Here is a 144,179-nt window from a genome sequence, read left to right as displayed (position 1 = left end):
ATGGAACCACATTTTATGTTAGGTAATACTTCTTTTTTCTTTTTTGAAAACATTTCTCTTAATTTGAAGAACATGTATATTGCTTTGTTCTTAACCACGAAACATTTCTCAGACCGTTCCAGACCACTTAATTTCCTGTCAAGGTTACCTGGTGGGTTTAATTTCATGTGATATTTACTAGGTCAAAAGAACGGCACGGTTAGTTCTCAGCTACTCTAGTTACCAAACTAGCTTGTGGAGCCATGTTCTGTGTGCACCTTACCAGGTGACTGGGACAGTCTTTTGCCTTTAGGTCTGCTGAATTCAGTTCTCAGTGGACCGTTTCCGTAGACAGTTAATACAAAGCAGGAAAGGTTTCATACCCCCTCCAAGACAGAAGATGTTTTTCACTGTCTGTTGATAGTAGCTGTTTGCATTACCTGCTTACCAATGATATTAAAGATTATTTGAGAATGTTTTCTCCCAACTCTAATGGTTTATTCTGTTTTGGACTGCTATGCCAACACCATCCTATATAGGTCCCATCAGCAGCCTTATTCCCAATAATATCCAGTATTGCCTGGTATTGTCAAAATATGTTAACTTATGACTTGGTTTACTGCTTTGAAAACTTCGTGTATGACACCATCTGAAAGATTACTACTAACTTTTAAACTTAACCACAGAATTTAGACATGGAAAACCCCTATTGGACAATCTCACGCCTCTGCCTGCATTGAGTATTCCTTTAAGTTATTAATTTCACTGTTTTTGTGGATTTTCCCCCTCCCTAGAATATAGATTTGGACTGGCAGGGGAATTATAAGAAATGTGCTGCCCAGCTGGATTACAGGATATTCTATTATTCCCTTTTATGGCAGTACAGCTCCATGGAACAGAAAAGCATTCAGCACTATTATTTGTCACCTTTCTTAGGTTTTCTTGTGGGGTCATGAAGGTTTGCATACTATCAGAGTTTCACAGTGGTTCTGCTAGTGAAGGATGCATATGAGAAGCACTAATTTGGTGAATCTACCGTCTGGGACTTGGGGTCTGCACTTGTAAATAATGGAGTGGGGGTTGTAAATGGTTTGAGTCATCAACTGGATCTTGGAAGACTTTCTGCTACCCAGGACAGATCTGTAATATGGGAATCTCTATATAACAGTTGGCCCTGTGTGTGTGTCTAAAGATGCTTGGCTTTCTTCTAAGTTCATAACTGTTCAGAGCTTTGACTTTTTCCCCTTCCTCTAGACGCTGTGCAAAAATGTACTCTGTAACATAATTAAGACAGGCTGAGAAAGTTGGGGCTGTTCAGCCTGCAGAAGAGAAGGCTCTGGGGAGACCTTCCAGCAGCCTTCCAGTACCTAAAGGGACCTACAAGAAAGCTGGAGAGAGACTTTTTACAAGGGCGTGTAGTGATGGGACAAGGGGCAATGGCTTTAAACTGAAAGAGGGCAGATTTAGATTAGATATAAGGAAGAACTGCTTCACTCTGAGGGTAGTGAGGCACTGGAATAGGTTGGAACTAGGTGATCTTTAAGGTCCCTTCCAACCCAAACCATTCTATGATCCTATGATTTTATGATTTTCAACATGATAGAAATACAATCAAGCTAAGCAAAGGCTCTGTTTACTTGGGCCAAGCTATTGCTTCGACTGAAGGAAGTAACTGTGGAAGTTTATGGCATTTCTGTTTATATTGCAGGTGCGGGGGCTACCTCTGGCATTTCAGCCATTTTCCCAAGTACCTCTGGCACAAGCACTTTCTCGCCTTACCAGCATGCTCACAAAGGTAAGAATGCATTCACAGATTTAATTTAGCAGCTGTTTGCTTTGAAAATAGCATCAATAAAATGCAGCCAAACTAAGCATATCTATCATGACTTTCATTGCCACTATTTCCAGATTTTTAAAACTATTAAAAATAATGCAGAATGAATTTTTATTTCTTGGTTAATCAGCACCACTGTTTTAGTCAGATGGACTTAAAATGGGTTTGAACTGTACTTAGTAGTCAGCAATAAATTTAGCTTGTTATTTGTAGCCATACAGAAATGGCACTGTGCCTCAGCAAAGCTTACCTCAGACTGGTGAAAATAATTTAATGCAAAAATATGGCCAGTCTCTTATTGAGCTAACATAAACAGTTCTCCAGCATGATTATTAGGTTTTAAAAATATGTGAACTTCAGAAGACACAACAGGGAAAATGCAGTTAATGAGGTACTGACAATGCACATCTTCCTGGTATTGTCTGGAAACATGATTGTGAGGATTGTGTTTTCAGAAAAATTAAAGTTTTCATGCATTTTAGCATATCTGTCATTTTCTGCATCCTTTTGTGGCTTTTCAGTTCTAGTCTTTTGCATCCAAATTCTGCTTCTGAATACCTTTTAATATACATAATTTCAAATTCACCTTCTAGCCATGCTGCATTTTAAGTCTTAGTTAGAAAAACATCAGTCTTCCATATATGCATTGTGTTCTCCTTTTTACTGCAAAGTTTTTGAGGCAGCCATGGTTATCAGTAGTCATTTTAACTCTCCTCTGAATTGGTGTTGTTTTTTTTTTTTTCCTATTCAATGTATTTCACAGAATACAGTGTTAGGAAAGTTGCTACTCTTGCTTACATATAGCTTCCTGTATTATTAACAGATAATATAATTTCCTACACCTTTGTATCTGATGGATCATGTCATCAAATATTTTTATGAATACTGTTAACTGGTTATTGCAGCATAAATGTAATGTTTTTGAAAAGCTGTTAATTTTCCTTTGAGGTATAACACTAAGTTTTTCAATGCTTAACAAGTAACCAGGAGTCAGATCAACTAAACGAGTATGGAAAATGTAAGTGTAGAGCAGACTGCTAGCTGTTAACTATTCTCTGATCCTGAGTTGCTCCTTTATGAAAATATTTTTGTGTTTATTTCAGCAGATCTTTCAGGACAAGGACATCTGGCTACAGCTCTTATAATCGCAATGTCTACCATCTTTATAATGGCTATTGCCATTGTCCTCATCATCATGTTTTACATTGTGAAAACAAAACCTTCTGCTCAAGGTAATGTTCAGCACATTAAATTCTATCTGAAAATGCTATTTTTACATAGCATCTGAGAATAATTAATATTATATTTTTATATTCTAGCCTGTTGCAAGAGCCACTCAGTAAAAAATGTCGAAGCTCAGGCTAACACACAAGAAGAGAAGAAAGAAGTGCAAGGTATAAGTTGCTTTAGTTTTGCTTTTTCTATCCAAGACAACATTGAGCTTAAATATTCTTAATGCATTTCTCTTAATTACAATTTTTCCTTTGAATCGTATAAAATCCACATCAGTTTACTAAAGAATTGTGTATAATAGTATTTCTACTTCCAGAATGTCACTTAATCCTCCAATATCAATCCAAAAGGTAGCAGAGAGATTTTTGTTTGCAGTAAGGTTGCCAGCAGAAGCAGCTCTTGAGACAAAACACTCATTTGGAAGCTCATTGCCAATTTAAATTTCTCTAATTGTTGATCTACAGATAATGTTGTGATATTCTCTGAGAAAGAAGAGTTTGAAAAACTTACAGCAACTCCAGCTAAGGCTGTTAAAAGGTGAGTGAAAAATAAACATACGTCCAGTTTGCCTGAAGTGGGGAAGGAACTTGGTCACCAAGAGTCCTGGTCCAGAGGAATATATGAAGAACAAAATAGAAGTAATTAGCACCAAGATTTTCAAGTCTATCAGACCAAGGAATAACTTGTCAAGGGGAAAGTTGCAGCTGTTAGAGTTTCTAGCAGAGCTAAGGTGACAACACCCACCTTATCTTAAAACCTTCCCTTGAGCTCTAAGTGCTCCAGGTCACAGCCCACTCAGAGCCCTGTGCTGCCCTGTGCTTTCAGCCTTTTTACAGTGAGGACTGGGATTAGATGAGTATGCTCATAGTTTGCTGCAGCAGGGAAAAGACTAGATACCTTAGCAGGCTTTTCCTTCTCCAGTTTCTAAGACAGGATGACAGACGTTACTGAAGAGAAACCTGTGTCCTCCCCACTCCCTCTGTGACCAGTTCATCAGCTCTTAGGGCTCCATCTCCTCTTTTGAGAGGTCCATTTTTTGGCATCTGAGTGCTGCTCTCACATACCTGCCCTGAGTAAGGTTTCCCTTCACTTTCAGGCTGGAGGAGCAAAAATAGCTGTTCTGGGTCTTAAGGAAACCCCTTGTCCATCCGTTGCGTCATCTGGGTGGCATGGTGTGATATTTTCCTCACCTTGTGTCTGCCTGGTGGCCAGACCCAGCTGGGTAGCACGATTAAGGTGGGCTAAACATTGTCCTAGTGGAAAAATCCCTCTGTAAAAGAATTCTTGAAAGATACGCATGACTCTGTAACTTGGTGGGCATTGTACATACACCCTAGGCAGGCGGATGCAGTTGCATTCACAGGATTTCAGAGGAGAGGCATTTTAAAAAATGGAAAACACTTTTATTCCATTACTCTAGGATAGCAAAAAGGAGATGATTTGAGCCAACTCATGAGAGACTTCACTAAGATAACTGTATCCCTCATTTTACAGTGAAAATGATGCATCTTCCGAGAATGAACGACTTTTAAGTCGTAGTATGGATAGTGATGAAGAAGCTGCAGTCGACAAGCAAGCAATGCCAGAGAGATGCTTGTTATCCTTAGTGCATTTGGCCAGAGATAAATCTTCTACAAGCAATAAATCAACTGGGGTAAGGCTATTTTGAAATTTAAAAATTGAGAGGATCTTTCTGTGTTGTTTTGTGTTTTGTTTTTTTTTTTAAGAAAATGATGTACAAACTATCACTTCCCCAAAATGCATTATAGCACAGACCAAACTAATTTACAAGAGCTTCTCCAGACAAATTTATTACAGAATCTCCTTTGCATAATGGCACATATATATATATATATATGGGTTGGCCAGGGCTGAAAACCAAATTTCCTACAAGAATAATAACTTTGCTTTTTTGAGTATTATATTTTATAGTCTAAAGAAAGAAAAAACAAATAACAGCAAAAGCTCAATATAACTAATGCTAGTATAACTAACCCTGTTGCTACATCTACCACGGAAAATCCAAGACAGAAATGCAGTGCAACAGCATGGCTGGCTTCATACGGCAGCGTAGCATCTGGGTGCCTTGACCCGGTAGCATCGGTGTTTCCATGCCACAGACTTTTCAATAATATCTGGTGTTGTGCTTGGTTTTCATGTATAATTTTGAAAAACACACACGTGCTTTGAAGATCACTTCTGTGCTCTGAAGGACACTGTAAATCCACTGTTTGTTTGGCTGTGGAAGGCCTTCACTTCTTCCTGCTGAGCGTGTACCGCTCAGGGTGTTTTATCTCACTTGGAGTATTTCAAGGCATATTTAAGGCCACACTTCACCCACACAACTTTTTAGTTTATATTGACATGAAACTATCCTTAAAAAGAAAGTGTCTGCTCAGGTATTTTTTATGGTTTTGGTACTTAAAAAATAATTTTAAAATGGCAATACCTAGGACGAAATCACATCATTAATATCAAACATCATGTAGCTTTTAAGAATAAAAAGGTTTGAAAATGCATCTTGTCATGTTTTAAATTGTTGGGATGGTTCAGATCAAACTTTTTAAAATAGCTTATTTTTCAGCTGAGACCAGAGACACAAAGTCCCAGCATAAGAGAAATGTTTTTCTAGTTCTAGACAGTTACGACCATCTGAAAATACTCCAATGCTCACATTTTAAAATTCAATTTTCTGAAGTCTCTCTAAGTATCCAACTTTAAATATCCATACTCCTGTATGCACTGGCTTGAAATAGGACAATACAGGTGGCGTATGCATGAAATCAGAACGTTTAATAAGAAGTGGCTTACCTTCTAAAGACCATATATAGTAGATACATTTGTCACAGTGATTTAGATAGATAGCTCGTAAGCACATCTGAAGCGTGAACTACTTCTTTCAGACCTTCTATTCTAACATGCTGCTCATGGACTGAAGCCTGCTGATGAGGCTGAAGACAGAGTTTTCAATGAAAGTGCAGACTGCCTCAAGATCCTCTGCTCCATACATAAGATTTCACAATTAAGGCAGTTGCCAGAAGTTGGAAAAGAAGTAATTTGCTTCAGGCTGGAGATTAAATAACATTTCCAGTACAGGAAAGAGTATTAAGTAGCTGTTGAATGAGGGTAAAGAAAGTTGAACACCTGCTCTTATCCAAGTCTGCTCCTTCCTCGTTAAAACAAAAACCATTATGCAATGAGCTACCACGTGGAGGATCAACAGGCTCAACTTTACCCGGTCACTTTCAGCATAGGCTTTATAAATCTCCCATCTCCTGCCTCTGGTAGAAAGAGCATCCTGCATAATTCTGCATGGGCATGGAATTATTTAACCTCCCTCTTTACCCTAAAAATGAAAGGAGAACGAAAATATGCATCCAATAGCTTGCTTAGGAGAAGTTTTAATAAATCCCATTAAAAGAAAATTTCCTGTTTGCAAGGTTCTGAAACAGCTAATCCAAGCCTACGACAGCAACACCACCGATTAAGCACATGTAAATTATACCAGGAATATGTGAACGACACCAGTGTCTGCATGGCATTGCCCTGCGATACAACACGTTTGCACAGCACCTACACCTGTGAGACAGGCTGCGTTCCAGTGGTGTGGCCACTCTGTGCTTGCCAGATGCAAGTCTGTTAATCCAAGTGCCTTGCCCTTTAGGGCCCAAATAAAATAAGGAAAATCTTTCCACAAAGCAAAATAGTGAAAGCAGAGCTTTTTTCTAGCCTGGTTTGCAGTGGAAAGCGGCAAATTTGTGGAGATAATGCTCGAGTCCTATGAAAAAGACAGCTTTTCAGAAAGCTCAGTCCTAATGAGAGCTGCCAGAGAGATGACAATTCCAGGCCCTGAGAACTCGTGACACTTTGACATTTGTTTTCACTCCACATTGAATCCAAACCCAAACCTTGAGAATATTTTTGCTAGATGAAATTATATCGAAATGTCAATTTTCAGCTTGGAAAATGTCAGGTTTTCAGTCTGAGTTTCTTTCTTGTCGAGTACCCTGGACCTCAGATTTTCCCTGCCCAAAGCTCCATCTATTTTTTTTTTTCAATCTATCTGTAAAATATTTCAGATTCGACTAGGCAATACATCATGGAAAAAAAAAATCAGTTAATTAGTAATGCACTAGGCAGTTCTATGTCAAATGACTGAAAGGAAGATCCCCTCCTCTACAATCCTCTTAGGGTACTAGAAAAAGGCAATTTCAGTCTGAATTTAATTCCCTGTGGCCAGTCCTGCCCTGGTTTACTGGGACATGCGTGCATTAATTGCCCACAGGCGTGGTATTGACTTTGTCCTCATTGTCAGGAGTTTGTTTCGGTCTGAAAGAGAAATAAAATATACAAACACTTGGAGCAGCAAAGTAATTGATCTAAAAAAAAGCTAGAAGATGGAAAGAAACATCTCTAGCAATGGAAAGTGAAATCAGAAATAGGTTTATGCTTCACAGAATAATTGCTGTGTCCTTTTCTGTCAGTCTTCAAAGGGGACCCTTGAGGACATTATGTGATAACCCCTAGCACCATGAAATTAGGATCTTCCACAGGTTTTCCACTGCTGTCTGCTAATTGTTTACTCCCATGACTGAAAAATTAACAAAATCAAAATCTTCTCATTTAGATTCAAAGTCGAAGGAAAAAGATACTTGACGTGTACGCTAACGTATGCGACGTTGCGGAAGGTGAGTGTACAAAACTTGCACCCATACTAACAGCATAAAATTAGATCGCAAGTATTTGCTATAAAATAAGAAAGGCCTCTGCCTCCCTATGGAAAGGAGAAAGTCCCAGTCCAGAAAAGACACTCTGTAGACAGATTTATAGTCACTTACCAGGAAGCCCCATGGTTCCCTGACCTCAGAACTGTCCAGGCTGGGCTTGGGCTGGAGCACACCCCAGCTTCTCTCAGGCGTGTGCATGGGCTTCTTTCCTATGGAGAGCAGGGAGGGTAGTGATGGGTTGTGCTGGGACTCGCACACAGACCAAGTTGTGGAGAAGCACTCTCGCATGCCCTTTCTGGAAGAAGCCTGTTTGATTTATTTGTTTAGTCCCTTGGATAACAGCAATTAGTTCCAAATAGGAAAGTGTGATTTGATGAGAGTCAGGACTGTATTTCAGACACAAGTCTCAACCTACTCTGCTTCTCTGAATGCTGTTCCATTTCTCACGACAAAAAGTGGTTTCCAAGTCAGTTAGTGTTTTAAGCCTCTTTACTACTTGACTGTCTGGACTGTTTTTGCAGAAGAGACATGAATTAATTTCCCTGCAGAAGAGAAGACATGATTGCATTTACTGCACACGCACTAGCACACAAAGTGTATGCTTTCAAGTTTTCTCTGGTTCAGGAAGCTCTATCTCCCACCAAATAAGTGCTATTGAGTATGAAGCAGGAAAACTACAGAAGCAAAAGACTGGTTTTGGAAAAACGAAGCTGCTGATTCTCTATTCTGTGAGCATGAATACATAGAAAAACTGTCCAGGAAAAAATAGCCTTTTCCCCCCAGGGTGAATATTAAATCCTCTCTAGAGATTCAGTGATAGTAATGACAATCGAGCACTTGCAGGGACTTTTATGCTTGCAAGCATCTGGCATTGTTGCTTCACCTCACTCCTCACATTCCTACAAGAGCAACTTTCAATTACAGAGATGTTACAGCAGCTGCTGGTGACAGACTCAGGGAAGGGTCAGAGCTGTCTCTCGAGCGCAAACACTGTGCCTGACGTGCAGAGATGCATTAATGGAGCTGCTCACTAGGGTTATGGTTGCAATATACTTTTTCTAACAGCTAGTAAATTGTTGAAGGAAGGGACAGCGTCATGGGAAGTCATACGACCCATCTAGTACTTCTTTCCCAGACAACTTTTTACCCTAGATATTATACCTACTGTCACTAGGAAGAAGTAATTTGGTAATATGCAGTAATAATTTTGGAGCTAGACATGGACCATCACTTAAAGACTTTAGCTGTACTTATTGCCAATGGTATATACTGTTATACTTTAATAAATGTCTTGAATAGTCAAGACTCGTGTACAGAGCCATCTGACAATGAACACCTCACTTCTTTGCAGGTCTGAGCCCTACGGAGCTGCCATTTGATTGCCTGGAGAAGACCAGCCGAATGCTCAGCTCGACCTACAACACAGAAAAAGCCATAGTGAAAACATGGCGTCACCTCGCCGAGAGCTTTGGACTGAAGAGAGATGAGATCGGTGGCATGACAGACGGCATGCAGCTATTCGATCGCATCAGCACCGCAGGTTACAGCATCCCAGAACTGCTAACCAAACTGGTGCAAATTGAGCGGTTGGATGCTGTCGAATCCTTGTGCGCGGATATTCTGGAGTGGGCCCAAGCAATGCCTGCTCCTGAACCAGCAGGGACATCCTGACGTGCCTGCCTGGCATCCGCACTTCCACATCACCCACAGGAACCACAATTCCAGCAAGAACCGAGTCAAAAGACATTGGACAAAAGACCATTGATGTTTCTTCTACATCATCGCTCGCGGTAACCAACAGGAAGCTCTTCTCTTCGACTTCTAAAAGAAGTGAAGTTACACATCTACCAAAACAAGAGCAGAAATCTCCCAAGGAGCTTGGTATGAAACGTGTCATTAAACAATGAAACGTGTCATTAAACAAAATGATCACGTTACTGATAATAAGCGGACACGCAAACGTCCATTTTTCGGTCTGTGTACAAGTACACGTGCAGATAACCCTGCTGACACCCGTCCTGCCTGGCCTTCGAGAAAACTATTGAATTGCTCTCTGGAAATATTCCTGTCTCTTAGGGCTTTGTTCAACGGTTTAATAGTTACAGTCAAAAGCAGCACCACAGCTACAGTATCAATTAATACACATTAGGCACGTACGTCTCTATTGGCTCTAACACATTTAATATGTAACCAGTTTCATTTTCTATACTTACTATGGGTCTGTTGCATCTAGAAGTATGTGCATAGGGGTATATACACACAGTCCTCAGATCAACTAGCTATACTATATGAAAAAAGAGTCAACATAACTTACAGATTGAAGTGCTTCAAAACGCTGTACATAAATGCAAATAAATGCACTCTTGGTCCATACTGACATTTCACAAATGGTAAATTCAGACTGCTGACTTGCTCAGGACAAGCTGGTCAGCAAGTGGGTAGCAAAAGTTGGCAGTCGCTCCTTGTAAGTTGAGAGCAACAAGCTCTTCTTTTCCTTGCCGTTACAAAAAAACAAGCAACGAAAACAACTCGTCTGCTACCATGAAAGACGTGTTTTTTCAGTAGTGACATCTATAGATCAAATCATATTCCAAGCAGAGGAATTTGAGACAACAGTGGTACATGTTTGACACTAAGAGCAAAAAGAGTAGGTTTCTTTAGAGACACTTGAAATGTAGAAGAACAACAGTTTTTTTTAAATGCCGTGCTCTTGCAAATGTAGACCGTGAGCACAAAGTCCACAGGTGAAAACCAACGCCTCTGGAAGATAAAGCCTTATTATGAATTTGTGTACAACAAAATTTGACCTTATTTTTTCCGTTTAACCTCTGATTTTCCCATTTAAAAGCTCTCCCAAAGTTCTACAGACCACAAATCAGTAGCTGTTACCAAACCCATTTGATAATTTATAGTTAAAATGATGGCAGATTTCAACAAGTGCAACCACTAAATTAAGAGACATGTCAGTTACAAAGCAATACTTTTTAAATTCCAAAATGCATGACTGAACAAAATGCTTTAAAAATATTAACTGTAACCCTGAAGTGAACAACCAGTATTCCATCAGTTAGGAACTAGATCTTATCTACGATAGTATCATAATTGTGCAGAACATTTAGTATCACCCTTTAACATCTATATTTACTATCTTTTCAGCACTTGATTTGTATAGCAGAGGAAGTACATACTGCAATATAAAAACCTATCCTTCTCGTTAGTCTTCTTCCACCATTTCTTTCGTATCATAACACGTTCTTCATTCATTTGCATATGCCAAATTTGATGAGAATTTTGACTGTTCTTTTAAAGGAAGCAGCAAGCTGCATTTATTTGAACATTTAACTAGCTAATTAATGTTTAATTTAAAGGTGAAATTCGTGCTGTCTTGAAATCAATGACAAACTAATGCAGATTTCAACAGGCTTCAATAAGATTTCTAGATTTCCTGACAACTCAGAAATCTTCAACAAGATTTTCAAGACCTTGAATTTAAAGTTTGGGACTATTGCTACTAAATAAAAAAGGGAAAGGGGAAAAAAAAAGAAAATGGGAAGATTCTACTTTTTCTTGTGCCAGTGTGTAACTACAGTGTTATTCAGTGGACTGCCTGTTATATTTCATGTTTCATTTAATAGTACACACCCTTTATTTGTTTAAAAGAAGATACAGAAATCCTCTTTTATATGTTTATTGGGCCTTGAAAAGTTAGGGTCTTGAAATCAATGGTGCCAATGTGAACACAGACTATTTAACATTATTTTATTTAGAATACAGTATTTTTATCGTTACACAAGAGATGTACAGGAATGAAAAAATTTCTTGTAGATCTTGCCAAAGCTTACTTTCTAATAATTTTGTTTAATGCTGTATATATAACTTATTATATTGTAAAATATGAACATAAAATATGCTAATAAAAGAAGTCAAACACGGTTGTATTTGTAGCCATTTCTTTGATTAAATCATATATTGCGTTATAAATCTGTAATTAAATGAGTCAGCCAGGGGCTAGCAGGCGCATTCCTGTGGTATGGGAGTGTCTGGGTAACATACATAAAGGAATCTTTGCATTCCCGTAGGATACTGCTTCTCTGCATCGCTCTTTGGAAACTTTTGAAGCAGAAACTGTTCTTCCTTTGTCAATATTGTTTTGGTTCAACGATTCCCCTTGTAGGTACTATGAAAACGCCAAACTCCTAGCAAGTCCTTGGAGAAACTGTAAGTTATTACACGTGTACTGAGAGCTGGTACAGACTGTGAGACTGGTGAATTACATCTCACAGTAGCAATACTCTCTCATTAACATGTTTTCATTTTGCACTCCTAAATTAGCAGTACCACACCACATTATCAGAGATCTTAACTGGAAGCTTTCACTGCATGACAGGATAATTATGTTTATCCAATCTTAGGCTGCACTGGTGAGACCACCAGCAGAACCACTAGCTTCCACAAGAAAACAGGGCACTGAGTTGCATTTGCCCCAGACCCTGGTGACTAAGCTAAGGCTTCTGGAGTATTTCATACAGATCAAACGTTTTCTAAACGGAAGAAACACTGTCCTACTTTAAAAAAGTTCAGGATTTTCTTTGCTGAGATTCCTTTGTTGGCTTCAGCACAATGACTACGTTCTTGTTCCATCAACAATTAAAGGAGAGAAAGACTCCAGAAACTGCAACAAAAGCTTTGAGTTTGCCAGATGGTTGGGAGGAACCGATGTTCTGAGTTTCACTTTACTGTCTTTGACTCCCTGCGCTGTATGTGCAGGAGGTAACACAGCGCAAAATACGCTCCCACAGGCGTTGTTGCATCTAAACACATCACTGTCTGAAAGGCTTGAGCGTTCTCTGCTTTAACATGCTTATGAACAATGACCCAAAGGAGAAGCTTTGGCGTCTTAGGTTTAACTTGGCAAAGCACAAACTCAGATCTGAGTAAAATACCCATGACCTTCCATTGTGCAAAATGATGAAACGAAACACAGAAACATCAAAAACAAACCGCCTGAGAGCTTCGGTGGGAAGTTGTCCTCTTTGTTTCAATTTTTTCTTCTCTTTTTTTTCAATTTCTCATTCATGTGCAGTGCTTCCAGCACACTGGGATGTACCTGTGCAAATACAGGTGCCTTCAGTGAGATGCATCTTACACTAAAGCAGACATCTAAAATAATCAAGATGGGTTGCATCCTCAAACAAAAAGCTATAGTGTCTCTAGACTATAAAGACAATCTGGAGTGACAAGCTTTGATGTAAACATTTATTCTACTGATGTCAAAGGTTGGATGAGCTGGATCTTACCAGGTAACCAATGTATTTCAGGTGTGACTAAATTTCAGCTCAGTAACATCTGTGAAATACCTGCAGCCAGCAAGTGTAGAATGGAGATGAGCATGAAACTATTATAAATGATGTTATTTAGTGTTCAGTTTTGAGGAATTATTGTATCAGATGAATGCTCAATGTGTACTTAAGGTTAATTTCTCTGGCATTGTGTAATAATGTTCTTAGTATTTACAGTAAATTTGGTTCATATAAGGTTAGCATAAAGTTATGATTGACTCTGCTATCCTAAATATGATAAGGAATTTGCAACAAGAAGTTAAATAGACGTTTCCGAATTTTCATTGCAAGAGCGTTTTAAGATTTTAACCTGTTGCGGTGACTTCACCTCAAATGTAAACACGTTTCTTACCACACAATCTTGAACCAAATTGACTTCAATGATCCAAACTCTGAATAAAACATGACCTCCCTTGCTTAGAAGTGGCTCTTCACCACTCTGGCAAGCAGCTGATCAACTACGGACCGTCTTCTTCAGAGCAAAATATCAATCCTGGTTTTGATGTGGAGAAGCCAATTTGTATTTTTGCTTTTAGAAAAGATTTTTTTGTCAGCTCCTGACAAGCGCTTCTTTAATGAACACTCATTATCTTGGTCTCAGCTTTTTAACCTATGCTTAAAGAGGAGACTGAACGGGAAAAAAATGGTTAGTTACTTTAGTGTATGTGCTCAGATGCAGTGATTTTTAACTTGGCTAACCCATAAAATGTCTTTACAGTTACAAAGCCACTTTGATCATCCCTGGAAGTTTGTTGTCTTACTCATCACAGCAAATGCCACACAGTCTAGGTGTCCTCGCGATAAAAAAAAATACAATTAAAAAGTCACATTACAGTAGAATATTATATTTCTTTAAAAGGCTGCCTTTTCACAGCAGAGTGGAAAGGCTATTGTTTTACCTTGTCCTGATTGCCACAAACAGTCTCAGGTGTTTCCTCTGGACAGAGGAAAAATTGTGCCTTCTTTCAGAGCAAAGAAGCATGCCAGCAGCAAGAGGGGCTCCAAGAAGGCAAGGTGGGAAAATGCCGGGAGGGAAAGTGAGAAAGCATAGACTCCACAGCACAGCAGGGAATGGGAGACCACAGGTAAGGGCAGGTACAGGGAAAGGCCTTGAATAGTTGTGATTTAAAGGTGAGTATTTCTGGGAATTAGAGAAGATGCACAGAGTTCACTGCAAATACAAAATTCTTAGAGGTGGAATAAAAAATAACACCCACTTCCTAAGAAAATGAGCGTGTCAGGGACAAAATTATCAACGAGATCCTTCATTTCCTTTTTTAATGTGCAATTTTTTTTTTCGTTAAAGCTAATTGTTCTTTTTTATACTCTGATAAAACCCAGCTTTTGAGTCAAAAAGACCCTTTAAGTCCTTGGAAATTCTTGCTTAAAATAAAAGACTTAGCTTCATACAAAACTATGGTCAACTCAAGGTTTTGCTGCAAGGACATCTACAGCCCATGTCATGGACACTGTAAAAACAGTGTTAGAGCTTTTTTCTCTTGTTTTATATCGGTAGCCCTACCAAGGAGAGCATTTAACTGCATGTCTACAGATAAACCTTCTCTTCCCAACACCATCAATAGCCTTTTGGGTGACTTTGTGGAAAGTTCCTACCAGGCAAGAGCAATGCTTACTACAAGACCTTTCTCACCTAATCCCAGCTTCGTAGCCTGACCATTATCGTCCCAGTACTTCCTTTGAGAAACTTGCAGGACTTTGCAGGCTCTCTCTGATCTTAGGTTGCAGTCAGGAACTGCCCTCTGCATAGCGTTTGATATCTGATGGTCCTGGTCTGATGACATTAATTAAAAGAAACAACAGAGGTAAGGTGGGCTGAAAAGGATGGGTCTCTGCTTTGCAGCATAAAGCAACAACACCTGACTGCCTTCATATTCTATAATTTAGGATCATTAATCCATTATCCATGAACAAAAAAGATAACGTGTGTAAATGCCCAGGAGTATGGGTTGGAGAATGAGCTGAAGAGGCAAGCACGTTTAATTTCTCCTCATTGAACCCAAAGCCTCATAGTTTAGAAGTCCTGCTTTTTTATAAGGAGGGTTTATTTAGGAGGTGGGAAAAAAACCTTACTGTTGCAGATGAAAATCATGACCCGGAGGTAAACCAATGACTCCTGTATGCAGAAGTCATTCTTTTGGAAGCAACTTCTATACTCCTCTGTGATAATGAAAAGCAAAGAGAGCTCATGTCCTTATTATGTATTGGATAGGCTTCCTAGTACATATTCGAGTAAATATATTAATATAAACAGGGTAAGAATGTGCTGTCTGCCTATATCTAGTTCTAGACACATAATATTGCATATATATTCTACTTCTTCCACACCCAAATAAGCTCTTTTGATTATTTATTGTGATATGATTTATAATACATAGCACCTGTTACCTCAGGCATTAATTTATCACTATCAACCACTCTTCAAGGACAGAAAAATGTTGATTCCTTTTGCCAGTGTTCTGTGAAACCAGACCGTCTGAATACTTATATTATGGAAGAATGATAAGAAGACTTTGTATGCTCTGCTGCAGAAGACATCAGTGATTAGCTGTTATACAGGTCACACACAGGCATCTCATTTGTCCATCACCTTTTTTAAAAAAAAAGAGAATTCATTTTTTTATAGTTGGCGAGAAAGGCTGCTTTAAAAACAAGCTTGTAATAGGATTCAAGTTAGTACGGCAAGACAGTTCAGGAATACACAATGATTTTCCAATTTAATCCACCACACAGACGTAAATGAAAAATCAGGAGGCAACACTGAAGACCGATTAGTAGAAAGACGCTGAAATAGGAAGGAAGCAGTTAGGTGCCTGTTTCTGGAATTTGGCCTTGTGTGCAAGGCTGCTGTGAAAAAAAAATCACAGTCACATGTCAATGCGGAGGAGGATAAACCTGGAGGACATCAAACTGCCACATTTTGGGAAGGACCATGTGACAGAGAAATTCTGTTTATTGGTATTTCTTATATAAATAGCTCTTGAATCCACATACTAGAATACTATTTCTTCTGAAGCACAAAACCAGTCTGGCAACACTAGTTATCTCCGACCTTCTTCAAAGGCATACTACTTTTCCAACAAGCTGATGTGTGGGTGGAATATTATGCTCCTGTTTGAAACACTTGCATCACATGATACTTTTTTTTTGGTGTAAACTGGATAGATTATTTTTATTTTCTCCATAACTAACTGCACCGAGGCTGCCATTTTCAGAGCTGAAGATCACCTTAAAGTGAACTTATTAATAGGAACGTTATCCTATGCTGAGCTTTCATGGCTACTGCTGTTAGCAGTATCCCAGCCAGTGAGTTTAGAGTTCGCTCTTGTGTACATCTACCAGAGCAGTTACTTACCATTAAGGTGCAGTGATCAGAGAGATGTGGTATATTCAGGGAAATACTCCTTGGGACCAACCTGAATATCCTTGAGTAATGGACACAGAATTTTTTTTTTGAAAGAAGAGAGATATATGGCTTCTTGGATCTCTTTCTCAGGTAGATCTCTCAGTGTGACTTTAGAGATCAGATTGTCTTGTGAGTTATGTCTTGTTAAATTTCAACTCAGGACCATTCACTCAAAAAAAGTAGCTACAAGCAAGTAAACAGTAAGTGGTTTTGTTCGAAATTGTCTCTTCTAGTAGCGATTAGGTAATCACAGGCATACAAGACGCTTTCAAAATTATGTGAAAACCAAAAGTCTAATCAACAGGAATATTGCTAACCATGGCTAGAAGACAGCATTAAAGGCTTTGATCAGCCCAAAATGCATCTGTGTTTGACAATGGCTAGTGATGGTTTTGGCACAGAGCCAGTAAAACACATAAAGATGCCTTTGACCATCACAGCATTTCTCAGAAGGATGTCAAAGGTAGGATCATAATGCTGCACATCAGCATGACTTTTACAACAACTTTTGTGAGTTTTAAAAACATACGAGCATTATATCATTAAGAGGAGCACAGGAGGTCATTGTTTTGCCACCGCAGTTCTTCTAGCCATTTGGAAAGTGGAAGATTACCAAATTGTTTCATAGACCAAATTTTCAGACTTTCTGGACTAAATTTAAATACATTATCTTGAAGATAAATGCTTTCTATCACACCATCAATCTCTGAAGCTGTTTAAGTTATAGGTGAAAAATTTAGTATATAATTAAAGGATGTAGTGTCATAGCTCTGAATTATGAGCTCTGCTTACAGCTCCTTTTAAATCTAGTCTGGTAAGTTAAATCATATATTTTAGACATTGACGCTGATTGTGAATAAAAGTTCTTCAAAAATATGTTGCCTTCAGCATACTTTCACCTTTCAGGTTAATTTATCTGCTACAAGAAATTTTTCCCCATAATATATTAAATTCAGTTCTATAACATTAAAAAAGATGCAAGCCAGTCATGTTTCGGAGAGCTGGAAGGTAACTGTGAAATCCCACTTTAAGAGACAGACCTTTTATCAGCTGGTGAAAGTCACAAATACGAAGAAACAGAGCACAACTGTGCAGGCTGCGTAATGTCGGCCTACTGTATTTAGATCTGTCAAGCTTCTGCAAATACAACTGTTCCCTGCCCAGGGAATGATCTTTCTTACAGATTTGCCAAATCCAGACTTTGTAGATCAGGTCTGAAACATTGTCTCGCCCATTTATCAATAGGAAGCCTTTGATAAACAGCAAGGGTGATTACAATTCTACAACAGAGTTTGTAAAAAAAAAAAAAAAAAAAAAATTATTTCTCTTCAAGTTTGGTAGCCTTTTCTGGGATGAAAACTGTCCTAATGTAAGCAGATGCAATATTCTTGTTGACTTTCCCTATGAGGACTTTCACAGCTGTTCCAAAATACAGCAATAAAAGATTGTGGGTAAATTGTTTATCTTCCTTTAAAGTGACAGGTTATGATGACCAGAAATGTTCTTCATTTCATACCAGTCACGGTAGTTAATCACTTCTGGAGACCTACGCACAAGCAAGACGTGCCAGATTGTAGCTAGTTTGAAGCTACGTGTTCTGACTGATCAGCTGGCTGCTGCCAGAAAGTGTGAGAGTCACGGTCTTTCTTTTAAAGTGCAAGGTCTCTCTCTTCGCCTCAAATTCTCTCCAAAAAATGGTTGAAAATTAACATTCTCCTGCCTGCTGCCAAATCTGGCCAGAGGTGGCCGGCATATGCAAAACAGCGTATCCCTTTTCAGGAATGCAGACAGACAGTGATCAGATAAAACCATGTTTCCTTAGGGAACTGGGAACTATGGGAAATAGCTGGAGTTACAGCTACCTTTTTCAAATGTCTCTTGTTGTCGATGAGTCTTCTGAGAGAAGGATAAAGTAGTAGAAATTCACACTCATATTACAGTATCCAAATGCTGCAAAAGCAGAAAACCTCCAGGAAATTATAGATTCCATCTGAGAAGGCAAGACTATGTAAAGAGATGCCCAAGGTGGCCAACTTGACAGAAATCTATCCTTCCCAAGCCAAAATCAAACCAAACAAATCCACAAAAGACAGCTGGGAATGCAACCGACTTTCTCTGTTCCCCACACAGGCTGCCAAGGTCACTCGGGGAAATGATAACAGGATGGGGATGTTTGAGCAAGGCCACAACACGGACTGGTGTGGACAACCAAGGTGGGCCAGCCCACAAGACTGATGTTCAAGATAGTGCAACAAGCAGGTGCATACAAAATTTGATATACCAAATATTTAGAAGCAGAAATACGGAAGTAACTGTGATTTTGGCACAATATTTATCCCAGTACCTACTTCTGCCTGTTAATGAAAAAGGCAAGTTGGGTTATCTATACTTCTAATGTAGACATCGTTATTAGTTAGCTTAGTTACTCCAGCTAATGAATTACAAATTGAAACAAAACAGAGCTTCTTCAGAAACAGAACAGAAACATCTTCACTTCTGTTTATTTTTTCCCATCATTTTAGTTCCATTTTTGGTAGACTAACATTTTACTTCTCTTGGAAGTCTCCGATACCGAAATCATACTGTTTTGTAAGACAATCTTTTCACTTGTATTTATACTTTGCCTGTCCCATAAAACTATGCACGTTTATAGATGCAATCCAATGCAAACTGAAAATCCGATGGCAAACAAAACCAATTCCAAATTCATCATTGTTTTACCTTCTGTCGTGGTTTTTGGACTGAGGGTCGAGACAAGAACCGAGAGGGCGCACCCACCAACCATGGTCCCGGGCAAAACATGACTCAGGCTTTCTTCTTAAAACAAAACAATTTATTAACAGTTACTTAACAAGAGACACAAGGGAATGAAACCGGTTACTTGAGAGGAGAAAGAGAAAACAAGGCCAGATCTTAAACACAACAACCTCCCCACCCCCCTTTCCTTTGTTCCTGGCTCTACCTCCCCCCCCACACCCGGCAGCGCAGGGGGACAGAGAATGGGGGAGTGCAGGTCAGTTCATCCATGTTGTTAACTGCCGCTCCTTTCTCAAAGGAGGAGCAGTCCTTACACCATTTTTCCCTTGATTCAGTGGATCCCCTACTCACGAGGAAAAAAATCCCCAAACTTTTCCAGCGTAAGTCCTGCCCACAGGATTGCAATCCTTCCCCATGGATTGCACCAGTTCGGGCTTTACCAGTCTCGGCCTCTTAGGGAGCTGCTGCCACTCGCGTCGGCGTGGGTCGTCCCACGGACTCCAGATGCCTCCACGACCTCGTCGTGCATTCCATGCCCCATTATTAACAGTACCTCGTCGTGCATCCCCTGCTCCACGACTTCTCCTGGGCTCAGGCATCTCTTCCCCAACGTGGGTTTCTCCACGGGCCACGAGTGGGTCTCTGCTCTGCCGAGTACACCCTGGCTGCAGGGGGGCCGCCTGCCATCTTCACACCGATTTGCAAGGGAAGCCTCAGCTCCAGTACACCTCCTCCTGTTCCATCCTGACTGACCTGGTCGTTGTGGTTGTTTTCTCTTAGATCTTAATCCTCTCTGGGGGAGCTCGGCCTGGCGGGCACCCCGGGAGCGGGGTGCTTCCCGAGTCCCCCATGCGGCTCCCCCGGCACCACCTTGAGCACGCGGCGCGGGCCCGAGCCCGAGCGGCCGCCCGTCCGGGAGCCGGGAGCGAGGGCAGCGCCCTCCTGCCCTCTCCTTGTTCCTGGGCCCAAAGACCTTTTCCCGTCCCTTTGTCTCAACTTAAATAGGGCAATTCGCAGAGGCGCCGATTTGGCTCAACCCCCCGAGGGGGATGGGACTCAGATCTGGTGGCACAGGGAGCAAATCCCCTCTCCTGCCACCAGAACCGTCCCCCCCCCATCAAACTATCATACCTTTCTAGGTATTAGGAGGCTTCACAAAGATTGCTGCATTAAAAGAATTGATTAGTGATAGATTTGGGAAAAAAACATGGCACGGTTTATAATGTTTAACAATCTCCATGACAATGTACTAAGGAACTACTGTAAGTTGTCCATCAGCAACTGGCTTCAAAAAAATTCACTTCTGCCAAGTGGAAGTTTAACGTCCACATGACTCTACTAGAGTGCATCTGTGACTTTCATTTTTCACCCAAGAATTACTATCTTGAGTCAAAAATCACATGCACATTTTGGAATTTTGCTATAGCTCTTTTATTTAAAGAAGTACCTATTCTTCACAAGACACTTCATATTCATTTGCACAATTAACTTATTTATTTCTGATAGTTTTATGTTTACCGTAATAGGAATGTGAAATCAATAACTTGTATTTTTCTTTACAGCTCAATTAAAATTTACTTAGAGATCAAAATCATTAGTCTCATCCTTAGTTCATCAATCAATTTAATTACATTAATATTTAACAGTTTCAAAAAACTTTTTTAACAGAAACGGTCTAGATCATAACAACTTGAAATTACAAAGTGATTCATCTTTTCAGACTGTAAACACTACTGCATATAAAACACAAGGGACCAATACTCAAAGCTACACCATGTTCTGTGTGTCTCTTTGCAGGGTTACCTTTGCCATTGTTAGACGAACGGGTTGTGTTAAACTGGTACCACGAGGGACATTAGCAGGTTAACAGACAGCAGTGGTGAAGGCTGAAAGCCAAGAGCACAATCAACATTCCTGTGGATTTAGGAAACCTAACAACTTTCTACAGCTTTTTTTGGCTATTAATTTTCTATTTTTTTTTTAATGACCAAGCAGACAAAGCAGCACACGAGGACTGGGAACACACTTCCTAAATAGGAGGATTTTGTCTCCAGCCAAAGGTATATGCAAGCTTTTGCACTGCTGGCAAATCTGACAGAAAACCGAAACTACTGATGGAGAAATACTTGTTCCATAACATGATCCACTGTCAGCAAAAGCTTTTAGCTATGATTAGTGCTATTTAAAAATTACCTAGAATTGGTTTCCTGCCCAAAGAGTACACACTGCTTGCTCTCTTTTCCGGACATAGTTGGTGCCAAATCTGGTGTACATTCCTTTCACAGGAAATCTTGTCAGAAATGTAAGTCAAATTGCTAGAAAAATATTTGCAGTTAGAATTCAACTTCAAAGACTCAGTTCAAAGAGTTCTGGTAAAAATACAAAGGAAAACCAAGGAAAAAAAAAAGTATGAAAATGAGAAGTAAACCTCTCTGAAATTTTATACTGTCTGCCAGTGTTAGTCAAAGACTAACATACAGCAGATCTTTAAATTTTAACCGCAGTTTCAATTTTACAATTAAAAAGTTTCAGTAGTTACAGTATAAATCAGAAATCATAGAATCATAGAATGGCATAGGCTGGAAGGGACCTTAGAGATCATCTAATCCAACCTCCCTGTCATGGGCAGGGACGCCTCTCAACTAGATCATGCTACTCAAGGCTCCGTCCAACCTGGCCTTGAACACCTCCAGGGAAGGGGCATCCACAACTTCTCTGGGCAATTTATTCCAAAGTCTCACCACCCTCGGACTGAAGAATTTCTTCCTAAGATCTAATCCAAATCTGTTCTCCTTCAACTTAAACCCATTTCCCCTTGTCCTATCAGTGGACACTCTTGTAAAAAGTCCCTCCCCAGCCTTCCTGTAGGTTCCCTTCAGGTATTGGAAGGCAGCTATTAGGTCTCCCCGAAATCTTCTCTTTTCAAGGCTGAACAATCCCAGCTCCTGCAACCTGTCTTCGTAGCAGAGGTGCTCCAGCCACTGGATCATCTTTGTGGCCCTCCTCTGATCACGCTCCAACAAATCTATGTCTCTCTTATGGTGGGGACACCAGAACCGGACACAGTATTCAAGGTGGGGTCTCACAAGAGCAGAGTAAAGGGGGAGAATCACCTCTCTTGACCTGCTGACCACGCTTCTCTTGATACATCCCAGGATGCGGTTGGCCTTCTGGGCCGCATGAGTGCACTGCCGGCTCATGGTGAGCTTCTCATCTATAAACACCCCCAAATCCTTCTCTTCAGGGCGACTCTCAACCCACTCCGGGCCCAGTTTGTATTTGTGCCTAGGATTGGCCCGACCCAGGTGAAGGATCTTGCATTTTGACTTGTTGAAGCTCATGCAGTTAGCACTGGCCCATTTCTCAAGCCTATCAAGGTTCCTCTGGATGGCATCTCTTCCCTCAAGTGAGTCCACAGCACCACACAACTTGGTGTCATTGGCAAACTTACTGAGGGTGCACTCACTTACTGAGGGTGCACTCAATGCCGTCATCCATGTCGCTGACAAAGATGGAAGACTAAGTTGAATTTTCAAAAAGTATCCTATTTCCTATGTGCAAGAACTTCTGAATGCTGAACTGTGGCAGACAAAAAATATATTCATCACACTCAGAAAAGAAATGTAGGTACCAAGAGGCCAAATGAGGATTGCATTGCAAATTAATATAAAATACAGCAGAAACAATAAAATATAATAATTTTACATTAGGGATTACTATCATGAGGCATTTTAAGAAATGTTTTTATTTACATTTTCAGAGATATTACAACCCAAAGTTACACTAGAAATTCATACAAAGCAGGATAAAATATTTAATGTTACATAAATACAGGAAAAGATCAAACAAACAGTAAGACATTCTGTAATCAAAATAACAACAAAATTTCTCATTCAAAATATCTAGTTAAGTTAAAAAATCTGGTTTTAATCATTAAAACTGTACTAATCTCAAAGGATAATTTGGTAAAATACCTGCCTGTTACTTGTCAACGGTAAAATAAATAAATGAATTTACAAAATAAGAGTCAAAGGTAACTAAGATTCATACCTGTAAGGAAAGGTTGGTATTTCTGATCTGCTTACTCAAGGGATGCAATTCTTTAGATTGCATGAGTCATTCAGATCAGCAGCATTATTTCAATTCTTTGGAAAGTATTGAAGAAAGCTATTTAGCATATTACACAATTTTTCATTTTCCTTTTTATGAATGAGGGAAATATCAATGAGATTACACATGATACAAAGCAACTTCTGCAGTACTAAAGTTCTGCTTAATTTACTTACGAAAAACAGTAAAAAAAAAATCAAAATTTCAGGTAACATAGGCAGTTGGTATAAATTATATAGAACAATAATTAGATTGAAAGATAGTGCTAGTGACTTGTGCTTAGACTGGAGGCAAGAGAGTTACTTCTCGACAATCCCAAATTCAGCAGAATTGAATTGAGGTTTATACAGAGGAAAGCATGATCTGGATTTGTAGTCCTATGCAGTTCTTGGATCATTTGGTGAAGGGTAAACAATTCAAACATCTTCTTATTTCTTCTGCAAAAGATTTTATATAAAATAATTGTCAATTGAAAATTGAGAAGTTTCATCTAAATACTAAAGATTCTACAGAAAATTACTTTATAATGAAGAAAAACGTGCATTATATTGGGAGTTTCATATAAATCTTCTATGTCGCATATGATGCGTCTAAGCAGAAGGTTATCAGTGCATGGTGAGAAAAATCTTGGCAAAAATCACCAAAAACTATTGTCTCACTTGAGTAAGTGGTATTTAAATGTAGTGTAACGAAAGCTCAAGGACAGGCTCTAACAGAGTTTCACTAATGTGCAATAAGATTTCAGAAACAATAAATAAAAAATTTAAAATAATTAGGATTTCTGATTAAATTTTACTTCTAGGATATTTCCAATGTAAGTTATGATTTATATTAGTTTATTTTATAGGAAAACATACGGCTTTTCCTAGAATTCAATTTTGTTCCTAATAAAGTCTAATAAAATTCTCAGTTTTGTCAACAACTTTAAGTCTAATGTAAAAATTGGCTCAGTTTAGATATCTGCTTTTATAAATGAAACAATCCCATTAAGTAATGCACCAAAGTTGCTCAGCAACACATTACTACAGATATGGTGAAGACCTTTGTTACAATAAACTAATAACTGGTAAGCAAAGGGAACACATTTTATAAAGATTAACATTCCCAAAAGGACTTGAATGGCTCAAGACTTTAAATTTTGTTTTTGAAGGAAATGATAACTGATGAAACTTGAATGCAAGTCACAGATAAAACTAAATTTTCAAAAGAGATTACTACCAAGTACCCGAGCAAAACTGAAGGTCAAGGGGAAAAATAAGGGTTCTCTTCTAAGCATTTTTGTCATCTGCATACGTAAGGAATATTTCCTCTTTAGGCTAGTTATTTGGTGTGGGTTGTTTTTAGTTTGAGTTCTGTAAACTGAACTGGAATTATAAGCAAATTGAGAGTCTAGTCTTACGCATCTGTGACACAAAGTTCAAATTTAACTGTTAATAGAGAAAGTCTAGCATTGTCTATCATGGAATAAATAAACTGCAAAAGGAGATAAGTTTTTGAAAAAGGAGAAAGATAATGGTCCCCAAGTTTGCTGATCTAATAATAACTAATAGAATAATGGTAATAAAGGATTACTTTATTCTGGAGAGTTTCTGCAGTATAACGCAGAGCTTTTCCAAAATCTGAGTATCTAGCTTAGAACTTCGAAGCAATACAGAGCAAGTACGGAAGAAGGATTCGTTACTGCAGGCTTCCAGGAAAGGCTGTAAGGATCCTGTAAATGAAAATAATTTAAAAACTGTATCACAGAGCTCAGTGCAGGGAAAAACAAACCAGCTATTGATACCTTTAAAGGGCATTAAATGCCTCATGTTGTGCAACTATTAGAACAATGAAATAATTCACTTTATGCTGAGAATGTGATGCAAAACTCAGGTAAAACTATGAACTGAAAAAATGCAAATTCCTAAGAGCTCTGACATTATCGACTCTGGTATTAAAACAAGGCCTATTCCCTTGAGAACGAAGGAAAACAGGAAACAGAACAATTTTAAACTAAAATATAAATTCTTATCTTGAACATGTTTATTCAATGCTCATTTATCATGGTTCTTTCCTTTTGATCATGTGAGGGGAACATTAAACCATGCAAAAAGACTCACAAGGAAATATTTTAAGCTGTGGCAAATGACATGGATGGGGACAGTACATGTAGAAGCTACCGTGATACCTGACAGCCTTCATTATCAAAATACTGTCACTGTACTCTCTTTCAAGACTGGCAAAATAATAAATGAGAGGTAAAAGTAAGAGCTGGATATGAAGTGTTAAATACCAACAAAACTCCCTTAAAACAGTGGATGAATTTTTAAGTCACATTGTATAACACTTCCCTCTATCCTGTTCCCCAAAATCCAATCACTTCAGAATAAGGTTAAATCTGTTCACTTTTTATCTTGTTCTTGTTTCTGATATTACAGATTAATTTATAGCAAAAACATAAAAAAAATAAGTAGCAATTTATGTTTTTTAAAAAAAGAATAGTCTTTCATATAGCACAAAGCATTTGCATTAGAGGAATACAGATGTGAGGAAAATATTTTAATGTTTAAATAATGTTTAAAATATTTAATGTGTTATACTTAATAAGAAACTGCAACATGAAAAATAACAGCATAAACCAATAAACACAGACATTAAAAAAATTCTTTGCACATATGCTGAATACTGTAATTTGTAAATAGGATGTCAAGATGGCTTTCATCAGTTCAAAAAACACTGGATGTATCTTTTGGTCAAAATTTTTGCTTTCCTTGTCCAAGGACATACACTTATCAAGTGTAACAAGTAGCCTTGGAGTGAATTCAAGGTTTTAATTTATTTCAGGAGGCTTACTGATACAAAATCAGAAGAAACGCTACAGAAAACTGTTTGGAATGGGGTTTGAAAGAAATAAAATAATCAACTTGGCAATTATAGTCAGCCCGAGAGCCTAAACAATTACATTTTCTCAGAGGTAGGCATTTATACTGCATATTGAAAAAGGACGCAGTAATTCCTGGGCCTTACTGTTAGGAAGAAGATCTTTCAAAACCTGTATTTTTTTTCAAAACAATGGCATGTCATTTGGCTACACGGACAAATGACTCTACTGTCCCCACAACGCTGACTACGTCTTACATCATTACACTATACAGTGGAGTCAATGGAATTTGTGGGCCTTTGCTGGTTTACACCACCAGATGAAGAGACCAAGAAACAGCAAATGCCTTTAGCACAGATCAGAGCAGCTCTGGCTACATGTAATCTTTCCTCTCTTTTCAGTGGAGGTGCTTTTGGAAGAATTGACTTAAAAGGCTGGATTCAACTGGCAGAATCCACAAAATACGCAATAGAATGTGTAGATGGAAACCATACAGATGCCGGATAATAGACTTTGGTCTAAAAAAGCAGTAAAAAACAAGGTGACAACTGTGGTACTGTGAAGTTTGCAAAAGGCAGGCAGATGACTTGTGGTTTGCACAGCTGAAGTGTCCTCTGTTCTTTACACAAAGCAACACAAAACAATAATTATTCCAAGAGACATACATTATCAAGGCAATAGATGGCTATAAATTAATTTATTTTTCTGTTTACTGCCACTTCTGTGTTTCTTGCATTCCTTCTACGATGTTCAATCCACCTATGATTTTACACATACTCTCCTCTCACTTTTGGTACTATTTCCAGTTACAATTTGCTGTCTCAAAATTGTAACAGTAATAAATATAAAACCAGAATAAAAGTCAAATAGAAATGTAAGCAGTAATCAGTGAAAAATATACTGAAAAAATGAAAAGTACATATATATTTTTCTTCTGTGTCAGTAAAGATACTATTTCTCATCTTATTTTAGCTTATGGTCTTCAACCAAGGATAGAACGCTATGACTGAATTGATGTATTGAGTATCACTGACAGCTTCTAAGACAAGAAAAACATCATGGATACTGGAATAGTGAACTAAGACTGCATTTCTACAAACCTGGAGATACCACAACACGTTAAAAGAAAATTAATTGACGATTGGAAGTTACAGCAGAATTTCTAAAAGGAACAAAGAAAAGGGCACAGTCTCCTTAAGATGAAAAATAAGGTTTATGCTAAAGAAATGCATTTTCTACATGTGCATAAATATGTATTTATATAAAGTAGATTCATATAAAGAAACCATTTGCCATATATGTTTGAATTTACCTGAAAATGCCTCTTTATCAAATATCATAAGGACCCAGTAGAATGCTGATTTCATACACACACACACACAAAAAAAAAAAGACGAGAAGAATATATTTTCTAAGGAAAATTTAACTTGAGAATGGGGGACTATTCTAACTCAATAGGTAACAGAACTGAACAAATTTGTCAGGAATCCAACAAGAGAAGTCACTATTGACTGCATCTGCCCTTGGTATGTGCAAACACAGTCCCCAGGATATAGTTACTCAGGGCATACCACTTTTAATATTTCTTTTAACATTTCTCTACTTTCACTGCAGAAGGTATTATTTCTCAGAAATTGTGACATCAAAAACTCAGCACTGTCTGTCAATTACAGCTAGTAGAAAATCCTTACATGGGTTCACAGTATCTGCTAAATTTCAATTTCTTTGCACAGATAAATTTCTATATTTCTATACAGACAGCAACAAGAGATAATCTTCTCTAAAGCAAGACAAATCTACGACTACAAATTATGTTATTCTAACTTTATAGAAATTCCACAGAACTTTACAACTTTATGGAAATTCTTCTACAGTTTGCTACAGTTCTGACAAATGACTGCCTACTCCCACAAAACAGAAATGGTCCTATCGATCTGCACTGCACCACTGATGAAGTCTGTTTTAACAACAAAAACTTTAAACAGTATCTCTTACTTACCAAAGATGTTTATCAGAAAGGTAAGAAAAGTGTAAATAAATGTGTGAGAACACTGACATTCAAGAAGTAAATCGAGAAGAAAGATTTTTTCTTCTTTCTATGGCCTGTTAAAACAACAAATGGCTTTAGAAACCTCTCATTTAACATGACTTCTGACTCAGTTGAACTCTGATTCATGAGAGATCTGAAGGTAAGAAGACCACTGAGATGAAGAGGGCAGTCCTACAATTTATTCCTATAAATATCCATAAATAGCCATAAAATGCTTTACACTCCTTTTCTGCAGGGGCAAACAAATACCATATTCAGCTGACCTGGACATTTCTTTGCTGCCTTGCTCTTGTTCCTTAAAAATATTTCCTTGCTCTTGTTCCTTAAATATATTTCATTTTTTTAAAAAATATTTTTTTTATATATACGCTGTAACAATGTTTTGACTGTTAATTTTACAAACCTACGTAAAAGATATGCATTGCTTTTAAGACAGAATGATTTTTACTATAAAACAGAAAAGCCAAAGTGGAAATAATTTCTAAAAGTTTGCAAATTTTGATTATGTGAAAGCAAACTGATAAAGGCACACATTTAAATGGATTTTCTGTACATTGTTTATATACTCACTTTAGAGAAGCTTTTGCAGAATATATTCTAAGTAATCAGAAAATGTACAAAGTAAGCATATAATTTAAATGCATGTCTAGCTGATGAACTAAAAGAATACAAGTTTCAAATTTTAAATATTTTGGTGGTTTAGATCTGCACAGATTTTGTTTCTATTAACTATTTTAGAAAAACTAAATTGGAATCCATCCTGACAGGACTTTGGCACAATTTAAAATAATCTGCAAAAGCCTCCACTGGTATCCTTACGAAATTGCAGAATGTTGTAGTTGCATTAGCTTAACTGGATTGGTAGACTGCAATGAACAATGAGCAATTTATCACTGTTGACAGAATTCATCTGAAATTTACCCTCAAAGTAATCAGTCACTCACAGCATTAAAATCTCACCAGCTATAGTTAACCGGAAAATTCTGTTTTATGCCTAAAGCTATGCCACCTCAGAAAATGAAGACTGTAAGGCATGGCAACTTTAAGTTCACGTTTTAACGAATCGACGATTACAGTTTTCTCTTATTTCTAATTGCATGAGGATCTGCTGGGAGAACGGAGAACATATGACAGCAACACAAGTGAGTGACACAGCACTGTCTTCTAGCACGGACAAAGTTAACTTTTGCAGAAGTTAACTGACTGTGCACCAAAGCAGAAACACTTAAAAGGGAAGAGTAGTAACACATGTTGCTAATAACCAAGTCACCTGTGAGATTTGAACCATTTGCTGAATGTAACTTTTTATCCTACACTCAATAGCCAGGGCTGTTAAGTGCCAGTGGTTAAACCACAGTGGAGATAGTGTGAGATTCCAGTCAGCGTAAGGTCTCTCAAGTGTAGATGCTTACACGGGTGACCCTGAATTAAGAGAGCCCAAGTGAAAATTTCAGCTGGTCACCCAATATCTGTTGACCTCAGTATGATCTGAATTGCTCTTCAGTTTCCTAGGATGCACAAGACCTTCATGCAGACAAGAGATAGGACGTATGGGAGACCAAAGTCATTCTCAAATGGCAACTGGAGGTTGCACCCACAAAAAAAATTCATAGAAAAGATTAAAAAATTAGCAGGAATACTTATGCCACAAGAGATGCTTGGGAAGTCTATAGGGAAAACAAAAAATATCAGAAAAGAAAGCTATGCCTTGGAGGTCAGAAACTATCTTTATAATAAAAAGGATAGTATGAAAAGTCAAGTCAGACTTCATTAATTAAAAAAAAAAAAAAGGTTCTCCCAGCCATTTAAGTAAAAATAGAACAAAAAAGAGGTAGTGAGGTCATCTGTGGTCAGCACAAGAAAGATGGGATAAAAGTTAATGGTATTTCAGTCTTTTGGGTGCACACTTTGGCTAACATACTGTTTTTTGGGAGACAGCTCTATCTTGATAAATGGAACATACAAAAAAAGTCCCCCAAACTTGTAATTCCAAAAAAGTCCTTTACTCAGGGACACCAGAACAGACTTCACACAACCTGGCCTTGAACACCTCCAAGGATGAAGTTGCCGATGCCCCATCAGTGGAAATGTTCAAGGCCAGGTTGGATGAGGCTTTGAGCAACCTGATCTAGGGGAAGATGTCTCTGTCCATGGCAGGGGGGTTGGAACTAGATGATCTTTAAGGTCCCTTCTAACCCAAACCATTCTATGATTCTATGATTCTATGATTCAGGATTCTGAAAGAAATGTTGCCTCAATTTAATGACAAGAAGAGTTAAACAATTGTTGCTTACAAATCAGGAAGCGGCACCTTCTGAAGAGAGAACAGCAAATGCAATATATATATATGATGGACTTGGACAAAAAAAGGCAATCTGAACATATATGTCTTTCAGTAAGATTCTAAAGATATTTTCAGGAACTAAAGGAGACAAATTAAAAATGAAATAAAGTGTACTATAAGTTTACCTGTAAGTATGTGTACAGGAACTATAAGTATGTTGGGTCAGAGTAGTCGGATACTTTTGTTTAGCAAATAAATGCTACAGCCATTAGAAGTTGGCTAGACTTCAATACCGTTTGATAAAGCGACATATGTGATATTATATTGGAGAAGATAGGGTTTAGTGAAAGGACTGGATGGTGTGTAGTGTAAGGAACTGGCTAAAACCAAAGCAAAACATTTTGCCTTGAAAAGTGGACTTGAGTTTCAAGTACTGATTTTGGCAATTGTGCTTATTTAGTACATTAATTAATGACTTTGGCATGAAAACAGGAGTAGTCTAATGAAATTCCACGCTGGAACTATCCATTTAGAAGGCAACAGGTATAAAATACATGAAAACCAGAATTACTTTACTTACCAAAATATCAAAAGTGTAAAGACAATACACTAAGAAACAACAAGCATTTTTCCTGGAAAATCACTGATTAGAAACATCACAGGATGAAAACTTATTGAACTCAGTATTTCTATGGGCAACCAACATGGTCTAACCATTAAAGAGTGATTCTAATGTGGTCTGAGAGAGAGAGAGAGAGAGAGAAACCCAGCATTTTACAAATAACAGCTTTATAAATAGAAGTTATGCATTGTTATGGGTTACTTTGTTCAAGAAAACAGAAAAAGCCTAATGAACTAGAAGAATCACTGAAGGAATCACAGATCTCTCTTACAGAGGACACCTAAAGGACCTTTGTTGCAACACTTTTTCTGTCAGAGCTCTCCTCCCTTGTTTTCCCTGCTCCCATACCTCCACTCCTGGTAATCCTTAATGCTCAGAACTAAGCACAGTGTTTCAAACACAATGACAAACTCAAATAAGGAAGCCTTTACATAAACAAACTTAACATGCCATGACCTGTAATTCTGTAACATCAGATTGCAAGTAAGCAGGTAAATAAAGTCTGAACTCTTAACAATGCAGAGATGCTGCTAAAACTGCACAAATTGCACTATCTACTTACAAAATAAAAAAAGACCTTTACGAAATTATTTCAATTATGACATTGCACTAAATTCACCTTGAAAGATACAGAGAAAAGTCCGCTGATAAGTACAATAGTTCTGCTAGCCAAGAGTAAAATTAAAAAACATGTGTATTAAAAAATATTTTTTCTAATTAAGTCATACTTCAATTGTTTGAAATTAAAGCATTTTATTGAACACTAGAAAACTGTAAACTGTTTATAAAAAAAATGCAAGTTTAGTAAATAAGAGCAAACAAGATCCTACTTGAATAAACTTTATTGTTCTAAAGATTTTATAAATTAAATTGACTTGAAAAGGGATGCATATATCCAAGTACTGATATAAACAACTCCTTTTTACATCAAATACTTTTTAAAAGCTAGCATTCACATCTGCCTTCAAAATGGTATGCACAGTGAAGCTTTACTTACAACGTGGCTATTTGGCTCTACATAAGTTTATATTTAATGGTCTTTTTTATTTCTTACTTTGGAGCCAATGAGACAGGGGTCCAAAATTCAGAACGGCTAAGCATTACACAACTGTTACTAGAACAAAAAGAAAATAATGACAAGAACATTTTTTCTTATTGGAGAGTAAGCTACTATGACTTCAGCAGAAATTAAATTACATTACTCCACTTACTGCATTAATTTTCAAAACCTGCAAACATGTATTTCATCAAAATCAAAGTATTCAAACTAAGCTTGCAATTAATTAGCAAAAACGTGTGCAAACTTTTGATGTACTTGCTTGCTTTCAGCAAGTACACAGGCTGGTCCTAACATTATCATAGGCTGCATTTAACAGAGTTAGAGATACTTATCTGTGGTTAAAATATTAAACTAAAACATCTATTAATCCAACATAATTATTCACTGTTTTCAGAAGAATGAATACAAAAATCACAATGGTAAGACAGGATAATAGGGGAAGGATTTTCTTTTAAATGGTTTGTATTTCAATGTTTATCCCACATAAGCTGTAAATCATTCCTTTTGCTATAGCTTCAAACACAGTTCCTCAGCATAATTTCACATCTGCCTTTCACACAGGTGAGGGGGAATCTTACCTTAGTACGGTACTTACAGACCTCACATTTTTACCTTTCAGTACTGCAGAATAACCTCATTTGAAAAGTTTCAATCCTGCAAACAGTTACCAGTAAAGATAATATTTTCACTTGTCTGAGCATACAGGCATTTTTTACTCTGTATCTTCACTGCTTGTAGTCCTTAAAGTCTCAAAACACTAAGACTCAAGAGAAAAATAAAGGAGTGGGTTTGGGTTTCCTTGACAGATTCTGACCATTGACTTTTTAGACATATACCTGTAGGACAGTGTGAATTATGGAATACCTAGCATTAGTTATGGAAGCATTTCAACTTGAAGGAAGAGAGGAAGTGTGCATATAGGCAGTTCACATAAAAAGACTGTCTCCATAGTAAGAAGTTGTGAATCTTTTTATCTCCACTGGCTTCATTAACTTCCTTACGAGATGAGTAAATCTGGACACAAACTTGGTTATCCATGACCACATTTTCTTACAAAAAAAATAGAAGTAGGGTTCAGCATTTGTGTAAACACAGTTCACTTTTGCAGTTACTAAACATCTTAAGTGATATTAATATGGTAAAGAAATCATACTTCAGCCCTAACAGAACATGTCTTAACTTAACAGTAAGCATGAGAGTCATTTAGAGATTTTTTTCAATATGCACTCATCTCAATTTGTGAATAAGCACACACCAATGCAAAATATTCTCTCTGTAAAACAGAAGTAAGCTTTAAGACAAAGTAAATGTAAGGTTTATTTAAAGCAAAGGCCAGTGCTTTGCAATGTCTAATGAGCAAGTAAGTTTTGATCTCCTTGAATGAATAAGATTGGGAAAGAGGAACCTATTAATCTACATGACTGGCAATGTGCACTGGCAGCCCAGAAAGCCAACCATGTCCTGGGCTGCATCAAAAGAATTGTGGGCAGCAGGTCGAGGGAGGTGATTCTGCCCCTCTACTCAGCTCTCGCGAGACCCCACCTGGAATACTGTGTTCAGCTCCGGAGTCCCCAGCAAAAGAAGGACATGGAGCTGCTGGAGCAAGTCCAGAGGAGGGCCACGAAGATGATCCGAGGGCTGGAACATCTCTCCTATGAAGACAGGCTCAGAGTAGGGGCTGTTCAGCCTGGAAAAGAGAAAGCTCTGGGGTGATCTTATAGCAGTCTACCAGTACTTAAAGGGGACTACAGGAAAGCTGGAGAGGGACTTTTTACAAGGGTATGTAGTGATAAGACCAGGGGCAATGGCTTTGAACTGAAATAGGGGAGATTTAGATTAGATTTAAGGAAGAAATTTTTTACATTGAGGGTGGTGAGGCACTGGAAGAGGTTGCCCAGAGAAGTTGTGGCTGCCCCATCCCTGGAGGTGTTCAAGGCCAGGTTGGATGAGGCTTTGGGCAACCTGGTGTAGTGGAGGGTGTCCCTGCCCATGGCAGGGAGGTTGGAACTAAATGATCTTTGAGGTCCCTTCCAAACCTAACCATTCTATGACAGAAGTCAGCTATCACTGCAGGAGGAATTTAAGATTTATGCTGTCTTTGTGTAAAAGTGCAAAGGGTAAAATTGAGACAGGCAGCTCTGCTACTAGTAGATCTCAAATCAAGCATGAATTAGACTACACTTCTACAATGGTATTTTTGATAGGTGACTATAAATTTACCACATCCTTTGGAACCCTTTTAACTGATTCACAGGCAAAAAAACAACAGTAAGCTGCATGAGACGCCAGAAGACAGGAACAACAGTATTCAACAAGATTGTGTATGACAAGCATTCAACTACAGGGTGATTTAATACTAATGATGTGATGTGATGTACCAAGCACAAGTACAGGCTGGGCAGAGAATGGATTCAGAGCAGCCCTGAGGAAAAGGACTTCGGAGTGCTGGTGGATAAGAAGCTCAACATGAGCCGGCAAGGTGCACTGGCAGCCCAGAAAGCCAACTGTATCCTGGGCTGTATCAAAAGGAGCATGGCCAGCAGGTCGAGGGAGGTGATTCTGCCCCTCTACTCAGCTCTCGTGAGACCCCATCTGGAATACTGTGTTCAGCTCTGGAGTCCCCAACATAAGAAGGACATGGAGCTACTAGAGCGGGTCCAGAGGAGGGCCACGAAGATGATCCGATGGCTGGAGCACCTCTGCTATGAAGACAGGCTGAGAGAGTTGGGGCTGTTCAGCCTGGAGAAGAGAAGGCTCCGGGGTGATCTCATAGCAGCTTTCCAGTACCTAAAGGGGGCCTACAGGAAAGCTGGAGAGGGACTTTTTACAAGAGGGGAGATTTCGATTAGATATAAGGAAGAAATTTTTTACATTGAGGGTGGAGAGGCACTGGCACAGGTTGCCCAGAGAAGCTGTGGATGCCCCATCCCTGGAAGTGTTCAAGGCCAGGTTGGATGAGGCTTTGGGCAACGTGGTGTAGTGGAGGATTTCCCTGTCCATGGCAGGGGGTTGGAACTAGATGATCTTTAAGGTCCCTTCCAACCCTAACCATTCTATGATTCTATGATCCTATGTTCCTCAACACCCACAGAAAAAATTTTCTTGTTGAGGTCATGCTACTTAATACTAGATTGTTTCCAGAAAACGTTTCATGTCTGGCATTCAGGAGTTCTCTTGAACAGTGTGTTGCAACTACTGTCCTAGAAACAAGATCCACTGAGAAAACAAATTTGTAGTCATAAGGAGAGAACTTTGGGTATGAAGACACCCTAGAAGCCACTGGTGTCATACTTAACAATCTGAATGATTAAAAGTAACTATTACTTCAATTATTAAACATTAATTTTAAATAGCAATTTAAATGGGAAATGGTAAGAGCTTTGTTAAGCAATGAATACATTGTAAGCCATTCGACTAAACTGAAACATATCAGTGTTCAGCAGTTAATACATTTTGCTCCCAGAATTTGAAAGGCAGTCAGAGCACTGCATTTGTGGAAATCACCAAGCACATTGAGAGTTTATCAAGACACTAAATCTACTTTCTGGAACAATACTATCAGAGAAGGTTTTGTTCTTACTTCTATCTTCAGACAGATTCATAGCTTAGAGATGGGACTAAAAATCAAGCATCATGGCTTGGTAGCCTGCTTTCCTTATCTACGAAGGAAGGAAATCTTCAAAAGCCTTAGTATTGAAATCTTTTTTCCCTGTCAAATCAGCAGGAATATCTCTCTTCCCTTTTTACTCAAGGGTAAGTGAGAAAGATGTCTTTATAGGTTGCTCATTAGTTTCAAAGACCAAAAGAAGGATCAAGTTGAATTTTATGGCACTCATGTGAAGCCCCAGATTCAAGCAAAATGCCACTACTATTAAAAAAGACTGCAGGACTTGCTCCCTTGATTCTGCTTTTATCAATCAATCTTAGCAGCAAAGGAAAGATGGGCATCCTCCAGAAAACGAACATGGATTGAAATCCTGGTAATAGATATGGAGAGCCAAATAAGAGATTGAAAAGGATAAACTTGAACTGGCACTCATCCCATCTGACCACGAAACAAAACCAGCACTGATGAGATAGCTACTGTGAAAACACAGCTAAACCACTGCTTCAGGTGCTGTGTTCACATGTATCAGTATTGGAAAGTACATTCAAAACAGAAGACTGAACAGGTTGAAATGTACCAATTTATGCTCCGTTATGGGCATTTTTAGATAAAAACATTAGCAGAATGTAGTAAGAGGAAAGAGGTAAAATATCTTTTTTGAGTTGATTTCCTACTGTCAGCTGTTGACTCTCCCAACTGTGGAATTTAGAAGCAACCTATTACTTCCACTGAAGATAGGAGACTAAACCAACTAGACTTAACTTAGGCCACTGAGCTCATCTGAAGGAAAAGAATCACTCCAGCATGCAAATGACTTGAAATAAAAATTACTTAAAGTTATATTGTTTACCCTAACAATTACTTACACCTTAATTTCAGTTACTTATCAAGTTTCTAGTGCAGGTTAAATGAAGCAAGTATTTGCTAACAGAAAGTTAAGGGCTAGGTAAGGACTTTAATCAGTTGCAAAGTTTCTTTCCTCAAATGCAGTAACAGTAAAAGTAGTGAACAGAATCCACAGAAATACTGGATGATGGCCAAAAAAAAAAAAAAAAATACTATTACAGTATGAAAGTAAGCTGAAACTGAAGTTCTCTTGACACAAAGCAAACTCTCTGAAATTACTGCATAACATCTCTAGCAGCTCCTCTCACTCTTACGCCCTGAGGAGCTGGCCAAAACTAACCTCAACTTTTTCACCCCTGACATTTAAAAGTCAGCCTTTGTTCCAACTATGAATGTTTTTGTATATTACAAGAACAGTAATCAGTATAACATTTTACCCTTCTCCTTAGGCTTGAACATTTTTGTAAAAGAGGTGAGGCAAACAACATTGGCATTTTTTTTCTTTTCTGTATCCGTGATGTACTGTTACAGTTACTGATACAGTTCAAAAAAACATTAATGATTGAGACAAAATCGTGAGATTATTTTTGGCTGACACCATATTTCAGAATTATACAATGGCATGAAAACTCACTGATGTCTGGGAAATGCCTGTGGAATACTATCCAAATTCTGATACCTAAAATATAATGTAGTCCAGTGACACGTATGCAATTTCACATCCCAATTTGATAAAAACACACATATAACTTGACTCCTTCCAAGAAATAACGTGACTATATTGTATATTATAACATGGGCCCTGGAGCTTTGCATGCTGTGATGTTGCATCTAAGTTTCAAAAAACATACACAAATAAGCTTCCCAATGGTACCTAATGGTACCTAATCATTTCTTCACAAAGTTCCTGTGGTATTAAGACCACCATGTTTCTATGGCCTAGCTGGACAGGTACACCGGTGTTATCCATTCTTGTATAGAATACATGTCAACTCAGACAAACTTTTGATGAAGCTGTGGACCTCAGGCATATTTTTATTTATAGTTTTATATAAGTTTGCAGCTGGTTGACAAGATCCACTAGACTGGCATCATCCTTGTGGTATATGGGAAACTCTCACTAACCTGGAATTAAAAAGATTATAAAGAGTAAACCCTGATTCTAGTAGTGAACGAAAATGTTCCAACCTGGAATCTGAAGTAATATTAAGAGATGAACCAAAAAGAGAACCTTGAAAGTTGATAGCCCATCTGTGGCTTTAATAAGCAAATGATGACAAATGGTTTTACCACTAAGAATGCAAATGGATAGACCTCTTGACACAAAGGGAGTCAAAATAAGCTGATATTCCCCTTTTGTCTTTGGAGTAGGAATGAAACGCCTAATCCCTTATTACTAAGGTTACATTTTCCACTCTTCTTTCATCTAAGTGAACATTCAGATGCTGCTTCAATAGTACCTTATCATGAAAGCACGGGTGGGAAAGGTAATGCAGAAGTACAAATTCACTGAAACCATCTGTAATATTCACTGCTTACACTTTCTTGCTCTTGTTAGACCTGGGGATACCAAGTCAAGTTTCTTGAAAGAAAACTCCTCACTAGAAGTTGTGTAGGGGTTATTTGGTGTAGTAACCTATGGTTCTTCCTTTGTACCTCACACAACCAAGTTGTGCAGCGCAAAAAACTGCCATCTGTTTCTTCCTTCAGACTGGAATGCATAAGCTCACCAAAAACACAGAGGAGCTCCAAATTCTTAATAAGCAAAGAGTTTCATCAGCCTTTGAACTGAAGGGGTACTGATCTTTAAATGCAGTGTCTTTAATGGCTTGAGCTCCAACCCTGACAGTTACCTTCATCAGCCATAGTCTTAAGGGCATGGATGTGCCCAAATATCCAAAAACATGTGTGGGCACATAGCATACAAGGCAGAATTATAAACAGAGATTTTGGCTATCAGCTGCCTCTCACCACATAGATTTTACTTCTTCCCACTGCTCTGTGGGAGTCTTTTTATAAATAGACAACTTGTTTTATTAAAGTTAACCTTACCTTGACAGAAGCACATGGTGAGTGTCAACACACATTAAAAGAATGACAGAGGAGCCGATCTTGCCAAACAAATCCTAGTTTACTGTTCTTTTTTTCTTTTTTTTTTTTTAAACTAGACTTATTTTAAGTGATCCTTGTTGCTTTAATCTTTCTCAAATAGTAGCCATGAGATGCTGACCTAGTGCAAAGAAAGCACTAGAAAGAATTATGGCATCTCTAAAGCACCAAAAAATAACGGTGCAGTTCTATTACCAAAGAATTCATTAAATGTTATTCCCAGCCTACCAGGCAAAAAAGAGTACAGAACATTCAACACACTTTGGCTTTCTGGCCACAGTTTCCAGGAGGAACTGAAGAATCCCAACTTCATGCATTTTTTTCAGGTTTTGAAATGCCCTGAAGCCACCCTCTGAACCACCTGTGATCTAGTAAGCTTTCTCAGACAACTAAATCACTCTAGAATTAATTATTCCTCCACCTCTGCCTGCTGATACTTCTCTTCCTTGTGAGAAAAAGATCTGGCCACAACCAGAACAGTAGAAGATACTGCATATGAACGCATATCTTGAGCTGGCCAAGACTGATGAACATCTAAAATGAAGTCATAGGTAGACAGCAAAAAAAAGTACTGAGGAACGTTACCTTTCAGCCCTCCACCATTTCCCATTGAAATGGTAGTGTCAGGACTCTTTCAGATTCTTGATGTGAAACTCCTGAACAGAAATGAAGAAGGAATGTAGGAAAGGCTGTGTGCCAGTAAGATGCACAGCAGTAAGACTTAGTAATTTTAATTTGCCATTAAGGTCTTGTACATAAATAGAAAACAGATGATAGGAATGCCTCAACTGTTGCATTTGACATCATGCTTTTGGTAACTGAACACCTTATCAGCGCTGCGAATGTTGTATGAACTTGCAAAGGAAACTTGGATCCTGGATCCATTGTAGCAGATATACTATGAAGCCAAAAGGAATGATACTGATCTAGAATCTGAACATGTGCAAACCAAAACCAAATCAGTCAAGGGGCTTAAGCAGTACTGTAGACTCTCGTTATAATTTCTATCAAAGCACAGAAATATCTATCTTAGACCAGTAGGTGCTTTCTCCATATGCAGCTTAAGTAATCTTCCTTAATATATGAGGGAAATCTAGGTTTCATTTCTGGAACATGAGGAAGATAATTTCTTACAGAGAAGAGAACCTACATGAGGACCTCAGACAGGTCTGGACTGTACAGAACCATTAGCATTCACTGCTTACTATAACAAAAGGTACATGCAGTGACAGGGAGGAGTAGTGCAACATAGTAGTTATTTCACACCCAATTCACATCTTTCAGCCTGGACAACTGAAACTTGAATCTGTAAAAATACTTCACAAAAAACTTAAAAAAATTAAGTTACAAAAAAGAATATCCAGAAAAAAAAAAAAGCACTGGCTTTTTTTTCCAACTTAATTTCTAATCACTTCAGCTCCAAAGGTAATATTTTTGAACAAAAATATTAAAATAATCCTATAGAGCCAGAAAACTATTGCAGCAAGTTGGAAGAATGCCTAGAATTGCATATCTTTCTGGAAAAAAAAAAAAAAGTCTAGACTTTGCCTCCTGTTGGTCAAATGCTGTCTTTTTGGGTAATGTGATTCCATGTTCTGCTGGTTAGGGCTGGGATAGAGTTGATTTTCTTCATAGTAGCTCGTATGGGGCTCTGTTTTGGACTTGTGCTGAAAACAGTATTGATAATACAGGGACATTTTTGTTATGTCTGAGCCATGCTTACACAGAGTCAGGGCCTTTTCTGCTTCTCACACCACCCCACCAGCGAGGAGGCTGAGGGTGCACAAGAAGTTGTGAGGGGACACAGCTGGGACAGCTGGCCCCAACTGACCAAAGGGATATTCTGTAGCATATAATGTCATGCTCAGCAATAAAAGCTGGAGGAAGAAGGAAGAGGGGGGACGTTCAGAGTGATGGCGTTTGTCTTCCCAAGTCACCATTACACATGATGAAGCCCTGCTTTCCTGGAGATGGCTGAACACCTGCCTGCCCATGGGAGGTGGTGAATTCCTTGTTCTGCTTTGCTTGCGTGTATGGCTTTTGCTTTACCTGTTAAATTGACTTTATCCCAACCCACGAGTTTTCTCACTTTTAATCTTCTGATTCTCTCCCCCAACCCACTGGTGGGAGTGAGCAGCTGGGTGGTGCTTAGTTGCCAGCTGGAGTTAAACAACAACACATATATTAGTATATGGCCAGCTACCTATGACTTCATATTTAAGGCTGCACACCAATACAGTTTTAAAATTGAGCATAAATTCCTGTTTTAATCTAACACAGAGAGCCCTCTGAATATCCACTGCCATCTTCTAGTTTGTCTCTTAATGACTTTTTAATAGGAAACTTACAAAGGAATGAAAATACCATTTCCCATCAACAATACTACTTCTCATTGTTAACAATTTCTTGCAAAACACTAACTATGTATTGGAAAAGAGCAGAACATGCCTATAATTTGTGTATTGGTAATTTATTCTGCCAAAGAGAAAGGCTCGGCATAGGGCTTTATATCCAGTTGCTGAGAAAAATCCTCCATCAAATGTCAATTCAAACATTACAGTAGAATAGGAACAGTTGGAAAGGACCTCCAACGATCATCTAGTCCAACTGCCTGACCAATTCAGAACAGACCAAAAATTAAAGCATATTGTTAAGGGCAATGTCCAAATGCCTTTTAAACACTGACAGTCTTGGTGCATTGACCACCTCTCTAGGAAGTCTGTTCCAGTGTTTCACCATCTCCTTGGTAAAGAAATGCTTCATATCCAGTCGAAAGTCCTGCTGGTGCAGCCTGGAACCATTCCCATGTGTCCTGTTGCTGGATCCCAGGGAGAAGAGATCAGCACCTTCCTCTCCACACCCCCTTCCCAGGAAGCTGTAGAGCAATGAGGTCATCCCTCAGCCTCCTTCTCTCCAAACCAGACAAACCCAAAGTCCCTAGCTGCTCCTCAGAGGGCATGTCTTCCAGCCCTTTCAACAGCTTTGTTGCCATCCTCTGGACGCATTGTGGGACCTCCAGATCTTTCTGAAATTGTGGGGTCCAGAACTGCACACAGTACTCCAGGTGAGGCTGTACCAAGGCTGAACACAGTGGGACAATCACCTCTTTTGACCACCTGGTTATGCTGTGTTTGAGGCACCCCAGAATGTGGTTTGCCCTCCTGGCTGCCAGGGCACACTGCTGACCCACATCGAGCCTGCTGTCAACCAGCACCCCCAGATCCCTTTCTGCATGGTCACTCTCCAGCCACTCCTCTCCACATCAATACTTGTGCCTGGCATTACTCCGTCCTAGGTGCAGATTTCAGCATTTAGACGCATTAAATTTCATCCCATTAATCATTGCCTCCTTCCCTGACTTCACATATAAACATCTTCTATGAGAAGCAACAAGGCAAAACGTGAGTCTCTGTTGTGGTTTAGCCCAGCTGGCAGCTAAGCTACCACGCAGCTGCTCACTCCCTCCATCATGCTTCAAACTGCAGCATCTAGCTCATCAGAACGACTACCGCTACGTAACAGACACCATCCACCTTGCTTAGGTCACTGTTGTGCATGCAACCATCTCCTTCCCAATCACTTCACCAATTATAGTTGTGAATATCAGGAAGAATACTTGAGTGTAAGACTACACTAACTACTCGGTCAGAAAAAGAGTCTTCAAGGAAGAATAAAACTTCAGTTAAATATTTCTGTCACTTATCTCGTTACAAAATGACTTTTAACTCAATGCTGTTCCACTCCAAGTCAAACATGCTTTCTATTTTTACCACTACAATGCATGGTAACAAAATACTTCCAAAAGAACAATATGCATTTCAAAAATAGCAGCAGCTCCTTCCTTTTTTTCTGATCTAAAAGGCAGTGAGTGATTTTTATCTTTTCAAAAAAACAGTCACAAGGTTTATTCAGCATGGCACAGGAATGCCTCACTACCTTCGTGTTCATCCAGTTGCTTACCAACTGATCATTAGCCTGTATCACTTGGAAAAGTGCTGTGACAAATGAGATTATTAACCCATTTATAGAGCCACAGCACAGTAAAAATCAGCAAAACATAACCATGTCAGTACAGTAAAATTCAGCAAAACATAACCATCTCTTCCAGATATGCATATCCAATTATTAGAAACTGAAAAAAGACTAGGGATGAGCTGTTCATTCAAATTTGAAAAATAATTTAAATAAAGTCTATTTTTTATCTCCACTTGCTGGCAGGTTTTAATGATATGGCTTGCCTGGCACAGACTGGCTTCAAAGAAAAACATCATCAAGGTAAAACAGTGGAATAAACTGAAAAGCCAAATGAAAAATAGCAATAAAAAACCTGCCATCAATAAATAAGAAAGTAGTAAGAGCTCAGAGCGAGAAGAAAAGACGACAACTCAGAAAGAGATAGACAATTTAGAAATACATTTTACGTCTCTAATGAATTTACATGATACAAATGAATGCTAATACTAGATTACATTATTTATACAGAAGAATCATGCTATTCTTATGTTGTATTTATGCTTACATCACCTGTTTTCATCATGATTTTATTTTATTTTTTTTAATTACCCAAATTTACCAGAATCCATGGTCATCTGAAGTAATCCATCAAGAGCACTGGAAAGCAGACCTCTACTGGATACTTTTAAGTGACTTAGTATGACAGGCACACATTGGTATTCCAAAAATAAGGCTTTCCCTTCATCTGTCTTCAAGTCTTTGCGAAGAGAATCAAATGCCTGAGCCAGGTAATCCACTGAAAGATATCAGAATATAGGCAATAAAACTTCTATAATCATAGTTCCATTCAGCAATTTGTGAACAACTATCCTGAGAGTTACTGTTGCAGATATATACTTAAAAGTTAAATGGCTGAAAATATTAAATTTTATTTTTATTTAAAGACATCCTCTGCCTGTTTTTATTCTTTAACAATTTGTTATGAGTGGAGAAAAAGACTAACTACGAGTTAAAAAAAAATAACTACGAGTCATATGTTGAAGAAATATATATTTACAAATACAAAGCTCTTCTAATATTTTGCTTAAGAGGAAAGAAATTACAAACTTGCACAGTTTGAGACAATGTTGGTTTCAACATCTTGGAAATCTCCATTAAAGGAGTCTACGGCTGATTTGTCTGAATAAGAGCAATTTTATGAGAGCAACTACTCCCATTCCTTTCTATATAAAGCTGTAGTTCAAGCTTCGGTGCATACATTCCATGTACTCTTCCACTGTGGAGTGCACTAAGTTATATAAAGAATGTAGATTAAGTGAACCAATCTAATTTTCTTAATTTCCTGATGTCAAATCTTTCTCGGTATCTTGAAATAGCATTGATCATCTACCTGTAGAGTAGAAAATTAAGTACAAGGAAACAATTCATCCTGTAGCAAAAGTTTAACTACACTGCCATCTGCTGGATACTGATATTTGAAGGAAACAGGATAGCGGTTCAAACAAAACGTGTTAACTTTAAAACTAGATCATTATTGCCTGTGGTCAGAGTGATCAAAATTCATACACAGTTATATTTCACATACGTTTAACAACAGATCATATTTTCCATTTTATAGAATCCAGCAGCAAAAAGCATCCGTGAGAAGCTAAACTGATTCATTCTAACCAACAGTGTTCATCTACTTAAAGTCTCTGCAATAACTACTTCTTGTACTGCAATTCTTTTTTTTATCGTTTTTATCAAACATTTCTACAAATGTGTGTCTCAATTTACAAGCAGTTACCATGCTCCACCAAAATTTCTTAACTAAAATAGTTCCCTCCAACAGCTGAAATACTGTATTTGTTCATTAATTATGTCAGGGTGGTCTTCCACGATGTTTAAATCCTGTGTTTACTGTAAATGCTCACAATATAAACACTGCACAGATCAGTTAAGCATAAAGACATACTAATCTGTTTAACAATCTAATCCAGAAGGATGACTTCCATGAGCAAGAACATTGGTCATTATCTACAGATTTAAAATCTTTGGCATCCCTGATTATTGTCAATCAGGGTGCCAGAGACTGCAGCAATTTTGTGATGAGGATCTCTGCTAAGAAATAGCCCGAAATTCATAACATACTTCACACAATAGACTGAAAAATATAAGATGCCAAAGTAGGCATCTGATTCTGATGCTCTGGGATGGTTTTTCAGGATTACCTTGAAAATTAACATCTCTGTAACTTGTCTCCATCTCTTTGTGTTACTAGCAGAGGGGATGTGTTACTAGTAAAGATATTTTAAAATACAAACCATTCTGAGAACAAAAGATAGCAAAAATAGAACCATGGAATAATTTAGGTTGTAACCTCCTGCCCAAAGCAAGACTATCTCTAAAGTTAGATCTGCTTGGTCATAGTCGTAAACCCACTGAACAATTATTTGCTATCAAAATGATCTGTGCTTTTAAAATGTCTTTGAAAAGGGAAAAATGTGTGGTTAGTATCACAGAGTTGGAAAAGCATTAGAGATACATTCATTCCTGTGCTACCCTTGTAAAACTTATTCTTAAAGAAAATCCCAGTTACGTGGCATCACAGTACTCCTAAGTTGCTGCAGGTAGGCAGTAATCACTTCTTACACCTGCTCTTAGTGGTATATAATTAGTGTTTTCTGCCTGGCTTCCACAAAAAGGATCTGTAATCTGAACTTCTTGTTCCCTGTTTCCCTTGAAGAGACAAAAGGCTTCGTAACTGAAGGTGGCAGTTAACATATCATCTGGGAGAACAGTTACTCTATTCTTTGAGATATATTTTCCACAGTTTTTTTCTCACCCTGTCGAGACATAATCTGACTCTTTTTAAATCGTAGTGTTTACTTTGAAACCTTTACCTTCTGGGGAAGACCCAACCTTCCCTATTTCTCTGCCACCACAAAATCATATAGGTTTTAAGTAGAGAATTCTACTTTACACTACTATTCTACATCTTCTGCTAGTGTGAAAGGTGGGAGGATCTCGGAACAAAATGGAAACAGAAAAAAAACTCACAATGAAAGGAAAAAGTCACTCACTCTGTGATGCCCCCTTACATGCACCCCCAATTCTTTTTGATTAACAAAAGGCAAAAGTGTGAGCTGAAAATGATGTAGCTGTTTCAGATATAATAATCCACTAATAGGCATTGAAGGCTGTCTGGATTATATTGTTTAAGAGGGTATTTGTATTTTTCTTTTTTTTCCCAAAGAAATAAATGCACAAAAAATCAAGTCTTTATATCGTTAGAAGCTCAACTTGATAATATGTGGCAATTATATTGCATTTAGGATTCAGAGGGGACCTATCAACTCTGTTGCTTTTATGCTGATGGACTCTTTTAGCATAGGTGAACAAAATTGCTTCACAGCAATCATTGAAATCATGATTGAATTAAAACAAAGTCAAAAGAGAAAGCTAATAATAGAAGTCAAAATAAGACATTCTTCTGGATTACTCATCAAATCTGCAGATTTAGGAATCAAGAACCTTCAAGAATAATTCAGATTAAGTACTACTGTTGAAGTTTCCAAAGAAGTCATATGTAAGTTAGAAATAGGTAAGAATCTCTTTAAATGACCAAAGTTAACCTGTAAGTTATTTTTTAAATATCTCTATAAATCAGAGTGATTGAAGGTTTTTCTTATCTGGGTTCTGATACAAAATTGTACACCAATCTCTATGTCAAAAGGATAAAAAAGGAAAGCATTAAAAATCTGAGTTCGTTCCTCTTCTCAGTGTGCTCAACACTCAGAGCTCACAAGAAGCAGTCCATTTTTGCCATCACTTTAAAGAAAATGTTTCGGTCTTCTCAGATCATATCTAGTTTCAAAGAAGGCCCTACCGAGAAGATTTGCCACAGCATCTTGAAAACTGCCTAAGTGGAGTAACCTGTTACAACCTGAAGCAGAAGTCACAATTTTCAGAACTGTGTTATGTCCTGATATGACTTTGTTTGCTTTTGCCTTGTTAACAAAGTATACTACTATACTGCATCAACAGAGGAAGTTTGGAAGATTTTGGACAAAAAGGCCACTTTTTGTGCTAGACAGGTGGCTTTGAAGTCTAAAACATTTTTACAGAACATGGTGCCTTTGTAAATGAGTCTATTTAACAGTGTAATCTCAATGGACAATCTTATCAAGAACTGACAATTTCACAGAATGGTATTTTTCAATGTTTATAATGTTTTATGGGTAGTCATTTGCAGTGCCAGACTTGGTAGGAGAAGAGGGGAGTAGCCGACAGGTAAGGGCTGGAGTATGAACTGCATACTAAACTTAGACCAAGGAGCAAAGCAATTTCAGGACATATATTGTATTATCATTCAACCTAACAATTACAATCCACTACACAAGTGGCTTTCTCAGTGTGACTACAGATACATCAGAATTACCTATGAACATTAGATTTATCTATGAAGACAAATGCAGCAAACTTGTAACCAACTATGTCACAGAAGAAATACTTGACACTGCAGCTGACCAGCCTTTCAGGGGATAGGTAAACAAACTACTAGCTTAAACAGGACAGTGAAATTCTAGAATTGTCCAAAATCTGCTACTTATTTCAGTTTATAAAAGAGAAACTAGCTGTGCCATTCTATGCAGTAAAGATCTTGGCAATCCAATTACTGCTGTAGTGACAGTTTGACAGAATTACCAACACCTCTTTTCCCCTTCTTCAGAAACGTTGGCGTATCTGACAAGAAATCGCCATATTAAAAGGAACACATAAATTCCAATATGAAATGAATAATAGCAAGATTCATACTTGTTTCCAGTACATTTTGCTTCACAATGTAGTAAAACTCAAGTAAAAACACTGTTCACTACAGTATCACTGAAATAGTTTTTTGTCCAGGCACTGTTCACTACAGTATCACTGAAATGTTTTTTTGTCCATTATTTTATTTTGAAATTAAAAAATAAACTTAAAAAAAAAATCAGAACTTACCTTGTGTCACTGTTTTAAGCACAATTAAAGTTGACAGAAACCTCAAAGGCATACAGGAACTCTTAAAGAAAGCTGCTGATTTTGATTTACTCTCTGTAGACTGTTCAGAAGAACTATGTGGATTTCCCTTACTTACTACGCCTTTGAAAATATCTTCACCAAGTCTCCTCATTGTTGATGTCATCGTGGCATGCTATTTCAAACAATGCACACAGTTAGTGTAAACATTAAACCACATTAAACCCCTATGTTTTAATATGTTCCCCTAGCGATTAAATATTAAATAGCAAATGGTTTGGTCATGTATCAGAATATAATCGGTACAGGAGATACTTCTTGGTGTTCCAAAAGCAGTTGAACGACGTTATCACAGCACCTTATCACATATCACAGAGAGACTAGTTACTGAGGGCCCCTGATACGCTAACACCATTTAAGTTGCCTCTGGATCCAGAATAAGCGCAGCTTCAGTCAACCCTATTTTGTAAGGATGCCTGAAGTTCTGTCTTGCAAAAGCGTTTACAGAATCGAGGTCTAAACATCAACTTGAAGAGCACGATACAGGTAAGATCTATTAGACTTTTCATCATAAAATACACAGAAATATTACTTCATAATATGCTCATTTAAAATATACTTTCTTATCAGCACTAGAACCAACAGCTTACTATTCTATTGAATTTAAACTCAAGATATTTACAAAGTTTCCTACTTTTTGCTTTAGCAAATGCACTACTGACAGCACTATGCAATATACTGAGTCTTTACAGTATAGCTACTGTCTTTTTCTTTATTATACTGCTAAATATTTTCTTACAGCAGTCTAGTCAAAGGGAATAAGGAATGTCTTGTGGTTAGACACTGAGCAGAGAACAGAAAAATCAAAATTCCTTTGCTGCTTTGCCACACACTTCCACCAATTTCAATAAATCTCATGTATAAAGTGAAGCTGAAAATATTGCCTGTTCTAGTGCAAAAGTTCTGTAAGTACATATGTAAAAATATAATTTCTGAGATACTTAAACACCACAACAGAGATCACATATTTATGAAAGCTATGTTTAGAAACACAATGCAAAATATAAATTAATTTGAAAAAGAATTTTTTTTTTCATTTGCTCTGTACCTGTGGTAAATACTATGAATTTATGCTTTGCAAAGACAGCAGAGTTTCTTTCACATATACTACTTGAAAACATCCTCTTTTCATACATATTTAAAACACAAAATCCCTTAATATCTTCTGGGAATTTAGTTTGTAAAAAAACATCCTGCAAGAAGACTATTTGTTTTACCTGAATACCAGTGTCTAGCTGTCTTATAGACCAATAAATAAATTTTAACACAGGCATGTGTAGTTTAGGATTCACAAATGGCATCCACTGGAGTTGCTCAGTAGCTATAGGTAAAAGCTGTAAAAATATACAAAAGTAAAATTACATGCAGTATATGAAATTACTGTATAAGCTAACCATAAGTGAAAAACAAACAAACAAAACTCAAAACTTTCTGTTGCAGTTTAACAGATTACATATGCAAACACTTACTGGGCAGAACCAGTGCAGGTAACAGATTTATAGGCATACACAGATTTTACATTTTACAGAGGTTTACATGTAAAAGTGGAGATACATCATATGAGCTTAATCTCAGAAAATCCAAACCCAATGGCTATAAATCTTTAATATAATGAATAAAACCAGTAGAAGTAGATTTTCTGGACACCTCATGGATTTCCAAACCTTGGTATCTCCAGAAATAAAAGCGTTAAAAGTAGAGCATAGTACAACCTTTTATCAGTCATAAATTGAAACTTTAATACCTAAAATAGGCATCAAAATATTTTAAATTAGACATGTTCACCTCCTTAGAAAAAAAAGGAATTATGTACAGCGTTACACATAAAACGCACATAAAGAAAAATTATAAACTGACAGCCGTGACCTGAAATAAAATGATGAAGCTCTCAAGTTGAGAATGACCACCACACTTTTCCTTAAAAATGATCTGTATGCTTTACAAATGATAAATTACCTACTGTATGTCACTGCTGGAATTAATACTGACTTATTAACAGTGATTTTGCTTCAATTACTGTATCCAAAGCATGTATAAAGCATGCTAACCTACTATATTCTCAAAATCATGTAAAAAACTCCATAAATCTGAAAACATATTAACACAAGCAAACAATCCAAATCTTTTTACCTTCATACACCTGTCCTGGGTGCAGGTTTTTTTGGAGGTCTGGGTAACCAGAAGTTTACAACTGTCCTCTCTTTCTTCTTTTATTTTTATTTTGCTAAGGTGCTGGTCTGAGATCCAATCCATAAGAAAAGTTAAGAGCTCATAAACTTGTGAATTCAGTGGTAGCTGTAATACATCCACAACACCAGATATTTCAGCTTTTTCATGATTTTTCGTGAATTTCAGATTTTCATGATTTTTCTAAGTCAAGATAGTAACAGACTGAAATATACGCAAGTACATTAGTTCTGAAATATTATGCATAATCTACAGGATGATGAGCGTATGCCTGATAAAATCTGGAAGGTAACTTACTGTATTAGAAGCATGCAGAAAACGTTATATTCAAGGAATTAGTGATCTTGAACAGGCCATGTGTACTATGTTGGGCCTTGTACCTGGGGTTTGAGAAGCCCATATGCTATTAATATAACCTGTAATTTATATTATCTCGGGGAAAAGTAAACTGTATGTGGATCAAGGGGTGGAAGATGGCAAAGCTGTCCCAGAGACCACTGCACATCAAGGAGTCAGGAATCACAGTCACATCACAGTTAACCTGATCAGGCACAGCCTGAGCTGTGCTGCACAGATCAATCAACTGCACAGTTCATCCTGTGCTTGGCCGCAGGATAGACTCCACCAGCTCACCGTAACAGGAGCCTGCAGGCAGCTCTCATTTGCTACCAGTGATCACACCTACTGCTTGGCTCTGCCTTTGTCTAAAACGGCAACAAGAAGTTCTCCTGTGAACGTCCTTCATGAATAGAGTTGCTTTCTTGCAAGAAAATTATTTAATATCCTGAATGGCCAAACAGGAGGCGCTTCTCTCCATGGACAGGACCATGAAAGAGACCCAGAAGAAGAGATCCCTTCATGGTTTCTCTCTCTCTCACACCCCCGACTCCCATCCCTACTGCAGAACAGGTACTATGTGTGATGGTTTCTGGGTGTCAAAACATACGCACATTATTTGTTTTGTACTTAGATAAACGATTACAAAAGGCCTGGGAAAAGATTTTCACACATATAATCACTTCATTTTATAATTTTGGCCAAATGAATTACAGGAAAAAGCAAATCTTTAATGTTCTTGGCATGTGGAAATTCTCATTTCAATGCACTAGATCCCCTTTGCTTTATTTCATATAATCCATTGTTGTTAAAATTTAACTGGGTAGCAAGCACTGTTGCAATAATAACAAAGACTTCATGAAATTGTCATTCTGTCCCTGTACTACACTGCAATGAAATACTCTATGAAAGATATGCAGAGATACCTGAAGAGAGGCTGCACGAACAGTTCTCTAAAGACTTCAAAGGTTTTCTTGTATCTGCCCTCAGACAACTGTTATCCTCTTCGCTCAGAACTATAACTACTGAAACTGCTTATATTTCACTTGCAATCAAAGTACACTAAAACCTACGCAAACAGAGTGTGTTGGCTATATATAGACAGCACAGTTTTAAGGCATCTGATGTAGATTAATTAAGTGGGACTGTGTGAATATCTCTTTCCCATTTTACAGTTTAGCCTCTAGCTGGAGAAAATCATTACCAGTTGGGAGATGTTGGCAGAGCACTACCAGAGGACTTGCTACTAAACAGAAGAACACAGAGACAGAAAGCATTTCATCAAGTGATGTAAGAAGATATTTTAAGGAAAACAAGGTGATCATTTTGGACCTGTGTAGGAACACCGTATTTACTCTCTTTCACTTATTAAAGATTATTTCTCAAAAAAATAACAGTAATACAATCACTACTGGCTTACAAAATTAAAATTCTTAATCTGATACCTCTGACTGACTACTTTTTAGCTAGTGATATTCAGAAGAACAGTGCTTTACTGTAGCAATAACCAGAATGAGTTTAAGATTTGCTCTGACACAGGGAAAGAAACCAGTTACAGTGTAAGCAGGATATAATTTTAATTTTAATTGACAGACGATAGATGACATGACAGGAAGAGGAAAACATATCAATAAAAATATACACATACACAACACGAAATCCAACAGACTTACTTTTAGCAACAAGCCTAATTCTTTGTTAACTGCCTGTTTTCTCCCAGTATAATCTCTATCTTCTCTTACTGTAACTAAATCACTCATAAAATCCATAAAATTTGAAGTTACATTTTCTAATTTCTAGCAGATACACAGAGAATGTTCCATTGCCTAATGCCTTTAGAATTAATCTTTCATTTTCCCAATTCTTACCTTTGCAATTTTTGATGTTACCATCACTTTTTCTTGCTTGACAGGTTTACTTTGTTGCACCACTTGACATATATCCTTAGACTTCTGTACCATTAAAAATTCATGCTTCCTCTACAACAAAATGTAACAAAGAATTATATTTCATTTGTTACCCATAAAGGAAGCAGGTACATGTAAGAACAAACCTTACTTGTAGATTCTCTAAACGAGCTTGTGCTTTTCTTGCTTGACCTTCCAACTTCTTGTTCAGCTCAGTTACATCATTTAACTGAAAGAATGACAAAATGTTAAAGTATCTGTAAATTCAGAACTCACTTCTTGATTTAATTATCACACTGCAATAATTTAATGTGGCTGCTGAGCTGCTAAATTATTTAAGTTCATTTTTTTTTATTCCAAGATGTAAAGTGAGAGAAACAAAATCATTATCCACCTCATCGACAAATCACAGAGTCACAGAATGGTTGAGGTTGCCCAGCACCTCTGGAGGTGGCCCAACCCCTCAGCTTAACCAGGACCACCAAGAACTGGTTGCCCAGGACCATGTCCAGGCAGCTTTTGAATATCTCCAAGGTAGGGGACTCCACCACCTCTCTGGGCAACCTGTGCCAGGACAAATAAGACAGCAGTAGCTCTTTGTTGACCTGCAGACCAACCTTTCAACTTGCTTGGGAAGAATAAGCACTATAATGTCACTCTAGATACATGGGCACTACGCATTTGATTACTTTTCATGAAAAAGTGACATGAAAATGGAGTGAACGCTTCAAGACAGGTTTAACAGTCTTCTTAATGCAGAGGGTGGAAGTTTTCTTCTCTGTAGAATGAAACAGTTACTGACCATGCTATAGAAACACTTTGCTCTGTGAGAAAAGATGAGGGGAAACTGTAACCTCCCTTTAAACATAAGAAACATACTTTACATATGCAACAATGAAGAGCATGATTATCACGGAAACCGTCAGTTTGCACAGAAATGCAAAGATTTTTATAGTGAGGTGAAATAAAGAGACAGATGGGTTGCATCAAAACCACCAACATCCTAGGAGTTAGTTTGGACCTTCTCTAAGAGAAAGAATAAGGCTCTGATGTAAATTTTTATCATACCCAGACTATCAGAACTGCAATTAATTCACTGAATAAACAATGGCCAAATAGTTTAGACAGTAACTTTTGTGTCAGCCTTTTAGATCAGATTTAACAGTCACAAGTGAGATGGAAATTCTTACTCTCTGCATTATTATGAACCACTGTTTCAGTTTAAGAACTGAGAAAATTCTGCCTTAATTAACATTTGTAAAAATAACTGAAAATACTGAACAAACACGAGGTTAGAAATACACATTCTACTTTTTATTTAACAGAATCAGTACAGCAACTCGGCACAGGGTGGATTCTATTATGTTATAAAGTACTTTCTCTCCACCCACTCTCAATTTGCTTCAGAGGATATGGATTTGTCCTTCCTAACAATCAGCTGTTGCTAGTGGGTTAGAGGAGTAAGTCCAACTTTTTTTATATTGTAAAAGATCAGAAAGGCTAAATTTCAAGTACTAAAAAAAGGTGCAGAAAGTACTTTCAGTCATTCATCCAATTCTTGTCTCACAGAAACAAAAAATCAGCAATTTTGCAGACTGAAGCTGTTCAAATATTTAAAACTGTTGACTGTAATGTGTAAAATTATTGATAACAGGAAATAACTAATTTTACCTGTTTTCTTAAAGAGTCATTCATTTCCTTCAAGGTGTCAAATGATGACTTCAGCCTCCTGTTTTCTTTAGTTATTTCTCTCAAAGCTTCTATCAGCTGTTTAACTTCTGCCTCGTGTTGCTATAGAAATATCAAATTTAAAAACATGATTTACAAGAGACTATTTTAATTTAAGTTCCATTTTAGTGCTAAAATAATAGGACAAACTTTCAAAGATCAAATTTGCACGTTCAACCAGTAGTGAGAAAAACATCCACAACGCATATTAAGAAGAATCTATGAAGAAACTCAGAGCAATGTGCACAGCCAATTGCTCTTATTCTTTCCAGATTCTACCCAAAACAGAGGATATCAATATGCACATTTCTCAGACAAGTCAGATGTGGGAAAGGTTTGTGAACTAAAACCAATGACAAAGCTTTTATTTACAGCTTATTCTTCCACATAATTACAAAAAATTGTGTTTCTGTTTTGCAGCAACTTTTGAGGTTTCAACTAGCTTTTCTGGCTTTGCTCACTCTGAATCACGCAGAGCAAGAAAACTAATCCTATGCCTCTTAGATTTGTGCTCCGGTTTACAGCGCAAGCACATGAATTGCTAACTACAACCTGCATATCCACTGCCATTCTTCTCATTCCCCTGAATCTTATTTTAGATTTAATCTTCTCTGGACATCAGTGCATCAGTCAAGTTTTATTTTACTGAAAATATTCTAGCTATATATCTAAGTATATATGAATTTATATATATTCAATATATAAGTATATATATGAAATGCCTTCCATGAATTCACTATTCTTCACTCATTCACACACTCACTCTACTTTTCCACTTCCAGTCACACCCTCTCTTCTTACATGTGCAAATGTAAGAAATGTACAATTAAAGCACAGTAGAATTTAAATGAAGCAAGCTCTGAAGAGATCCTTCTCTATATTTCTGCTTGGAAGCACAGTAACTTCCATTCCAGCTACACAGGAAAACCATCGACAATTCCTTTTTTCTCAACTGCTGCTCTGCTTCAGTCAATAGGATCAAAACAGCCACGGGAACGATACTCTCGTCTAAAGCACCTACCCACACTTGGCTAAGATGACATGAAATGACAGATCCCCTTTTCGTGCCCATAAACATGTAGACATTGACAACATATAATTGAGTGCATCCTATGACATCATATGGAATGTTTTCTACATACACAGTTAAGAGCTTTATTTGAAGTTCAATAGCTGCTTTAGGAAGAATCAGTAGAGAAAAATTAACATGAAAGATAAGTAAAACCAATTCAGTTGTTAAGCCATGAGGTTGTAGTGATGCCAGGAAGTCTAAGCCATCCATTTGCATAAGCAAATCAGATGATGCCATCCATATCATAATCAGCTATATCATTTCATTCCTGCCAGATGTTTGCCTACTCTGTTCTGAAGTCCTCCGATACTTGAACCGCTGCACGCTGCAGTCTTACCAATCTACCTGTCCCTACGCTTAACTGTTTCTGTTTCAATCTCATTTTTTCCATAATACTTAACCTAATTCTCCCTTACTACTACTACTTCTCCTATCACAGACATGAAAAAAATATTAGTTTCTTCCTCTTTGTTGCAGCCTTTTATGTAGCTGAAGCTTGGCACTTTTGCCCTTAATGCATCTGCTCATCATCCTCTATTTCTGCAGCTGCTCATCATCCTCTATTTCTGCAGCTGCTATTTCTATTCAAGTGCAATACTGTACACTCACAACTCTGAATAGGATGTTTTTTTTTCAGACCTGCCATATCCTCAATTTGTCAAGATCAATTTTAATCCTAACGTTCTTTCTCAGCATGCTTGACATTCTCCCTCACTTGCCATTTTTTTCAAAATTAATAAATGTGCTCTTTCTCTCCATCAAACTTCTTATTGAAAATATTGAATAAAACTGGACTGAAAAGATATTCCAGAATCCACTAAGTACATTCCTTCAACTTTACTGTGAACTACTGTCTCACTACAGCTTTACACCAACTGCATTACATCTACGCTATGCTTTCCTAACATGATTACGAAAAAGCCATCCAAAACAGTATAAAAAATTTCTAATTAAGTCCAGACACATATATAACTACTACTCCCCTATTAGCAACGCCCATTACCTTGCTGTAAAGGAAGTAAGATTGATTTGACAATTTATGATTAACCTATGCTAGTAGTTATTTTTGCATTGTGCTTCCCGTGGTTTGTTCATCACTTGTTTCAGGATTCCAGTGACAAGTGGCATTCCTCAGGGGTCGGTATTGGGACGGGTACTGTTTAACACATTTGTCGGTAACATAGACAGTGGGATCGAGTGCACCCTCAGCAAGTTTGCTGACGACACCAAGCTGTGTGGTGTGGTTGACTCACTGGAGGGAAGGGATGCCATCCAGAGGGACCTTGATAGGCTGGAGAGGTGGGCCTGTGAGAACCTCATGAAGTTCAACAAGTCCAAGTGCAAGGTCCTGCACATGGGTTGGGGCAATCCCAAGCACAAGTACAGGCTGGGTGGAGAATGCATTGAGAGCAGCCCTGAGGAAAAAAACTTGGGAGTGTTGGCTAATGAGAAGCTCAACATGAGCTGGCAGCCCAGAAAGCCAACCGTATCCTGGGCTGCATCAAAAGAAGCATGGCCAGCAGGTCGAGGGAGGTGATTCTGCCCCTCTACTCTGCTCTAGTGAGACCCCATCTGCACTACTTCATTCAGCTCTGGGGCCCCCAGCACAAGAAAGACATGGACCTGTTGGAGTGGGTCCAGAGGAGGGCCATGAAGATGATCAGAGGGCTGGAGCACCTCTCCTATGAAAACAGGCTGAGACAGATGGAGTTGTTCAGCCTGGAGAAGAGAAGGCTCCAGGGAGACCTTCTAGCAGCCTTCCAGTACCTAAAGGGAGCCTACAAGAAAGCTAGAGAGGGAGTTTTTTCAAGGGTGTGTAGTGATAGGACAAGGGGCAATGGCTTTAAACTGAAAGAGGGGAGATTTAGGTCAGATCTAAGGAAGGACTACTTCACTCTGAGGGTGGTGAGGCACTGGAACAGGCTGCCCAGAGAAGCTGTGGATGCCCCAATCCCTGGAAGCGTTCAAGGCCAGGTTGGATGAGGCTTTGGGCAACCTGGTGTAGTGGAAGGTGTCCCTGCCCATGGCAGGGGGGTTGGAACTAGATGATCTTTAAGGTCCCTTCCAACCCTAACCATTCTATGATTCTATGATTTATTTACCTATTTATTTAGAGAACTGACATTAAGTTGATGGCTGTACAACTCTTTCCCTCTTGAAAAGAAAGGCACCACATTTTTCAGTCTTTTTAATACTCCACTTAACCTCCACAAATTTTCACACATAACCACTAATTTTTCCTGGGTTTTCATCAGCCGGTACTCTAACTGATGTAACATTCTTAAAGCTCAGAAGATTTAAATCCCTAAATTAACACCTTAATTCATTCCCTGTTCAAAAGTTGATGTCCTGCTCCTTTGACAACCTTTTCCCCTTTTTAACATGTAGTCTATCCTCCCTCAACAGCTTGTGGGAAAGGTTTATCTGCACATTTCAAAATTTAATTTCTCAGCTTATGGTTTTGACACAAAGTACACATATTTAAGGACTTGGTGACCTTCTGGATAATAAGCAAAACTTTTGACAAGACCTAAATTCAATAGCAAACACCCACAAGAACAGTGTTATTAATTACTACCTCTTCTTACAGCAAAATCATACCATTTCATTTCTTCCCACACTCCCAAAGTTAGGTTGCTCTTTTCTTCCTTTGAACTTCTTGAGTGGTTCTTTTGCTAATACTCTCTGCAATAGTTGTTACGTCATAAGATCTCATTGTGTCTTAAAGTCTTCCCAAGGAAATCTACTTCAACTACAGCTAATGCAAAGATACTCATTTAAGTTACATTCAATTACAGATAGACCACAATTTTTTCTCTAATACTGCTGATACAGTTTTTGCTATTTTTGAAACAAGTTACCTTCTTTTCTAAATTATAACAGTAAAACCTACCTACACATAAGACAACTAGATGTACCATCATTCTGAAACAGAAGCCATACAAAAATCCAAACAATATTGATTGGTACTTTTTACATAAGCCTTTCATTTGGGGATTTCAAGCACTTTAAAGAAATAAGCATTATATTCAGAAAACGTGATGGCTTAAGACAAGTATAGACAAGTTAAATGGCATGTAGAGCAATAAATGTCATCAAATATATTACTGCACCTCTTTTATAATTCCAAATTTTGTGTGAACTTCTTCCTCTACACCTCTTATTTTAGCCAAAGCTGCTTCATGTCTAAAAATCAATGCTTCTCGCTCTGTCAGAAAACGCTCTCGTTTCTGGAGTTGCAGAGCATACTCCTGCTGTGCTGCACTTTCTCTCTGTATCAAGAAAAAAAGATGTTGATATGGCTTTAAAACCCATGAAATTATCACAATTCATACTGAATTTGAATTTTTTCTCCCAGGGATACGCTTAGCTTGTTGTAAAATTATAGAGTGTAACACAACAGCTTACTAATTAAAAGTATCCTGATGGCCACCTACATTCAGTTTTCCCACACATTAACCCAAAGGACTTTGATTTGGCTTGGCAAAATTCGACTCTACAGGGTTGTTCAAGTATAAACCCAGACAATTAAACTTAGGCTTTTGCTTCCAAAAGTTTTGGATAATGGCATTAACCGTAAGACAAAACAGAGTCTGATGCAATTGTCTATCTTGAACACTAGATTACTGTATTGTTTCTTCAATTAGTGGGAAGCATCCCTGAAAATGTGGTGAGGAAAAAGAGATACAAAATTATTTTTATCTCGTATGGTGCAAAAGACAGTCCTGGCTGAGAACCCAGCAGAAACATGGGAGCTATAACAGAATAAAACCATAAAGGAGGTTCTTCTGTTAGTGGCCTAGGCCTGCTAGGGGATGAACTGTTGGGATTCCCCAGCAGCACAAAAGTAAAGATAAGGCAGAACAGAGGGTTTTCACAGGAGGCCGTGAAGGCAAGCACTCCTGAACGCCCAGAGTCAGGCGAATAGGACAATAGTTTCAGGTGCTCTCAGGAGAAGCACTGTTTGCAGGTGGTTCCATGCCCCCAGTGCGTCCCAAGACATTCCACTTGGATGTAGCAGCACTGTGCTCAAACTCCCTCAAGCCGAATTTTACCTGATCTACCCAAAATGTGAGTCAAAGCACCACCACCAAATCAGTGAATTAATTTAGAAGAATGATTAATTTAGAGGATGACAACAGAGTTTTAGTATGTAAGTAACTGAGATTAGTATACGTAATAGTAATAAGTAATAGTTTTAACATATAAGTAATTAAGTTTTAGTACACAAGTAATAGTGATTTAGTACGTAAGTAATTTCTGAATTCTTGGTCAAAAGTGAGAATCTTCATAACATTACTCAACAAAATTTTTAAGGTGATTCCAGTTCCTACCTGGAGCTTCTGATGTATGACAAATAATTCATCATAAATTTGACTGATGTGAGGCGGTACTAAGCCTTGGCTATTGTATGCTTGAGCATCAGTTCCACTCACAATATCCCTTACCAAACCATTGGTATCATCTTGGTCAATATTTTCTCGTGTATGTGCAGTCACATGGGATGGTAAGCTGCTGCCTATGGAAAAGAAAAACCCATTTTACATTAAAAAATTAGTGCCGGATAGATAATGATATGACTGTTGTTCCAAAACAGCAACAACTTATTTGAGGCATTTAGAGTGATAAATATAGAGCAAGAGGTATCAAAATGAGAAAGTAATCTCCTAAAGAATTATGGAGAATTGCTCAAAGCTGTGTTCTATGACTTGTTTGAATCGATCAGTGATCAATGAAGTTTTATAAGTAAAACTATGTCCTCCACTTCAATATAGAAACCCCATAGATATCTGTCCGAAATCTATGCACAGACTGAATCATAATGTAGCCAAAATCTCCAATTATTTTTATAAGGGCTGCAGGCAAGTGATTCACTGCTGACTAGACCTTGGCCTGACATCTAAGCTAACAGCACAAAACTTAAGAAACTACAGACATGACACGAGAAACTGCTAGACATGATCACAGCGTAAGAAGCTGATGAAAGCTGCAGATAGCACAGGGACGAACGGCTCCATTTCATAAATAGCCAAAATTCACAGACAATTGAAGGGAAGTATTGCGATCTTTCAGGGAGAGACATCTTGCAAGGCCAGCTGCACCTAGGTACCATATCAGGCCAAGATTATCTAGGTGACAGTATCAGAAATACAAGTTTGGGTACCGTGCTGATTTTGGCTGGGATCTAGTTGATTTTCTTCATAGTAGCTGGTATGGGGCTATGTTTTGAATTTGTGACAAAAACAGCACTGATAACACAGGGATGTCTTAGCTGTTGCTTAGCAGTGCTTGCACAGAGTCAAGGCCTTATCTGCTTCTCATGCCGCCCCACTAGCGAGGAGCTGGGGTGCACAAGAAGTTGGGAGTCACACTGGGGACAGCTGACCCCAACTGACCAAAGGGATGTCCCAGACTATATGACGTTGTGCTCAGCAATAAAAGCTGTGGGAAGAAGGAGGAAGGGGAGGACTCTCAGAGTTGTGGCATTTGTTTTCTCAAGTCACAGTGACGTGTGATGAAGCCCTACTTTCCTGGAGATGGCTGAACATCTGTCTGCTGATGAGAAGCAGTAAATAAACTCCTTATTTTGCTTTTCGTGCACAAGCAGCTTTCGCTTTACCTAATAAAGTGTCTTTACCTCAGTTCACAAGTTCTCACTTATACCTTCCTGATTCTCTCCCTTCATACTGGTGGGGATGGAGAATGAGCAAGCAACTGTGTGGGGCTGAGCTGCCTGTGGCGGTTAAACCGCAACACATACAGATGTAGCAAAACTCAGGCCAATGAGGAAAAAGTAATTAGGGATAGGTTGTTTACTTGGCAGGCAACTGGGGAAGAGAAAATAAGGATAATGAGAAGATGCATCAAGAAACAGAAAAATGGTCACTAGATAAGCAAATGTAATCAGTGCTGACTCGTGGTATGCATCAGGCAGCCCTGTGGTTGATCACCCGCCACAGCTGGAGCGGGACAATAAACCAAACCTGTTGTTCTGCCACAGTGTGTCTGCTTCAGGGGGAAGGAAAGTAACTAGTACAATGCCACATAAATCAAAACAAAAGAAAAAAGGGAAAACAAACCAGAAAAAAAAATAGGTATATCTGAAACAAATGTATGTGGTATTTATCAGTTTTGCACTTATTTTGCCTTTGATCCCAAATACTGTAAGCTACGCATTTTTCCTAGTGAAATTTAAATATTGTTTTATTTTCAGAAAGCTGTTCTTATACTGTCCCCACCCATTTAATACACCTCTTGGTGACAGTCTACTACAGTTCCATTCATTGTTCTGCCTGGCTTCTCAGATTCCTTTTTGCTCCTTCCTGGGGTTGGCTGGCTGGCTGTCTCCACACCTCCAGATACACTTTCAAAAGAATTCCGCAATGTCCTTCTAAGCCTAAAACTCTTCAAAAGAGACAGAGCTACACTGATTCACAAATTCCTCCAATTGTGGCAACATTTTCAAACACTTGCAGTGAATTAATGCCAACTGGTCCCTGCTACAATCTTCCAGCTAGAATTTCCTGAGTTAACTGATTACATCTCTCTACCCATTGCCAGTTTTCAATCCTTAAATGGACAAAAGAGATCTGACTTAACAGAACTGTAGTATTTGTTAATGCAGCGAGCTACTTAAAATAAACAAACAAAAACTTCAAAACCTGCCCTGTTTCTTCATTCATATTATAAAGCCATCTGACAACCAGTTTCATAAAAGGTTGATTTTTCTTTTTAAAATGTATATATGCATTGCATCAAGTATATCTGGACCTCCTAAACTAATTTTAAAGGAGTTACTCGTACTTACATGAAAAGTTAAATCTCCAAATTAAAATACATTTTAGCTGATTACTGTATTTCTGAACTAAATAGGAATACATTTACTAGAAAATTTTTTAAATTACATGATATAACATAAAGTTGTAAAAACACTTAAAATTCTGTACTTATTACCTGTTTCCACATACACAGCTGTATTTTGAACTGCATCAGTTCCCGAGCAATTAATGGTCTTTTCTGCTATTTCTAGACCACTTGAATCACAAAAAGAATCTTGCTCACCATCAAAACTAAAAAAATACAAAAAAGCAATAATTTGAAATTACTCAGTCCCTGTCTAACATAGTACATACAGAGCACTGAGAGAAGTTTCTCTAAAAATGTAAAAATTGTTCAACCTAAGATTTTTATATTTGACTGATAACAAATAGCAGAGTTAAATCATTTAGATGGAAGGAATTATTACTCACAAGATTTTAACCACAACGATTAGTAATATTGCTGACATAAAAGTAGTAACAACAACTTGAATTTTCATGCTGTAAGCATATGTATGCAGCAGGTAAAACCAACATTCTTCTCTCACCACCAACCACCAAATTCCAGGAAAGCTAAAAATACAAACCCCTTTTTTTCATTATTTTTCCATATTTGGTGTAAAGAAGCCCTGAAAAGAGATTTCTTGGCTTTTGGAATCAAATTATCTCTAAATAAACTTAAAGCTGTTCATCAGTCTGAGCGACTTGCTTTCCTCCTAGTTCAATTTATATCACCAGCTCAGTTTATATCATCTCTGTATCCCATTAGCAATTCCAACATACACAGATTAGAAAGTGAGACAATATTCCTCATCAAGATCAGCATTCACATTATTTCATACATGAGCCTCAAACAGTTATTTAATTAACAAGAAAACAAGAATCTTAAAAAAGTCTGGATCTGTGTAATCTGAACATATTGTTTACTCATGGTTTATCTGGGTATGAAAGATAATAAGTGACAAAGGAGAGCTGAAGAGAAAACACCTCTTACCAATCCCAGTCTTTAAAACTTTGTAGGAAATCACTAGAAGATCTGATGCTGTTCTCTCTTCCACTTTCAGTAAATTCTGACTCTAAAGAATATTTGGATAAAGAAACAGTATTTTCCAGTGAGCTGTCCATGTCATCTGGAATATATAAAATTATTTTCTTTTGCATTTGAGAAACGGACATTAAGAAATCAACAAGGACTTATTAGAAATGCTTGCCATGTAATCGTGTACATTTAAGAACCACAAAAAAAGTGATGCAGCCTGACAAATGAATGAAGAATCATAACAGCTCAAACTGTAGGAAGAATTATTTGGTTTTCAAACCAGATTTGTCTTTCTGAAGTTTTACATCTTGCCTTCATCTACTAATTTTTCTATAACTGAAATTTGATAAATAGATTGTTTTACCCTGCTGTCCGCGTGCACTAGCAACATGTTTCTCAAGAAGGGCAAAGCCATTCTAAATATTAAAAGTATATGTATCTCTAAATTAAAGTCAAATGTATGCATTATGAGCTGGATAGCTACCAACTACCTCAAGCAGGACTCAAACACAAACAGGTTCTTTAGAACCATTGTTCTAAAGCATCCTTTGTGCTCTTCATGTGAACATTAACATTCCCAGGCTGGCTCCCAGATATCACAACCCCCTGATCAAGAATATCTACCTATTTAAAATGAGAAAATACAAAACTCCTTAAAATAAATTTAAGGAATGATACAGTTTTAGCATGTATTTTCCCTGAAACAGGCATCAAAGCACTATTGTTTGGTATTACCTTTGTATACTGGGGAGCTTCCACTCTTACATTCGTTATCTAACGCTCCTGAAAGCCAATCCTACAAGAAAGCACAAAATCACTGCAATATAGTCAGAATTTTCAGGGAAAGCCTATGTTACAACTCACTTGTTTAACAGTTACAACGCCTTGTGATAGAACTTACTACAAACTACTGACATGGAAAAGAGAAGTGGGATTTTTGACTACATAAATGTAAATGGCCCTCATATTAATATGAAGAGGCAAACGTATTCCCCACAGTCTAATAATAATAAAATATTCACAGCGTTTTATGTTAAAATATTTGAGCGACTACAAGACGCTATGAAGACAGTGACATAAAACAAGGACATAGAAGTAGGATCAGGTACTCAGGGAAGCAGTGCCATCTATCTTCACATCTGGGCTTTTTATGTCAGTTTCCTGCTCTACTTTTCCTACTAACTTGTAACTACATTCTAAAAAAACGAATGACAGAAGTTTTAGGCTCCAAGCAAAATCAGTCACATGTACATTATAAAAGATCGGACTCAAAGCATGTCTCACGATCTTAGTCGTGTTTCACTGCCTGAACTGATCAACTGCTGTATTTTCTTGTACTTAAATACTGCTTTTTAGTGAAATAAAAAAATGCACAAACAAATCTAGCATTTCCTTCCTTGCAAGCATTACACTTTAAAGTCTTAGTGATAGTTTTTTAAAGATACCTTTCGAAAATTATTTTTCTTTAAAGAACAGTTCTGTAATTCAAAGCAGAATACTCCCCAAGAAAAACAGCATTTAGAGCACCATGAAATGCTACCTGAGTTGCAAATCCTTCTGAGGGAACTAAGGGCAAATATATCCAGGTTTTAGCTGCTAAAGAACTCAAATCTTCACCTCATATTTGGGACGGTTCCTGATTCTAAAATGGCAAGTCACACTTCCTCCAAAAAAAAAAAGCTGGTTTCTGTATTCATTTGATGATTCTCAGAACCAACTTGATCTTCCAGTCCAACTGTGTGTCTAGCCCAAATCCAGCTTTCAATGTCTCCTAATCTTTGGCTGCTCACAGGTATTTTTACAACATATTACTTCCCTTACCACACGAGTTTGAACACTTAAGGCCTGCTATCCCCTGGACACACTTGAAAGCATTTGACCCATAGAACAGAGATGCAAGAACACAACTGCAAAAAATTATCTCTGTGAAAGACAGAAAGACTTCAGACAAAACAAAATTAAGTGCCTAATCAGTGAGTATTCCTTCTAGAAAGTGTCAAAGACTTCTGAAACACCAGCATGTAGGAGGGGTCTTGCTGCTGGAGTTTTACACAGATCCATGTCAGCACAAGTAATGGAAACAGAAATCACAATCCAGTTCCTTCATTCATATTGGTGCAAAGAACCTGGCATTTTCTGGTGTAAAATAACACTGCTTTACCTCAGCAAGGGAATGATATCCATCATAACTCACTGTCTGGTCATTGTGGCAGTCCCTTATGAACTATGGGTTTGATTCTCCTCTGGTTGACCAGATATGGAACAGTATCGTGCTCTCTGGAAACAGAGCTAACCACTAGGCTTTATGAAAAATCACAAGCACTCCTGACACATTTTAATTAAGGCTAGCAACTGCTGTGGCAAAAGAAGATATGAAAGAAATTAGTTATTGCTATAATATGTGCCTATCATAGCGAGGATTCACATATTATCTTGCCCAACTAGCAAATGCTATAAGGTTTTAGGCAAAACCTAAGTGCCAAGCTACTCAGACTGCTTTGGGAAGGCATAAAATTTGGAACTGCAATTTCCAGGTGTCCTGGTTTTGTCTGGGACAGAGTTCGTTTTCTTTTCAGTAGCTAGAATAGCTCTGTGGTTCAGATTTAGTACAGGATTTGTTATGAGAAGAGTGTCGATAGCGCACTGATGTTTATAGTTGGCACTGAGGCATGAAGGACCTTTCAGCTTCCCATGTTTTGCCAGTGTGCAGGAGCACAGCAGGCTGGGGGGAGCATGGCCGGGACAAAGGGCCCACAACTCCTAGTTTAGGATTTGAGCTTAGACTCAGGATTGAGGGCCAAATTGGCCAATGGAATATTCCATATCATGCAACGTCATGCTTAGTATATAGATGAGGGTTCATTGGGAAGTTTGTAGACGCTCTCTCTCTTTTTGGGTCTCTCACTTGTTCGGCATTGTGGTGTTGGGACTAATCTGTTCCAGGATCGCTTGCCAGGACGTGACAGGTGTTGGGCAGTGAGTGGTGAGCAATTACGCTGTGCATCACTTGCTTATATATATTATCACCATACATATATTATCATATATGATTATATTATTATTATTATTATTATTATTATTATTAAATTGTTCTTATCTCAACCCAGGAATCTCGTTTCCTTTCCCTTTCACTTCTCCTCCCTATCCCGGGGCGGGGCAGCGGGAGCGGGCGGCTGCGTGGTGGAACCGCGACCCCCGGGAACGCCACGCTCGGCCACGGACGGCTTGTCAGCACTCCCGCGGTAAGGCAATCGGAGCAGAGGGACAGCGGTAGCGCACGGAGGGACGCGCTTTGCGCTTCAGCTCCTACAGCCTCCCTGAGTCCCGCGTTCGGCTCTCGCACTGCCCCTGCACGGAACACCGCAGGGTTGGTTTACAACGAGCGCGAGGAGGGAACACAGACCCGCCGCTCCACGCGCCTCAGGGACGAGGAAGGGCTCTCCCCGCCATCCCGCACCGCCCCCCTCTCCCTGCCCCAGCGCTCCCGTCTCACCCCCGGCGGCCCGCGCCGGCAGCGCCGCTGCAGACGCCCGGCGGCGCGGCTGAAGCCCGGCCCGGGGCCCGCCATGGCGCCGCTCGCGCTCGAAGAAACCGCCGGGCGGCGGGCGCAGGCGCGAGAGGCGGCGGGAGACGGGCGCACGCGCACACTCTCCCACCGCCCACCGGGGCCGGGCGGGCACGGCGGTGACGGCGGGAAGCCGCGGCTTCGGGGCCAGCGGTCGGCCCGACCGGGCCGGGAGGGAGGCAGAGGCGGTCTTCCCCCGCCCCCGCCCGCCGGTGCTCCCCGCCAGGACCGGCGAACCACCGCAACCAGCGTTTCGCTCCCCGCGGCAGGACAGCTGCCCGCACAGGCTGCGGCAGAGGCAGAGCAGCAGTCCGTCAGCCAGGTGTCACGCGATCAGCTGCGAAGATGTGAAATAAAAGAAAAACAAAAGTGGTTAAGTGTATATTAATACACACCCAATTAAAAGCTGACCGGTTTTGTTACACCATTCTAAGTCTAATGCTTACGTACATGGCGTTCCCTCAGAAGCGTTGGGGACAAATACTCTCGCCCTCCTTTAAAAAAACCCTTACAACCTTACAGTGGAACACCTAAGTTCCCTGTTGCCAGCTTACAGACCATAATGCCAAACTGGTTACCTTGAAAAAGACCTTGATAAAGCCAGCGCTGAGCTATAGAGTAGAAGTTCAAAAAACCCCACGTTTATTCATGCACGCTCACTGTGGAGACACAAAGTTTTAAACCAACCCTGACATGCGTCAGCTATGGCAATTCAGTCGTGCGGCGAGGTCAGAGAAGTCTGCCATAGGAAATGAAGCCAACAAACATAAGATAGGAGTAGCAGCGCGCTATACTACAGCATTTCGGGAAACATTCCAATGTCAACCCAATGGTTTTCACTAAACTAAGTCATTTAGAAACATTTTATGTACAAAAAAAAAGGTACACTCCTCTAGCAAAAAAAAAAAAATCAAAACGTTTAAGAACTACTCTCTAGCTTTCAAATACTGAAGTGCTAGTCAAAGGCTTCACACAGCACAAACCAGCACCCACCTGGCTAGCTGCCTCAGCTTGCCATTTTGATGTGCAGAGAGTAAGTTTCAAAGGCTTCAAAATTTTAGGTGCAACTGGCACTTAAATTTGCATATTCGAAGTACAGATTTATGAGAGCAGGAAGCCAAATTATGCAAGGTGAAGTTTTTTGAACAAACCAGAGTGAAGACAAGGCATCTATTTTAACAAGACTAAGATTTAATTTTTAAAATTTGACATTTAATACAAATATGTCAGGATAACACAAATACACCTGAAATATGCCAGTGTCTGAACTTTTTATTTAACATGCAAAGAATCAATCAGAACACATAAAAAAATCCAACTATAAGCTGTAATTTTACATTTATACATCAGAAGTGTCCATTTTAAGAAGTTGAAATAATTAGTCAATAACATCTAAATACTGATTTGTACTGCTAGAACATCTGTATACTCAAAACCATAGTTCTATATTTGCCCACAGTCTGTAATGACAATTCTTCCATTTACTAGCCCTTTAGGAGAACCAAAGGATTCTATCTTTTTCACAACATCCATTCCATCTTTCACAAACCCGAATACCACATGCTTGAAGTCCAAGTGTTCTGCTTTTTTAAGTGTTATGAAAAACTGAGAAGTATTTGTATCCCTGCCCTTATTTGCCATTGACAGTAATCCAGGACCAGTGTGTTTCACTTCAAAATTCTCATCTTCAAATGCTGTTCCATAAATTGACCGTCCACCTGTACCATCATGGTTAGTTATATCACCTCCCTTAGGAAAAAAAAAAGGGACACAGCATTAACTTAAAAATCCCAAAACATAAACCAACCACACAATTATATAATTATACTCTCTTTCAACAGTAAATACTTTTGCTTTGGAAGAACTCATTCTTAGTTTTCACAAGTACCATATTTACTTAGATATAAGGCTTCCCAGCTACAGCAGCTTTGTTCACGGTAATGAAAGCAGTAGTGGAAAGTTTATTCCTTGTTGATTCTGAACACAGCCTTTTATCTTCCTGCGCCACATGGTGCCCACTCCTCTAGGAGTGGCACCAAAGCCAGCTTCCTGCATCACTTGGCCCTGACAGCTGGGACCTGCAGTATCTCATTGAAAGCCGGTCCTTGCTTAGTCCCCACAGGCACAGAACTGATCACCTGGAAAAGGTTCAGAAACCAACCAGTAATCTCTTGCTTCTCATTATTTGACTATATGCACAAAGGTGACAGTACAGGTTATCATATCTTTGAAGGTAAGCCTTCATTCTCATTTAAAAGCTTCTCATGGACAAAAAGTTTAGGCAAAACAGATTAAGCTTAGAATATACTAATTCCATGTGATAAAAGCTAACTTTTTGTCAGGGTAGGCATGGTGTGGTTAATTTTCTTAAAAGTCTGCTCCTTAGAGCATGCGGAATACCTTGAGACAAGCTTAAACTCTAAATGAGCAACACGGCTTTCCTTAACAGGAAGGCATGAAGTTTTAACAGGAAAGCCATAAAGGGCAGACCTTCAGACACAGGTGATACCACAATAAAAAATTATCCAGTCTCTTGATTAGGTAACAAGCCATTTACATATTACTGTCTACTTCTGAGTTTGTAGAAGGTCGTACTTCAGGGATGTAGTGACATGCAGAAGCATTAATGTAGTGTCCAGGGAAGTCGGTTCATTTTGCCTGTTACAAGTCACTAAAACTCACTGAGTTATTGATGAGAATTTTAGGAAAGGAAAAGTCTATCTGAGCTACAATCAATCTCCTAAGCCTTCGGCATTTATGAAAAACTTGCTAGTGCTACTGAATGCACAGAGATTTAGAACCAACCTGTCTACACGGGGGTTCAGATGCACTGCAGACTGATACTTTTGGTGAAAACTTTTGAGTATTTTAAGGAATAGGCCACTGCATGATAATGAGACCTAGAAGACTTCTTTTAGATGGAAACGAGCATCTAAAATACTTGAAATATCAGTTTTAAATTCCATGTTCTCTGAAATACAAATTGTACTTTAAAATGTAAGAGAAGCCTGCGAAGTACCTGTTCTTAGCAGATGAGCTTACCTAAGTTTCTCTCTCTACAGAGAGAAGGCCGAATGGGAGTTTTTGGGAACCCCTACGTTCCTTGTTGTTCCTGTTCAGCAACAGGCCCCTTGGCCACTGTAAGAGACTGATCTCTCTTTTTTCTTCCACACTAACATGGCAGCACTAGGTAACACTAAAGCATCAGGCAGCTGGCAGACAAGTAAAAACCATCTGGCTTAGGGCAGCATATGCTCCTTGCACTGTTTCTTATCTCTTTGTAGGCAAAGCGCAGATGAGAATATCTTACAAACTGGGTTCATGCTGCCAACAAGAACGTGCTACTCTGTGTGAGTAATTTTTTAAGTGCCATTGTTAATCTTCATTGTCATTCTCTCAATGAAGAGCCATCTTCCTGTTACGCTTACCTGACACACAAAGCCAGTGATTATTCTGTGAAAGCTGGAGTTCTTGAATCCAAATCCTTTCTCTCCAGTGCACAGGGCCCTAAAATTTTCAGCAGTTCGAGGGACGATATTTGAAAACAGCTCCATGGTTATGTGTCCTAAAGGTTCGTCATCAGCAGAAACTTCAAAATACACAACGGGGTTGGTGTCCTTTGACAATCCTGCTGCCAGAGATAAGTGTCCTTTCTGTAGTTCTGACAAGCTTAGCTGGCATTCTTCAAACCTCTTCTTGAAAGAATTAGCCATTTCTTGGCTTTTAAATCTGACTGCAAGTTGTTCTACTTTTACTTCGCCATCTGAAAATAAATCCAAGAACAGGTTTCTTTAGCTGTATTCAGTATAGTCAGAATCAAACAGCTTTTGTCTTATGTAATTCTCCAGGGAAAGACCAAGCCACAGAAACTACAGACCACCTAGAAAAAATGAAAACCACCTGAAAAACTCACCAGCATAATCTGTTGCTGTCCAAATTAAAGCATTGTTTGATGTATCAGAGGGCACTAAGTTCATTTCTTTGGTGATGACATGGTTTGCACAGACTTTAAGAACTTGGTCCCTTCTCATTAGGACTCTATAGTATTTCTTCTGTGTATGGAAAAGGATCTTTATCTCTCCAACACCACGCTCCTTCCACTGAACAGCATCTCTGTCCCATCTGTAAAGTTTTGCCCTCTCTTTGAAGAGAATTTCTTCATCTTCTTCTCCAGATTTTACCTCCACCTAAAGAATAGCACAGTAAAGTACCTGTGATTTCCCAGACAGCTGATGTCACCAACAATATTCAATAATATTACATACACTTATGATGATTCTGACACATTTCAATGCACAATTATTCAATGTGTTCCTTTCTCCAACACCATATTCATCACACACCAAAAGGAGTAAAACATCTAGCCTTTTCAGAATTTAAGAGCCCAAATTCCACTGTTCAAGATTAACTATAGCACTGCAATACTACTTCGCCATTCTGCATATGGGTTTTGGTGGGGGTGTGTTGGCTTTTGCTTTGGGGGTGGGTTTTTTCGGTTGGTTGGTTTTTGGTGGGGGGAAATTGTGTTTTGCGGTTTTGGTTGGTTTTTTTTTTTTTTCCTTTAAAAAAAAAGTTTTATCAGTTTTTTGGCAAGTTTCCCAGGAAAGTTTCAGGTTTGCTGAACGATGTGCAGGCTTAGAAGTAAAGATATAGTACTATGACTATTCCAGGTGTTACCTTTTGAACATTGTTAAAGAACTTGTCATTTCCATTCGAGCAGAATAAATGCCAACCGAGTTATAACAAGCTGAGGCCTGACAGCCGTATCTCCTCCTCACTTTATGTTTGAGTTTTACTCGCCTCTAACCTCCTTTAGTTAACACATCGTCCAAAGGTAGGGAACACTTGAGAGAACTGGAGAAACGCATGACAAACAACTATTTGTGGAGGGAGATATGAGACTGAATAAGAGAAGCAGCAAGTAAGGGAAGAAAGAAAACCACAAAAGTCATATTATGACAGAGGTGCGCAAAGGCATACAAAATTTTGAAGAAGGTGGTTGAAGGCATTTATGAATTACATCAGATTTGCTGTTCAAATTAAAGACACTGCATACTGTTAATTTGTGCGCTATTTATCTTGCTTCACAATTATACTAATGTGTAATTAAAATATAATATTTATAGGAAAGCCAGACAGTATGACTATAATATCAGAAAAGTTTGAAATGGTTATTAGGCACACTACAGCTACACACCGAATGAAGACATGAGCAACTGTGTGAAGACTCACTCAGTAAGTTATAAAGCTACCTTCAAAGTTGAAGGTTCTCCTACTTCGTGAAAAACAATTTCTTTTCAAACTAACCAAGTTAGTTCCCTTAGCCCTCAGGTGAGGTTACTTGCACTAGATCTTTATGGCTTAGTGATTCTAGAAATCTCTTGCCTAGCTTAGAGTAAAAATTTGAAGTTGGCATGGATCTACAAGTCATTGATGCAAAGCCACAGCCAAGTTGTATTAGCACTAACAGTTATTCAGTTTTCCCCCTCGGTTTTCAACTGTGCTATAATGAATCAGCTTTAGCTTTTACAAGTTACATGTACAAAGCTGCACTGATCAACACTCAGTCAAGGTGTAATGAAATGAACTTTGAAGACTTTAACTGATGCACCAGACACTTCCTCAGTGCTAAACTGTACTAGTATTTAAAACAGCAGGTGTTTCTACATAGGCAGTGCAAGAGATATGGAATAAAGCACACAACACAAAGCAAAGTTAGTTAAGCAAAGCATTTTTTTAAAACTTGTTGTGTTAGCAGAAATGCTTATCTTCTTCTTGTTCTGTATTCCAGAAGTCCCCTTACCTCTGGTAAGGACACAATTGGCTCAAAGTGAATATCATCACTATGTACCACCTCATCATCACTAGCACCTTCATCTTCATCTGCTTTCTGGGCTGTCTTTCCAAACACAGCTGCTCCTGTATTTTCCCATTTGAAGTTTTTATCTGCAATGAAGACAGTTATATTTTAACCTTTGTGTATTTTTTTCTTCTTGACAAAAAACTTACAAAAAGCTGTTAGCTGTTAACTGACTGATCAGTAGCAATTTGGTGCACAAAATATTGTATGAAGCAGAAATCTGATTGACTGTCTCAGACTAGTTTAACTCACCTTTTGAGCCAAAAGCAAAGTCTCCAGAGCTTTTGGAAGCCAGATCCGCAAATGACAAGCCTGCAGTATCACCGAAACCAAGTGAGACAATTCTGTTTTCTATGAAATAAGAGAGTAAAGTCAAAGCTTTTTCTCTGCATTTCTTAAAGAAAACATGTTTAATGTTATGTAATCACAAGAATAAACAGGAGAAGTCTCTACAGTGTTTCTGTCTTCCAATAAATTTGAAGTTTACATGACACTTGTCATGACAGTCATTCATTATGGTTTAAGAAAAGAGCTCAAGACTGTGTGAGATAGTTTCAGCCTACTATTTCTGTGCAGATCCACAGAGCTCTAGTAAGTATTCACGCAGTATTTAACAGTAAAATAATGAGAGAAAGTACTCCATATATAAATTATACAACACTACCATTGCTCTGTAGTAGTGCCATTTGAACATGCCAAAATCTGATGTACATAATTATTTTAATCCCCAGTCACTTTTTTACTAGATTGGTACTTATGCTTCTAATTCAGTATTGGTACTACTTCTCTTCAAGGCAGCAACTACATTAGATAAACTAACCTACAGAAAAACATACTTACATCCCTACAAAAAAAAGAACATACCCCTGATCTTACCTTGTGTTGACTCTGAACAGTCCGAATCATTTTTTTTAGTTGACAAATCTACAGGTTTGTCACTAGTTCCTGATAAAGTCTGCGATACAGGCACAGTTTCCGTGGTGGAATCTGGTTCTTCATTGGCAGCAGCTGACTGGACAAATACTGCAACCTCTCCCGTTGATGGAGTAGGCACTACTTCCTTATCGGTACAGACTAAATCAGTTGAGCTTGTGACCTCATTCTCCTGAGATTAATAAAAAAGTGAAGTAATAAGCAAATAAGCTAGAAGAGCCTAGTGTTCAAACCACCTTCTCAGAAGACTAAGAATAGTCATTTCAGAAAAAAAGAATACCAAGAAAAATATGTTGTTGTAAGCTTTCTGAAGTTTTTCCTTACACTTAACACACATAGGACATTGACCTGACAAGAGACTGTATTATCTTTGAAGGAGTAACGCTTTCCAAAAAACACTGTTACTTTCTGAAACCAATTGGTCGTTTTATATACATTAGGAGTGATTCTACTAGCCAAATATGAGAATAGCTGTAGTCCTTTTTCTTCCCAAGGACTCAAGATCTAAGCTTCCATTTCAGCATTAGTAAAGACTTGAGGGACAGCCACAAAACAGCCAAGCAGTTTTTCCCCACTGAATATTATAGTTCTCACAAGGTGAAAACTACATAAAGTCTGACACATAAAAGAAGTAACTGTACAAGCTTAAGAACAAAAAGTTTAGTAAATATTTAGTTCTTACTTTCGTTTCTTGAATTTTAACTTCTGTCTGAACGTCTTCTGGACTGTCACTCTCAATATCACTGCTGACACCACAGACAGATGGAGAAGGAACCTGCAGAGCTTCTGCTTTAGCCTTCTCCTCAGCAGTTGGTTTCTCTTCCCAAGCAGTAACACATTCTCTTTCATTGTCGAATTCACTTTTTCCTGTGATGCCTACTGCAAAGAATAAAAAATAGTGGAAAATAGCTAGGAAGGCCGCTAAATACTGAAGTAATTTTTGGCACCTATGTTATAAAATAACCTCATGATAAGCAGAGAAATTTGAAGTAAGACTTCAAGAGTTTTTATCATTACTATTTAAACAGTAGAAGTGAAGACTAACTTAACTCCACTCAGGGTGACCAGAATTGGAAATTTATCATACTTAGTTTTTCTGTTGCTATCAGGGAATTTCCATGCAATAATGGAGAGTTCAACCTTGCAGCTGCCACTACTATTAGCTTCCTTCAACATTTGCTCATATTCCAGATGGCTCAATAGATACCACCTCTTTCTAGCACATACCCTCAAAAGTCAAACTTCACTTCTAGAAGCATCTACACAGATTTTCAGTTATGCAACACCGAAGTCAGAAGCACAGCCAAAGCGGAAAAATATAAGTAGCAAGTTCAGTCTTCTACACCTGTATTTTTAGTATAAAAACCAAGTATCTTTTTTATTGTACAATATTTACTCATAAGCTCAATTTAAATTGACTATCAGCAAAAGTAGCAAGTATTCACGGACACAGACAACTTTTGTCTTGTACAGTATCATACCAAGTTGAATTCCTCATATTCAAAAGAAGAGGCTCAAGGTAGGAAAACACTTTGATGTTCTAGTTTAGAGGCCACCTGAAATGTACATTTCTCATTCAGGTACCTCTTTACTGCTAACTAACAGTTCAACCTACTGAGCTTAAAGCTGTATTTTGAGATGCAGCTTTTCAGCTCCCAGCATCAGTGCTACTAAAAACCTACCTTGGGGAAAAAAGTTAATCTCAGTGCCCAAGTGTCCTTCACATTTAGAGCTTATATTTCAGTAGATAAGAAATTTAAGTATTGTGTTTTAAGACATACCTTTCACAGGATCTTGCAATTTCTTTTTCTCTTCTGAATCACTGGGATACAGTCTTCCATTAAGTTTCCTAACAGCTGTTTCATAGTCTTCATCTAAAATACAGGAAACAAGGGCAAGTTCTCAGGCATCCTATAAGTACAGAGAAGTCTGCTAAGCCCTTCCAACTCACAAGCCTATCAAGCATGCATAATGTTTACTTACGTTTGAAGAGTTACAAGGTCAGCAAGTAAGTTTTCACTTCCTATTTTGCATACATGTGCTTCAGCGTGCTACTGACATTTTTCTCAGCCTAGATGGTTACAGATGCATGGCACAGGTTTTGTTTTCAGAAAACATATTTCTTACTGAGTGATTTTATTAAGAATACCACTAAACAGAATTGGGATGGAAGACTGAAGATCTTTTCTATAAAAAAACTAGCAAGCTCAGATATTTCTAAGAGGAGGCTTGTCTTCTCCCATTTTCTGTTGAATACAATGCTTCAGAACTTCCATCTAACATATTTGCTGCTGAATAAATTAAGAGTAATTTAGTTGCATACAAAACAATACAAAAGTTTTCCAGTTCTAAAATTAGGAATTTGCTTTAGAAGCAAAATGAGCCATTAGTCTGGCATTTAGGGAACCGGAGCATGTTCCTTTTTGATAAAGACTGCCTTGTATTTGTCTCTAAAAATAGCTACAGAAGTGTCTTGCTCAAATGAGACTAGGCTCAAACATCCAATTATTTAGCCTTACCTAACCAACTGCGTTGGTAATATGAACATTAACACGTGCCATAAGGCACCAATGCAAACCCCCTTTAGTTATTCCTGGGCCTTCATTGTATTTTTCTGTCTTCAAGATCTGAGTGTACTTCTTTGGCTATAAGGAAGATGACAGGATTATTTCCCATCAGTCCAAATAAAAATATTTGAGTGTCTAATGGTTCTGACAGTACTTTCGGAATCATACAATATCTCAAGTTGCAAGAGACCCATAACGATCAAGTCCAACTCCCTGCTCTTCACAGGACTGCCCAAAACTAAACCGTATGATTAAGTAATGTCCAGACACTCCTTGAACTCTGACAGGCTTGGTGCCATGACCACTGCCATAGGGAGTCTGTTCCACTGACTGACCACCCTCTCAGTGAAGAACCTTTTCTTAAGTGTCCAGTTTGAACTTCCCCTGACACAGTTTCACTCCATTTCCTCCCATACCACTGGGCATAAGAGAGAAGAGATCAGCACCTCCTCCTCTGCTGCTCCCTTCCTTGAGGAAGTTGTAGACTGCAATGAGGTCACCCCTCAGCCTTCTCTTCTCCAAGCCAAACAAATCAAGCAACCTCAGCCATTCCTCACAAGTCTGGCCCTCAAGGCCTTTCACCATCTTGGTCATCCTCCTCTTGACACACTGATGTTCTCCTTACATTGAGGCACCCAAAACTGCACAGAGTGCTTGAGGTGGGGCCACAGCAGTGCTGTGTATCACACACTTTCATCACTGAAAGGCAACACAAAGATCAACTTCAAGGCCAGACTGGATGAGGCTTTGAGCAACCTGTTCTAGCAGAAGATGTCCCTGCCCATAGCAGGGGGGTTGAAACTAGATAATATTTAATGTCTCTTCCAACCCAAACCATTCTATGATTCTATGAACTTTAGCACTCCTTACCATCATCCTCGTCACTCACATATCCAGGCTTATTCTTGTAACAGAAGAATGTTGAAGGTAGCTTGAGAAAACCAGCAAGAGCTCTCTGTTCAGGGGTAGGTGTTAACTCATAAACTATTACAACTTCATCAGATGGAAGATCATCTTCTGACACTGTTGTCTTCTCAGCTTTTTACAAAAATCAAACAAACCATTAGAACTGAGTAATTTCAGAACAGGGAAAAACATTAACCCGGCATTGCCATCATTACAGAACTGAATTAATTATAATTAAGGCAGTTAGAAATACATTTGGAGCCTTCATATTTTCTATTGATGATCAGGAAAGAAAAAAATCAAAGTTACAGGATGCTAGGACAGAGCATCCTATTAAGAGTCAAGAAATTCCAAGCTGCATGCCCAACCACATCCTGTTCTACTGCCTTTGGAATTCAAGTAACAGAACAGAAACAAGCCTGCATTTTTATATTGTTACAAGGATTATTTAATTAAGTCCTCATGTCAAATAGAATACGACTACAGAAAAGAGGGATATAGGGGTTACCTAGAGGTAGAGGCACAGACTTCAAGCCTGAAACAAGAAAAAGCAAAGTTGTCTAGAGCAACATGTCCAATTGCATTGCTTAGAAGTGTTTTAAGTTCTAGAAAAGATTAAACAGCAACTGAATAGAACTTATTTAAGACTACCTATGGGCAATACCAGCTTTTTATTAGCTAATCTCAATTTACTGTAAGAGCTGTTGTTGAAGTTTTTATTGTTACAGAAGTAGAGTAATTTTTAGTTTCATCTTGTTGAACAACAAAACATATTGCTTTCAGCCTATTCAACTAGCTTTCCCAGCAAGGACAAATAGCACTACCAGTTTTATTACGTAACTTTTCCTCCTCTCTCCTTCAATATTAAGTTGGCCATTCCATTTGTAATGAAAACACAGTGCATAATTGAAGGTTAAAGCTGAAAGCACAGCTTAGAGTAAACTGCAGGAAAACATAAAGGCTATAAGAAAAAGCAGGCAGATTTGGAAACAAATATTTGAGTTTATTATGAAGGAATAGAAGCAAAGAGGGAGGATACACCAGTTTAAGCATCATGTATTGTTTGGCTGAGGTTTTGTTTGTTTGCGTTAAGGTTTAGTGCTGTTTTGAGAGAGGGAGTTTAGGGGTAAAGATGTGAGAAACAGATTTGTTAGCTATTTATAAGAATTATCCCATAAGCACATCAATATCCATGCATCGGTTGTTTCTAAGAACAGTTTAATTGCTTTAGTAAGTCAACCCATTTGTTAACATTCTCCAGGTTTGAGTTAAACTAGTCAGCAGAATTTGAACCGGGCACTCAAAAGCTCGTTGTTCTTTTCCTTAGAAAATATTTGGTAAGTTTGTGGCACAATGTAGCCAGTGGGAACCTAAATCTTCAGCTAGGAACTAGACTACTAAATTCCTGAGGAACATTGATTTTCCTACTCATGCAATTTAATACTGATCCTTGTAAGAGGAGACAAGGACAGAAGTGTAATGTTTATAGACATGCCCCTTGGTCCTCTGACACAACCGACACACTAAAATAATCCTGCTTTCTAAAAGTAGTTTTCCCACTAGTATCTTCCAGTAGATAAAAGCAATATAAAGAATAGAATAAAAGCAAAATCCAAAGTACTAGTTCAAGTTTAAGTCTTTTTTTGAAGTGTTCCCTCTCCAACCTTTGCCCCAATTCGCTCTCTCTTTGATTACAAGTTAATCTTGGGTATTTTTATACCAAAGTGTAACTCAAACCCATTACCAGCATATAGAGTCTTGTAGAGCAATACTTTTTGCTCACTTTTTTTAGATCTCAAAAGCTCTTCTGAGCCTGTATAAAGTAAATGCAGGATAAAACTGAACAGCAAATTTCTAAGTTCCTATCATTACAGCAGGCTAGAGATGTTTTCGCATATTTTCTCAGAATCTTATGCAAAAAACTCACTAACCCTAGCTGATTTAAGAATTTAGAGCACATCTACTACCGTGTTATCAAGATATTTAGGTATCCAGCATATTAGCATGTGTTTTATATACTTAGTTAAGCATCTCAACTGGACTGAGTAAGTTTGCACCAAGTTGACCACAGAAGTTTAAGCATGGAGTATTCAGTCTTACAGCCATTAAAGGTTACAGCAAAAAAAACAGCTTTCCTTAGGATAAGAAAATTTTCAAAAACATATCTTCAATAAAAAAAATTTCTTCCAAAGTCAGTCAGGTAGATAGTAAAAGTGTGAATTTGCTTTAATCTGAGCAACACAAAGCTAGCGAGAAGACCCTGGCAACAGATGATGTAGTCCATCATATTCGACAGACAGCATTTTCAAAGAATTATCAGGCAGTCTCTTTCAGTAGCCTTTGTGGAAAGTAGCTGAATAAGAAATACATTAAAAAGTCACTTTAGATTAACCCAGAAAAAAAGTTCTCCATGAAGCTGATCTATCAAACACTGGATTAAGTCTAGTGTTCCAAACATCCACTCAAAGGGACAAAAGAGTTCAACAACAAAGATTAAGATTACAACATGTATTTGCCCTCAGAATATTTAGACTGAGCAAGATGTTCACTGATTTAGTCAATTTCTACTCACCCTCCCTACATGAAAGTTAACTTTTCTTATTAAAAAATGCTGCAAACAGCTTAAATATATCTTCACAGTCAGCCATGAAAACAGAGCACCAAGCATACATACAACATTATTAAAAGACTGTTGGTTTTATAATAATAAAACTTTCCACTCAAGGGAAAGAAATCTACACAAAACTTTGTTAGTATATAGAAGGAACAAAATAAAAAACAATACCATGCACAACAGTTCTTTTCACTGGCATACTATATTTTTGCATTTCTTCCAGCTGACATTAAGACCAGATAGGCCTAAATATCTAGCAGGTTACAACATTGATATTTTTTTCTCATGCATGTATCAATTAATATCTTCTGGATATAAGAAAAAACCTAACTTACAAAGGACTTTTCAAAATCACTTGCTATTAAGTCAAGCTTGAAACAAAGCCACCAAAAAGCTACACTGAAGACAATTATCTTAAGTATATAATCATATCCTAGTTATCAGAAAAGTAAAAGTGAAGAACAGTCTGAAGTACCAGAAAGGCATATTTTGCCTTTTTTTTTTTTACTACATGCACACCAACACTCACACACCCCCAATATAAAAACAGGATCAGTCTGAGGCAGCAATGCATGTATGCATTGGCACAGAATGCTTAATCGCTTCACCTTATGGACATCGAATGATGAAAATAAAACTGAATTGTTAATAAACACCATGCACAGCAATGCCTAAAAACACAGAACAGTTGACTTCAGATCATATACAGGGAACAAGAGTTCAGTGTTTAAATAAGACCAGCTTCCCTAGAAATACAATTTTGGGAAAACGGTGTTTGGAATGACATGTTAACATTTTTAAACAATGCAAGACACTAACATTAGAAGCTGTCTTGTGCAAACCGGAACAAAAATTTGCTTTTTAAAATTAAAATGTTGTTGAACTGTGAAAGTTGAATATGCTTACAGCAAGCACACTTGCAAGAAGCACCGTTAGTAACATCTTATAATGACATATAATCAAACTATAAGCTGTAACAGTTTTGGTTACAGGTTCTGAATGTAAATGAATTGGTTAGCGAAAGTCTTCTGACCAGCTGAGGTGAACTTCATACTACACATTTGGTGTATGTATACACATAGCCAACTCCTTACCTATTGCTTTTCTCATTTCTGGGTGCCCCTTGTTTTCACAAGTGCAGTAGTTAACATTGATAATCGGGAAACTGAATTACACATTTCAAACAGAGAGGCTAAATACATTCAAGCATTTTACTGGATAATCTGTCTTGAGATCTTCAAGCATATTTCATGGAAGACCTCAGATACTAAGAGATGTATTCTCCAAAAAAAACAGGAGAATTTAATTTCTTTAGAAAAGAGGAATTTTAGAGATCCAGTGTGCATGTTCAGTAAAACTCTGACAGAGAAGAGCAAGGCAGGTACCCCCAGAAAATAACGCAAACAGAAGCCGAAAGCTTAAACAGGGCCATCCACTGTGCTAGCTCTTATTAACACACTAATGGCTCGAGACATTCTCCAATAGGATAAAACACAGTAGCCAGACATGAAATTTTAAGTACTTTTCTTCAGCATGCATGTTAATTGTAAGGATTACTGAGCCAACTGCTTTGCCACAGTTGGGTTACTGTCCATGCCTGCTAAAGTGTTTCTATCACACATTCAGTGCAGCACGTAAATACCTTTACTATCAGCTTGCAAGGAAGATGTGCTTGTCCAAAAGGCCATTGGATTAGATTTAAAAAGGCTAAAATTAAATCCTAAAAAAATAAATTGTTTGGATATAAGTGTTTACCTGGAATTTTAAAAGGGTAGAACAGACTCATCTATGTTCTGGAAGCATTCCATAGTCATATTTCACAGTAGGAAATTTCAACCGTTAATTCTACAGAAGCTTACCCCCATGTCAACAGACTGCAGCTATCATCTTCCGCCATGTCACTCTATTATACTTCAGTTAAGAAATAGACATTATGTCTTCATAATTCTGAGACTAGTGCATAAATCAAAAGCTATCATCTGATTAAACAGTCTTGCACTGATGGGAAGCAGCACATGAAGCCTTCAAAGAGAAGACTTCATGTGCTGCTGGTAGAAGACTCGCTAGTAAATTCCACTCATAAACAGACTTCAGCACATTACAGTGGTCACACTGCAGCCTCCACTTCTGCAAGCACATCTTTGTCTCAGACGCTGTCAGAAACTGTGCAGCTGAGGATGTAATCACATGATCCCTTCCCAGGCTAAGAAAAGAGGCTAACATCTGGTGTTAAGTTACACACCTGAAACTGCAGAGGCCAATAATTACGACTTTAAACAAATGTACAGAGAGTAGTTTTAGAATACCCATCCATTCAATCATGGGGATAACTCAAATTTTAGCTGAGGCACACATTTGCTCTTCTCACACTTTACCACTCAGAGCAAAGGCCCAGGTACATACACTACCAATCCAACTACCTGTTTAAGTATGGAAAAGTGAATCCACAGCTCCTTCTCTAAGCATTTAAGCTGAGATTCAAGAACAGCATTTCAGAGTTATAGCTCCTACCTGAAATCGCCTTTCTCACAAATCAACAAAACTCCATCCTGCACGACATATTTTCATACGAAAATAATTATGACTTAAAATTCACTCCTTCAGTTGAAACCATTGAGAACTTGTGAAGACGTGGGTACCCGCATTAGAACCTAAAGAAATCATGTTTTATCGAGACAACGAAGAGTAATGAATAGCATAGAGATGACTGCTTAATAAGTTGCATAGTTGAATAAATTACTGGTTCGATTAACACTCACCTTTTTCCAGAATTCTAAATGAGAAGTTAGAGGGTCCATCTTGTGTTGAAGTAGGCAAGTTGTCTACCTTGCTGTCTAGAGGCTTCTGAGGCGCACTAGTGCTTTTTGGTGGTTCAGAGACTTCCAGTTCTTTCTGCGCTGTGTTCTGAGACACTGGGATATGGTCTTCACTCTTTTTTGGAGGATTAAAGCTGAAGCCAAAGAGAGAACCAGTGGCTGAAGTATTTCCAAACGTGAATGTCTTTGACTTTTCATTACTGAAAATGCTCTTGACAGATTCAGATCCAAATACAAACTTTGGAGGAGAAACCACTGTTTTTGTTGGTGTTTCAGAAGTGTTCAACGCCTCTGCAACCTCTACAGTCACATCAGAAGTATCATCACCATGGCTGAGATCAGTTCTTTCTCTGGTAGTTTCTTCTAGTACAGCTACAGCGTTTTTACCACACGGTGATTCCTTCGGTGTATTGGCCCGAGAAGAAAGAGGTGTTATCAGTGTCTCTCTCTCTTGGGCATGCTTTGCTTCATCAAAAATTTGCTTAAATGAGTCTGCAACATCTTGCAGCTTGAATCGCACAGCTAGAAGTTCTACCTTCCTTTCCCCATCTGCAAAGTCACATGCAGTCCATACCCACGCTCTATCGGATCCTTTCATTTGTTGCATGTTCATATCTGGTGTTATTCTATGATTGGCACAAAGCTTTAGTACCTGGTCCCTTCTCATTACTATACGCACTTGTTTGGTGTCATAGTTCTGTAATATCTTGATGTCCCCAATACCTCTCTCTTTCCACTGATTAGCATCTTTGTCATATCTGTAGAGCTTAGCTCTGTGACTGAAGACAACTTGCTCATTTTCCTCACCACTGGTCACCTCCACAAGGTCAGGAAGAGGTACCACAGGTTCAAAGTACTGCCCATCTCTCTCTTCTTCTTGAGTAACATCAGAATCTTCATCTGTGCCTACTGATGTTCTACTCTGATTCTGTTTGGCAGGAGATTTGGATGGGCTCAAGGCAGATTTAAAGCTGAAACTAAAACCTGTGGTAGATTCTCCAAATCTAAACAGATTTTTCCTTACAGGGCTGCTTGCAAGAGGTGATGCATATACAGAACTACTTACACTATCATCCAATGCTTCTTCACGCAAGTCATAGTTATCCCATTCCAGAGTGGGCCCAGTACTTTCAGCATGCGGCTTTACAACCCGATCAGAAGTACTGCTGGCACAAACAGAGTTCACATTTTCCTCTTCTGACAGTTTAGGTTTGTCATCTGTCAGAAACGTTTTGAGGTCTTTTAAGCCACATTTCATTTCTTCTGCTTTCTGTATAAGTTGAGCTGTCCTACCTGTATCAACAAGTTTATGGGGTGTCTGCAGTGGTATATCTAATAGTAGCCTCTGACATTCTTCAAACTTCTGTTTGAACTCCTCAGCCTGCTCTAGTGTCTTGAATTTTGCTGCCAGATTTTCCAACTTTGCATCACCATCAGAGAAGTCATTTGCCATCCACATCCATGCTTTGTCTGAGCCAGACAGCTGTTTCAAGTTCATCGTTGTTGTTATCCAGTGATTTGCACACACCTTCAGTACCTGCTCACGCCGCATTAATATTCTTACTTTGCCATTAACTTCATTTTTAAGAATCTTCAGGTTGCCCACTCCACGTTCTTTCCACTGGCTTGTTTCTGGATCAAATCTGAACAGCTTTACTCTTTGGGAGTATAACACTTTCTCGTCTTCCTCTCCTGTAAATGGTTCTACTTTTTCTGGCATCTGAACTATAGGTTCAAAATGGATATCATCACTGTCCTCTGTCTTATACACATCATCATCCTTCTCACCAAGGTCAGCAGATGTGTTTGCTTTGTGATCCGTTTTCGAAACCTGTGAAGAAAACAGCTTCTCACCTGCTCGTGAAAAGCCTTTGAAGTTAGGGTCTTTTTTGCCAAACTGAAAGCTTTCCTCTGGAGTACTTTTTGCAAGCTCAGCAAAAGTAAAAGTGTTGCTATTTTGCCCAAAAACAAAGTCACTTTTCTCCTTATTTGTTGTTTCCTGAAATGGGAATGTAATTCCACTGTCTGAAGGCAGCTCCTTTTTGTCTTTTTCATCAATGCTTTTTAAGAAGCCAGTTGTACACTCTTGAGATGGCTCATCTTTCTTGCTGGTATTTTTACTAGGCTCTTGTATCCCAAATTTAATCACTGGCGTTGAAAAGCTAAATACTTCCTTTGCAGGCTTAGCTTCAGCATCAGAAGGAATCTGAAACGTAAATGGTGGTGTCTTGCCTTGCTCAGCATGACCAAACTTAAAGTCCTTTTGTAAGAAATCACACTTAAAGCCTGTTCCCAACTGTCCTCCACCAGGTTCAGATAATTTACTTTTCAAGCCAAAAGTAGGAGTTGATGAAGTATCACCAGCAGGCTTACCAGATGGATTTGGTGTTTGGCAGGCTATGCAGGCCAGTGAAGAACTTTCATTCCTCACAAGGCAAGTGTTACAATCCCACTGCCCTTCCTTTTTAGCAAAGCGCCCTTCAAATCCATCTTTCAGTGGCTTACTTGCATCAGCACTGGATCCAGACTTGGGAGCAGAGGATGCCTGAACGGTAGGTATGGGCACGTTGGGCTGACTTTTTGAGTTAGGATTCTGACAAGCACAACAGTTCACATCTTTTGCTTCGTTTTGGACTAGACATACGGAGCAGTTCCATTGACCTTCTTTCTTAGAAAAAGCAGTTCCCAAGTCATTTTGAATAGCCATTGGAGCAACTGGTTGGCCAAATTTAAAGGAAGCGTGTTGACCGCTTGTTGATACTGCTGCGTTAGTTTTGTTTGGATTCTGGCAGGCAACGCGCTCAGAGGCAGTGGGTTCATTTCTTACTAAACAGACACTGCGGTCCCATTGGCCTTCTTTTTTAGCAAAAGCAGATCCAAATTTATCCTCCACAGTGTCACCACTGGCTTTGAAACTTGCAGCAGATTCAGTTACTGGGGTGCCATGTGTTTCCCACATATCTGGATTTGGACTTTGACACGATACACAATTCTTTGCAGTTGCTTCATTTGGAACCAAACATACTTTACACTTCCATTGGTCCTTCTTCAAGGGATGCTGCCCAAACCCACCAGAAGAATAGGTCTGCAGTGCTTCATTTCCGAATGAAAAAGTGGTAGAGTCAGATGCAGTTGATGTAGCTGTAAAGCTGCCTTTGCCATTAGACTCACTGTTCACTCCACCTTTCGGGAACTGAAAGCTAGAGTTCAGGGTCCCCGAAACAGATCTGCTAGGCTCCTTGATGTCCTGATTTGCTGTTTCTCTTACAGTCCCACTATCTTGAGTCACAGACGTGTCAACATTTGATCCCAAGGCTTTTAAAATATTCTGACACTCCTCAAATTTACTTTTGAAAAGCACTGCTTCCTCAGGTGTTTTAAATCTGATTGCAAGCTGTTCTGGTTTTGGCAACTCGTCTGCATAATCTAAAGCATGCCACACAAATGACTTATCTGATGCAGCATTTGGAGTTAATTTCATATCAGTATTTATGTAGTGATTTGCACAGATTTTCAGCACTTGCTCCCGTCTCATTAAGAGACGAAATTTGCCAGATACTTTATGTTTCAGTATTTTCACATTTCCAATACCTCTTTCTTTCCATTCTTTAGATTCTGCATCAAAACGAAACAGCTTGGCTCTGTTGCAAAAGAACTCTTCTTCATCTTCCTCACCTGTCTTTACTTCAATCTTGTCAGGGAGTGGCACTACAGGATCAAAATGAGGACCATCATCATCCTCATCTCCACCATGGGTGCTTCCTCCCTCTGTTTCATGACTTCTGTTGGCCAAATCTGAATTCGAAGTCATAAATATAGGCTTGCTTGGTTCTTGGACACTAAACATATCACTCCTCTCAAACCCCAGGTTTTTGTGTGCATTTTGTTCCATGCTCTCTCTAAAAGAGATAGCTGGATTATGTTTATTGCCAAAACTGAAAACATTTCTTTGACTAATTGTGTGATCATTAACTGGTTTTTGTTCGATGTACCTATCATCCTGTAAAGGTTTATCAGATGTCAGAAGATCCAAGAGACTTTCACTGCTATTAAAAGCTGCATTAGGAGGCTGTGTTGCAACCTGAAGAGAAGAAAAGGTAAAGTCTCCATCATTAGACTTGAAGTTAGTGTTGAATTTAAAAGTTGTTGGCTGACTCGACTGTACTGGTGTTGGTAGAGATGTTTTTGGTCCTTCTGTTGTCCCTGGCTGTCCAAACTTAGATTTTGAAAATTCTATCACTTTTGATTCTGCAGGCTTTAAAGTCGGTGGTGCAACTGAAGGCTTTGTGAAATAGCCTGGTTCAGGCAATGGTGGATTTGTGCTTGCCTGTGGAACACTGTAATTGTAGTAATCATCACCCCTACGAGGAGAAATGAGTCCAGGAGCAGGAGAATCAAAACGCAGAGGTGTGCCATATATTTCTTGGGAAAACATACAAGCAGAATTGTTTTGCAGAGGTGGTGTATGCATTGGTTGTTGATAAGCATATATATGTTGCTGAGGTGTAAGTCGGTTCATGCCATAGACAGGAGCCTAGAAAAAAAAAGCAGAAAACAATTGCTTTGCTTATTATGGTAACATAGAGGAAAAAGTCTTACTGTGCTGAAACCTGCGTAACATGTATTCTTAAAAGCAGGGCATACTTTTAGATGAGTTTAAACCTAAACTAACTTTAACTGAGTTTAAACTGATTAGTTTAAATCTTAACGGGCATCTGAAAACAAGTATTGAAAAAGGGTCACGAATGGGTTGGGGGTTTTTTGTTTGGTTGATTTAGGCTTTTTTGTTGTTGTTCATGAAAAACAACATTCTCTTTTTCCATACTACTTTGGGGGAAAAAAAAAAAAAACAACAAAATTAGGTGCTATTGCCCATACCCTGTAGAAGACAGGTAGTAAACATATTACAGACATATTCTTCTGGCTTTTCCTCCTAAACCTCGCATCCCAAAAATTAGACAGAGAAGATAATTTGCCACTTTATCCCTAGCAGTCCAAGTTTACCAGATACTATATAAGAACTGCAATTACATCCTACTACATATAGAATCAAAACCAGTCATTTTCAGTAGATCATTGTTAAGTAGATACATTTGTTCTTACCTTCGTTGGTGTTACATTTGTTGCAGCAGTTCTGAGAAGATACTGAGAGTTATAGGCAGGTGACTGGCTGTAGTAAACAGACGGGCCAGTGGTAGCAACTAAAAAGGAACATCAAGAAAAGTTTATACTTCATTTTTTTGTTTGTTGTTTTGAATGGACTCTTCCCAGCAATCTGTTTTTAACTGTGAATCATTAAAACATTTCTGCAATATTCTCAAAAGGCTTATTTGGTTTAGCTAAGTGTTTAAATAAAAATTCAGCCGCAACTTACCTGTTAATGGAGCTTCATGAAGATTTTGTGCTCTCTGATAAGCCTCTGACATTGTATCTGTTCCATAGCTTTCAGCAGGCCACCGATGAGATGATGCATTTGAGTTGGAATTATTAAGTTTCATTTCTTGCATTTCATTCTGGCAAGAAAGCAGGCCAATCAAGAGTATAAGTACATATAACATAGGTATTTGTAGAAGAAAACATAAGGAATGATCCCTACCCTTTTTCTACTTAAAAGCATGCTCAAGCTGGGGGCTAGGGAAAAAAAAAAAAAACAAAAAAAAACCCCACAACAATGAAGAGGTACCCGCCAGAATAATCCAAGATCTGCCTATGTAGTACAAAGTAGTAAGATTGTGTTCTGAATCCAGAAGAACTCCAGAGCCAAGTGGATGAGAACTGAGCTGATGAAAGCAGAACTCTTTCTGCATACGGTCCTTAAGAAGGGTTGCCTCCGCACCCCTGCCTAAGTGTCAAATAAGAGTTTTAAAGCAAAAAGATTTACTCTTGCACTCAATTTAGGCAGATGTTTATAAAAGATAATTCTACTGATTTAAGTAGTAGTCAATGAACTGTAAGTTAGCCCATGTCTACTATCACTAAGTCTTCACCATTAACTGAAAGGCCAACTGTTCTTCACTGAATATGGTGACAAATTGATTACCTTTAGAGCTTCCACTTCCTGACAGATCATCTGAAGTATAGATCTGTGATCTTCTGCCCACTGAGGAGTTTTAGGAGAAAACTAGGAAAAAAAGTTAATTGAATCTTGTGAATTTTTATTCAAACATAACAATTCCCTGAAATAATAGCTGGCCAACATACCCTGTAGCTCTTAGTTGGTGAAAAAGAGAACTTAGTTGGTGATGGAGTGGAATGTTTCATCTCTGCATCTACAGCTCGTGACAGGCCATTTCTGAAGGCAGGACTTGCCTCTTCACCGTTCTCGCCAAGTTTCTGGATCACTGTATCTAGCATTTCCCTCACAGTTTCAATAGACACCGGCAGCTAGAAAGTTATTTGAAACAGGAGTCATGATTGCAATTCTCCCTCAGAGCAAGACAGACTACATTCAGAAATCTGGCTGAACAATTCACAAGGCACACAAATACTGTTTTTTCAGCAAAGCTCTGAATCTGTTAAGATTAATGTAAGAAAAGAATTCATATAAACAATAATTCTATTTTTTCAAACTATCAACCACTTATAAAAAGATAGTGACAAAAGCTATTTGTTTACATCAAAGCTTTCATCCACAGAGCAGTCAGAATATTGCATGATCTTGTAGCTCCACTGGTGTTAAGCAGGCTGTTTCTCGAGAGATGAAATAAGTTTAATTTGCGTTAATGCAAAGCCTGGTTTAAAAAAGCAAACGTAATGCGAACAGTTTCATTTTGAAACGGTAACCAAAGGCACTGCATCTCTTAAAACAAGTTTTGAAAGCAAGAATTACTTACTTTCTCAGCTACTGACATATCTGAGGAGCTTTCCTCAATGATCTTCATTAGATAATGCCTGCTTTTAAGAAGACAGGTTTTGTGTTCTTCTTGTTCTTCTGGCAGAGTGCCATCATTTTCAATATCTTCTGCCTTTCTTTGGAAGATCTAAAGAACAGGACGTAAATTAGTGAGGATCAGTCAGAGGTAACTGAATAAAGCAAAGCATTTCAAGGTAATGCAGTTTATAACTTACCACAGCAAGATTCCAGTATGAAACCACATTCTTAATAGCTTCAAATGCTAATATAGCATCATCAGTTTTGCCATCAACTGCATCCAACACTGCAAATGCTATACGTGCCTCTTCTTCATACGCTGCAACCTGAAAGACCTACAAAGTGAAAGACAACTCCTATCTAACAATGGAGTGACACATCCACTATTTTTTTTCTTCCTATAATACAGGGAAAACAGTTTTTAAAGTAAGTTGGTACTATAGGTGTTCAGTGCCTTCTAATCATATATACAGTTTTAAAGGTAAGAATAAAGTTGTAAGGAGAGATTTTTTCCCCCCCTTTATCAGACACTGATACTACCAATTCTCATCATTAGCAGTTTTATAGTAATAACAACATGAGTTGCACAGTGCAGAGAAAAATCCCACAACTATATAAGTTTCTGACATAGACCCTCTCTTACTTCAGCCTTGGCTTAATCAATCTGTACCTGAATGTCAATGCTATGGAAGTGTCTGAAGAGAGGATCAGTAGGTTCAGGAATACTCCTCCTCTTTTTGACAGTTTCCAGCATAGGCAAAACTTTCTTCCAGTAGTAAACACTTCGTCCAATGTATTCTTTCTGGTCATAGAAGGAGTTAAGACTAATGCCCTGGTGAAGAAAAGGGAATAGAAACACATGTAGTTTCAACAAATTCAAGTCAAAATGCTATTATACATATCCTTCCCCTGTTTTCTTGAAAATTCCAAGTGCGCTCTTCTGACACTTGAGTTAACTGTAATTTTACTTTCCACATGTACGTTACTTCCCATAGTTTTTGAGATAACCCCAAGGTTTAAGACAGAGTACTTTACAGGGTGACTAGAACAACTAATTTGCCTGACAAAACAAACAGTTCCCAATAATATTTTCTCATCTGATTTTTTTTTTTTTCCTTTCAGTCAGTTTATAGCTTGGAAAATAAGAGAGTAGAAACACCTCAGCTTCTACTATTTAAAAATAATCTCAGCTTACTGTTTTTTGCAGGCTTTTCGCCCACTGTATAATTAAGGCAGGTTGAAGGCCATGCTTCTCCAGTGTTCGCAGAGTACTTATTCCATGCTGTACGATAAGCCTCAGTTTTGCTGCTGTTCCTGGTCTGAATATCAGAAGAAACATTCCTTTATTAGTATTCTCTATTTTTCACCTGTTTATGTTATTTGCTTGATGACCACAGCCCACAGTTTTAGTCCTAACCTGCCTCTAGTTTAGAAATGCATTGCTAGAAACGAAAATTCTGCTTTTAGAAATCTTTCAAGTCTTTACTACAACAAAGCTTCAATGTCCAAAACATGTCAAAAAAGAAATTTAATGTTACAAGAATTTATAGGGACCAATCCAAGCTGCTGTAGCAGAAGCTGCCTAAAGGCTTGGTCAAACATTTTCAAACTGAAAAAGCCTTACGTTGTTTTTCTCTGAGTAAGAGTACGAACGGCATCCCACCAGGATCTTTGCTTTTCAGTATAGAGCTGTTTGCACACTGGCAACGGTAAGAATTGAGGCTGATGTGCACCGTAGTGGGAATTAAACTTCTCTTGCAACTGTAAGTTGCTAGTGAATATCACCCCAAGTAGAAATACCTGTTTTTGTAAAAATAAATAAATAAAAGATAGTAAATACCAAAAAACTTAAACTGCATAGTACAAGTAAGAACTTGAAAAGTTTACTTACTTCAAGGTCCAAAAGGCAAATGGATTCAGGAGCATCCGTCTCAAGTCTCGATGTTTCCTGGGGCAAGTGAAAAAGCTGTTTTAACCATCTGCGCACCGGGGGCAAGACTGACATAGAGTTCCACTGCAAGCCAAGCCACACGAGGTGCTGGAGGCTGCCATTGTGCATTCGCACAGCACCTACGCAAAAACAAAGTCGGACGCAGATGTCAGTTTCCTACAAGTCAGCAAGTCCTGTATGTGATCAAAGCTGGGTTTCACATTTCACGCTGGCAGAGCAGCCAAAGATACTTTGCAGACCAAAGAGCATCAAGATTCCAACTTTCACTTATGAAAGATTTCAAACTTCAAATTAGCCGGACGTATCAAGTAGACAGTTCATCTGAGCGCTCAAGCCCATCAACTCCTTAAGCTTCTGAGGGAGTGACTCTCAGGTTTCTTTTCACTTCCATCCTCACCATATTCAGTCCAATAGGCGACTGTTTTTAGTAACCTATTTACTTCTCCAAAATCTTTAAGGAATCATTCAAACAGCATTTCTTTACTTTGCAATAAAGTGTAAGTCTTGCCTAGGACATCAAGTCAACTTTAGACAGCTATTCCAGGTATTTGTCTTTTGTTGCAATACGAAGAATTTGTAGAACAGCTTCTAGTATAGAAAGGTGAGTTTCAGAAAGTAATATCTCTTACCGATATCATATTTACTAAGTTCTGCTTGCACTGGTGCTTGTGTACTGACATTTCCAACATCATCCGTGCCAATAAAAGATCTCTCTCTAGAAGCTCCACTCTCAAACAGGCAATCGAACAATGTACATGAACCGCTCTTGTTTGCAAAAGATTCCACAATCTCTTTGAAGAAGTCTTGCTTGCCATGGCTTAAGTTCAGCAGCATATGACCTAGAAAACAAAAACATCACTTCACATAAATAAAGCAGCAAACATAAGGAAAGTAATATTTGATAAACTGGACTGTTCTTGGGACTAGAGGCAGGGTACGAATCAGGATTTCCCCTTATGAAACCTACAGATTGTTAAGTTATATTCTCCTTGTAATTAGGTCAGTGTTTCAGCACATAAGCTTTCCAAGCTTTTAGTGACAATGATCCCAAGGCATCTGTAAAACCAGCTCTTCAGGAAAACAAAGCCATCTTCTTTTTATTATTACTATTCTAGGGCCATTGCAAGTGTCCTTAAAATAAGTAGCTGTAATACAAGTCGGTCTTGTCAAAATCCATTCTGAAACAACTGAACCTGATGTCTAGTGGGTTCATTTGTTTTCATCTAGGCTCTGCAAGTTTGTAGACTGAAAAACTGTCTATACTTAGCAGCAAAAAGTATAAAGCCAATGAACAAGCAAGAGGATGAAAAGGACAGGAAAATAGTAATATTTTCTTTTCCTCTTGAGGTTAACAATACTTGCAAAATAGTATCAGCAGACAGAAGCTATTTCCAATAGATTAAGAGACCATGAAAACTAAATTCTATCTTAGTGTGCTGGAGAGGCAAAAAGAAGGAAAAAAAACCCACACTTGAAAAAAAGGGAACACACTACCAGCATGCTGAAGAGGAGAGAAAAAAACTTCAGGTGTCAGGATCAAACTACTGTTTTGTTTTACGTATGTAGTCAGAATCTAGAAGGCTTTATTGCATATTGAAGTGTTAACATTACATTTCAAGATAAGGAATGTGTTCTTTAACAAAGCTCTTAGCTCTTAAAGTAACCATATAGCTATTTTTATTACCTGACTGGCTTTTTCGATCACAGGCCAACATTTCTAACACATCTTGTCCAGTTTGATCTCCTTTTATTAGTTTTGACTTTGGTTTAGGAACCTGGTGAAGAAAAGAATGGTTATAGCTTTTTCCCAATAAGAGCTGATCATTTAAATTAAACTTAAGAATTAGGAAACAAGCTTCTTTTTAGCTTTAGAAAACTACAGAAAAAATACATAATTCATTCTGAAGGTACTATGACGCATATCCCAGAAGGCAGGGAACCCACCCAAAACACACAAAACCCCAAAGCAGGCAATGATAGCTATTGCAAGTAACATGAAATATGCATAACAGCAAGTAATACCTCAAATGCAAGGAGTGGCATAAAAAGGACAATCAATTTTACTTAATAAGGCAAAGAATTAAGCTAGATTTTTCAGTTCTGCTGTCTACGCAAGAAGCATATAGGAACTACTCAGTTAATTGCCTTCCCTCCCCACAGCAATAGGCCAAATATTTAACATGTGTTCAGCTGTATTACAGAAAAGGGTATACACTGTAGGAACTCACTAGCCTTTAAGAATCAGGTTACTCTGACAAGGGGAACAGCTCAAGACACACTTTCACCCTACTCCTGTCATTTGAAATCTTTTAAAGAATTGTGAAAGAGTAAGGTTTAGTGAGCGAAGAGGGAGTCTTTCCTTAGGCACACAAACATGAATTCATCTCAGGAATACAGGAGTTCAACACACGTACGGCAAGAACTTTTCAAGAACTGCATCAACTAAAGGCATAAATTGAATGACTTACCTGGAAACTTATCAGATAACACAATGCTGCTAGTTCACACACAACTCTCCACTGTGCCTCATTGTGTTGGGCCATTTTCAGTAGCAAAGTTCCAGCATGCATGTACAGCTGTCCTTTCATTTCCACAAAGGTATGAGACAACTCATCAGCCCCATTCACATATGGTTTCACTGACTGAAGCACACGATCGAAACTAAAATGTAGAGAAGACTCATTCTAAACAGAGTATTGGTAAGCTACAGCAGATGGTTTTGGTTGACATGATTTAACTGTGAATCAAGTAACTTCATGAGCCAATGGTTAGTACTGTCTCTGCTGCTGAAACCTGAGTTGCACTAAGAAGTACGATAATGGTCTCAAACTTGCAGAGCTCTCAACTTAATTAAACTAAGTAAAGCATATTTAATGTTATCTAGATATTTACAGTCTTTTTCAGCACATCTTTGCACAGATACGTTCAAAACTTTCTCCCAAACCACATGGACAAACTTGTTCACTACTGCAGACTGAGACACGTAGGAGGCACCAGTCACTCTGCTCTTCTCTTTCCTCCATTCATCAGAAAGGCCCAAAATACAGCTAGACAGGCTCTTCAAAAACAGAAGGTACTGTAGAAATCTGAGTAGCTGGAGGCTAGTGCACAGCTCCCACTCAGAAGAGGCTTCCCAGAAAAGTTAAAAGACTTTCAGTTACTTGACGAGGCTGCTAGTATTGCCATGATCTGAAAGTGCTTCAGATGTGATCACCTTGAAAGGCTCTAATAAAATGGCAGCAGAAAACCCAAGACGGTTTTGGTCAATGTTAAAGGAGAAAAAGAAAATAAAACATACTTGGGCATCAAGTATTCCTCATCCATTGTCTGTATTGCTTCAAATACTCATTCAAGATGAGCAGACTGAAGAACATTGTTTTACAAACGACAATGTTAACAGCCATTGTATAATTAAGGAACAAAGGGAAGTCAATAAAAGCCAGTGAGAAAGGCAAGATAATGGAAAGAAAGGAACACATATCTTAATCAACCTATTGACTACAAACGTTGTTCTTAACTACTCTCGGTGGACCACAGATGACATGCCTTGAAGTCAGCTGACTTAGCTAGTCCTGTACCACCATCAGTTTTCCCTGCAAGACTGGTCTTTCTGCAAGTAATTTCCTCCCTCCCAACTATATTGCACATCTAAAGTTCATAATTATTCCAGTACGTGTTAATTCAGAACAAAATGACCAAGATAAAGCTGATACATAAGAGTTGGTTTAGTGTTTTGGGGGTTTGTTGTTGAGTGTTTGTTGGGTTTTGTTTGTTTTGGTTTTTTTAATTGTCTGGGAAATCTGAATTAGTCAATTGCTAAAGTACAGAACAACATTCTATTACTGAAGGGAAAGACGGTACAAAGCTAATTGACCCAAGATATCAGTGAGTCTCCTCGACGGCTGTGTGATGACCGTTCAAACAAGGCTTGCATCTCAGTCAAAAGACTGCCTGGGGTTCAAACCCAGCAAAAAGCATTCCTGGTGGCTAATATAGAGAATCTCCTCTCCCATTCACAAACCAGTTAACCAGTGAAATCAAAGCTTGGCAGATGTTGTGTGACCCAGGGGAAGGAAAAAAAAACAAAACAAAAATTCTTAGAGATTTTTTTTTTCCTACCAGAGGAAAGTTAAAACAGTACCTTTCAAGTGACTCTCTGCATTCTTGAACATCTCTAGAAGAAAGTGTCATTTTGATAAAGCTGGAATAGGCTAGCAGATGATCTCTCTTGATAGCTCTCCAATTATTTTTATCAGACTCCAAGTCTTGTAAAGATTCCAGATATTCCTAAAGAAGAAAGTTCATCACAGGATAAGGAACAGTCATCCTTCCATGAAGCCAAGGGCAGTACTTCTCCAAAACATATTAGTAGCATTTATTGCATAATCCAGTTTCACAGGTGAGACCTTAACATATTCTTCAGTAGCAGAGTTCCAGGGAACTATTTGCCTGAGCAATTTTATCCCTAATGGAACTGCTTTATCTAACTCAGCTTTTGAAGTTAGAAACTCAATAGCTCTATAAAGCTTAATTTTAGGGAGAAAATTCCAATTTAAAAAAAAAAAAGTGTTTTGTAATTCCACTGGTTTCAGTAGACTTGCGTTTGAAGGAGTTAAATCACTTGAGAAATAGCTGTCAGAGTAAGGACACTAAGAAACAGACCAGTTAAAAAGATACAGAAGACTATCACAGGATCAAAAAATGATTAAACACCTCAAATGTCTCTACAACACAGGAACACCATTCCAAGCTTGATTGCAAAGGTATTTTCTTCTCTGCCTCCTGACAATGGAGCACAGCATCTTTTAATCTATTATTGGAACGGTAGAGTGCAACTAGTCTGATGTTTATGTAGACATCATCTGGTCTTGCATAAAGTTCTGCTTGAATCAAGTCAAAAAGCTGATTCCATCCATCTTCACCTTTACAGTCCAATAATTGCTCCTGTTAAACACGAAGGCAACATGTTAATGTTTCATTTCCCATGTGAGTCTTTTCAGCAACTACAGTACAGTTTTCTTTCCTCCACCATGCAAACTACATTATTCAAACTACACTACTCTAAAAAGCTTTCAGGTTTACATAAAGTTTGATGAAATACTCAAATATTTAAAAATGGAGATAACTATCATAGAAGAAAACCCTCAGAAGAATTCACTTCTTACCAACGCTAAGTAACGCTTGTCAAACCACGTGGTTCAATGACAACATATGCCTTCACAGGCTACCTTGCTTAAAAAAACTAGACATCTTAAGACTTCAATGTGATTGCTGCCTAGCTACACAAAATTAATATACCTGTACAAAAGTGAGATGCATGACTGAAGGCATTTACACAGTATTTGAGAATTACAGCATTTCTCACATTCTGCAGAGTTGATCATAATACAGATTTGAAAACAAAGAAGCAGCGTGGAGCAATAAAATCTGCTACCTTCCTGCCAGTCACACAACAGAAAGATCAAGTAGTGCCTATCTAGTATTAACTTCTCAGATGTGACAACCAACAGTTTCTCGGAATTTTTGAAGAGGATTAACCTTGAAACATTAAAAAGGGTACTAACGATTGTAGCTGCAGCTTTCTTGAAAGCTAGACAAAAACGTGACTTTCTTTGCAGTCTGACATCTAATAGTTTTAATATTAAAGATCCTAAAATAATTTAGCTAGGAAGAGTTTTGTGTGAGAGGACATGCAAAAAGCACTCAGTCAGATGCTGAAAGTTTCTTTAAGAGAAAACAGAGTGATTTGGAATTTACCTTCAACCTGTAAACTGCAGGACTTCCAGGGAAGAGCTTAGCAGCTCTCTCAACCCAGTACTTTGCTCTTCCATCAGTAACGTCGTTATTGCATAACAACTCTGCAATCTTCAACACAAGATCTTTCTGCGTTGGGTTCAACTCCACAGAACGCTAGTTTTCCCCACACGCACAAAAGAGGAAAAAAAAAGTTACTTATGATCCATACAGAAGAGGAAGGAAAGTTATCGCCCCACAAGTAGGTCCAGCTATTCAAATTAGTTAGATCTATCGATAGAGATTACGTGGGAAAAAAAAGCCTTTCTAAATGCCACCACTAGATTACAGCACTCGTATACAACTGCTGGAATTCACAAGAACATAAGAGAAATAGTGCAAAGACCAGCTCCTCTCCATCTACCACTAGCTACTGCTATTCACAGGCAGCAGAACTTATAATGACCTGTAGTCTAGCCAGATGTGGCTTAAAAAAAATGTTAAGACAAACAGTTTAAGAAGCATGACAGCACTTCATGGAGGGAGTTGTGTTGGCAACCAGACTTCTGAACGCATGACCTCCCTCTCCAAAACCAGACTGAAAACATTCCAATTGGGAATTTGACATTTATATACTTGTGTAATCGAAAATAGATTTGCCCATCTCTTCTGTCCCTGCACCCTCCAAAACCAACAAAAAAAACCACACTATGTCTACAGGCTTCTAGTAGTAACGACTTCTGTAGTCATCACAGACCACATTAAGGAATTCTACAACAGTCACAGATCCTTAGTCCAAAAGGTAACGTATGACATGGGAAGAATTTAACAGCAGGTAGCACAAAGATCAAGTCCAGAACAAAAAATAATCAACTTAAAAATATACTACTGAAGCAAGTGAAGAATCTTCTCTGCAGTGCTTCATATGCTTTCCAGAGTCAAACGTGTATAAATAGTGTAGTTTTTCCAGGGACAAGTCTTCTACGGGTTTGAGAATGTCCAGCACAGAAGGATTTTAAAAGTCCATTTACAAAGGAATAAAGCAGGACATTAGGGGTCAGTGTAGCACTTACCTTGTAACATCCAAAAGCTTTCTCTATGTTATCCTCAGCTTCGTAAATTTGTCCAAGAAATCTGTGTGCTTTGGGATCTCTCTCTTGTACGTTGAGGTATGCAGATATATATCTATGGAGGGGAAAAAAGTCAGTTACTTGACCAATATTTTTTCAATAATACTCCTTCCTCCCCAAGCTGTAATGATTACTTAATCTTCCATACAGGAAGTACAGATGTATTTTGCTCTAGATACCTTGTCCAGATCTTGAAGTAAGAAGCAACATTGGTTTACATGTACAGATGCTACTTACTTGCCAGCAAGTATTTCTGTTTATTAAAAAAAGCAGTAGTTCACAGAAATGTTAAGAACCACATAATACAACGAGGAAAAAAAGCCATTTCAATCAGGTAAGTTTTTCAATATCACGTAACTAATCTTCTTTCAAGCTGCTGTTTTACAAAGATTTAAATGGCACTCAATACCCACATTTACCACTACCTTAAAACAGCATGATATTGATCTTGGTTTCTCTGGTCTGCTTCATATTCATTTAGCTTTTCTCTTACACTTTAGAGAACAGAAAAACAAACATACATCAATGCCTGTTACCTTTTAGCAAGTTCATATTCTTTTATTTCAAAATACAGCTTAGCAAAGAGGAATCCTTTCATCGATTTCTGGAGGAGAAAAAAACATGATGGACATACTTTAGACATACGGTACTTCTGAAATAATTCAATAGGGTGACTGTTCAGCAACGCAGAACACTTAAATGACTGAATTTGACTATGACTTAACAGCTCAAATCCACTCTTCGTGTTTAAGGGTTTGTTTTTGAAAGACGTAGGGTAAGAATGAAAAGAATAGTTTTTCCTATAACTGACAAAGGCTACTAGGCAAAATAGAGATTACAAGTGAAGCAAGCAACAAGCCCTTACACATGTGGCATTTCATAAACACTTCTGATTAAAGAGAGTGGAAGAATGAGGTCAGCTATATTTATTCTGTTTTGTTGCAAAGTAGCAAAGAAGATAGATAATCCTACAAACCAAGACAGATCTGTCAGTTATCCCTGCTGCAGTATACTGCCATCAGACACTACTGTTTAAATGTACTTGAAGAAAAAGCAGTTTCTACCTAAGTCATTCTCAGTATGGGTAAGAAATGTATATATGCAGTAGTTAATTTAGTATGTTGTCAGCCTAAAATAACTTGAACACACACACACACACATGCATCTCCAAAGGTATTTATTGGGGAGTAGAATAAGGAAGTAACAAAGGCGAAACCAAAAGAAACACACAGGCAGAGGGCAAAATGGCAGAAGCATGGACAGGAGCAAGTGTGAAAGGATCCAGCTAAAGAACTGACTTCAAGTCACAAGCAAAACCTCAAAGTAGAAGTAAACCAGACAGAAATTTAAAGCTTAAGTTCCTAGTACAAGTTCAAAAGTAGATTTTGCTTGTAAATCAAGAAATACTGGAACTAGTTACATTTCTGATTCCAAACAAGAGTGCACATTTGGAATACATTTGAATTACTAGTCTTCCTCCCTTTCCCATCCCTGTTATTCATGTAAAATTTTAAAAAGTGGTTTAGAACAAAAGCAGATCTCGTCTCAAGTTTTCAGTCCGTATTTTTGAAGCAGGTTATAAAAAGGAAATACTGAAACATGTCAGAGCCGAGTCACACTTGGCATCTCCTTTTAAACACGGATGAAAAGAAACCTCAAAATAGATGCTTTGCAGCCTTATAAGCACCTCCATCTAAAATCAACACAAGAAAACTAGTAACCATTTCCACCATTAACTGTGCTATACAATTAGTTGTAAGCATTACTTAATTTTTTTTTTTTTTTAAAAGGAAACAAATATGCACCAGTTGGCCTTAAGCACAACAGAAGGAGAGGAATTTTTTGTTGTGTTCAATAAGAATAACAAAACAATTAAAGAGTATCTCCGATTCTGGCAGTGATGTACTTGACGTTGTCTGGTCTAAACAGCACCCAAGTCAATTAAAGTCACAGGACAACTTTGTTGCTGTTGCAAAAGGTACAAATGATGATAATATACACAGGCCCTGCATAAAGGCTCTTCTGCACAATGGTGAACACGGACGCATTCACACTACACAACACACTGCTGAATATTCTACCTCTGCAATAAAATCAATTCAGAGCAGCAGAACAGGATCTTTCAGGATTAAATAGCACCCATGAATTGCATCAGACCGCTCACTGTGACCAGTATACCATTTTCCAGATATAATGGAATATGGTAACCAGTCATGCAGAGTTCCTCATCCTTCTGTCCAGTTCCTAAAACTTTCAGAGTTTTCTCCCAGTTTTCTCTCTCTTAGTACTGTTATTTCACACAGCAGTTACACAGATAAGAATTATTAATCACGTGGCACATAAAAGAAAACTGAAAGTGTCTCACATGTTCCCTATTTGAGTTCTTTATTTTTCTAAAAAAAGAGAAACTCAGGAACCACGCTCTCACAAAACTGAAGAATACTGTACTTACACTTAGAGAGCTGGTGGGCTCTCTAAAGCTACACTAGGGCTTACCAGATATAAAAGGCACGTGCACAGCCCTGGTAAACCACTGCTCCTAGTTAGGAAAAGGACCTCCAGTAAGCAAAACCCCATGCCTTTCCTCACAGCAGCTTAACCTACCTCACTCGACTTAAAGAAACCTTGAGTAAATACGGACTCGGAAACACTCCCAGAGAAACCATAATCCCCTTTTCCTCTTACCACCACGCATGAGGAAGGGCAGAGCAGACCAAGCCCTGGCGCGGCAGCGCCCGACCCGGCGCAGGGAGCCGCAGCGCACGCAGAGAGCGGCCGGCCTCCCCCCGGGCTTCTTCCGTGCGGGCAGGAGCACACAGGCCCGCCGGCTGCGCGGGAAGCGACCGCCCAGCCGAAAGCGAGGGACGGCACGGCGCGGCTGCCTCACGCCAGCCACCCCTCCGGCCCAGTGCTACGCGAGGCGGGAAGGGGCTCCACCACACGCCGCGCCGCGCAGAGCCAGCTCGGGCCGGGCGGCCGCCAGCAGCCCCGACGCCCCCCCCGGTACCGGCGGGAAGGGCGAGGCCGCGAAAGGCCCGTTGGCGGCCTCCGCCGGGGCTCGCCGCCGGCAGCGCTCACCTCTCTGGGGGAAGGCGCGGCGGCCTGCACGGAGGCGACGTACCGCTCCACTTCGGGCTTCGTACGCCTCATCATGGCGCCGCGGCGGAGACCGCGCCCGGCCTCCCTGCCGGCGGAACGCCTTCCCTACCGGCCTTCGCGCGGCGCCTTCGGAAAGGAAGGAGGAAGCGGCAGAGCGACGCGGCGGCCGCCGCGCAGTTACGCAAGTTCCCGCGCAACCGTACAGGCCGCCCCGCTCCGGCGAATGCGCAAGAGCCGCCCCACGCCCTCCCGGCGCCGCCGGCCGCTCCCCGCCATCGGCGCTCGCGGCGGAGGGCGGGGCCTCGGCGGGCACCGCTCTCCGCGCATGCGTAGGGGCGGTGGCGGCGCCTGCGCGCGGGGGCGGCGAGAGCGCGCGGCTGGCGCGGGGCGAGGGGTGGGGGTAGAGGGTAGAGGGTAGAGGGGCGGCAGCGCGGGCCGCGCCTTCAGGGCTTAATCCCGGTGGTGGCGGGGAGCTGCCCGCTCTTCTACGCCAGCCGAGCGGGCTGGGCCGGTGAGGTGACGGTGGATCCGCTCCTCGCCCGCCGCGGGGCGCGGGGCTCCCCGGCGGCCAGGTACCGCCGGGCGGGGTGAGAGAGACCGGGGTGAGGGCGCGGTGTTAGGGCTGCCAGCCCCTTGGGAAGCCAGGCTGCCTTGTCTTGGTATCGTGCTACATTTTAAGGGGCCACCGATCGTTGCTGTGTTGTCACTAGACCAGCTGCCATTCGAGTGCGGGCCTCAATGCTGTCACAGAAAACCTTCGTGTGTGTGGAACCGAGCTTCAGTATTTCGTCACCTAAAGCTGAGTCTGGTGGCTCACCACAGCTGTAAATTTAATCCATAACCATGGGCCTTATTGCTGAGATCTGGTGCTCTAGAAAATGAGTTTCCAAATACTTAAGCAATTATCCTGAGCAGCTTTATTTTCCAGGCACTGTGAATACCATAAGTGCACTCTTCGTTATCTTCCTGAAGCATAGCCAGGAGTGTGGATCAAAAGATGACAAGATCAGCAACCCTCAAAACGGGTGAAATGTGCAAGTTGCAGTTGTGAGAGTCTGGTGGTGCTGAGCACCAGTGGTTGCTCTATGGTGTAATTCCCAGCTGGCAGCCTGAGATTCTGCTCACTGGAATTGCCCACCTTGTCTCTGCTCTGCCAGTGCAGGCACTTTGGTCAAAATGGGGCCACTGGGCTCCGTCTCTGGAGAAGCTGCATTAAAAATTTGTCCCGTTCTCACTCTCAAGCAACCCATTGACAGCCATACAATTCATGCTACGCCTAAAAACCACTGACATCCTCAAAAGTTCTTACTGTCTTTGCCAGAAAAATAAAACATAACCCAACTTGTTCCTGTAAGGAGACCAGCAGCATCCATGTAACACCTTGGCTGAAAGAATCAACTCTCTATTATTTGCTCTATTAATTGTGGTTTATTTAGATGTTGGATTTAATTCTCTAAGAAGAAAGAGGATATTTTTTCCTCTGTACTTTTTTGAATGGTGTGCCCACAACCAGGGTTGCCCAACAGTTTGGCAGCACCTGCCAGGCTAAGTAACAAAGGTCTTGGTGCTGGTGTAGAGGAGAATGCTGGAGTTAGCTCCATTGGCTCCCTGGAGGACATTACTGCTCTTCAGCTGATGCGGAGGCATGGGAAATTGCCTTCGTACACGGTCCAGTGCCTTGACACTGGTCACCATCTCTCAGCCATCCCTGTCGATGTGGCACCCCCTGCGTAGTGGCCAATGGTCACAACACCAGGAAGGCAGCTCACCAGGCAGGAGAGCAGTTGACTCTAGTGTTAACCTTGCAACCTGACTATGCTCAGCTTGACTGACTACCTATCTGTTGGAACAGAGCACAGGGCTTGCCACTGGCAGCGGCAGAAAGGCTTTAGGCTCAGTTTATTCCCCCTATAACTACATCCATAGGGATTTCTGAAGGACTCCCTACTGTTAGTCTAAGCAGGGGCTCCGAAAGGAATCTCTCTTGCCCCTGCATGATTGATCCTATGCAGCAGAAAGGGGTAAAGCTTTTGAGGCATCTGTTCCCACCTCCCAGGCTCACAGCCTCCTTTTAGAGACCCAGTAGTGGTGATGGATAGAAAACCAATAATAAACTCTGCCTCTTTCAGGAAAGTGTGTGCAGCTATGCAAAATATTTGCAATACTGACAGGCCCGGAAGTGAGCTTCAACACCAGACCTGTAATTGTCCAGGCTGCCTAATTGCTAGCTAGCTCCCTGGCTCTGTTTTGCAACTGCTTCTAATTAATCCTCTTTATGACAATGTCCAGGGGTATTATTTCAATGACAGTTCACTCCAAAGAGAGCTCCTAAGAGAGCAGCGTGGATTTGCGGAACCCTCCGCTCAAGATAGGACTCCAATACTAAAAAAAAAAAAAAAAAAAATCGCCATGAGGGTGATTAAGCACTGGAATGTATTGCCCACAAAGGCCTGTGAAATCCCCTTCCATAGAGATTCTCACAGCTTGGCTGAGCAAGACCTTCAGTGCTGATCCAGCTTTGAAGTTAGACCTGCTTTGAGCAGCTGGTTGGGCTAGCTGACCTCTAGCAGTCCCTTCCAACCAACATTTTGCCATGATTCATCAGGCTTTGAACCCTCAAGTACCCTCAGCTGCTCACAACGCTGCATCACGGGGTCTGAGATAGACACACTCATGTTCATGAAACAGAAACCACTGCCTTGGTGAAGTGTAGCACGGCGTTGACCATCAGGAACTTGGAAACAGAAAAAAAAAGGTCCCATGTTTGGGCCACAGGACTACCACAGAGTCGAGAAGAGACCTGTAGCTGCACAGCACAAACAGGGCCACTGCGTCGGGGAGGGATGTAACCTCAGGCAGTGTGGATGTGAGCCAGGTCCTGCCGTTTAGTCTCAGGCTTAGGGACCCTTCCTGACTCTTTGAGCAGTAAGGCTGTGCACACATAGGCTGAGGGAAAAGACGTACAGTCAGTGTAATGTGAAAAACCTAGAAGAAGAAATTAATTACAATTTAAAGGAAGCATTGCTGAGGATGGTCTGCTGAATCCATGGCACTGTGCAAAATCCCAGCAGTGCCACCATCCTAGTTAAGTAAATGGTTTTGGGAGACATTTTAAGCTTTTCTAGTCTTTAACGCAGTCAGGACTGCATTCAGTTACTCAATTGTTATGGTATTCAATAACTACTGTCCTGGTTTCACTGGGATAGAATCATAGAATCAATTTTCTGTTCAGAGAAGTTACCTTTCTAAAGTAAGCTGCATTTTCAGAAAGACTGCAGCACCCGATTCAGTGGGAACAGAGTTGATAAGACGCTTTGTTTTAGTTTGTAGCCAGCTGTGGTATGCACGTATCTGTAGTGCTCAAGGACTTTCCATCTTGTTTTTTGCTAACGACGCAGACATCCAAGAACCTGAGGGGAGCATGGCCAGGGAGACTGATACCTAAATTGGCAAATGGGTATTCCATACTATGTAACATCATGCTCACTATAAACTGGAAAATTTGATGGGGATGGGCTCTCTTTACCCCGTTGTCACTTTTGCTCTCTCTTTCTCAGTGGCCACTGTCCCTGGAGAGTCTCGCTCGTGATTCTGCTCTGAGTCTCTCTCTCTTCCAGGACTGCAGTTTCGGGACTTTCCTGCTCTGGGATCGCTGGCCAGGAACAGGCTGGACATTGGCTAAGGGGTAGTGAGCAGCAACACCATACATCACTTATCTGTATATATTATTATACATTATTGTTATAATTTTAATTTTAATTTTTATTTCAATTATTAAATAGTTCTTATCTCAACCCATGGGTCTTACTTCCTTTTGCTGATTCCCTTCTCAAGTGGTGTGCCCCACATTGGGCACCACATAAACAGTCTACATTTAGCTTGTATCTGGGGCTAAGCAATAGCCAGCTGTTCTATTATCAAGTGACCCCTCCCTACTCAACAAGCGGAATCAGGGAAAGGAAAGAAGACGTACGGTGATGTACCGTGTGGCAGCTCACCACTCCTTGGCCAATATCCAGGGACAGCGGCCATTGAGAAAGAGAAAGTGAGAGAAACAAGAGAGGGTGAAAAGAGCCCATCCTCAACAAACTTTCCAATTAATAGTGAGCGTGATGTTACATGGTGTGGAATACCCATTTGCCAATTCAGGTGTAAGTCTCCCTGGCCGCGCTCCCCGCAGGTTCTTGGACGTCTGGGTCAGTAGCAAAAAACAAGCTGGAAAGTCCTTGAGCACTACAGATGCCTACATGAAGAATGCTGATCTTTATGAAACAAACTGAAGTTTCTTTCATGAACCTAAGAACTAACTACAGTGGGATATTCAAGAAAGGCATATGTCTCTTTTAAATGAGGATAATAAGGAAGCATTTACACACAGTCACAGGTAAAAGCATAGGGAACCAAGAGACGTTGTTGCTTTTCCACCCTTCTCAAATACTCATTTATAAGAGAGGTGATACAAGGTTTAATAACATAGCCTTTATTGATGACACTGGAAAGCAGATGTTTTAAAGAAAACTAATTTTTCATAAACAGGAAATAAAATTTTACTTCCTATGATGTAATTACACAAAATCTGTTTTAAGTCACTAATACAAAAAAAATACATATGTTTGCGTACTTCGTAATGTAGTACCATCAAGAAGTTCTAAGTAACTGTATTTTCTCTAAGAAAGGGAAAAATAAAACCGACTTGCACGGACAGAAGTCAATAGTATAAAACAATTAAATGTATGTCATAAGGAGTTCTGATTTGTGAGCTCATTTCTTGAGGATGGCTAAAGAAATAGATCCTAGCAGGATCAAACCTTGTACATTTACACTGACAGGTGTAAAAGTAGTATTGCCAGTTAATTGAAATAAGCATTTTCAGTATTGTTCTGAAAATTAATGAAGTCTAGAGGCTAAATTTTAAGATCAGGTGTTCACATTTGAAATAAAATACTTCTCGCATACTGCATAATTAAGGCAAAGTATGTTATCTTTTGAAAATACCTTGTATATAGTTTCTGCATAAAAATATGAAATAAAAAATAAAACTATATATATATTTAATGGAACACTGTTATGTATGGTCCAGCAGAATAAGGCACAAAAAGTAAATAGAATGCAAAAGCATATATAAAAGTTAATGTGTTATTTTGAGTGGAATATTGCAAAATTCAAGTAGTTCTGAGTATGCTCATTTCTTGCAATAGGAATATATATTTTATATAGATATTTCATGCTAAGCCTGATGTACAAAGATTCATCATGTAAGCATAATCTATCAGAAGTAGGTCATCTGTACAGTGACTGTATTTAGAAATCTGATACTTTCCAAGCCATCTGGAACAAGGCTCCTTTAATGAGACGACTTGGCCTGAAATCCAAGCGTGAATTTTTCCATGAGGCAAAGTATGTTGGTTTCTTGCCCAAGTCACTTGACTTGGGCAAGTTTTGTGTGCATGCTTAATTTGAAGGGTACTACTTTCACTAATATAAATGACAATACATACCCCTACAGCTGGACATGTCTGCACAGTTTGTTTTCGCAGGCACCGATGAGCAAATTTCGTCAGAGATTTTGTAAATTTCTGCAGAGATTACTGTGCAGAATGGGCCGCTTGCACCAGTTCAACTGCGTCACCAGGGTCAGAAACCTTTCAGGAGAGTTAGTATTTAATTTAGTTTAGAAGTGTGGTCTGTTTATCATCAAATAAGCACACATGTATAGAGAACAGAGAATGCTAAGGTATTTCGATCTGATAGAAGGCATACATCGTCGTTTGGTGTCTGACTGCAGCCTCAACGCAGCCCCCAGCCTCCAAGTATATATATAAAATTTTCACAAAGGAAGGGGAAAGCAGATGAAGTCTTTACTTCCTTCCCAAAGTTTCAGCTAGTTTCTTCAGTCGTTTCTTCAGCTCCAGAGGAAACTTCTCATAACACTTTTTGCAGACAGGCTTCATATCAAACTCAACAAATTTATTCCTAAAACAACAAAGCAAAAACCAGACAAAGTTTTAACAGCAGGGATGGTGAAAAAAAGATTTTTAAAAAGTATCCTGTTAAACGTGCACAGGTAAATTACAACTGCCATTTATACATATAAATATAAAGTTACTTTTACAAGCTTATATACTGAAGACAGTAATTACAGTACCCTGTTGAGCAAGCTATGCAGTTTTTACTAAAATGCCATGCTTATCAACTGTGTCGTTTAAAAAGCCTTTCAAACCTAACTGTAGAGCTAAACAGACTAAACATAAGATAACAGAATAACAAGTTAATATTTCAAGTTGTAGTTTGCAGTTGTGTGAAAAATATTTTGGTTTTGATTGCCATAAATTCATGCAAAAATTTAAAATAAAAGCACCCTTAGCACTGACCAAAGAAGAAAGGAGCAGAGGTGGTGGAGAGAAGGAAAAAAAGTTTACAAACAGATTGGCTTTTTCTTTTTCTGCTTCTCTTTATCCTTTGCTTCACGTTCCCGTTTGGCAAGCCGTCGCTTAAACTCATCTGGCATTTTCTCGTAACAGTGTTTGCAGACAGGTTTTAGATCAATTTCAACAAACTTATCCCTTTAGAGTTTAACACAGAAAAAACAGAGGACAGAAAAGGAGAAAAGTTAAGAAGACTAACTGAAGTAAGACCTGAATAGACAGCTGGAAGAGATGGCAAGGAAGAAAGATGCACATATTTTCTCAATGCTGTTTATATAGTTTTTCATACCATCACAGTCACACTATAGCAACATCTACACTTTGAAGATAACCACTGATGCTTCTGAAGGCATCACACTTGTCAATAAACTTACTTGAGTGTTAACTTAGTGTTGCAAGTTGAGCAAGCGAAACAGTTCACGCACCACGCCTTATTCAGAGCAGACACAACTAGGGTGATGGGAAAAAAAAGGAAACTATTAGCATTACAGGAAGAAAAAAAAAAGTATTACAAAAATTTTAAGCTCACACATTTGTGAGGCATGAACAGTCATTTGATTCTCGTATCAAGTGTTAAGGACTGTAACAATAACGTGGTAAGACTAGGAAGGCACAGGTGAGTGTAGTGTAGCAGGACTGTGAAGCCTTGATAAAGCTGTCTTTTGAGGGTACACACAACTCCGTGTTCACCAGCAAGACCAGTTTAACCTATTTCTGCCTCCTGTTACCTGCCTCCACCTCAGCTCATAGCATGCTGACCTCAGGCAGCTGTTTTATGAGGCTGTGCTTCCAACTTAATCAGGAGACTTTTTCAGCTGAAAAGCAATCCAGCAAGGAGGAGTTTATGTTTTCATTCCGTTTCATTTCTCAGCTCCTGTGCAGACTGCAGGGCCACCAACAGTAGCACCTGCCTGGCCAAAGAATATAACGTGAAGCCAGCAGTCAGGACACTGCTGGTAAACCAGAACTACTAAGGTGAAAAAATTTATGGACTTGTGGAATAACTTGCTTGATCAAGACAAACTTGGATATATTTTTACTCTTTGCTTTGGAGAGAAAGTAACTATTTTCTCTTTGTTCTGTATCTCAATCCGTTTTCTCTTCTTCCCTCTTTCAATCTACCTTTCCACTGTTCCCTGCCAAAATTTGCCTCTCTTCTTAATCTAAGTTAGAAGATGCAGGACAATGGTTTTCTCATAAAATACAGCATTTGGTCAACAACAAACAGAACCAGAACATTGTCGTGCAGAGCCTTTTTTCCTGCACTATGGGGCAAGCACATCCACAGAAGCATAGTTATTCCACTGCTTGCCAAAATACTACTAGTCAGATGAAAGTCTTCACTCCCAAGCAACCTCTGGAATATAGTCACAGACACTCTCCTGAAAAACTGCTACCACAGATGGTTGTTTCACCAGACAGAGGGAAACAATATTGGATACTCATAACTTGTGACAGCGGTATCAAATTTGTGAAAATGAAATGAAAGAAGAAATGTAACTGAAGATGTATCTTGAAAATAAAGAAATTACTGCATTACACTGTATTCTGTTCAGTTCAGAGACCAAAACATACACTATGGGTGTCAGATTCTATGGTGCAAGGTTAGAACATAGAGATGCAGTTATCAGACAAGGCTGAATTTATCATTCACCTCAAGTTCAAGTTCTGCTCATTCTAGGAGGGTTTTACTGAAGAGGAGGACACTCTTTTCTCCAAAGTGTTTTGGATTGTTGTTCTGCAGGTATAGTCCAGTCCAGAAAATGTGGGGAAAGCACATCTCTGGAATGTAGGTCTCACCCTATAGTTACATGACTATAAACTAGTTTATGTCTCTTTTTACACGCTAGAGGCTTCCTCCCACTTTGCTAATAGCTTTGGCTTAGGTGAGGCTAACACTGGTATTATAGTATTTACTTTGGGCAGGGGTAAACAGGTACATAATGTTGCACTGTTTCAGGTAGAATAATTTGCTTTCAGCATTTTATCATAGCTGGTTGTTCAAAAATCCCTCAACCACCCAACCTGCCCCCCCCCCCCCAAAAAAAAACACTCCAACAACCCAACAACAAAAAGCCAAACTTAAACAACTTCCTTCCAGTTCTGCCTTTAAAGGACACATCTTTCCAAGTATGATCTTTCGTATTTTTGTGACATTATCATCAGCCTAGATTTTCAAAAGACAGGTGCCTGCAATAGATAGGTATCTCTAGGAACCAAACTGACATAATGGGTTTTTTAAAAATCTCTTCGAGTGCCCACTCATGTCTTTCAATATCTAAATACTTTTTCAAATTCGGTTCATGATCTCTAAATTTGTTGAGGAGATGCCTGTGTGGTCATCCTCACCCTTGCCTGTGTTATTTTTTGAAGTCGGTGGGGCAGGAAGCCACCTCTGTGCATCTCCCAGCATCCCTGGCCTTTGCATGTTACTAAAGGGTTTCCAGTTGACCATGGTTCTCTTTGGTCACTGAGTGGTCTTCCACATCATCATGAAACACCAGTTTCTGCTGACTAACCAGCTCTAACCTGATTTCTGATAAAGAGAAGGGCTGGTTTTGTTTTAATGAGAACAATCAAGGATTCAACAGGGAGCTGCTTTCCTCTTCCACTTTTAAAGAGAACTCACATCAGAAAGGAACATTAAAGAAACAGTTAGAAATGTGCTTACCATCTCCTTCAATCACACGGTTGCAATGGAAACAAACATCACCGAATAGCTGAAGATGAAAAAGAAGTAAGGTATTTTTAAAGTAATGATTTTATCGAGGGTAACTTCTCAAACTAACAAAAATCAGTTTCAGCTGATGAGCACAATAGCTTTCCTATTTATTTCAGTAAAATAAAATGCTGGCAAGTCTGGTTTGGTTTTGAAGTACATTTTGCATCATGTCATCACAAAGTCTTTACAATATTAAAGATGAAAACGTTCGTTTACATCTGATCCTCTGTAAATACGATTTTATTTTGGTTTAACATTTCTCTAATCCTGAACATCTGAAATACAGCAGTCGGTGTCACATACACATCATTACTCATCAGCCAGTTTAACATTTGGACTTACATGCATGAGTAGAAAAATATATTGCTGTTTCTGGCAAAAACTGTAAGGAAATGTACTTTTATTTAAACAAAAAAAAAAGGACAATTTAGGCCAAAAATTATTCATTCTATTTCTAGGCTTAACATTTGTCTGCAAAGTAACAATTAAGAAGTTCCCGAAACTTTATGTATTTTTTCTGACTGTAGTAGTTAACCTAGTAAAAGACATCCACCCTACACACAGCTTTTGTCTGGTATACGTACTTGCCCCATCGTGGCTGCAACACTGTTACTACTAATGTCATGGCATTTATTTTCCACAAGTATGCCAGCAACATTTCAATCATCTGCCCTTCATCACTGACAAATTAAGAATCCATCTGTAATTAGCAGATGCCTTACAACTCCCAACTGTAACCCCTAGTCTTGTATTTATACAAGCGAAGAGGTGGACGTGACACAACGCAGATGGCTTCCAAACAAAAAAGGTCTACACATCGTGGTGCTGGACTACACGATCAAGGGAGTCCGGAGAGAGGTGACAGCACGGTATATAACTCCTATACGGGTGCAAGTGGTCACTAGGTGGTGTTCTCTGACAAATTTAGTCCTCACAGCCTTCAGCAACCTAATGAATGAGCTGGGTGATGCAGCATACGCTAACACACAGTCATCTTAGAGTAGCAGCTGTAGGGAAAACCACGCTACTCAGCAGGGCCTCGTCTTAAACCGCAGCTACCGAGTGGCAAATCTTCTTTAGCTTCTTGGGAAAGATGGGGTGTCACTAACTGCTCTGATCTCACAGACGTGTAAAAAGCTCCTAACAGCTCTACTTAAGTACCACGAAGCTTGAAGAACACCTCGATACTGATCGTCCTGGCTAGCCTTTGTGAAATACCTGCAGTTTTCTTTCTCAACACCAGACCGATGTATAGAGAAAATCGTATAAATTAACTGCAACGGAACATCTGCTAATTGGCATTACACCCACATGTGCCTATAAGAAAACAGAAGAATGTCCATGGGTTCCCATCTCTATCTAATAAAACCAATCCATCAGTTTACCAATTAATGCCACTAAAAATATGCAACCTTACCTGATTGTAGTGGGTTTCACAATACGCCAAGCCTTTTCTCTCATAATGACGATGACCCAGGAATGGTTTTTCACATTTTGCACAAACAAAATGCTACAAAGAAAATTACATACATTTTTTGGATTACTTGGATGTAACGGTATTTTTTTTGGAAAGCATACCAACTAAGCGCAGTACTGAACATGACTGAAGTGTACTGAGCTAGCTGTGCCATCTTGAAAAGGAAAGTTAAAACTTTTTTGCTTCTACATTTAGACAATTAAAATAATGCTCCTTTTAATGTCTTCAACATTTCAATCCACAAGTTATCAAAAAAAAAATCAAGCGAAGGGGTGTTGATATGTTATCAGTGAACAGAATGAAGAAATTTTAAATAATTTACACCAACATCACGTGCTTATGAAGAAAGCATTTGCTGCAGATTTTCAAAACAACAAAAGGAATAGACTGTTTATCTTCCTAAATCTTGTATATGGCCCTGAAATACAAACCCTCACATAAAGTGCTTTAGAGATGTTTACATGGCAGGTGACTATGGAAGACATAAGGGTATTATGATGCTTAGTAATATTATGGCTGCTACAGAATTTTACTACTTTTCCACATGTACTGTTTGCACACTGAAAGTTCCTTCTATAAGGACCTCACAGAGCTTCCTTTGATTACTGATTTTAGCTTCATAGTCAAAGCTCTGTTTCAGGTAGGAGATAACTCCTATTTCACAGCGGAATACCAGCCACAGGAAGGGATTAGGAGAAGGCACTTACTAATCATTGCTGCATATGCTAATCTTTTCATTGAAATTGATCAGCAAAGTCTCAGGTAAGTATGTTAATGTTGACGTGTGGAAAAGACAAGGTATCATCTGATGTTTACCTCCACATGCCACTGTTTGCCCATAGCATTCACCACACGGCCTTCAATTGGTCTTCTACATGCCCCACAGATGGGGACACCCATTTTGTCATGGCAGGGTAGGCAGTATAATTCTCCCTTCAACTCACGAGCATCAGCAGTAAGTTCCTTTCTGTTCAAAAGTTAATGAATCGAGAACATGAATAAAGGCACTGAACAATGTCAACTCTTGAGAGTTTGTGAAAAGAAAAAAAAACTTTTAGCATTAATTGTAGAAACTGTATTTGTACTACAGTAATGCAGCAGCATCAAATACGACATAGTTCAACATAGTTTGAGACCAACCAAGTCCACAGTAAACTGAGAACAAGCTGCTAAGCAAGATGCACTAAGCCTTTCTGAAAACAAGGGCTGAGCTATTGTCATTTTGCATTCTGGTTATGTAGCACAAATGCATGTGTGCAAGCTGTAGACATGTTTGTGTTACATTCTGGCACCCTTATCACCAGTTTATTTTACATTTGCGTAACTGTAACTGAAAGTACAATGTAGTCCTCTACATCTAGGTCCATTTTCCCCACTTGTTTCAAACTTCAGAGAAAGAAAACTACAGACCCACATGAGCTAGCTATGTTTATTCATTGCCAATTGCAGAATCTCATATACTCTACTTTTTAGTAATTTGCATGGTTAGAATACTAAGAACAGCTAAACTTTAAACATGACTGTACTCACTAATGCTCTCAACTGGTTGCCACTGACACAATACCACATTGTTATTCAAATCAGCCTTTGCAATGGCACTGAAATGATGGCTTCCTTTGCACCAGAAATAACAACTAATAATCCGTGCTGTAGCCTACAATGTCCTGTGATCTGTGCATCAGTGCAGAAATGTGCTGCTTCGTATTCTGCAGTTGCAGAAGCTGATAAAATGAGGCGGGAGAAAGCTCCTAAGATAGGCTTTAAAAGCAGAGAAAAAAGTTTGCATGCAACTCAACTAAAAAGAAATAACATAGGCAAGAGAATAATTCAAGCAGCCAAAAAAGATAACTTTTTTTTCCTTTTGTAGCAGAATAACAAGCTATTATATTGCAGCTACATAAATCATTATCTGTGTCCATATTTTAAGGTACCACCTTGTCCTGCAGAGTCCAACCTCTCATTACTCCCCAACAAGTCAGCTGCTGTTTGAACTAAAGGCCCAACTCCACCATCCCAAAGGGCAGCAACACACATCTGGCTGCAAGGCACCCAAACCCCACCCCTCTTGTCGGTTGTACAGGACAGGTTTTCACTTTAAAAGGAAACTCAATGAAGCAAATAAACCCAACATTTTCCTGTTTTCCTTTGCAGAACTCAAGTTACCCGCAGTTTGCACAGTTGAAATGATCAGGGTGATAAGGATCATTTTTGAATATGAGAGGCTGTTCGTCAATAATGGCATGACACTTCTGGCAAATGTACTTTCCCAGGCCTCTGGCTTTTTCCCTGTTATGGCAAGGACGGCAAAGATGTCTGCAAAAGCATAAAAAAGAAGGGTAAGTACTATACCAGGTACTACAGTGCAAAATATAAACCAAAAATCTTTTAGAACCTCATTTCAATCACCCCTTTTAGGAGGGAAAATAGTCTTTAAAACAATTTCCTTGCTAGGCAGACCAAGTTCAGAAGGAGCAGGGTGATCATTTTATTTGCTGTCACCACAGGAGTATTATTTCTTCAGCTCACTTGAATTTAAGCTGTGTTGAAACACAGAAAATAAAGTTCACTACACATTCTCATTGCCAAATGTTTTACTCTCAAAGTCTTAAAAATGTAGATTGGAAGCTGGATGAGCACACAGATCCTAATTCTGGAGATAACTCTGAATATCATATTATACATATGAAGCCAATGGCCATAGAATCCACTTGTTAAACATTCTTGTGATCACAGCTGGTAAAAATATCCTACGCTGTGAAGTGTCTCACTGAATTTAAAGCAATTATTAATAAATAAGGTGCTACACTAGACCAAAATTGGAAACCTAAGTTGGAAAAAGAAACTAAAAACTGGTATTAAAAATATAAAGACAATGCTTCTGTATCTGAATATCTTCTCTCTTTTTATGTATCATGATGGCTCCAAAATGTTACTAGGTAGAGAACATACTTGCTGAGAAATCTGGTGTTGAAGTAGGTAAACTGTTAATATTTTACATATATATTTTAAGATACCCATTCTTAGCTTTGTGATGCACTCTTAGACCTCTTCCCCACAAAAGACGCTTCAGTTGCTCCACCTCAGCTGGAATGCTTCAGAAACCAAAACCTCTCAGTCCTTCTTCTCAGTTCATTTTATTCATGATCAGTAACAGAAGGAAGGGTGAAGATCTACCTGCCAGCATTCTTGACAAATCCGACATCGGCCAATACTTGTTGGCAGATGTCACAGCAGAAGCACTCTGGATGCCAGCTATTGTTCATAGCTTTAATAACACGACCAATAATGAATTCACCTGTAAGAAACACAACATCAGGATGTAAAATACCATGCTAGACAAAGTTAAAATCAACCCACAACTGAATTGCTACAATGTCATCATCCTCTTCCTCCCCACTAAATCTGGTAGGATATATTGCTTTCAGTATCAGTTCTGGCTCTAAACACTGGAATTTGGGTTTGTTTGGTTTTTTTTGCTATGGGTCAGAAGAAACATCCTTGCTGATGGAGGACTTTCTGTTCTTTACATACAAGCTCTTCTACATGCACAATCCACCTTTTTCTGCAACCATCCTTTTTCAGTTCCTTCCCTGTTTTTACTTATCTGTTCTCAAGCCGTTAATATATGGAGTTCTTTATATAATACGGTTTTCTTGTGTCCTAATCACCTTTCTCCTTCTTTCCTTTTAGAAGACAACAATTTAACTTGTCGTGTACATAGTAGTGGTTTCTACTCGACTAGGACCAAGCCTTGAAGGGGCTCAATATTCAAAGCACAACAGGACTGAGCTTGAGTGGCTGTGGACCTCCTGCAAAAAAAACGCCACGGAGTCAAAACACAGGCACAGTGAAGCTGCAGAACAGTCAATCCCACACACACAACTTCTGACCTACCACCAGGAGTCCTGTCCTGCAAGGCATTCAAAAAAAGAGTGTAAGAACTACTGTTCTGCACGCATGGTGTCACTGCACTGTGCCAGCAGTGAAGCCATGTCCACCACACACGTGATGTAGTCATTCTCTATGTGGATGTTGTAGCCAACGTCCTTGAGCAGCACAGAGGCTCTGCCTAAAACGCACTGGGAGCTCAGCTTCCCACTGCCGTGGGAGGCTAAGTCCTGGCTCTGGAGAGTGTACCACTCAAACAGCTGCCAAAGGGGAGCAGCTGGACAGTAACAGACACAGACAATAACATCTAGTGTGCGACTGTGTGGCACTCCCATGAAGTCATAGCTTTTCAAGAACAAAACTCAGTAGACTCAAGAAATGTTGGGAATGCTCGAGGTCTCATCACTGACAACAGCCCCGTCGATTTTGGCCACGTTCACTAAATCCAAGCAGTGGCAAGGCCCAGATCCATGCAGGACCCCAATGGGGTTTTAAGAGAGCTGGTGCTATGAGCAGCCAGGGCAGGGGCAGTGGGAACTGGGGAGGAGAAATGCTGGAGACAGGCAGTGTAGCTCCTCCATGCTACCCCTGGCTGGGGCCAAAGCCACTTTCGGCTCCTAGGTGCCGAAGAGGAGAAAGCCCCTTTATCCAACTTGCTGGGGCAGTATGGGTGCTAACAGACACCAGCAGAAGTCAGCAGCGTGTGGATGATGCTGGTGCGCAGGATAAGCGGTGTGTTGCATCTCAAGGGGTTAGGTATGAGGTTTCACCCAATACCATTAGAGGCAAGGGTCAGGGAAACAGAAAAGGAGGCCCTGGCACAGAGGAGCAGGAAGGGGAGGAAGGAAGTGGGTTGTGGAGTGACCGGAGGAGCACAAGGAGCCCTCACATGTGGGAAGTGACCAGCTGGTGGAAGGGACAAAGTGACAAGACTTCCTGGTTTGTCATAGAAATTGCCACTGACTCCTTTCTTCCTCTTCCCCTGCTTGTTCACATCTGCAGCTTTATTAGATTCAAAGGTCCCTAACATCTGCTTCCCTCCCCCTTGGTGATCAAGCCCTCCCTCTGCACAATGGAAAGGCCTCACTGGGATAAATGAAAGCCGTAGCTCCTTGCCAAGGTGCCACAGAAACAAGAGCTTCCAGATCAGTTTAAGCAAGAGTCAAGTAATGACTTCCCAGTTCTGATCGAGCACGATGTGTCACACACAGGGGGTAAAAAACTTGCAGCGCGGCAGACACGCAATCATTTACATCAACAGTAGCAAACAAAACACAGCCCTCAGCATTATGTCGGGTTGACATCAGACGTTGAAGCCTTAAAGGTATTTGTTTCAAAAATATGAAAGGGGATCAGCTGGCCCATCAATTCATTATAACATTAGATGATAAAAACTGTCCCCAGTTCTGTGGAGTAGGACAGCACAAGTAGTTTACAATAGGCAAAGAGATGACAAAGACTCGTTGCAGGGTTTCACCTGCATGAGCACATGCGTGTAGATGTAGATAGCCAGGAGTCATCAATGGTCTGTTCATTGGATCACTGGATCAGCAGCTAAACTACTCAAATAACGCAAACTTTTCGTTCAGATGCTCAGCCACACAGGGCCACCTCCCAGAGAAGATACACAAGGGTTGCACATCTTCCCCCAGTGACGTTGCTATTTGTGATCAGCGTGAAGTATTTAACCTCGATGTAAAACTTACCACATTGATGGCAGCAAGGGGCAAAAAGCATTTGAAAATCATGTTCGCAGTACTTTCTCCCTTCAAACTGCAAATGGAAAAAAATCTCAGCATTAGAGGGGTGAGGAGCATGCCCTTAACATAAATGCTGTAACATACCAGTTTGTTTCCAGATGCAATTGGATGGTAAAATATAAGGGGCTGCACAAAAAAAGACCATGTGCTAGGCATTAAGTTTGCCCACCTTAATTCAGCTACTAGTTAGCATGTAGTGCTGATTGCACACCCTTCCTCTAGTACAGCTGAGAGTGTAAGACATTTTCCATCACCCATTTACATCACAAGAGACGTCTGAATTTTGACAGACTGCAGAAAGTTTGGTGCAACCAAATGAATTCTGGGCAGGAAATTAGCTAACGAAAACCTTTCCTGGAGGGAAGCATTTTCCCTGAACCCGTTTGATCTCTTCTCTACTCTACACTTCCTGCAAGAATGACCCAGGATAACAGAGGAAGTGAGTACAAGGGAGGAAGGGACACAAATCTTTGCAATTTATGGAGCAGTACAGCCAAAACATAAAGGGAGATACAGGCTTTTCCTTCTTGGTTCTTATTTCATAGAAACATAGAATCATTTAGGTTGAAAAGGACCCTTAAGATCACCGCGTCCAAATTTTAAAGGAACAAAGTTCACGATGTCAACCAGATGAAATAGGGAACCAATCTTAAGGGATTTGGATTTGGATCTGAATTTTCTCACAGCTTAGAGAAGTTCAGCTGCAGTTCAAGATCATATAGAAAAAAAACATATGGGGAAAAAAAAAAGGTTGACAGCACTACATTAGCAACTTAGAGAATATGTAAAAACATGTAGGCAAGTATGTCCTAAAATGAGGGGGAATGTTTAGATACCTTCAGGCACATCATTACTAGATATACATGCCAACTAGCATGTCAAAACCAGACAGACAATATTAGGTATGCTATGAAATATTTGGATTTGAATGTCTAAGTTTAAAACACTGGAAAAAGGGCGATAGGAGACCCCATTCCTTTATTTTTGCTGGGTCTAATGCAAAACAAAGCCAACAGCAAAAAATAACTACCCACAAATTACGGTTTGGTGCACAGACAGAAAATACAGCAATGTGCTTCAAGATTACCTGTTTTATACTATGAAATCACAGGGATTAAATACAATATAAGTATAGTAACTACTTGTGCAATACACAGAGCCACTGGCAGGATGGCAATCTAATGAAATGTTCTCAAAGTCACTGCATACTTGAGATCAGAAACTTTATTCCTGTGCCCAACATGAATTGCACCTAGTAGGAATAAAGACGCGTGCTCAATGCAGACTCCTTCAGAAGTCTCTGCTAGCAATTTATCAAGTGTTTTTCCAGTGTAATATTCTAAAACAGATTACTTGAATTGGAGCTTTTTTGAAAAAAAAAACAAACAAACAATTGAGAGACAAAGGGCTACTGCTTTCTCAAAGAGTAACAGAAATTATTGATTCATTGTGAATTGTGCCTGCTTCATGCTGGATAAAATCCTTTTTAAACTGAAAAAAATCTGAAAGGTTCCTGTTTTGTGTAAACAGGTGGTCCAATGGGAGATGCTTAGGTTTGCTTGGATTTCAGAGCCACCACGTGTTGATCTGGGCAGACCAAGCAGGTTTTCTTCCCCTCTGGTTTGCGTCAGGCAGGTTGGTTACCATTCAGTCTTGTTTATCTTTTCAACCTTCTCGCCCGTTTGTGCTGCCTTTCGTGGTTAACCCAGCAGTTCATCCGTCAGCGAAAGCCTTGAGCTTCTATAACAGCTCCACAGCACATATTTTAAAAGCAAGGTCATTTGACTCCTGTATGCTGGACGTCCATGAGTTAAATGGCTCTGCATAGAACATTTCACTGTGACATAACCTCCAGCTGATCTCCACATTTTTAGCTAACTTAGTGGAAATACATGCACAAAAACTAAGTCTTTAAAGATCCTTTCTTTAAGGTAGTTTCTGGTGAAGTCTGTTTTAAGAAAACGCTCAAGGTGCCACTGGAATAGAAAAAACTCTTGACAAGCACATTCCAGCTGCACCTTCCTTTAATCTTCCGTAGGTTAGAAAAACCCCAAAACTGAAAGGAACTCTCTCTCATTTAGGACAAAAGTCATATGCCATTCCATTTTAATTTTTATTATTATTATAACAATAATAATAACAATACTACTACTAATAATAACGATACAGATTCCTCAGTTACAGCTCTTGTGAGTACTCTATAAGGACTTTGCTGTATTTCTTCTACTGTGGGATGCACCTCTCCAAGCTCTTCCATCTCCCCCACCTCAGCACAGCGTACAGCAGGTTGGGCTTCTGAAAGCACCCAGCAAGAGGCTCTTAACAAGCAGCTGGACCAAGGGTAGGACTCATCTCTCCTAACCTCTGCTGTCTGAAGGTGAGGTGCTCACACTTCCCAGTGGGAGAGGGGGGCAACCTCTAGGAGGGAGGAGCCATTCTTGGACCCAAGATTAACGTGGGTTGGAGGAAATGCTCGCTGACTGATTACAGTGGGGCCAACCTGTCCCTCTGGGCTCGCTGCCACCAAAGCTCTCCATTTAAGCCAGCTATTCTGCTACTATCAGTACAGGACTGAGTGCTCCTACCTGTTGAAAGACTCTACCACAGCAGCTCTAGGGAACACACAGCTTCCAGGCAGCAGAGTACGAGTGGACCAGAATTGCTACTATTTCATGTCTGACAGCCAAGCATGGTGAGTTCAGAAATTCTGCTGACATATGCTTGTGCTTATTTCTTTTTAGGTTAAGTGCATAAGAAAAAATCAAAAAGACGTGGAAAAGCTTAGATAAAATACCCTGGAAGCCCTTGTCTTCCCAGAATTACTTCTTTTTAGACCTCATCCCTAGTGCTACACTGTCCAACCTCCCAGCTGTGGAAGGGCACTGCTCTTCCACATGGCTCTTCCAATGGCTCAGCACTGATGCCCAAGCTCAATGAGCTGTGCTGATCAAGGTCCCTGCAGGCAGCCCAGAGACATGTCCCACAGTGCAAGAGACCTGCATCAGCATTTCTTCCCACACAGAAAAATCAGTTTAGCCCCCCCACCCCATGGAGCAGAGCATGAAAGCTTATCACAGCAGTGTTTGACAGCAAATGTGATAAGCAGCTTAATGACTAACTGGGGGAACTCCGCAAGGCTTCCAATAGGTAGGGGAAGAATGATTGACTTCCCCATTGCTAAGAGCTGGAAATCATTTCCAAGAAACACTGGCTTAGCTAAACCAGGCACAGAATAAACACAAACTCATGCAGGGTGACCTCCAACGCCTGTGTTTACCTACAGGCAACATGCTCAGAAAAACATTTACCTGGCCACACCTCCAAACACATCCATCTTCTCAAGGAGCACATGAAGCCAGTCAGAGGAAGCTATCCTTTCTGCCTGTCTTCTCCAGTCACTTTTTGTTGACAGTGACAGAGATCATCTCAAGTCCTCAGAGCACTGTCAGCCATCTGCTGAGCATTGGCCAACTCTACCTGCTTAGGGCTGTCCCTCCCTCTCTCCCAAACGCTGTCACCCAGTTCATTCCCATCTCTTGGGCAGAAGTGGAAGAAGAGGAAGCTGTGCTCCTTTCTCCCTGAGCAGCACCACCAGAAAATATGTTGGGGTTTCCACTGCAATCATCTCACTCTGCACCTTTTCAGTGCTAAGTGAAAGCCATTCTGGCAGTGTGCATGGACACCCTAAAGGGTGCAGAGACAGAGGAGAACGCCCTGCCGTAGATTTCCTGGCTAAAACAGCCCAAAAGGCACAAGGGTTGGGACAGCACGGATGTCCACTGACCTCTTCACTCTCTAGAAGATGCCCAGGACAGGCCAGTATAGAGGAAGGCTGGGTAAGATTTATGAGACATCACCTGAAAGCTGTCAGAAGGCTTAAACAGACCAAAAAATATCTCTCTTCAGTGCCAGCAGATAGACTTGTTGGTGCAGAGAGAAACTCTAAGATCTCATGGTGGACGCTAGAAAGGCTAGAGGCAGAAGGGTGACGTGAATTTCAAGCCACACACAAGTCTTTACGTATTCATTTAATCCTCACCACAATTATTTTACCTCTGTAATAGCTGTGGCAAAAAGTGTCCATTCTTAACTGAAACTTTTCACTTTCTATTTAACATTTCTTAAGAACAAAGCCTCTACCCAGCCTGAAAAAAACCCTAGCAACATTAACTAAAGCATGTTTAGTACACAAGGCTATTTTCATTCCCAGGCCAATCTGTCGACACTCACTTCTGTCTTACTGTCTTTAGCAGGGAGCATCACTTTGCGGTAAGAGAGTGCTCAGAGACCAGTACAAATATAAATGTTAACAAGGTAGCAGCAGAAAACAAAATGCCGGCATCCAATATATCTAAACACCACCACGGTACTTGCCCCTGCCAAGGACATTCAGATATGGCCATCGTGAGCAACAGAGACGTTGTAATATTCCTGGATTAGGTGCAAACGTAAGACTTTCTTTCCACTGCGGTCCTCCTCCACCCTCCAAGACATACAAGCTGCCCGGAGCAGGATTTCTCAAACTTTTATCTCAAACAAAGCACCATTCAACTTTCTGAAAGAGGTCCCTGGATTGTCCCACTGTTTTTTGAGTCAGAAAAAGGATGAATAAAGTACTCATTATGTAGAGAAAATATATTTTATTGGTTTAAGACAATTTTATTAGCACAGTTACATATATTTTAGTTTTAAAACATTTGTATTACTTGATGCTTGCCTCGGGTCTTAACACATCAGGACTCCTTAACATGCCTGCAAGCAGGCAGCAGCTCGGTATTATATTAATAATTGTAATGTAATCTGTTAGTATCTAGGGGGTGTTTTTTTTGTTGTTTTTTTTTTTAACTGCTACTGCCTTGCAGCTCACCTTTCGATCTCTTATGGAACACTAGTGGCTCATTTACCACAATTTGTGCAATGCTATCCCTACAGCACTGAAAAGTCTTTTGAGCCTCAAACAAGGTGGGAGAAAGCAAACCCCAGAAATCCCATTTGCCAGTCTCTTCTCTAATCCACACTCCTCCCTCAGCCTCTCCTCATCAACATAGTTCCGTAAAATTAGAAGTACTACTGTGGAAGATGTACTGTTGTGTTGTACTCTTGCCACAAGGATGGCACACTGCATGTGAGACTACAGCATTGTGCTTTTAACACGCTGCTTACCTTCCTTTTCAGATCACAGTGTGACATAAATCCTGTAATTGCTACTGTAAATTGGGCTACAAGCTACTTGAGTGGGATCTTATCTCTCAGAGAGTAATTCCCTGTCTTACATCATCTACCCTTCCTTCTATCAATCACTTCACATTTTATGAGCTAGTCTAAACCTTTCACTAAAGCTACTTTGTACTTGAGATTGTTGAGCCACATCCTGAATCCCCACGATAGGGGAAGGCAGAAGAAAACGACACCAATATCAAACCAGCCATCTGAGCTGAGGGCAATCTACCTGGGGCTGAGTGATATGAGTGGGAGTGGATCTTAACCCTTCAAAGCCTGTAAGGACTGTCAATTTTGAATGCTCCAGTTTGTTAAACTTAGAGTTGACCCTACTTAAGCCCTGTCTGGCTTGGGCTGTCAGCACATCTTGATCTCAGAATGCTGACTTACAGGTCATCTCTATGGGCAACTTATCACATGCCAATGGGATACCGGCGTGTATCAAGAACAGTGTAACCAGCAGGAATAGGGAAGTGATTCTGCCCCCGTACTCGGCACTAGTGAGGCTGCACCTGGAATATTGTGTTCAGTTTTGAGCCCCTCACTTTAAGAGAGATATTGAGCTCCTGGAGCGGGTCCAGAGAAGGGCGACTAAACTGGTCAAGGGGCTGGAAAATAAAACTTATGGGGAGCGGCTGAGGGAGTTGGGGCTGTTTAACCTGGAGAAGAGGAGGCTGAGGGGAGACCTGATTACAGCCTACAAATACTTGAGAAGGGATGGTGGGGAGGTGGGGGAAGGGCTCTTTACATTAGTGATGGGCGATAGAACAAGAGGAGATGGGTATAAGCTTAGTCAGGGGAGGTACAGGTTGGATGTTAGAAAGAATTTCTTCTCTGAAAGGGTTGTCAGCCACTGGAATAGGCTGCCCAGGGAGGTGGTTGAGTCCCCATCCCTGAATGTGTTTAAGAAAAGGGTGGATGAACTACTGAGGGATATGGTTTAATGGGGGATTAGGGACGGTTGGACTGGATGATCTTTAATGTCTTTTCCAACCTAGAAATCTATGAAATCTATGCCATGCTGGGCTCACTCAACTCAGCAATAAACCTCCTATGGACCGCAGGATGCTGGCATTTCTCTCTGTTGGACAATTCTCTAAGAAGTATGCTTTCTCTTTAGTTCTGGTATGATACATCAAATTCACAGATTTCAGGGAAAAAAATCTGCACTGCAAAATAAATCTCCAGCAGTTTTTTTCTCAGCTCTGGTAGCATTAGGTTACACATTTAAATAAGGTTATATACACCGATGTGCTCCAAATTAGAGAAGTTTTGGATGTCCCGTCCCTGGAAGTATGAAAGGCCAAAGGCTGGATGAGGCTTTGAGCAACCTGGTCTAGTGAAAGGTGTCCCTGCCCATGGCAGGGGGGTTGGAACTAGATGTTCTTTAAGGTCTCTTCCAACCCAAACCATTCTGTGAATCTGTGAAATTAGCACAGAAATGCTTCTGCTTTTTTCTCCCTCCACTAGGCATAGGCTGGGGGAAAGGGGGGCACTCTGCCCTGCTTACCTCGTAGAAGAGCCCTTCGGGGAACTGCTGAAAGCACTGGGCGCAGACGAAGCACTGCTCGTGGTACAGCTCACCGTTGCTGTTGACGATCTTCTCGGCAGGGGCAAAGCCACCTCTGCAGCGCTCGCAGATGGCGTTTGCGAGCGCGTTCGCCATGTTGCTGTCATAAAAAAAAAAAAGAAAAGAAAATTAGCCCAAATAGGCAACACTACTGGTTGTGGGTCTCTTCTTTTCTCCCCAAAGCCAACGGCATCAGCCTAACACTAGGCTGCTCAATGAATGTTTTACAGGGACTTACTGACTCAGAAATAAAACTGCCATTTCCCCTGCTCCCATTTCCCCTGCTCCCAAACTCTTTAGAAACAAAACCTCCACAACGCACTCGAATAACTATTAATTCAAAAAACTAAACAGAAACATCATTACTACAGATACATTGACAGGCTTTTTATGATGAGAAAAGGCAAGCAATTCAAAGATGACAAAATACATTAGAATTACAGAAAACATGGGCAAATATTAACAATAATTGAAGACTAGTATCACATACAAAAACATAAACGATAACTCCAAAATAATTCCTAATTCTAAAAATACATAATAACAGCATTAGTTAAAAAGCTCTGAATAAGCAATGTCAAAGAGTTTACGCTATCTAGTCTGGCAGATATTACTGAAAACCAGAGCAGGTAAACAATTATTCCTTATATAAGCTTCACATAGCTTGAAGTCATTTTACAAATTTAGTTTATAGTCATGGGATTTTCGGTTGGTTTGTTAGGGTTCGTCTCAGAGAGGTCAGCTCCCAGGGTGCTGTTGTTGGTCCAGGACCAAGGGGGAGGGTGGGAATGCTCTGGCTGCCCCATTGCGACCCATGCACAGGCCAACACAAGGTGGTGACCCCATGCCAGGAATGCAAAAATTACTCAAATTGCAACCTTGGCTGCTTCTCAAAGGCAAATGACCATAAAATGACAGTGCAGTAGCTGCAAAATATCGAAGAATTAGTTACTTCACCAGGATTGTGTCCACATCTGCAGAAGACAGTACAGCTGTGTTTCAGTTAATTAAAACTCTGGTGCCAGAAAAAGGCTCACTTGATTTTTCCTTCACAAACATTTTCTCACTCATATCTAGACTCTCAAAGCTACGCCTTTCAGGATCACCTCTCTGCCCTGATACTGTTTGATAGCAGAGAGCAAATACAGGGTAATGGTCTAGTTTCATCACAATCTGAACACAGTTGACAAAGTCACTGACTCAACCATCTATCTGGAAGTTTATTACACAAGTAACATTATTTTGAACACAGGTGCAAGCATGCACACATTCTGATACAAGTATCATGCTGCACCTGTAAGTGCGGAGCCTTTAGTCCTCTGCAAGACACCAACCCTTTCCCTCCAAAGGGACCAGACCTCTTGGCTCCCACCATGTTCAACAGAAACCCAATTCGTTCCTTGCACAGCATCTGAGGGAGCAAGCAAACACCTAGCACGTGGTTCAAAAAGGGCTTTATCTATTTCTTACACTGTCTCACAGAAGAGCCCCACGCAAGGTCACATCTGACCAGTTATTATTAGATGGCTTTTTTTTCCCCTCTCTCTAGAGATCTTTGCAGAAGAAAAAATCAGTAACTGCTATCCAAATATTCACCACCCTCTCAGTGAAACAACGAGTGGGCAAATTTCACAAGGAGATCAGATGGAGAATGGTCTATCGTGTATTATCGCATACGTAACAGACAAGCCTACAGACGAACTGCAGCGATTACACGTACAAACTGTGGTTAACTATAAAGCTCGCTCATGGTCTCCATGGATTGTGTAGGCTTTCTGTGGGGGAAAACCTCAGTCACTTCACCCATCCTCCTTATCAATCTAAATGAAGAATAATCACAACAGAAACCAGGATGTTCGTCACTACCTTAACAGTTCTCAAGCACTAAGAATGTTAAACTTAACTTAAAAAAAAAAAATTTAAGTGCTGTCAAACACAAAGTAAAATCCCAGCAAAAACATGAAACAAAGTTCAAAATTAAATGAAAGCATAGAGCTTTCCTCCTCAGTATGCAAAAGTACTTCTCTTTGATTTGAAACACATCATATATGTAAAACCAGACATGTACGTAATACGTCTGCATTAGTGAAGCAGTTTATTTGTCTGCCCAAAATAACAGGCAAATGACCTAGTGTCAGAGAGACTACTTGACAAATTCCAACCCCGTCTCAACTGCCGATAAAAATTTCTGACGCAATTAATGATGAAGTTTAAAGCAACAGCTCAAATTTTAGTTGACGATTACAACTGGCAACGTATCAAGCAGAACCGTGGCAAAGGTTGTATCAGAGAATGGCTTGCACAGCCTGCCCAGAGCTCAGATAATAAAATCCAAACATAAAACACGCCAATAACGTCAACGTAGTTACACCCCGAAGCCGAACACAGAACGAACTTACAATCTTGCATAAAAGTCACAAAACTCTTTGTAGAGTTTTACGTCACTGTGCCTGCGTTGCAATTTTGACACCGGTTTCTCGCCTTCGTTCCCTGCAGAGTTGTGAGCATCAGGAGCGACCTTGTGTACAATCTCTTCATCCTCCGGGATGGAGTAAGGGTGAGCCCTGCGCTGGAAGTCCATCTCTCCCTAATTGCTTTCCCGGGTGTATATATTCTACGCTTATACTGCAAAGAAGCTGTAGGCAAAGTCGGCAAAACAATATGCTGGACTTCCCCTCCTTCCCAGAGAAGTGATTTACTTTCACAGCTCCGTGTCATGTAGCCAGAGCTGCTCAGTGCCCCGCCAGAGCTTCAAGTTAAAAGTTCGGTGGCGGGGCGGTGAGCCCGTCACGCTGTGATTTACGGAGGCTGGCCGCGAGCAGAGGAGCGCATTCCCCTGCCAGGCCCTCGTGCAAACTCAGATGCTGGAAAGGGGCTTCGCTGCCAGCTGCCCACAGAAGCCGCCCCGGAGAGCTGTGTTCCGGGTAACCCATGTGAGCGAACGTGTTCACTGCCAAACATGTCCGCAGCCGCTTTCTGCTGAGGGGGGGGTAGGTGGATTCCAACAATATTTTATCGTGGGCAAACCAGCAGTGGAAAGCACCAAGAGAAGACTTCTGTCATTAGGTAAATATTGCTTTAATGCTACAGTATATTAATTGCATTTTAAAAATGGCCTTTGATGTTCCACTTGTGTCTTCTAAGTCATATGTGCTGAATTTATCTATAGGCATCGTTCTTCTTGTCAGCACTTCAGAGAAGGGGTAGGTATGGAAGGATAGTTTGGTTTCTGTGGTGCTTCACCAGCCATTAACCCAACTGTCAGGTATGCTCTAATGGGCAATATAAGAAGAAGGAAAAACTACACTTGATTTCCAGTGATGTGCTGCTTTTAGAACAATTATCTAACATAAGAACACTTCATAGGTTTGAAAGCTGAGGTAATTTACTGTGGATATTAGGGAACTGAGAGAGCAAGACCAGGAAGAAAGAATAAAAATTAATCATTCCTTCACCACAGAACGTCCTTCTAATGTTGCAATTATTTCATGGCTATATCCTATTTAAAATCCTGTTGTGCGATGCTTCCTAGGGAAGGGAGGGTTGATCAGCTGCAGATCTGCAGCTAGTAACTACATCCCTGCAAGCTCTCCCTGCAGTGCCTGCGGCAGGTGTGGGATACTCGCTTCTAGCAATTCCTAACTGCAGACAATGGAGGGTTTTGGGAAGCTGTCCTGTGTAACTATCATCATGCATTGAACTGACTCGATCTTGTTCACAGTCGATTGAACTGCAGAACTGCGTGGTGTACTTTGTGCTCATGGCACACGGCATCTTGGTACCCGAAGAACCTGCTAGTCTGTGAGGGGTACGAGAAAGCAGAGGACTGGAAGGAGATGAACAGAGGGAACAAATAGAGGAATTAAGACTAGAAAATGACAAAGGATATGATAGAAAGTTCAGTCAAGGCTACTACTTCTTAATATGCCTTCACCTTTCCTAGGATCTACTGCAGAGGGTCTGGTTTATGATGGTTCCGGGCCGTATGTCTCACAGCTAATCGGGATAGATAGCTCAGTGAGCGTACAACAGCCCACATGCCACTCTCCACGCAAGCCCAGGCTTGTCTTCCCACAGCCTGGCCAACATAGCACCACGTTTCTGCTGCTGCCAAGTTTGTGAGATGGGTTCAGTCAGGCATCTTTCCTTCAGCTCCCTTTGGCAGGAAGCAACCTCTGGGCAAGCTGTTCCCCTGTGCCACAAGACACCAGGGTAGGTGGGACCTAGGCAGCATGACCCTGCTTATTCACTTATCCGTAGGTGTGATGATCCATCTTGCAGAGATCCATCCCAGAGCTACTGGGAGTCACAAGCCATAACAGGCTAAGGAGGCTGCACCCTCACCACTTACATGGCTTGGCTGAAGCTCAAACCCTATTTTTGTCTGTCATGGAGCAAGCTCCAGATCAAGCAATGCTCAGGTTGGAGCCTTAGGCCACAATGAACTTGCCAGAGCACCGTTGCAGGAAACAGTGTTGGAAGTAAAGGTTTCTGCATCCGCTGGGGCGCTGGTGATGAAAGCGAGCACTGTTTATCCACGGAGATGCAGGTATAGTGATGCCGGCTCTTCTTCTCCATGCTGCTTCCCAACATTTCCTGCATAGATCAATGCTGAGCTTTTGTGGGTATGAAAAACTCCAGAGAGACTGACTGCAATGGACTAACCATGCTGATTCATTCAGGATTAGTGCAGGTGTACCAAGCCACTAAAATAAGAAACAGCAAGTTGGTCTGTCTCTTCCCCTTAACACTGACGGTCTCCTCAATTGTTTTCTCGTATTTTGGCCCAGATCACAGGCAATTCTCCCGGGAGGCTGCTCCTGAAGAGTTTCGTCTCCCAGTGGACTACTTCAGTCCTTGCAGTAACCTGAAATCTACAGGCTACCATGGTGGCTGGAAGCCACTGCTGCTGCCTTGTGTCTTCTGGGTTCAACGGGAAAGTATTTGCTTGTGTCTTTGGCTTGCTACTGCAGAGCCTTCTGCATGGCTGTAGCAAAGCAAGTAGTACTGCAAGCCAGGAAAATAAGATGTCCATCCAAAAAACTCATTTTAATCTTCCCAGCTTTTTTCAAGAAGCAGTCCTACAAGATAAGAGTTGCTCTGAGGCCCTGAGCAACCTGATCTAGTTGGAGATATCCCTGTTCCTTGCAGGGGGGTTGGACTAGATGACCTTTGAAGGTCCCTTCCAGCCCTAACGATTCTATGATTCTATGATTCTATAATAGGATTCCATAGGCGCAAAAAGTAGAAGCTGCCTGGTTCTCAAGGCCTATTGCCATTGCTGCTGGTGGAACTACTCCCAATTTGTTTATCATTAAGCAAGAAAGGAGCTTGCCAGGAATTTAAAAAGGGCTTTTCTGCTAACTGAAGCAAAACATAGTTTCTACTGTGAAGGTCTGGTAGTTCACAAATCCAGAGCAGCTGGCCATCTTTCTCTTTTCTGTCATTTTGCTGGAGGCATGCTGCCAAGATCTGAAATGCGCTGTTAAAAATACATGGCATTTTCATTAGGGAATTCTAGGTTACTCTGAGGTGAAGCTGTCCATGGGGAGTGAGAAGCATGTAGGGGGTTGTCGATTTCCAGCAGCAGCTTCCCAAGGGCATTCCTTGGGATCTAGGACAAAACGTACCAGCCTGCTGTTAAGGAAGCAGTGATAAGGAGAGGAGAAAGGAGAGAAGTTCACTATTTAATTGGAAAAGGTACATAGGAAGGGAGAAAACAGAGAGGTTCTTCCTGGCACACCGAGGATCTCATCAGAAGCCAAAGCTGACGGTGTGGAAGGTGCTAAAGGAAACAGCAGAAGAGGAGAGGGGAAGCATCCCACTGTGGCTACAGAGAAGGGCTTCGGAAAACAGCAGCAAAAATAGCCGTGCTGCTTTATCATTGCTGACGGAGAACGGCTGCCCCGCTTGCACGCTGCTTTCTCTGGAGAGCTTTCCCATCCGGCTGCCGGTGCCAGTGGCTGCCAGAGGCAGACAGGGACTCTTACAGAGACGGCTGGGTGGCCGGCCAGCCCCGCTGAGCACGCTCCGGGCCACAAATAGACGTGCCACAGTCACCGCTCCAAACAAGGTGCTTGGCAAAAGCAGCTGCTGCTGGCAACCTACTCGTGCCACCGGGAAATATCACCACGTCACTGGCGCTGTCGGGAGGGAGGCCGCGTGCCCGTCGGGTTATGCAGAGGGGGATAAGTCATCACGGTACATCCCTCCCCTTCCCACACAGGTAAGGGTGATTTCAATTTAAATATATTTAACACAGACGCTATGCAACGGCCCTTACACACAAAATACGGAACAACCAGAACAGAAGTTTTGCTGCAAAATACGCACGGACTTGCAGTGCCCTTCACTGATTTCTGCATCGACCTTTTAAAGAACTAATTGACCTTTTGCGTCTTTTTTTTAATTGAAATTAAAAACACTCTTGGGTTCTGGTTGCTGCAATTGTTTGTCTCTTAAGCAATAAAATACTTTGCGTGTTAAGCTTGTCTCCTAAGGCAATTTGAAAGAAGGTATAAATCTTTTATATAATAAAAATGCAAGTTACAGATAGGATTTTCACATGTGCCCAGCACTGCTCTAACTTCTGTTTCTATTAAAAAGGGTGGAAAACCATTTTGAAACCATTGCAACAACAACCAGGTGAAGTCTGAGTGCTCCTAAAAGTTTCATCCTTTAGTCTTTGCCACAAAAAGCATGATTAAGCTTATGTGGTGGGAGTTTTAACAAGGCAAATAAAAAGGCAACTCTAGCTGTTTCATATGCTTCGTTATAAATTTATTCCAGTATAAACATGTCCAAAAAATGCTTTGGTCTCTGCAGAGAAGGTTCACATTCCATCTCTCCATAAGGAAATGAATGTAACTGGAATAAACAGGTAAGCAGCACCTTCCCACACAACGTTTTATCAGCCGTACAAGCACAGTGAAAAATCAGTCTCTGACAGAATTCACAGAAAGGGAGAGCAATATTTAACTATAGCATTTTAGTGTTCTAAGTAATATTTCAAAAAAATACTGTATTTTCTTCCTGCTGGTTACAAACATTACCGAACGAAACCAGGCTTCATGTAAAACAAGAAATGACTTCTTCTGTGTACAGATATTTGATACTCTTTAACACAGCCATCTCTTCCTCCCCCACTACTATTTTTTGAATCCTATGCAGACAGGAAAAACAAAACACCAAAAGGAAGCAGTATCACATACGAAAAGCTCATGAGAGCTCTAATAAATTTGTGTTACATGAGATACAGCATACTATCAGTTATTCTTAAAATCTGCACCCTGTGTAGTTGACTGCATGTATACATCACTACGGTAAATATACCATATCTAAACTCTTCCAACTCAATATATTTTAAAGATGCATTTGCACTAATGCATTTTATATAACAACATTTATATCCCTGTTTCTAATTTAGGAATAATAAAAAAGGTCAGCTACTCAATACTATGGGCTGCACATCAAACGTCTCCGAGACACTCACTCTAAAGAGAATCATCTTTTCAAGACCAGTGAGGCAAGATCAGGCCCACCAAGCTCAAAAACGTCCTTCTGTTTGGACATGCACACAGTGAACTTCACAACACAAAGGTCATTCAGTTCGAAAAAGTGAAAGTGTTTGGGCAGAATAATATTTACACTGGTGGAAATCAAAGCACTGGAAAGTCAAGAAATGCACAATAGAGTGTGATCAGGCAATTGCAAGCAAATTACAACACAGTGTACATGTGCTCCTCCTCCCTTGCTTACGGAACAGATTTAAAGTGCAAATATGTAAAAACGTATGAGGTTGATCTTTTCATTTTCTGACATTTCAGGAAAATAGCATCCTGCTTGTATCAGAAATAGTGTGGCCAGCAGCACTAGGGCAGTGATTGTCCCCCCGTACCCAGCACTGGTGAGGCTGCACCTTGAATACTGTGTTCATCCCCTCACTACAAGAAAAACATCGAGGTGCTGGAGCGTGTCCAAAGAGCAACAAAGCTGGTGAAGGGTCTAGAGCACAAGTCTTATGAGGAGCAGCTAAGGGAACTGGGGTTGTTTAGCCTGGAGAAAAGGAGGCTGAAGGGAGACTTTATCACTCTCTACAACTACCTGAAAGGAGGTTGTAGCGAGGGGGGTGTTGGTCTCTTCTCCCAAGTAATAAGCGACAGGACGAGAGGAAACAGCCTCAAGTTGCGCCAGGGGAGGTTTAGATTGGTTATCAGGAAAAACTTATTCACCCAAAGGGTTGTCAGGCATTGGAACAGGCTGCCCAGGGAAGTGGTGGAGTCATCATCCCTGGAGGTATTTAAAAGGAGTGTAGAGGTGGCACTTAGGGACATGGTTTAGTGGTGGACTTGGCAGTGTTAGGTTAACAGTTGGACTCAATGATCTCAAAAGTCTTTTCCAACCTAAACAATTCCATGTTTCTAAAATGCTACACTACCATAGTTTTCTTCAGAGTAACAGTTTCCTAGCACCAATATTCAGTTCATGTCATCTGTCACTGAAATCCACCAAAAATCCTTCACCTTAGTGTAAAGGCAAACACCAGCTGTTGCTTCGGCCTCAGCCATCTGCCTGCGCTAGCTAGAACCGATGCTTTCACAAGCCGAACATCATGACCTGAGTGGTTCATCCAGGAGCTATAATTAATACCATGACTCAACATAACACCCCGTCTACTAGGAGAGACTTCCAGTACGTCCACGCAGCTCCTTGTAGGGCAGAGATAACTGCAACACCAGGTTTGTTTCCCGGCTTGCAGCGACATCCTTATTATAGTAACGTCTCTGCTGGAGACACCACGCTGAGCACTGACTTTCAGCTTTCTTAACCAGCACGTCACTTCCACAAACATCTGCTCTTGAATATTACTATTAATCTACACCTCCAGCAACATAACCTCCAGAACCATTTTTTACCTTCATTAAGTTTGTTTTTTTCTATTCAATATGAGGAAGTATAAAGTTTTTCATTGCCTGAATTAATTTGTTTTGGGCAGAAGTAGAATGTGGTAAAGAAAATATCTCCTCAGCTGTTGCTCTTCTCAAACACACATATATTAAATCGTAATTATTAGTCACTTTAGGTTTTGGTTTCACATTTTTCTCTTCCCACGTTCACTGCAGCATCAGCAAGCTTTACAACCCGCAGAGGATGGCAGGGAGCTGAGCCATCGGCAGTTAACGCTGCAGAATTAAGGAAAGGCCCTAATATTCAACAGCCGACAGAATAAACAGAAGTGATTTATGTTCCTAAGAGCTGTGCATGAGTAATGTATCGACAAACAACGCTAATACAAGATAGCATTGCTTTCATACTTCATTACGACGGTCTTAACATTTTGGATGACACAAACTAAAGGTCTTCATCTTGTACTTCATATTTATTAGTTATTCAATAACTAGTAGTAGATCTATCAAGGAAGTATGAATTAATTTCAGCAGTAGTTAGTGCAAAGCAAGACTTCAAGAATTTTCAAAACCCAAGGCTTTGGTAACTATTGCAAAGTTTTTTTAAAGTAACCGTTTCCACCCCAACAACTGACTTATCCTGAATGAGTAAAGCAGAGTGAATGATTATAATATACATTATAAGACTTGTGAGGGAAGATGTAGAAGTCACCCCTCACAACAGCGTATTGCTGGGATTATCTGAAGGAGCAGCACAGGTTATTTGCTTGGCAGAACAGAAGCGAAGAAAAAAGGGAAGACAATGGGGTTTTGTGTTCTGGATCAGAGCGGTTCGAGCCCTGCCTCCTTCCCCTTCGCTATGTACCACAGAGAAGTGGGTATAATTTGAGGATTAGCTTTAGAAAGGAATGTAATTTAAAACTAAGCAATTACTTGTACACTTCGGGCAAAATTCATGACCTGCAACTTGGTATCTCATGGAGTTATCCTATCTGATGCTGCACTGCCATCGTGTCCGTTAAAAAAAAATATATATATATATAAGAAGTAGCTTTTTTTATATATCAAAAATATAGTGTATGCTTCAGTTTCTGAAGTCACTGAGGAGAAACATACAAAACAACAACTGAAAGCCAAACATCAAGCAAGACAAACAGCTTTCAACGCAAACTTTCCATACCGGAACAAGAGGAGGACTAGCCAGGGCAGTTTTGAGTCATGACTCCGAGTGGGTAACATTTTTGCAATAGCTGCATAGAAAGAGAGTTCAAAAGGTAGACTCAACTCGGGATCAAGAACTTTACGATGTATGAAGAGTGTGACATGCATGAATTTAACATGCTGGAAAAGACAAACGCCATTGAACATCCGCTTCACCTCTGTCCACTCATTCGTTGCTGGAACAGCTCGAATCTTTTGAATCTTTCGTTCAAAAAGGCACAGCTGAGAAATGCTGCTGTGTCTGCCAATATGTTAATTCCTTTGAGGTGAATAGCTAATAGCTTTTAATTAATTTTCTTCTAGCTATATCATGGCCATCAGAGCAAATAGAAAAGCAGAAAAGCTATAGGGAAATGTGTCACAAAAGTCATAAACCAAATTTCTCTTCTTGGACAAAAGGTTCCAAAAGATCATGAAGCTTCATCATCTTGTGGATATATAAATATGCATCACAGGATAACTTACAATCTGCTGGCAAAGCTGAGCAGCGTCATCCAAAAACACTGCTCACAGAGTGTTATATATGAAACCACCATTTCAGAATGCTACCAGGAACTACCTAAAATCAGAAGTTTCTTCAATGCTGGCAGATACAAAGCTGAAAACTGAACAACGCCCAAAAGCCCTATGACAAAACAAGCAAAGAAAAAGCAAACCCATAACCATGTGCACAATGGCATCATAGAATCATAGAATCATAGACTGGTTTGAGTTGGAAGGGACCTTAAAGATCATCTAGTTCCAACCTCCCTGCCATGAGCAGAGACACGTGAAAACTCAAGAGCATCACTCATGTTTGGGAAATGTCCTGAGATCCTTGAGTGTGAGGCGAGAACGGAGGAGATAATCAAAGGGAAAAACACTGAATGTCACAAACTCTATAGGAAGTCCCTGAGCCACAGCTGGTGGCAAACTGGGATTACTACCAAGGGAAATCCCATAAAAGGCTCACTCTTTCCTTCTGCCTTCCTCCACAGGCATCAGATTTTGGCCACTGTCAGACGGCAAGCCAGAGCTGTTGCCATGTCTGGAGAGCATCATGTAAAAGGCTCTTGGTCCTCTCAAGGACAACACGTCTGTTAGCTTTGCGTTTCGTAGACCAGCTCAGAAACCACAGGAAAAAAAAATAAGCGGAAAAGCAACCCAAATTTACAGCGTTTAAGCTTGTTCTCCTCAATGCCTGCAAGTTGGCAGTTTTTGTTAAGTGGTGACACTGACTTAATTTAGTTCTTTACTCCTCTGCAGAATACTTCTGTGTGTAAATTCGCTTCAGTCTGACAGACTGCATTCAAAGGAGAACTCGATTATAACGAAGAGTAATGAGCAATCACAGTGCGTTTTCTGTGGAACACCTCTGATTAGATGTTACCAAAACACATGAAAGCAAAAGCAAAAAAAAAGAAACCTACAACTTATCTTCAGCCAGCTAATCCTGTAAAACAGAGCAATGAAAATCCTAATTGCTATAATCATTGAAGCTTAACCATTTACTGAAATCATAGATTATCACCATGAGGCAAGCGTAAGAGGAACAGTAGTAATTGCTTGGGTTTCTGTTACAGAAGCAGCTACCTCCGGTCTTTTGGAGTCACAGGAGGTGACAGTCAGGGTGAGCACGTCAAACAAAATCACTCAGGAGTTATTATGAAATGCAGGAGACAAGGGGTGAGAGAGAAGGCAAGGAAAAAAGGGTGTGTTCCTCACGAGTTATTTGAACCCCTAGAGCAATGAAAAGTACAGCACGAATGAAAAGTGAAGCCTCTAGTCATTTGGATACCTCAAACTAAGGCTCAACGCAAATTCTAAGTATCACAATATTAAAATATAACCAAGAAGCACATTTTTGCTGGCTGGAGGTTACTATAATTAATAACTCAGTGTTACATTTACATGGACAAACCCTCTCTTCAATTAGAGCAGCTAGCAGATGAGCCAAAGTGTTTTTTAATCAAGAGTTCCCAAGCACCTGATTCAAATGAGTATTTCTAGGTCCCAACTCTCTAGTGTTCCAGCAGAGTTTCTAACCACAACAAATGAAGAAATGTAGTCTTTTTGTTGGTTAACATTTATTTTCGAGCTCATCCTGGTTTAATAAATTAGCCTCTTTTTTTACCAATGTATTGAATAATTAGTGCTTTACCTGCTGACACTGGCACCGTGAGCAAGTGAAACATCTACTTACAGAAGGCGGCTACATAAATATTAACATTTGTAATGCTATTAAGAAACATTATCAGTGGAAATAAAATTTAAGAATGCTTTCAGGTGCAGACAGATCTTTTCTTTCTGCCTTCCCCTGCCCTCAGCACCTTAAGGTGTCTGAAAGCTCCACAGGGTCCCTGGTTCCCCAGACAGTCCCCGACCAGCATCTTCTTCTCTCCCTCCTAGGAAGAGCAGGAGGTCTTCAGGGGGGACGTACGGCTGGAAATAGCTGCACACCTCAGCTGGCTGCTACACATGGGGTTTTGATGACAGCCTGAGGAGATCTGTGACCTCGCACAACTCCCAAATGCCCTATCTCCTAAAGAAAGGGAGGTACTCAGCCCTACTGTATTGCCAACGTTTGGGGGGTTTCATTTCTTTTTATACTCACCTACAAGCTTTGCTGCGCAGTGTTTATCCCCTAAGGCTCAGTGGGATGTAACAATGTGCTTATTGTCTCTTATTTCATCTGCGAGGGAGCCTTTGCGCGTGAAATTTTGGGGCACATCCACATGCCTTCCAGCCTGGAGTCAGTGTGCAGAGGCAGGTGGGAGCCTGAACGGACCCAGCAGAAGACTGCCTGCACCTACTCACGCACATGTACCCATCAGCTTCAGCAGCAGAGAGCAAAGGGAAGGCAGATTAACAGCTATTAACACGTAATACATCTACGGTGCTTTCTGCACAAGAGAACAGAGCAGTGAATTACCTGAGTAACTGACAGCCATCGACTGAAGTTTGCCAATGATTATTTGCTGCAAATGCTGAAATTTACTGTTTAGCAAAACTTGAGACTAACCTCTTCAAAAGTTGCTTACATTTTCAATCGCATTGAAACCATATAAACTTAGAAAAGGGAGCTATGGACAACAATGATCAAATTCACTTTGAGTGTAATTGTCAAAAAAATAAAAAGAGAATTGCTGCTGCTTTTCCCACTACCTTGTATTGCACTTTGGAAATTAACAGTATCAAATTTTTTAGAGGAATCATTCTATTTTTACAAAGGCCATGGGATGAGAAGAGGGAAGAACAAAACCAGCAAGCATACTGCTACTGTTAAGCAACTCCTAATGATTAATCATAAACGTATGCATACAATTTCCTTCGCATCTCGTTTGCTGAGAAAAGCAAGAAGGAATAGCTCAGCACACAGTCAGAATTTTTTACATGTCATTTCTAAAGACAAGGCAAGATGAGATTTATCAGAGATGTCATTTTTTTTTACCATCAAATCAATATGATGGGAAAAGAACAAGTCTCCCCCTCCATTCTGAAAAGCAGATTTCTTAGGCTGCATTTAGTTCAATGACTGTTGCAGACAGCGGAGAGATGAAGGTGCTGGGCAGCCCCTGGCACTTTGAGCTCTGCACCAGGGAAGCATGCTGCATAGTTAAGGTCCATGCATCAGTGAGCCTAGCTCAGGCAGGGGAAGAGGGGACTCAGACATTCAGCATCCCTATACCAGGGAACGTCTAAAACAAGCACATTTTTGTACTGTGCAAGTTCAAGAAAAGGATGAGCTATCCAGACCACTTATTTTGTGGGGCAGGAAGGCTCCAGCTTCCTGTAAGATTAGCAAAAACATCTATAGCAGCAGATTAAAAGGCTCTCAGAGAGGTTACGGGCTTTGTTAAGTGATGCATGGTGTGGGAGAGGTAGAAAGAGAAGCCAAATTTACCATCCCCATCAGTGTGCTGTGCTGTCAGAAAAAAGGCTGGGACTCCTTTGACCTCACTGCAGCTGGTAGGATAACCTGGACATGGGTTACACCAGGAGGAGGCGGGGTGGAGGGGAGGAGAGATACTCCCTCAGAGGGCAACTCACTCCATCCTAGGACAGGTTTCCAAAGGAGGGGGATGATTCCTGCCCTCCCACCTCGGTTCCGATCTCAGTTGAGCTTAGGGCTTGCTATTTACGGCTATGGGTGGCTTCCCTTGACATGCCCTCACTCTCCTCAACTGGATGGGCTCTGGTGGTCCTTCCCAGCCCCCCCAGGTCCTCAGAGCTTCTCGGCCACCACTCCGTACCACCTGCAACACTGAGGTAGCTGGGGCAGATTTTGAGCTAGCACCAAGCACCTGCTCGCAAACTGCAGCAGGGCAGTGGGTGCTAGGCAAGGCGCTGAACTCTGTCCGCAGCAGGATGAGGAATCACAGCGGCTGGGTGGGCAAAATGAGCAAAACCATGTGCCAAAGTAAGCCCTGCTGCTTGTGAATCAGTCCCCGCAGACAGCCACAGCTGTGTGAGATGAGCTCCCCTCAAGATGACATGGCACCTTCCTGCTAGAGCAAGAGGTGTTTGGAGAGACTCTGTTAAATTTAAACATTTGTTTTGGAGCTTCTACTGTAAACAGAAATCTGACAAGCTACGGAACTTAATGGAAAGAGACAAAATATATTTCTACTGTCTTTCCTGCAAAGGACTGCGGGAAACATGCACAGAGACTGACTCATCATAAACTGAATAGCAGATCTGGAAGATAATGATCGGGTCAAACCTCTGGCTGAAGTGACATCAGCAGACACAGATGCAGAAGCTAAACCTTGCCTTCCTGTTGTGGATCTCAGAGTCCCACAGCACATGACCTATCATGAAGTTATGTCAACACAGGAAATTATTTTTATACTGTAAAGGTAATTGTTTCAAGAAATTTCGGTTCCTGGAAAATAAAATGTATGAGATACATTATATGATAAACATATGCTCTGTATACATTTAGGAGTTCCAGTACACTGCTTCACAGTGCCATAATTATTAGTATGCTCAGGTGTTTTAAGTACAAATCATAGAATAGTTTGGGTTGGAAGGAACCTTAAAGATCACCCAGTTTCAACCCCCCTGTCACAGGCAGGGACACCTTCCACTACATCAGGTTGCTCAAAGCCCCATCCAACCTGGCCTTGAACACTTCCAGGGATGAGACAGCCATAACTTCTCTGGGCAACCTGTGCCAGTGCCTCACCACCCTCAGAGTGAAGAGCTTCATAGTGAAGAACTGACACTGATGTTTGCATCAAAGAGCAAAGGCAGAATTGTGGCACCAAGCCCCGCCAAGCTACTCTGCAGTGCCAACACTGCCAACACTTGGCTAGACCTCCACTGCAGTTTGCAGGCACACAAGCCCCCGTCCTACCGAGCAGCGTTCAGCTTCTGCCGAAATGGTCAGACCCGGGAGCTGTGATTACAGCGGTGCTTGCAGGAGCAGAGCGGCGGCAGCCCAAGACACTCTGCAGCCAAGGCGAAGGGGTGTGAACAGCTGCCCGGTGGGTTACTTACGGCTGTTTTGTGCCTTACCAGAGGAACAGGCCAGCCTGGATCCCAGGAAGCTGCTATCAAAGGAGCCACAGACCTCCAAAAGGGCAGGAGAGAGAAATGTCATACTGGGCTATGGTGTAAAAGGCTGTAAAATGAAAACTGGGAGATACTATATATGACTTTAACAAAGGGCAATTTTGTTTTGTTTTTTTTTTTAATACAGAAATTCTCACGGGATACCTTGAGAACGTTGGCATCTTGAGTACCTTTTGGCTCAGCATTAGAAAAATACAGTACTTCAACCAAGAAAGCAGCTTTCAGTGAACTGTTCCTCGGGGACTGAGATTCTTTAACGCATGTGGATTAAAACGTATGTAAAACGAAATACAAAGGCACTAGAACAAAGAACTGGAGAGAGAAAATAGGGGAGGGCATTGCAAAGCCATGGAGGATGGCAAGCTATGTTTAGCAGACATGAAAGAAACCTCTTGTCTTTCTTGTGGACTTTAGATACTCTGAAAGTATTTGCTAAAAGCAGGCATTTAAATGTCACCGGGAGAGCACATGAAAAATGCTAGAGGTTTCCAGTTTTAGAAAACTTTCTCTTCGCCCTGTTGTTATGCCATTATTTTGTATCTACAACGCCTTTTGTCATGGAGAACGCCAAATGACAAATAAGGCTGCCTGGCAACACACTGAAATATCACCAAATGGGTTAGGAAGGAGCAAGGTTTAGTTTGAATAAGAACCAGCTTAAGCTATTAGCAAAGATAAGAGAAGCTCAGTCTTTAGGTACAGGTTGTCCCCCTGCTCTAGGAGCATCATCTGACCATGCTCTATTCACCTTCTTGTATTTCCGATACCCTGCTGTAAGCTGATTCATAAGTCCCCTGATTTGCTATTTCCTCCACTTGGATCTTATTTCTCAAGACCGACCCCTGTTTCACATATTTCTCGTCTTTAACGGGAAGAGGCTCAGGAAAGGATCAGAACACTTCGATTTATACCGGAGCAGACAACCCCTTCCCCCCACCCAGCCCACAAAGGGCCTCATTCCCATCTTGGATGTGCATATAAATAAGAGAAACAACAACACGACCCTAGAGAGCTAGCACTCATTTTCATGTATATGCTTTAACAAGTAGCTTTCTCTTCCCTAACAAGATCCATTCTTCCTCACTGCTAATTTTGTATAAAAGAAATTAAACATTAAAAAGTCAAGAATCTCTCCACGTCTCTGCTAAGCCTGATTATTCTTCCATCTGCAGTCATATAAGTATGATATATATTGCTAATGCTATTAGAAATCCATCTAGGAAATCAATTCAGAATTAATACTATAAATAGATACCAAGCACACGTATCAGATCCGCAAGTTAACACATTCCTAGAACCCATCTGATATTTGTCGTATCTCATGGCAAATAATCCCAGTAGGTTACAATCATACATTTTGACACAATAATTTTTAATTAAAGTGCTTGGTTACAACAAAAGGGTCAATCCCACAAATCTGAATACTCATCCTTCTGAAATTGCTAACTCAGGTAATGAAAGCACAGTAACAAAAAGCCTTTAAATTATGCAGCACTTCATTCTGAGGCACAACCACCAACAACGAAAAATAATCTAAAATTACAACCAGAGAACAGGCATTAGGAGATAGGAAGTACTTCCTCTTCACCGAGGCTTTTGTTAGCATTTACATAAGGATCTTTTTCTGATGAGCTTGAAGTGGGAGCCGATTGCTTTCTCACCTCATTTAGAAAAAAAACTTTGCATTTTTACTTTTTTTTTTTTTTTTTGGTGTCTGCGCTTACTCAGGTTACAAACAATTCTTTAATCTCCCTGCTCCAAACAAAAGGCTTTTTGAAAATTCACTGTTACTCTTTAAAGGCACGTAGCATCAGGAAGATAACCCCGGCCACTAAATGGCTTTCCGATTTTCGGCCACCCTTCCTGGCTAAGGTCAGGCTAAGCATCCCGCTGCATTCTTTTGTCTACAGCCCTTTCCACAACAAAGAACCCACCCACAAAAAGAGCCAGAGCCCATGAGCTGCTCCATCCCCTCTGCAAAGAAAACAGCCCAGCGGAGGGGCTGCGCCAGACCCCAAGAAGCAGCACAACGCACAGCACGCAGCTGACCCAAAATCAACTTAAAACCAGACCCAGCAAAGTTGTCAGGCTGCAGAAAGTTATTTACTTGCAAGTGCTGGCTGTCAGAAGGGATCCAGAAGCAACTACCGGCAAACATTTGCCCTTCCCAGAGCCAGAGAGGGGAGTCCCACCATCGCCAAAACCCACAAGGTCACGGTATGGCTCCTGTTATCCCTCCTTTGGGTTTGGTTTTTTTTTCCCATAGCACTTCGGGACTGCTTCTCAACGCACGTGTTTTGCAATGACTTTGCAGCGCCGTGTTTGCATTTTCTCTGCTGAAACCACCGAGAAAGGGCTTGGCGCCCCGACGGTACCCGACAATTCGCACTCACCTCAGCTTCTCTTCGTGCGACCCGGGCAGTCCCACGCTATCAGGGCGATCCCGTCTCCTCCTGTACAGACCTGAATGTGACAACTCTTTCAGCTGCAAGGCCGTCATATTTCTCTACCTGGAGGGTTGGGGTTGGTTTTTTTTTTTTTTAAGGGGGGAGGAAGGTATGTTTTGGCTTTGAGTTGGGTTCTCCCCTCCTTCCAGATGTGTCTGCCAAGATGCCCGGAGAGAAGAAGCTCGGCAGTGTGTCGGCACACCTGCGCCCGCCGGAGCTACCAACCTCTGCAGGCAGGGCAGGCAGGCAGCCGCTGCTCTCCAGCTTCCTGTTTCTCATAGGTACACACCCTCCCGAAGGGCACCACATTTCCTTTATCACTCGATCGCACCTACGGGATGCCTGCGATAAGCTCGCCGGCTTCCCTCCAGCTTTTCCTCAAACGCTGAGTCTCGCTGCCCCGAGACAGGAGCGACTCCGCCATCTGCTCTCCCAGCCCCTGCTGCAATCGGCTAACAAAGTCTCCAGGGCTGCAATGAGCTATTAACTCCTTCCCACTGTGATTTATAACAGAAAGAAAGTCCTTGGCGCTATGAAAAATCCAGAGTTACTCAAGCACGTGAGCAAACTCTGATAGGGAGATTACTGCAGCCAAGTAACTTCAGCAACCCCCGGTGAAGCGCTTCTTTGGAAACACAATAGCACTGGGCTTGTCAGGCACTGCTCTCTTCCACACATCTTGAAAATCAAAAGAAAAATGCCATGTATTTTTCTTCTGACTCTCAGCTATCAAAACACAACCACCGTTAACTATTTGTCACGTTTTGCAGTGATGGAGCATCCCGTGTAATTATAAAACAGGAATGAAAGTGCTTAAGGCTTCCTGTAAGACAGGAAGGTGACTGGCAGGGATTTGCAAGCTCTGTGTCTCATCTCACTTAGTAGTTTTTTAGTAATTAAAACTCTCGTTTCAACTTAAAAAGAGGCTTCAGAAAAAGCTTACCACTTTTTGAAATATTTTTACAACTTGTTTGACATTATCTTTGGCACATATAAACAAAAACTTAATGCAGAGTTTTTACTTCTATGTTGAGAGTTTGGAGGGTATGTGTTTTTTAAATGAAGTTGCATTTAATAAAAGACAAGAAATCTAACAATTTGCAAGGACTGGTTTGACTGGGATAGGAAACAAGTTCTAGGTGGTATGAACTTCATAGTTCATTATTAAACTGCTTATTTTGTAGAGGAATACATACAAGAGAGCCTTTGTGAATGTCTGTAACAGAGAAAAGAGTAACATATGTAACACTGGCTACATCACTTGAAAGCAATTTTGTCAGGATTACCAAACTGAACACAAGCACGGTATTTTATATGATACTGTCAATGTGCTTCAGCCTTGAATGTCATCAACATATAATATAAAACATGACACAATGGAAAAATAACAGAAATTATTTTGGAAAAGGAATCACATAACATGCCAAATAGATAATGGCTGGAGAAATTCAGTGATTTATATGACATTAGAAGGTTGCTCACACTGAAACGACAACCAGAGCTATACACCTGAGCTGTCCTCAGAAAATAAGAGAGAACCGTCATGATATTTGCCTATACACGCTGCATTCCAGTTTCAAACGGAGCATTTAAAATTGTTTCTCAATATGCAGTAGGATAAGCTTAGACATAATTAAATGCCAATTCCTGGCAGTCCGTCCGTCAGCGATTCAATGGAAAGTTAATGCTGTTACAGCGGAGGTTAAAGACGGCGGATGACAGATGGCCATGGCACAGCAGCTTTCATACATTACCAACAGTTTTTACTGTGCTTTAAATATCAGCATACCAGTGTTTTATCTTGGTCCAAACGATCGATTTTAGACAGTAATAAACTAACAAGTGAAGACAGAGTAGATTTTTTGCTGTGAAAAAGCTCTCTGTAAACCAATGAAATTGAACTATTACCTACAAATTTGTTCATGAGATTTTATTCACTACAGTAGCAGTCTCTTCAGCGTATACTGAATAATTTTGTATTAATCATGACACAAGTCTATCA

The 144,179-nt window shown here is 39.9% G+C and overlaps 4 protein-coding genes across 11 annotated transcripts in view; 1 reads left to right on the top strand and 3 right to left on the bottom strand.

Annotated features, from left to right (window-relative positions):
- Positions 1-9,444, top strand: part of EDAR (ectodysplasin A receptor) — a 25,314-nt gene extending 15,870 nt beyond the window's left edge. The window contains exons 5-11 of the mRNA XM_009980198.2: positions 1,688-1,774; positions 2,917-3,045; positions 3,133-3,207; positions 3,511-3,583; positions 4,541-4,700; positions 7,674-7,734; positions 9,125-9,444. Of these exons, the coding sequence (XP_009978500.2) occupies positions 1,688-1,774; positions 2,917-3,045; positions 3,133-3,207; positions 3,511-3,583; positions 4,541-4,700; positions 7,674-7,734; positions 9,125-9,444 (905 nt within the window). The remainder of the gene's footprint in view (positions 1-1,687; positions 1,775-2,916; positions 3,046-3,132; positions 3,208-3,510; positions 3,584-4,540; positions 4,701-7,673; positions 7,735-9,124) is intronic.
- A 14,224-nt stretch (positions 9,445-23,668) lies between these two features.
- CCDC138 (coiled-coil domain containing 138) lies at positions 23,669-66,508 on the bottom strand. Of its 2 annotated transcripts, none has more exons than XM_086610588.1 (15): positions 66,434-66,508; positions 63,676-63,736; positions 62,896-63,031; positions 62,038-62,153; positions 59,418-59,602; positions 58,197-58,355; positions 53,955-54,074; positions 52,435-52,512; positions 52,245-52,355; positions 49,984-50,148; positions 49,071-49,187; positions 47,776-47,968; positions 43,415-43,591; positions 24,976-25,114; positions 23,669-23,840 (listed from the first exon to the last, which is right to left on the bottom strand). In XM_086610588.1, exons 1-15 carry the CDS (start codon positions 66,506-66,508, stop codon positions 23,669-23,671), a joined length of 2,004 nt encoding a protein of 667 aa, XP_086466714.1. The 2 variants fall into 2 exon arrangements, with proteins under 2 accessions (XP_086466714.1, XP_086466719.1); XM_086610593.1 differs by having other exon boundaries at positions 24,976-25,116; positions 43,411-43,591; positions 62,896-62,977.
- A 1,182-nt stretch (positions 66,509-67,690) lies between these two features.
- On the bottom strand, positions 67,691-101,067 carry RGPD4 (RANBP2 like and GRIP domain containing 4). 5 transcript variants are annotated; one of them, XM_086619718.1, is made up of 31 exons: positions 100,965-101,067; positions 98,423-98,490; positions 97,830-97,941; positions 96,781-96,933; positions 95,737-95,967; positions 95,165-95,310; positions 93,492-93,684; positions 92,708-92,798; positions 91,653-91,862; positions 90,964-91,142; positions 90,697-90,872; positions 90,268-90,391; positions 89,743-89,904; positions 89,270-89,407; positions 89,035-89,181; positions 88,403-88,585; positions 88,242-88,322; positions 87,576-87,714; positions 87,305-87,402; positions 85,055-86,735; positions 82,145-84,862; positions 81,028-81,105; positions 76,736-76,903; positions 75,080-75,172; positions 73,981-74,177; positions 73,242-73,470; positions 72,618-72,716; positions 72,309-72,451; positions 70,419-70,692; positions 69,934-70,268; positions 67,691-68,254 (listed from the first exon to the last, which is right to left on the bottom strand). In XM_086619718.1, exons 1-31 carry the CDS (start codon positions 101,037-101,039, stop codon positions 67,949-67,951), a joined length of 9,027 nt encoding a protein of 3,008 aa, XP_086475844.1. In that variant the 5' UTR covers positions 101,040-101,067; the 3' UTR covers positions 67,691-67,948. The 5 variants fall into 5 exon arrangements, with proteins under 5 accessions (XP_086475844.1, XP_086475814.1, XP_086475829.1 ...); XM_086619688.1 differs by having other exon boundaries at positions 82,145-86,735; XM_086619703.1 differs by having other exon boundaries at positions 73,242-73,478; positions 73,983-74,177; positions 82,145-86,735.
- Positions 101,068-105,541: 4,474 nt separating this feature from the next.
- On the bottom strand, positions 105,542-142,230 carry LIMS1 (LIM zinc finger domain containing 1). Of its 3 annotated transcripts, none has more exons than XM_086610578.1 (10): positions 142,124-142,230; positions 123,988-124,147; positions 117,204-117,270; positions 114,784-114,904; positions 113,773-113,922; positions 112,426-112,576; positions 111,550-111,642; positions 110,082-110,130; positions 107,785-107,860; positions 105,542-106,958 (listed from the first exon to the last, which is right to left on the bottom strand). In XM_086610578.1, the coding sequence occupies exons 1-10, from the start codon at positions 142,228-142,230 to the stop codon at positions 106,844-106,846; spliced, it is 1,089 nt and encodes a 362-aa protein (XP_086466704.1). In that variant the 3' UTR covers positions 105,542-106,843. The 3 variants fall into 3 exon arrangements, with proteins under 3 accessions (XP_086466704.1, XP_086466695.1, XP_086466686.1); XM_086610569.1 differs by lacking the exon at positions 142,124-142,230 and adding an exon at positions 126,447-126,628; XM_086610560.1 differs by lacking the exons at positions 105,542-106,958; positions 142,124-142,230 and adding exons at positions 107,401-107,548; positions 126,447-126,628.
- Positions 142,231-144,179: the final 1,949 nt, after the last annotated feature.

The sequence above is a fragment of the Tauraco erythrolophus genome, chromosome 1 (assembly GCF_009769465.1).
Source record: "Tauraco erythrolophus isolate bTauEry1 chromosome 1, bTauEry1.pri, whole genome shotgun sequence".
Classification (NCBI taxonomy): Eukaryota; Metazoa; Chordata; class Aves; order Musophagiformes; family Musophagidae; genus Tauraco; species Tauraco erythrolophus.
This window is presented reverse-complemented; position numbering and strand designations above follow the sequence as displayed.

Excerpts from the sequence above, each read along its gene's own strand:
- CCDC138 (XM_086610588.1), bottom strand. The coding sequence starts at position 66,508 with ATGGCGGGCCCCGGGCCGGGCTTCAGCCGCGCCGCCGGGCGTCTGCAG. Across the intron at positions 63,032-63,675 it reads AAGCTCCCCAGTATACAAAG|ATGACATGGACAGCTCACTG; the intron begins GTAATACCAAAC and ends TATATATTCCAG. Across the intron at positions 52,513-53,954 it reads ATGACTCTTTAAGAAAACAG|TTAAATGATGTAACTGAGCT; the intron begins GTAAAATTAGTT and ends TCATTCTTTCAG.
- RGPD4 (XM_086619703.1), bottom strand. The coding sequence starts at position 101,039 with ATGATGAGGCGTACGAAGCCCGAAGTGGAGCGGTACGTCGCCTCCGTG. Across the intron at positions 98,491-100,964 it reads CCGCGCCTTCCCCCAGAGAG|AAATCGATGAAAGGATTCCT; the intron begins GTGAGCGCTGCC and ends TTTCTCCTCCAG. Across the intron at positions 95,968-96,780 it reads CTGCAGTTTACAGGTTGAAG|GAGCAATTATTGGACTGTAA; the intron begins GTAAATTCCAAA and ends CGTGTTTAACAG.
- LIMS1 (XM_086610560.1), bottom strand. The coding sequence starts at position 126,628 with ATGGACTTCCAGCGCAGGGCTCACCCTTACTCCATCCCGGAGGATGAA. Across the intron at positions 124,148-126,446 it reads TGTGACTTTTATGCAAGATT|CAACATGGCGAACGCGCTCG; the intron begins GTAAGTTCGTTC and ends TTTTTATGACAG. Across the intron at positions 113,923-114,783 it reads TTTGTCAAGAATGCTGGCAG|ACATCTTTGCCGTCCTTGCC; the intron begins GTAGATCTTCAC and ends ATGCTTTTGCAG.